Here is a 144,179-nt window from a genome sequence, read left to right on the forward strand (position 1 = left end):
TAGACTGAGAATCCATCTCAGCGAAACGATGCTCCGAACCTCTGGAAGAGATATGGTCAGCTCAGTGGGCACTGGAAGGTAATCTGAAATACAGTTCTCCCACCAGTCCGCACAGACACTCGCAAATACCGATATGCTCAGCTTCTCCTCTACACCAACAAACAAAAGAATGCAGCTATACCCCATTATTAATTTCTGCCTAGTTTCAAACACACCACAATTAACACCTCAACAGTCTTTAGAACACAGCTATACCACATGAAACAAATTAGCCTAGATGCACACATAATCTCATACACAAGCGCCACCATCACCATGATGGAAATTCCAAGGTCAGCGGACTAGCTGCACACTTTCTACAGACCTCACACAACCACTGACTGCATCACTCTTAGCATTAGAATGCAGCTACACACCATGTAAACTGCACTGGCTGCACACATATTGAGTGCAAACAAGCACTATTTACTACTCTACTCTCTCCACTGACCTGGACTACGGTCCTCAAGGGCGTTCAACCCACAGCAAGATCATACCAATGGTATATAAGGTGCTATACAAATGCATTATAACATAACATAACATAACATAACATAACATATAACATTATATTCTAGTGTTGTTAGTAGAGGAACCTGATCATACATACATATAGGCAATGGTTGCAGCATGCACCATAGAAGTATAATATTTTTAATCTTGTCATTTCTGATAGTAAAATAATAAATGCTACCTTATGAGAGTTTGAGTAATGTTATAGATGGAATAAATAGGTAACATAAAGGGATGTTAGAAACTGTCATGACCACGGGTTTCCCTCTTAAAAAGATCTCCAAGGTTTCCTGGTTAGTTGCCTACAATTCCTGGTCCAAGGGTAGACAGAACATAGTGGGTTAGCTGAATTAAAAAACACTTCCTCATCTCTATATATCATCTCCAACATCCGAGATCAGACCTTCGTTTGTGGTGGAGACTGACGCCTCGAACGTGGCCATGGGAGCTGTACTGTCTCAGCGTGATCCTGACACCCAAGAACTGCATCCAGTGGCCTTTTGGTCCAAGAAGTTCTCTGCTGCAGAATTGAACTATACAATTACTGATAAAGAGCTTTTGGCTATTAAATGCGCATTGCAGGAATGGAGGCATCATTTACTCGGCGCAAGGCATACTGTGACCATTTTCACAGACCATCAAAATTTGCAATATTTACGCTCTGCTAAGGCCCACTCCTCAAGGCAATTACGATGGGCCCTCTTTTTTGCTGAATATGACTTCATCATTACCTTCAGACCAGGAGTGCGAAATGGGAAGGCGGATGCCTTGTCCCATATTGAAAAGGGGAAGAAGCTTACGTGCCTGTGAATCCTGTGGAGATAATTTCTGGGGAGAAGGTACTCAGAGTCATGGATACCACGGACTCGACCTTTGAAGAGCTACGAAATGAGATAAGAACCAGCATCTCTCAGGAAGAATTGATGAGGTGGGAGTCAAGAGGAGAACATTTTACTGTTCGGGATGGTTTACCCTTTTTTCAAGAACGTCTGTACTTGCCCTCACTCAAACTGCAAGAGCAAGTGATTGCAAACTATCAAGGAACCCTGCTGGAAGGTCATCCCGGAATCACCAAAACCTTGAATAAGGTCAAGAGATCGTATTGGTGGCCTACTTGGAGAAAAGACGTCATTCAGTATTTAAAAACTTGTGGAAATTGCGCCCAAAATAAGACCCAAAAGAAAAGACCTCTGGCCTTCTTCAGACGTTGGAAGTACCACCTGCCCCCTGGCACACCATTTCAATGGATTACATTACCGACCTATCGAATTGTGAAGGTTTTGATACCATTTTGGTTGTGGTGGATTCATTCTCAAAAATGGCGCATTTTGTAGCACTGAAAGGATTACCTTCAGCTTCAGTCTTGGCTAAGACTTTTTTGGAAAATATAGTGAAACTGCACAGCTTCCCTACTATTGTTGTTTCAGATCGAGGAAGCCAATTTGTTTCCAAATTTTGGAAAAAATGTTGCGAATTAGCAAAGATAGATGTACGATTATCCACCAGTCACCATCCCCAGACCGATGGCCAAACCGAGCGAACTAATCAAACTCTGGAGCAGTACCTCAGATGTATGCTACATCAACTTGAAGTAACCTGGTTAAATGTTTTGTGGATAGAAGAATATGCATATAATAACTCTGTGCATGCCTCCACAGGGTTGAGTCCTTTTTACACCCTGCATGGTCGGCATCCACGTACTTCAAGTTACGATCCTCCTGAACCACTGGAAATGCCTGCAGTGAAATCTCTGCACAAAAGGATCACCACTACCATAGCTCAAGCAAGAAATCATTTATCCCTGGCTAAAGAATCTCAGAAAAAGTTTGCGGACAGCAAAAGATGTAGTGCTTCAGATTACAAGGTGGGGGAATTGGTGTGGTTAGCCACTCAAAACCTAGCCTTGAAAGGATCACGAAAATTCCTTCCACGATTCTTAGGGCCCTTTGCCATTGAGAAAATAATTAATCCAGTGGCCATGAAGCTAACCCTTCCAAGAAACATGAAAATACACTCTGTATTTCATGTATCCCTTTTAAAACCAGTTCACCCTAATACACGAGTCCAAGAAGCTCCAGCTCCTGTGGAAGTGGAGAATGATCAGCTTGAGTATGAAGTCAAGGCCATCCTGGACTCTAAGATTGTCCACAACAAACTATTTTACTTAGTGAATTGGAAGAGGTATGGTCCTCAGGACCGAACTTGGGAACCTCTTGAAAATCTCCATGCCCTTAGGTTGTTAAAGACCTTTCACCGTAATTACCCGCACAAACCAAAGAAAGGGAGTTCCAGTTTAGGAGGGGTTTTGGGGGGGAATACTGTCATGACCACGGGTTTCCCTCTTAAAAAGATCTCCAAGGTTTCCTGGTTAGTTGCCTACAATTCCTGGTCCAAGGGTAGACAGAACATAGTGGGTTAGCTGAATTAAAAAACACTTCCTCACCTTGTAACATGGATGTCTGAGCATGCACCTTAATATGAGACAGCGGTCTAGTTGCAGCATCTTCCATAGTATTTAAGCCCCTCCCCCTGTTCGTTTCGTTCTTCGCGTCTTTGCCTCCGCAGTGACACTTACCGCGGTCCGGATTTTCAGTCAGAAGAATTCCCTGATCCTGTCGTTAGTCTCCGCCGTAGTTCATCCACTGTTTCTGTTATTTAATTCCTTTTCATTTGTCTCCTGCCCATCCTGTATGTCCTCGGAATTTGGCGTTAGTGAGGTGTTCAGAGAGAAAATCAGCTCTGTGTGTTTTCCCTCCTACCTCAGCATAACCGCAAGTACCTTGGTGTTTTGAAAGCTTTTATGGTTGCCAGAAGCGCTTTTGTTGCGCGTTGTGTTTACTGTGTACATTCACTTGTTTTTATGACAAAGTTTTCCTCATGACCTGCGTGTTCAGTCACAAGTCTTGGCGCCTCACGAATGTACCCAAGATAATTGATTCTGCACACACTGGATTTGTTTGCCACGTAGTTTTTTCATCTGCAAGTTTGTAGTAGGTGAACGCATTAGCTTCCTACTTCCAGTAGCCAAGTAGCATTCCAATTGGCTCTGCAGTTACAGGAGAATTTCCGTGTGGTAATAGCATTTTCTTGGTTTAGGATTATTTCTCTCCAGTCCCTCCCAGAGTGTAGAAGTCTGAAGTTAGTTACATACATAAGCACCTTGTGTTATCCCTTATTCGATCATCATTTCGAGATTTATAGGAAGGGCTTCCTCAGTTCAGAACAGTGTTAGTAGTACACCCGCTTACTTTTAAAAGGTGTTCTCTCCTCAGTGATTCTTCCTTGCAGCATCACAATTGCACTAGGAGTTTCCCTTTCCTGACTCTAACACCCTCAGCAATCTCCATTTCCCCCCTGTTAGCGAGGAACCTTTCTCTCCTTGGTGCTCTGAATTCCCCATCTACAGAACATGCGCCCCTGCATAGAAGCAGGATGGATAGCCCACCATACCATAACATAAGGTAAGGGAATTAGGAGTTATCTAGATTTTAGAAAGAGGATTTTGAGAGAATTAAAATTCCTCTCAGCTATGTAGTGAACCTCCTGGGAATTGACTCCTTGCATGTTTTCTTAGACTCTTCGTGGGCTTGGTGATAAGTCTAGTTAGAGAGAGAGAAGCAACGGACCCTGAGAAAAAAGAAGTAGTTAAGTGGAGTGGTGTCCCCGCAGAGTTTAAGGTAAGCGTTACAGAAACCATAACATCACTTTAACAAAAAACTTTCAGTGAATATTGATTTTAAATAGAATGAAACCACTAACACAATTAATCAATACATTACAAAAAGTACTTATAAGCATGTGTAGTATCAAAATAGAGACCTTTTCAAACTTCTTTAATGGTAAATGGATTCACACAAGCAGCAAATAACCATATTTTGATGAAGAAGCTTATAAACAAGAACAACAAAAACAATTGCCATAGACAATAATGGTTGAGGGTATGAAATGGTAGAAGATACCATTATGGCAAAGGAAACCCTTATAGAAAATACATCCCCAACAAACTTTCAACCAAATGCTCCTTTCACCCAAACAAACCGTGCAGTGTACAAATGGTAATGCAGCTCAATGTGTAATGTAAGACACCAATTGTTTACATTTTTACAACAATTCCTCAATCACTATGTGAAACTACCAGACAAAAGTAAAATTAAAACTTTACAAACCATGGACTCTTCTCCAGTGTGCAGCCACACTGGACTTTGAGGACATTCATTAGCATCCTTTTTAGGAACTACTTGCAAAAGCACCTTCCACCACATCAAAATGTTAGCAACACATCATTCTGCTATACGGTATCTTGTGCATAGACTATACTATGAAAAATGTCCTGCTCCAGAAATGAAAAATATAAATAACCTTCTCTTACATGGAACAGCCAAATAACTGCTTCAAGAAAAATATTGCATCCAAAGTACATACTTTGGAACATACAGTGGGTCTGATCACTTTCACCTCAACATAGATAAATCTGATATAATGCATTTCATTAATACAGCTAGTCAGTCCAAAGCTCCAGGCCCTGATGGACTGTCAAATAACATCCTTAAACAACATCCAGAACTTTGGAAAAATGTTTTATTCTTTTTTTCAACAAATCAATTTTTTCAGACCATTCCATCGTCCTGGAAACATTCTATAATTGTTCCCCTTTTCAAAAAAGGAGACTGTTGCAAACCAGAATGCTACATAGACATTGCTCTGTTAGATGCACCGGGAAAAATCTATTCTCTCATAGTGTTGCAAGAATTAAATGCATGGATGAATACTAACAACATAAGAGATCCCTTTCAGACATGATTTGTTGCTGGTCTTACTACGCCCCAAACATGATAACTCTTAACATGCTGAAGTCAAAATATATCAATCGCAACCAAGACTTATATATGGCCTTTGTGTATTTTCATTGCGCTTTCGACTCGGTCGATCGCCAGTTGGTTTTTCACAAACTAAAGGAGTACAGATGTCCACCCTCTCTTCTAACAATAATTAAAAAAGTACATTTGAACACCACCATTCAAATAAGGATATCCTTGGAAGGGCTTCTCTCATCCCGAATTAAGACAGAAAGAGGTGTGAAGCAGGGGTGCATCTTGGCCTCGACCGTATTCAATCTATTTATTTTGGATTTGACTGATGCCCCCAAGCCAGGCTCCCAAAAAATAATTTTGATTTTAAATGCTGATGATTTGGTGTTCTATTTCAAACTCCTCAAGGCTTGCAAAATCTGCTTGTTTGTCTGGATAAATACAGCACTAAAAATAACTTGATAATCAACATAGAAAAAACACAAGTTTTAATATGTTAGAGAAAAACTAAAAAGAATATACCAAATTTATGCTGGTTCTTGGGTAAGCAAAAGCCCTCGGTTGTAGACAAATATAAATACCTAGGCTTGCCATTTACAAGAAGCTTAGGTGACCCTTTGCACTCTCTGACTCTAGATGCAAAAATTCAAACGTTAGCCTTGCAAGCAACCATATGTTGTGTAAGTATGGTAAATTCACCACTAATCATATAATTACTTTTTACCAACAAAAAGTGATTCCAATAATCTCATATGGGTCTGAGACACTATTGCCTAAATCAAGAAGCTACTGGGACCAATATGAAGGAAGCTATTGGAAGTCAGTCTTTAAATTACCAAGATGCACCCCGATCTCACTCTTATGCTATGAATTAAGTGCCATCTCGATACAGTGTCAAGTAACTTGGAAGATGTGTAGAAAATGTCTTATAGGAGCCTCAGCGAAAAAATATACAAAATTCTATAGCACACTTTTTTCTAAATTGTGTCAGTCTGCAGACCTCACCATGCTAACATTTTAAAAAGCATTAGAACTGATCAGGTAACTAAAGATGCAAAATCCATCTTAAATAGTAGACTAATCCATGAGCTACATGGACAAATCCCATCTGCTCCTGATGTCATGGAACAATTTACTTAACAAAATATACAATGCACGTCTGCAAGTTGTAGTCAATTCAATGAGACAATGTGGAAAAAAAGAAACCCAACCTATACCAGACATCAGCCCCACAGACAAACTCGAAATGCATGGCATGACACTTCCTATTTGTCAACAAGCAAAAGCATGACTAAATAACTTAGCAACATGTATCTCCAACAGAGCTGGATTGGAGAAAATATTGACTTTGTATCTAAACTGCAGAGTAATTCTAAAATGTAACCTTGAAATAGAACAAGGTTTAGTTAATGGAGAAATTGGTACAGTTGTTGGCTTCCAAACATATCCACATGACAACGTTCAATTTGTCAACACCCACTTTGACAAACTTGCAGAAGTTATAAAAATCTCCCGCACAACAGCAAAAGACATGTACGTATGCAGAGAACAATTTTCTCTATCTCTTGTATATGCTGTCACTATTTATAAATCACAAGGTGGAACCCTAGATCAAGAATTGATTGACATTGGCAGCACAGTCTTTGAAGAAGGCATGAGTTACGTAGCACTTTCAGGTCTGCATACACTCAATGGCCTATTCCTAATTAACTTTGATGCCAACAACATCAACACTGACAATTCTTGCATACAACAGGCTATATGCACTATACATCCCCATCTAGATATGTACCATGTACCTCAAAAAAGAAAACCTTTAAAAAGAAAACTAATACAAACAGAATCTATAACAGGTCTCCCAAAAATACTGCCAAAGAAACAACAACCAACTCCTTCTGCATCAAAGAATAGAACTACAAATCTGTCTAGTACAAATTCAGATGCATGTCCATCAGAAAACAAAGACACACATGTCTTTTCTCCAGAAAAATCTGCAGGCCCATAAAACAATCCACAAATAGAACTCTTTGGTCCCGTGGCATTGGGAGTCGGTCCATCTTCCACCCTGTATCAACCTTGGGTGGTGGAGAGGCCGGTACCCCGCGTCATTTACTCATCAGAAAACAGTCGTCAGTCTGGCTGCCACGTCAAGATCTTCATCCAAGTCTACAGGTACGCTACACTCTCGTGATTCTCACCTTAACAGATTGAGACGCCTGCCTTCAGATTTGGAGATGGAAGATGGTCAAGATATCTGGAATGAGCTTCAAGCTCTTAGAGCAGAGATGACGGCATTACGTCAGGAAAACCAGACTTTACGTCAAATGGTATCACAGGGGGCAATGAGTGCTTCGCAGGGTGAAGGTTCACTGGCACATACAACTCCGATCAAGTTTGATGGAGACCCCCAACGTGTAGCGGAATTTTGCAATCATTGCCGAATTCATTTCCTTTTTAGACCATCTCACTTCACCAACGACAAGGCCAAGATCGGATATATCCTGGGGAATCTTTCTGGGAACGCTCTCGCTTGGGCAACTCCATTGGTGGTCACCAATAGTCCAATTTTGAATGATTTTGTGGCCTTTGAAAAGGCTTTCTTGGAGGTGTTCCAATCACCAAACCTGGCTTCCGTAGCCCAGGACCAGTTGATGGACATGAGACAAGGAAGTGCTGACATTATAACTTACATAAGCCGTTTCCGCCAACTGGCGACCCACTCTCAGTGGCCAGAGGTCACGCAAAGGACCTTGTTTCGCCGAGGCTTGAGAGATGAGTACAAGGACGAGTTACTCCATATTCCCGAGCCCGAGACCCTCCAACGCCTTATTGAACAAGTGCTCCGGATAGACCAGAGACTAGCGGAGCGAAGGGCGGAGAGACGTCGGACTGAGAAATTTCATTCAAGGATGCCTAACGTACCAGTCGGATCTTCTGGTTCCTCGGAGCCAGGCACTGAACCTATGCAATTAGGGGCCATGAGAGGTCATTTGTCTGAGGAGGAAAGGAGAAGAAGAAGAACACTGCGCCTGTGTCTTTATTGTGGAGCGGCCGGGCATTATTTGGGTACATGCCCCTTATGCCCTCAGAAAAAGAAGGCGGAAAACTAGGAGACCTGTTGTGTAATGGAAGGGCATCAACAGGTCCCACTCCTTTCTGAGGCCTTTCCGCGTCTTCTTCCAATACTCACCCCATGCAACCAGCTGTCTTATTGACCTTGAAGATCAAAATATCTTTGCCTGACAAGACTCTGGAAGCTTACGGATTGCTGGATAGTGGAGCCTCCGGTAACTACATCGATGAATCTTTTGCCACCATCAACGAAATACCGCTTCTTTCCAGACAAACTGCCCTACCGGTTGAGGTCATCGATGGATCCCCTTTGTCCTCCGGACCCGTCCGTCTTCATACCGTAGGGTTGGTACTTCGGATTGCTGATCATCTAGAGACTTTGGCCTTGGACGTGATCAGGTCTCCCATCTACAAGTTGGTCTTGGGATTACCGTGGTTGCAATGCCACAATCCAGTCATCAACTGGGCGACTCGTACTTTATCCTTCTCTTCCACCTTTTGTTCTCAGAACTGTAACCTGCCAACCCAGACCCATGTATCTTCAACTTCCTTGGAATCTTTCGGCAGAGGCTTGAATCTTTGCTCCCTATCTCAAGTTCCACAAGAATATGCCGCTTTTGAACATGTGTTCTCGGAGCCAGGAAATATACCATTGCCCCCTCATCACTCTTTTGATTGCTCCATTGATTTGTTGCCAGACGTTGAAATTCCTCATGGAAGACTGTATGCCTTAACCCAGGATGAGAGGCAAGTGTTACAGGACTACCTGTCGGATTGTTTAAGCAAGGGATATATAGCCCCTTCGAAATCACCTGCGAGGTTTCCTTTGTTTTTTGTAAAGAAGAAGGAGGGAACGTTAAGACCCTGTGTTGATTATTGACAACTGAACGACATAACCATAAAGGATTGTTATCCCTTACCTTTGATTCGCAGTATCTTGGAAACTCTCCACACAGCTCGGATCTTCACTAAGCTCGATTTACGCAGAGCTTACCATTTGGTCTGCATTAAGAACGGGGACAAATGGAAAACCGCATTTAAGACCCCCCTTGGACACTTTGAGTATAGGGTTATGCCTTTTGGTCTGTGTAATGCCCCATCTGTTTTCCAGAGATTCATGGATAACATCTTCTGTGATTTAATAGGCATTTCGGTTTGGATCTACTTGGACGATATTTTGATTTTCTCCAAGTCTCTTGAGGAACATGTGGAACACGTTTGTGAAGTCCTTCACCGTTTATCCTCTAATCAGTTGTTTGCCAAGGCGGAGAAATGTTCTTTTCATCAACCCAGCCTCGAATTCCTGGGATATGTGATCAATCATACTGGTATTGAAATGGATCCCAAGAAGGTTCAAGCTGTCCTAGCCACATGATGTAAAGTCTTTACAGCGCTTTTTGGGTTTTGCCAACTTTTATAGGCGCTTTATTCCTCACCTTTCCCAAACTACAGCACCACTTACCAGGTTGACCAGCAGTAAGACTGTTTTCAAGTGGGATTCTCTTGCTTCGCAGGCCTTCAACACCTTGAAGACGTCTTTTACCACCGCCCCAATCCTGCGTCACCCTCAAGACGAATTACCCTACATTGTGGAGGCAGACGCTTCTGATTTCGCCATAGGAGCGGTCCTTCTGCAGTGTGATCCTAAGACCTCCATTGAACATCCAGTAGCCTATTTCTCACGCACATTGAATCCCAGCGAAAGGAAATATGCGGTTATCGAGAGGGAATTGCTGGCCATAAAGATGGCCTTTGAAGAATGGAGACATCTTCTGCTTGGGGCGCTGCAGGAAGGTGTTATCCAACATCACAAAAGATTGAAAGAAGGCAGCCCTCACTGGCTCTGACTCTGACTCTGGTGCTGCAGAGACTACCAACCTATGTGAATACACGCAGTCTGTCTATGGCTGGCCTGGCTCACAGTGTTCACACATCCATGATAAGTATATGAAATACCTGGGGATGATACCATTACAGGGCCCAATTTACTGCGCCGGCCAAATATGCTGACTTTCTTTTTATCTACCCCCTTTTCTCAGCATATATGTGGTGGATGCGGTACAGCAAATAATTAATGTTGGGAGGAGTATGGGGTATTGCAGGGAGCTTCCCAGCATATGTATGCTGTGAAAAGGAGGGGTCAGAAAAAAGAAAAGTCAGGATTTTCAGCCAGCGCAGTAAACTCAGCACAGTAATCACACAGAACCAAATACCAGCCAGCATACTCCAAAACTCTGGTATGGCTTATGTTTTAGGTTTGTAGTTATGTTCCAATTCAGGTTTGCAGTTATGTTCCAATTCAGGAGAATGCCAAGATTGCCATAGCTCTCACCAGCGATTCAGGTGCAGGTTCTTGCATCTGCATACAGGGATCCCCTGGAGAGCAGTTTGTCTGTGTGTGGGAGTGAAGGGCCGTTTGGGCCCCCCTCGTGCATTCTACACAAAATGGACCACTTGCTCACGCACTAGCGGGGGACGCCTCCATTGCCCTTATGCTAACATCAGCATAGCTGGGGCTATTGCGAGATACACTTGGCTTCCATTTTGTGTGCCCTCAAATCCATCTTTGGACTAGGCTGCACTCTGATACTACGAAAAAGACTTCTCTTCCCTCTGCAGCGCAGCGCAGAGCGGAGCGCTTATTGCCCCCACCTTTTCTTCCACTGTCTGAAAGCTTCACAAATTCCTTTCTCATGGATGCACTGGGGATAATTGAAACAAATAGCAAAATGTATCATCTCACTGTTCCTCTGTGATCACTGTCCTGTGTGTGAACCGGCTCGAACCATGGCTTGTAACTCCTCCATCTCCATGAACCTGCTCCTACCCTCTTACCCCCGCTGTTGGAAAATTACTGTCAATGTAACCCTGTGCCTTCCTAAGGTATTCTCTTGATGTACCAGAAATGTGACCCTGCTGTGCGTCCCATCCTAGAGTGCCCCCACTAAATCCAGACCTCTGTCACAGTATTTTGTGTCCTAAAACTAACATATGTCATTATACTCCCCACTTGCCTTGATGTGCTAAGACCCACCCAGTCACCCAGGTTATCACGAGGGACAAGACCCCTAAGCCCTCTGCCTCATAAAAGTCTCAATAAAAGATGATGGCCCTCATTACGACCCTGGCGGAAAGCAACTGACCTGACCGCCATAGCGTAAATAGCGTTTCCGCCATGGCACGACAGAGTAAAGTGCGGCTAATTCTGACCCATCGGGCACGAGCACTACGCCTTGGCGGAAGTGCAAAGTCCGTGATGGCGGAAATGTCCCCAAAACGCCCCTCACCGCCGTCGTACGGCGACCTAGGTGCAATTCCGCCACCGGACATAGCGGTCACCGTAGAGAGCGGCAATCGGAAAATACGGTGACTGTAAATATACGGAAACGGAAGCAAAAACATGGTCCCGGAACGGGAAACAGCACGCCGTACACCTATAAAATCAGAACATTCACACAACCATTAAAAACACTACCCTGAGAGACATCCCAACCCGTCATCCACCCTAGTGAAACCAAAACAATGGGAAAAGTAGCGAAAAAAGCGTGCGACCGCAAGCGGCAGGTCCACTTCTCCCGTGAGGAACTCACGGTGCTCACAGAGACCCTCCAGGAGAATGCTGCCGTCGTCTTCTCGACGCAAATGACCAGGACGGCACTTGCGAACAAGAAGGCCATATGGGCCCTGGTGGCACAGCGGGTAAGTGCGGTGGGGACCGCACCCCGCAACCCACAGCAATGCAGAAAGCGATGGGACGACCTGCGGATCCGCGTCCGTAGCATACTTTCTGCCAACCGAAACATTGCCACAGCTACCGGGGGAGGATCGGAATCACCCATCAAGCTGACCCCCTGGGAAGAAATCTGTGCCTCCACCATTGGAATGGAGACCATAGAGGGAGTCGGAGGGATGGAGAAAGGAGTGCAGACATCCGAAGAATCAGGTAGGTGGCCCAAATAAAACTATGCTAAAACCACAATGTTCAATCATGTGAAGTACCATGTGTCCACATAGTGCAACAGAAACACATGTCCAGGAGAACGTCCACTCACATTGGCCTGATAGCGGACATTAAAAGTCAAATTAAATAAATAAATAATTAAAATTCCTAAAAACACCCTCTACACGTGCAGCAGGCAACCCCTAACTGCAGGCTGCAATACAACTGCACCCTCATTCCACACAAAAATGAAACCACCGCCAAGGCCCTGACCCAAATCACCCTCAGGTACCACCCCAATGCATGTGATAAATTGCCATTCCAATTTCCACAGACCCATTAATAACGCTCGCCCTCCTTTACTCCACCACAGGGTCCGATTCAAACGACGAGCTCCAGGACACCCCTACCAGCACACCTGCAAAGAGGGCCAAGACCAACGGCCAAAGACCCTCCACCTCAGCTGCACGCATCAAGACACGGCAGCAGCACAAATCAAGTGGCAGCACACAGGAGGGGACTTCAACAGGCACCCCAGCAGCCAGCATGGCCACAACACCACCACCACCACAGGCCCCCCCAATGGATGCCACAGAAGGCACTGCTTCTGGTGGCAGGAGCACCATAGGTGACACTGCATTAATGGCAGCATGCTCCGACACAGAAAACGGTGATGTCGATGTACGATCCATCCATGACCTGTCTCAATCCCCCTGTTTGTTTCATCCCGTACAACATGAGGATACCACGCAGGGGCACTCACAAGACGACGACTGGCCATCCCCCACAAGCCCTGTGTCAAGGCAACATGAGGTGATCAGCCCCTCTGTGACACCACCGCAAATGGCCATGGCCCAGCAGAGGCAACAGTCCCTCGACCAGGTGATCGAGCAACAGCAGCAACTGGCCACGCTCCTCAAGGAGCATGCTGATGAATGTGGGGGTACCAAGGCAGCCATAGAAACATGTACAGAGACACTAAGGGCAGAAATGGAGAGAAGCACCGAGAGCCTGAGAGAACAAATGGAGAGAAGCACCGAGAGCCTGAGAGTACAAATGGAGAGAAGCACCGAGAGCCTGAGGGGGGAACTGCATGCGACGTCCAAAGACGTATGTGCTGAACTTGCCGCTGTGCGCCGTGTGCTCACTGAGCTCTCACAAACCCTTAGGGACATGCATGGACGTGAGCAGGCAGAGACATCATCCGTTGCAAGTTCCGTCCAGGGCAGCCCCCAACGTAGATCTGGGAGGAACCTGCGCTCCACAGGCAGGGGTGCCCCTGATACCCGGAGAGGGGGCTTGCAATAGCGTCTGCCCACTGACAATGAGCATCCTTGGACACTGGTGTTCGGGGGGGAGGTAGGAGGGTGGAGGGGGTGTGTTGGGCTTACTTGGGTGGCGGGTCGATGGGGTGTGTAACACAATTTCACATTTGCTATAAACATTTCACAATCATCCAATGAGATGTGTGGACATTGATCTTTGTGTACGAGGCCATCATAGGCGTACAGTTCATATTGTGCATGTTCCAGACACACACAGTGCCACAACTCCCGTGTCCATGTATCAACCACCAGGCGTGAGTGCTAGAAGCATGATTCTATGATAATCTGACGAATTTCACGGCCCTCCTGTGCCTCGCGGACTCCTTCAGGTTCTGCCACATCCCCACCCACATCATGACCATATTCTGGTGCTTGCAGTTCTGCGTCAGGGGGCATGGGCACATTCCTACGTATGCACATGTTGTGTAGCATGACACATGCCATGACCATCTTAGCAACCTTCTCATGGCGGTACAGGAGTGCCCCGCCAGACCTGCTGAGGCAGCGGAAACGACCCTTCAGTAGGCCGAATGCCTGTTCTATGACTACACGGGTACGTGAGTGGGCATGGTTGTAGTCCTCCTCATGCTGGTCCTGTGGGTTCCGGAGTGGTGTAAGGAGCCATCTCTTCAGTGGATACCCGGCATCACCTGTATGTGGACAATAAAGGATGTTTGAGGAATGACATTGCTACGTAAGCACCCCCCCCTTCCTGGCAGGTCATTGCCGCATCACATACCCCACATTATCATGCATGAAATGAGACTCACCGAGTAGCCAGGATCTGTTCCCTGCATGTCGCTCCATGTAGCGTGGTATTGTAGAGTTCCGTAAGACCATGGAATCATGGGTTGATCCAGGAAATCGGGCACAACAATGTGTAATGATCCTGTTTGAGTCACACACCATCTGTACATTAAGAGAATGATATTGTTTTCGGTTGCGGTACTGGGCCTCCATGGCATGTGGGACAACCAATTCCACATGGGTGCAGTCGATGGCACCAATGCAACCCGGTATGCCGGCAAGTGCATGGAATCCCACTTTTGTGTTCGTAATTTCCTGGTCCGAGCGTGGTAGAGGATTGTAGTCGTCTGCGTGCTTCAGGAGGGCATCGAGCACTTGCAATAGTGTCCGTGACAACAGTGGCTGTGAAATGCCATGCAACTGTCCGACTGTGTGCTGGTAGGTGCCTGTGGCCAGGAAGTGGAGTATAGACACCACCTTCAGTAGGGGTGGGATGGCGGTTGGGCTATCTATCATGCTGACAAGGTCAGCGTGTGTCATGTCCACAATGGCGGTTATGGTGTCCCGGTCCAAACAGTAGAGGGTGTGGATCTGCTCATCAGTGAGGTTGAACGGATGTGCTCGGAGGTGTGGGATTGCGGGCTGCCTGCGTGGTGGTAGTGGCTGTGCTGGTGGGCCTTGCTGGCCCTGCCTTGCCCTCCTCCTCCTCCTGCGTCTCCTCTGTGCGGCCGGTTGTTGTAGTAGTTGGTGTTCGTCTTCTTCTTGAAGTTGGAGTACTTGCAGTGCTATCAGGTCCCCCAGGGCCAACATTGCAAGTCCTGCCGGTAGCATTTTGGAGTGGGTGTGGTTGTGGGAGGGGGTTGGGTGTGCAATTTATGTGTTTCCAAGCTGTACAGCCTCCACCTGTGGTGATTCATTCCACCTGTGCAAGCTGCAATCCCCTTTGGGCGAGCACGTCCCGCACACAACGCTGCAAATCGACGCATGGCATCTTGCTATTACAATCATGTATTTCATCCCGATGGCAGTGAGATCTTGCTTCATATGTTAAATCTGCCATGCTCCCATTGTTTCACATACTATCTTTGCAGTCGGGAACATACTTGTGAAGGGTCCGTGGAATGTAGTACTCGATTAACGGTGGACCCTCATGCAGCGCTGTACCGCGGTTCACCGACGGGCGGGGCGTCCCATTTGTGTGTGTAGCCAGTTGCCATTTTCACACACTGCCGCACTAAATGAATGGATTTGTGATTTCAAGCGGTCACAGATGCCTTTTCGACGTGATGTTGCAAATGAGGAATTCGAAGGACAGCGCTTTCGGTTTCCAGCTAGCGGCGAGGAGACGCCCACAGGTCTGACTGCAGATAGAAAGTTCTATTGTTTGATGTCCTTGGGACAGGGGCCATGCCGAGAATGCAATGATTGATATGAATAGCATGGGATGCGCAATAGCGTAGTGGAGGATAAGGCAGGACGTTCCCTAATACATGTTACTTCACAACACTAGAATTCCGGCCTGGAGCACAGTGGATTTTGCAGACTGCATTTAGCACAGATTCAATGGAAATTTCTAATGTTATGTGAGTAACTAATCAGGCGTTTTTATACCAGGATGAGGGAATGATGTATGGATGCATGGACAGATGATTTGATAGAGAGTCTGCCATGTACATGGCTTTTTGGAATCTATCAACTTCCTCTGCGCTATGTGATGCAGAGCTGCCATAGTGGGACCATCGTCTATCTGCCCTTGTGGAACCCTCCCTGTCTCGACGCGCCTTCAAACACTTGTGTCTATGCACGTTACTAATCCCATCTAATGGATTCTGTTTTAACAGACGCATGCACACAAACACTCGTTTGTAATAGTGTTTTCACCTCGATTTATATGGTTATGATGCGCAAATGATTATTGGGTGCAAATAATCCTTTTGAGTGGGCTAGCATGCATATGGCTGTGGATTTAGTGTGATCTTTGAAGTGAGTAATTCAAATGGAGTTCAGATGCCCATACTATTCTTTTTCGTTTCATTTGGGTGACAGGTATCTCCTCCCCTTTTGCCGCTGCCATCTGTATGCCACTCCTGCAGATGGATTTTACTCCCGACACCTGCTGCTTCGTGTTAATCAGTGGAGCACCATTACGATCTTATGGGACGATCGCCAATGGCCCACATGCCCTTACGCAGTACTAGTGGCTAGGAGCAACATTTCGAGCTTTCAGCTGGACTAGTGCCTACCTAATGGGACGGCCCTGCGGTTCTAGGCGCTTCCATGTTGCCTTTTTGAACGTGGATGTAGCCCCTGTGTACCATGGAGGAACAGGGCGTCACACAAGAAGAAGCTGGTCAATTATTGCGGATGCAGCCCACAATTATGAGATATGATTTGGAGTTCATGACCTAATAGCTGTATGGCCCGGGTGATTTTGTTGTGCATTAAAATTTGATTATGATATTGACCTTGTAGCGTTATTCTTTGCAAGTTATGTAGCATATTCCTATTTGTGGAGCGATGTATTGTGAGGAGATCTGCTTTGGGTTCGGCCTTCTGAGCATAGTTGCGTGGTATTGTACTGGGCGCGTTTGCCTACGAAGGCCAGTAAGGTCAGGGATAGGGGCTGCCATTATGACTGTTTTAATGATGTCATGCTCATGGGAGGGGGATTGGCTTTTGTGTAACAGATGCCGGTCAGCCAGGTGGATTGGTGGAATGATGTGATTTTCAGAATATGGCTGGTCACAGGTGCCTGTGTTTGCGTGCGTTTCTTTGAGGGAGACTGAGGACATGTCCATTGGAATGGCTTCTGTATTCGTGCCATCTGTGCTCTGCTTCTCCCATTGGCCCCTCTTGAGATGTGCCTGGCTGCTCAGTCACTCTGCCAACTTGTGTGGTACATGCTTATGCTGCTGGTTGGTTTGTTTACTGGCAGGGGTACAGGGCTGGTGCAGTCTCACTCAGGATACTGCTTTGTATGTTGCCTTGCACTGGTGTCAAGCGATGGGGGGCCTGTTTTTGTTTGTCTCAGTTTTCAGTTCATGTTGCTGTACTTGGAGCTTCACATGCCTGTGCTGCATCAGTACGGCAATGGTGCCATGGCTTATATGGATGGCCACTCACAAGGCACTTGGAGCCCCTACATTCATTTGTTCGTTGGCATGCATGGGTGACTTGTACATTTCACTGGTTGCATTGTTTGACTTCATTGCACCTACGAGGAGTTGTGCAATGTGGCCAGGGAGTGGTGTACAGGCACTCAGTAAGGCCTTTTACGGTTGGTTTGCGATGCCGTACTTCTCACCATGGCGGAATGGTACTTTCCGCCATGCTTGATGGCGTTAGGTACATGTCCGCTAGGGTCAGAATTCCCGTACCGTTGCGCCATGGTGGTAATTACGGTTTCGCAGTGCGCGCGTGCGCGTACTTGGTGCAGTTAGCGTTGGCGTTTACTACGGTGTCGCTAATGGCATCGTACTTTACGGTGACGGGTCATAATCGCAACGGGCGGTATTCGATGGCGGTATTGCATTTCCTCCATCGTTTTTCGATTTCCGCCAGGGTCGTAATGAGGGCCGATGTGATCACGTGAATGCAATTTATAGGTTTTCAAAGATTTACTCAAAGGTGTATGGTAGTTTCTCATGCCAGCTTAGTTAGTATCAACTCTATCTTGCCATGACCTAACCCTCACCCCTCCTGGACACACCCTCCCTCCCTCGCACCAACTGGGCAGCCTTTCCAGAAGAATCAGAATGTAATATTACTCCCCAACCATTCCTGTACTAATGTAGTACCCTATGTTAATGACCTCACCGATGAAACTGTTTTACTTTATAATTTCATGTACGCGTATTGTTTGCCAGAGCGCTCTCGAGGCAGAAGAGTTCTCGGGATGCCAACTTTATATAAAGACTTATTAATCTTGCAACCTGTTCTAGTCTCATTCCGTGCTGAGGTGTGTTATACTTTATAAGTTTGTTTTGGTAATTTGAGTAGTAAGCCTTTACATCTGTTAGCCCGCCCACCTATTCAGTACAATAGCACACGCATTTCCTTTCCAATTCTAGTGTTCTATTGGTATCTAGGGCCAGGAATCTTCCTGTCTGCACTCAGATTTTTTGCTTTTCAATGAGGGCTCCAGAATTTGTGTTTGGCACCGTGTGCCACTCTAAAGACCCAATAATTAGGTGTGGCCTATCTTTTGTGTTCTGTTAATTTTTCTTTCCCTGATGAAGACTTTCAAATTCATCTGTTAACATCTAAACTGGTCTGTATATATGTATATGTAGAAGTAGCCGGAAGACAACAATACCATGCTGATTCATCTTTGTCTCTAATTGGCTACATGGTTGCCCAAATTGGATTAAAATAATTTCAAAATGTGGAAGTTTTGTATTTTTGCAAACGTGTCCTTTGCTTTGTCCATTGCTGTACTAAACCCACTGGTTTAATCTTCAATCTATATGCTGTGGAAACAATAAATAGATAGTTCTATTATGTTAGACATATTATTATCTTTTCAAGTGGTGTTTTGTGTGTTGTACCTTTTTTGTATGTATTGATAATGCAATGCTGATGGTTATGAATTGAAACAAATTAAGTTTTGTATTTTTCTGTAGTTGTTTCATTTGATGCATTGATTTACTGTTCTAGATTTGCTTTTAAGATTTGTATATTTCAATTCCCATAATCTAGAAGACAGGTACCCCTGTTCTCTCTGTTTATTATGTTTAAGGATAATAACTGCTACCAGTATGGTGTTTTCATATAATTATGTATTTTGGTAACAGAGATGCATATTTGTAATGAAATCCCTTTGCTGAAGTATCCTGGCTGTCACTTCAGCTCTCAAGAGGGCACCTCAGACCTCAGAACCTGTGTTCTGCACTGGAGAGCAGGTGCTGCAAATCAAGATACAGTTGTAGTAGGGAACAAGTGTACATGAGTTTTACTGAAACAGAGGTGGGATTAGCATAATTGTATTATTAAAAAAACTAAGTAAAAACAACAAATACAACTTCTACAGCCTTGTCAGATGTCAATCCTTCACATAGTGTGAACAGTGTGAGCGAGACATGGGCCTCATTGCCAGTTCAGCAGTACCCTGCCAGTGCTACCAGTGGGTTGCTGCCAAACTGGTAACACTGTTTCCACCCCCTGATATCCCAGTGACACTGAGACATTACAAGTCCCGGAGGCAGCCCTGCAGATAACATGTGTATCCTGCCTTTTTACACATGTAACCATGGCAAATACGGATGATTTCATTTTCTACTGCGTACTGTGTACGCTTTGATTTATTCATTAAAAAAAACATACTTTCCACCACTGGATGGTACTGTAGCATTTCTTTTGTCAGCAGCAAAGCCTTTCTTACACATGATGGTGCATTTCCAACTGAAAGACCAAATCTGTGACAGCTAAGCGAGCAACACAATAAAGCATGCACCCTTTTAAAATGTGTTCATACACATAGCGTCTAATAGCTTGATATGCCAAAAAGTAAAGTTTGCTTTGATGTCCTTAGTTGAATATTCTTTAATAACCATACATAACACGTTGGAAATATGTGACTAATCTCCAAACCTAAGTGAGTTTATGGCACAACATATTTTTTGGGGTGTTTTTAAAGCACTGAAAATGAAGTCGGTAAATCCCGGATGTTTTGCCTTTTGCATCCTCTAGTTTTCCATGCAGGATGTGGAAAATAAAGGTACAGTGATATTATTTTGGCACACAATGCTGCTATAAGGAATTGCATGTTATGATGCTTTACTATGCAAGTAAACTCTATAGGACAGTATTATTGTAGGTCTTTACACCCAAAACAAAATGTGTTGTTCCAAGTAAAGCGTGGAAGAAGGTGGCCATGCCCAAATTGAAAGAGCGGGTTAAAATCCCAGCTTCGCTGTTTAGCGTAAGTTTGTGATGCTGGGCAAATAATGTAATCTCACCCTGACTTCAATTGCAAACATTGGAGAGCTTATAAGTTTACACCCTTACAAAAGGATAGTTTTAATAAGTGTAGGGACACATTGGTGTATCCTGGTGCTCCTCTGCTAGTGGCTCCAATACTGCTGGATAGAATTGCATTATTGCTGCACTGGCCCTCCCCCATTCTTGTAACACTGGATTTGACAAGCAGACAGAGGGCCTAAATACGAGTCCGCCGACCCGGACTTAACGTCACCGCTAAAACCATACCGGCGTCGTTTCCGCGACCGTGCAATCATGACCCACGGACCCGAAAACACCACCACCACAAACCGCTGCCACATAGATAAGGGATCCGTAAAGAGCAACGGCGGTGAAACCACCCACTTACCGGCAACACAAAACACCATGGCCATCACGAGTACCACCGACATGGAAACACCACCAGAAAAATGGCGGAAAAACCGTGGCCACGGAGGCGGTAACGGCGCCGTCGCGAACATGACGTTAAACAGTACCAGGTGAGGCAAATCAGGCCACAGGTGCCCCAAATGAGGCCAGCCAGACCCAGCAGCTCACTGGGAGGCTACAAAAGGGACACACCCACACCCAGGCCAACTCCAAACACAACAATGCAGGCAGCGGCAGCAGCAGCATTGGGACTGGGACTTTTGAACCTACAGGCAGCAGTGCACATAGTGGCAGCAATGTTGCAGAGGACGATGAGGCGGAGGCGGAGGAGGCGCAGGTGTCAGTTAGCAAACCCTGCACCCCTGCCAAACCCAAATACGCAGCCGGCACGGCCCCGCAGGCAGCCTGCAATACCCCGCATCAGGGCCTCACCGTGGAACTTGACCCCAGGGCAGATCTACACATTATACCGGCTGGACCGGCCAACAATCATCTACATCACCGCTATGATTGAGGACGACATTAGCAGCCACATTGCCATTTCGACTGCAATTCCCCCCCTCCTGAAGGTGGTGTCAGTACTGCATTTCCTAGGCACAGGAACCAATCAGCACACAGTTGGTGAGCTGCATGGGCTCTCACAACCCTGTTTCTCTAAAATATTGGGACAGGTACTGGACGCTCATTTGCGCCATGTGTCCGAACACATCGCCCTACCCCGTACACTTGCAGAGGTCATTGCAACCAAGTTGGCAATCCATGCCATTGCAGCCATGCCAAATTGCATAGGTGCATTAGACTGCACCCACATAGAGCTGACAGTACCACATACAGTGGAGATGGTGTACCGCAACAGGAAACAGTACCACTCACTGCATGTACAGATGGTATGTGATGCCGGACTGATAATTACACATTGCTGTGCACGTTTTCCGGGCTCAACACATGACTCAATGGTTCTGCGGAATACAACATTGCCACGCTACATGGAACGCTACGTTGGACAAAGCACATGGCTTTTGGGTGAGTACTTCTGCCAATGCACATGTCCTATGGAAGTGTGTTGAATGTCTAGGCCAATGACCCATGTAAGAGGGCTGCCACAACTGCACATGCATCAACCCCTTGCACATGTAATGGACGGTCAGCATAACCCACACATCTAAAATATAGACATGACAGGTTGCCACTGTACAACACCTGCCAAAGGAGACATACGACCAATGCTACCAACAGGCCTTACAGGTGGATCCTCTCAATGCAGCCATCCACACCTAGGTCCACTTCCCCCCAATACACATGTTGTCTGCTCATGTGACATCCTGCAAAAGCATAATCAGCACAGGCCATGGATTTAGTCCCCTATGTGTGCCTGGTATTGCACAGTGCATTAGTCACCAACCACTATCGCGCATAAGGTCCACTTCATATGCACAACAAGTAATAGTGCCATGTCCAAATGACACCAGCTACAACAATCACCGCTGGATGGTAATCACTGCCCTTCAGACCATGGCAAGGCACTTATGGATGAATGTATGATGACACAATATTGCATTACATCAGATCGTGAGATGAACCACAAACACTGACATGTCCCACACATTTACTTCACATGTAGGTGATGCTGGATATGCACTCATGCCATGGCTGATGACACCTGTGCGGAGGCCAAGGAACAGGCATGAGGAGGCGTACAACAGGGCACACATCCACACACGTGGCATGATAGAGAGGACGTTTGGCCTACTGAAGGCCAGGTTCCGCTGCTCGAGCAGATCTAGAGGATCACTGCTGTACAACCCAGTTAAGATGGGTAAAATTGTTCTTGTGTGTTCCATGCTGCACAATCTGTGCTTGCGCATGAACATTCCACTTCCCCCAGATGCAGAAGATGAAGATGGGGATGGGGATGGCGATGGCGATGGCGATGGCGATGTGGAAGGGGATGGAGTGGCACCTCAACCTCCTATGGGTGCCCAAGATGGCCAACAAGCACGGGATGCACTCATGCGCATTTACTTTTGAGAGAATGCACATTGATATCAAAGCATGGATATGACGATGCCAATGATTAAATGATGTTTTTCTGCGAATGAAATGACAGATGTCCACTCATTAATGCAGTATTGGAAGGTTTTGTATTATCATTTCAACAGGGTAGAAGGTGCATTGGGTATAGGGAAGCTGTACACCCATGCCCACCCACCACCCAAACCACCCAAACTTTCCAACCCCCAAACAGGACCCTATCAACTAACCCCCTAATGACTAGCCCCCACCACCCACGCCACCCAAACGTTCCCACCCATTCAAAAACCATGGTGTCCACAAATGCCATGTTCACTGGCATCCCCACATGCCACTATTTGTGGGGATGCTTGTGTGCAGGTGTGTCCTTGCTCGTGGATCCAGTCAAGCGACTGGAATGCCTCCGTGGGCTGCCAGTGGCAGAGCTGGATGGGGTGGTGCTGGCTGATGTGACCGTTGGTGTGATGATGGGCAAGCGTCCTTGAAAGGCCTGCTGGGCTTCCAACATGGACTCAGCAATGCTTGACTGCATGCTGTTCCTTTCCCTGACATGGCGTGCCAGGGTGAGAATTGTGGCTGCAAATCTGCCAATGGACCTGGTGAGCCGACAGACCGATGTGGCATTGCTCTCCCGCTGCAGCCTGGCCTCGTCACGCTACAGCCTGGCCTCCTCACGCTGCAGCCTGGCCTCCTCACGCTGCAGCCTGGCCTCCTCACACTGCAGCCTGGCCTCCTCATGCTGGAGCCTGGCCTCCTCCAGCTGTCTTTCCACCAGCTGCGTCAGGGTGGCCCATATTTTCTCCATCACCCTGTTGCACTTGCTCGGCCTGCATGGACCACTCCCATCACTTGATGCTGCCTCATCAGCTGTGCAGATGGGTTGTTATTCATCATCCGGGGCATGGGTGGCTGGCTGCATGTGGGTAGTGTCTTCTGCTGGTATGCCTTGTTTTGCCGGTGTTCCTGATGTTGCCGGTGTGCCTGGTTCTGCTGGTGCCTGTGTGCCAGAGCAGCTTGCATCATCATCCTGGACTTGAGTGCTGCGTTGTGCGCCTGCAGGTGGCTGCTGCGTCGCATCTTGTCCATCGTCGCTGTCACTTGTCACAACTATGGGATACAGAGGACATGTGTTTAATTGTGTGGTTGTACGTTATGTGTCCATCACATTCATCAGACATCACAATCCATATCCAATTGCATTATGACACTTTTAACTATTTATGCACACAGGTGTGTGTCTGTGCTTCCTGTCAGGCACACACGGTATGAATGTTGAGGGGTCGTACCTTAGGGATGTGTCACTCACCATTTGGCCAGTCAGTGGGTCCATTGTGTCACTGCAGCCCTGTTGGGGGGGTCATTGGAAGTGAGTCCATTGGGTCACTGCAGCTCTGTTGGGGGGGGCATTGGAAGTTGGGCCATTGGGTCACTGCAGCCCTGTTGGGGGGGGCATTGGAAGTGGGGCCATTGGGTAACTCCCATTCACACGTATGGCTTTGTACTATGTGCACTTACCAGCATCTGCAGGTGGGCTCACTCCTGCCTCTGCCTCTCCTATGCGTGGATGCCTTCCAGGTGCATTACACTGCTGCAGCGCTCCTCCCACGATTGCCGGTTCAGAGGGGATGCAGGGCCTCCACCAGTTCCAGTACTGTGTTGAGGGTGTGCTGTGATGAGGTTGCGCACCCGGAGCCTGAGGTCATCCCACCTCTTGTGGCACTCCTTCACTGAACGTGTGGTCATGCCAACCGCTGTGCACTTGCGTGCTGCCTCCGCCCACACCTCCATGCGCCTTTGCTGAGTGGCATGCCGCTGATCTGCACTGAAAAGCATTTCAGCATGCTCAACCATTTGCTCCACCAGTACTGTGAGTTCAGCCTCAATGAAGCGCTGCTTTCTCTGCCTGCGAGCTGGTATCCGGGATGACATGATGGTGTTGGATGGTTTGTCAGTCTCAGGGAGGTGATCTGACCTGTGGTGTCTCAGGATGGCAGTGGATTGTGCTTTATATAATGGCCGCCTCTCTGTTTCCGGTCTTTTTCCTGCGGTCATGGTATTTCCGCTTCCGGTGTTTCTGTGTCGGCGTTGGAGGACACGGTTGTAGCACCGTTTAATGTGCCGCTAGGTCCGCTCGCGTGGGTGTTTGCATGACGGCAGTGACTCTGTTTCCACCTCGGTGTGTTGCGCGCAACCCATATGCTGTAATCGGCATGTGGGTTGCCGATTACAGCATGTGGAAGTGGAAGTGGAGTCACAGTCGACACGGAATCACCGCTTTCCAGCGCGGAGGACTCGTAAATGAGGCCCATAGTGTCACTAGCCGGTCAGTGCACCAGAGATTCTAGTATAGCGTACTGTGGTAGAACCAACCTTGCGGAAGCGGAAGTGGAGTAACAGTCGACACGGAATCACCGCTTTCCAGCGCGGAGGACTCGTAATGAGGCCCATAGTGTCACTAGCCGGTCAGTGCACCAGAGATTCTAGTATAGCGTACTGTGGTAGAACCAACATTATATTTTCTCCCCTGTTGCTCCCAGCCACTGAAGGTGATTGGGCTGTCCAGAGTCCTGCCCACACTCAGCAATGTCCTGTTATGCTAGGATATTGAGTCTTTCATTGCACACCATCTGCCATTTTCACACTTTCTTGGACCTTCAGGTTCTGCAAGAAGTGGGTGTTTCAAACTCAAAGGAGAGAGCAGTTAACTGATTGTAACATTGAAGCTGCACTAGAATATTCTTATTACAATGAGTAATGAAGTTGATGCCCCTACACAAGTAAGTTTGCCATTCCTCCACAGTCTATGTTAATGCCTCTCCCAACATTTGAAGGGTTAGCCCCAGCCTACATTTTCGCCTAGGTGCATCTCTGGATGTGCGCACTTGCATTTTGATAGGCAGGGAGGTGAGGGAAGTCTTTCCCCAAACTGGCGGCATTAAAGTTTTACTGTGTGTGCTCAGAAAAAAGTACTTGAACAAACGCAGTAAAACTTTAAAGCTGTTACTTTCAAGAAAGTCTTTCATCACCTCTCTGCATAATTTTCTTTAAAATATACTATTCAATAGCTGTTCCCCACACCAGACCATGGGAGGAGTTGGGTAGACCAGTAGGGGCAGAGCCTCCAAGTTTGCCCTGCCTATTTTCTGAAGTGGCCCCTCCCATCATGACTTAATTCCCCCCTCCTATGACGGCTTACTTTCACAAGCCACCCCCATCTCTCCCCTCAAAGTGCTGAAATAAAGGGGCAGAAGCCCACAGATCTGCAATTATTCCTTTATTTGCTGCCTGTTGTAAACTTACTTTGTAATGTATAATTTATAAAGTTATGCTGGTTGTAGTAAGACGTGCGCTTGCTGTTGGGCTATACCAATAGGAATGGGCCATTACCCCATACAGGGATGAACGGTTCCATTAGCCCGAACTGAATATATTTGCCAATAGCACATGCAGGGAGTCCATGTGCCACTGGTGCATGCAGAAAAGAGATGCTCAGTTAGCATTTGCAGAGAGAAGATGTGCTGCTGCATGTGTACGGAGGCAATGCCAAAAAAAAAGGTTAACAGGGAGTATGTGTTCTTACATAGTGCTTTTTAGCCAAATTCCTTCTGCTTTTAAGCACTGTGGTAATGGTTATTATCCCATTTCGAATGGTACTTAATTTATTACAGCAAAACAGAGCAGCATGCCAGGGGGGCACTGTTGGGCATTGGGGGGGGGGGGGGGGGGTTGGCAAGGACATGTTTGAGTCAGGCTGAATAAGAAAAGGGGAGGGGGAAAATCGGGTACATCTGGCCCAAGTACTTTTTGTCAATTTCAAGCACTGATAGTAACTTGTGTGAACGGTCATTCTTCATTATTGCATTTCTTATAAGAAAGAAGCGACCCCTCTGCGCCACACCCATCAAGGCTGCGTCACGTAATTGGAACTTGGGAAGTGCAGGCCGCCCTCCTGCCCAGTAGCTTTCCACCCTTTCTTTGGATGCAATGTTTTAGCCTGTGCAGCAGGGAGCCCTGCCGTTAAGACTGGCAGAGAGCAGATGCACCATTAGCAGACGAGAAGAGATGTGCCAATAGCAATGCGCAAAGAAGAGATTGGAGGTCACTATGGGTAGAGAGATATGTCCTGTCAACATGTACAAATATCAGGCTTGCTAAACAGAACCTGTTCTATCAATACGTGAAAACAATGTCTGCCATTAGCATATGCATAGAGATGTGCTGTTAGCATGCGCAGTGTAAAGGTGCAATTTACATGCAAATGACACAAATTTGCTCTTCAAATGCTAACAGCACATCGCTGAAAATGCTGAAAGTAGATGTGCCTTTAACATGTGCACACAGTACATGGCATACTAGTTAGCATGTGTCAAGAGGAGATGCATAGCTAGCAGGTTCAGGGAGGATATATGCCATTATCAAGTGGAGTGATATGCTGTTACTATGTGCCTATGATATGATATGATATGATATGGTATTTGTAACGCGCCTATACACATGTGTTTCAAGGCGCGACGAGGCAGGGAGGGGGGGCAAGGGGAGACAGACAACGATCTTACTAGGCCAGGTGTCATTCAGATCGCGCAAGTGCAGGGGTGGGGGAGGGGGAAAAGTGCAAGGGGAAGGGGAGGGGGGAAGTGCAGTACAAGGTAAGTGGCGTAACGTAATAAATAAATAAATAGGGCCAGCTGGTGGCAAGTGTGAAGTAAGTGCAGAACAAGTGCTGGGGGGGGGGGGCTGTAGGGATACAGAGACAGTCCCACACTCCGCCTATTGGGACGGTTGCACCCGGCAGGGCAGACCTGCCGTTCTCAACGGACCCTACATCAATGGACCCTGCATGTAGAGTTGTAGTGTGGTGGTCCGGAAAGGGTGTTGATACATTGCTTTTGGCACCCTTATTTCCAGACCCCCACACTTGTAATGAGTCCCAGGGTAGGGAATGAGAGGGTGCAAGAGGTGTGCATGGAGAGCAAGAGAGACAGAGAGATATGAGAGATACAGGGGGTACAGAATGATAGAGAGATATGCACTTGCGGAAAGACTGGTAAATACATGATGTTAAAAGAGTTCAAGATAAAGAAGAAGAGGGTTGAATAAAGATGTGGTTCAAAAAGGGATGAACATGTTTAGTTGTATATTTATGCAGATATTCCTAAGTGGGATGAAGGATAGCTCTGGGGCAATGTGTTTATCTTGGAAGCAAGACATTGCATCGAAACACAGGTTTGAATCCCGATCCCACGCTTAGAAACCACTTGTTTGTATTAAGCGTGAAATAAATGAACAATTATGATTATAAATATTATAATTATATAAGTGTGGTTATTACTAGCAATATGGTTCACAATCAACCTGTATCACAATTCTTTCATACTGGGGCTAATGGCACATCAAATCTGATTGTCAGATTTTATAGCATTGGAATCCTGGTAAGCGTTTATTTTAGCATTAAATGAGTACTCATACACATAGTTTATGGCACAGTCATTATGATGGTCATCAATTCATTCCATGTACAATGGGTGTATTTATTTTGGGCAAACTATATAATGATGGTGCTGCAATATCGGTGCTGTGTCATATTTCAGATCAGATAGGCATGATTTCTATTATTGTAGAAAAACTTTTCTGGGTCCCTGGGAGGTATGTGGATTCCTGCAGATCAACACCATAACCATGGTTTTGATGGGCAAACTACTTTTCTTCCGCATGTTGAGAATGGTGGCTGTTAGTGTGGCACATCTTAGAGCAACAATCTTTCAGAACTGTCTCTGAAACCTATCAGTTACTATGCATTACTGTGCTAAACATACATCTTAATTAAGTACTGTTGAGCTACATTTTGTTGAAATATTTCTTTGGATGGAGATGTCAGAAATCAATACCAAGCTTCCCTTGTGGGTTGGTAGCTTTCTAGTTACTCATTGTGTTCCACCTTGTCATTTATTTGAACACATGCATTACCACACACAGAACAAATTAAACAGAGGGAACATTAGCAGGGACCTGGGCAAACCTGTCTGAACATAAGAAAAAGGGACACCAGTATAAAACGTTCCCCTGAATCTTATGGGTGAGGATGAATGATATAGAAGGAATTTTCTTGATACACACTTTTCAAAATCCAACAGCATTAGCCAGCACGCATCTCCACCATCAACACATTGATGAATATTGTCCACATTATCTGAAGACTCTCTGGTCCTTATTACATGTAGAGTGGTGCAGTAAAAACTCACGGTAATGAGCAGTAATTCTGTTACCGCTGCATTACAGCACTGCCATACTACAAGTTCAGCCATGAAGTGGACAATTGACCTTCAGCAAAAAGCTGGAAGTAGATTTGATGCTTTACCACCGAAAATTGCCCAAATCCTATGTATGCCAGTAAATGGGCACTAACTCTGCTACAACCAATTGTAATCCAGCAGTAAATCCGTCTGACCACAGTGGCAGTAATGATAATTCCGTTTGGTAGTATACCAGGCAGATTTACAACAGCAACACCACCACCTTGTCATGAGGCCTAAGACCTCAATGTGAGTTTGCCAGTGATTTGGCAGGAAATCTGCAGAATAACAGCAAAACACAATCACTGTTAACACCATTTGGTCCCATGGAGTTGGAACAGGATTACAAGTGGTGGTAATACTCCACAGGAATTTTGGGTGGATTTACTAGTGGTATTACCGTTTGGTAATTTTATATGAATATTAGCAATATAATCTAATTTTATATACTAGTGAGCTTTTACTGATATAATTAGCTGTGGTGTATGCCCAAATTCTAAGTCAAATTTGCAGATCTATCAACATATCATGTTCATCCTGCCTCAATATATTATCTGCTAACTATCCACTTACATCTTCTTCAATGGGTAACATTATGTCTCTTTCTTTATTCAGCCCAGTTGATATCTCGCTTAGTGCTTTAGGCTTCAAACACTGCATTAGTCCCCTTACCCATGTGAAACGTCGGACCCTAGACTGGATAGCTGACCTTAACTGCCAGATAGCTATCAGCGCTATCACCCAAAGCCCGTGGTCTGACCACCACATTGTGCCCTTCACAATTGTATGTTCCTTGTCCATCACCCACACCTAACCCCCCAGCCACCCACATGGGCTTGCAGCTCCCGTAAATTCTCTGAAGACAACATCGCCCGCCTGCTGAAGGAACTTCAACCTGAACGACACCCAGGCCTCTTGAAGGACCCTAATGCACTTGCTAACCTCTACTTGAAGACTTTGACAACAGCATTAGACACAGTTGCACCGCTAGCACCCCACAAGCCAAAGCCCACTGGTCACTTCAACTCACATCAACTCCTGGTTCATCAATGACGCTCAAGAGCTTAGAGTATAACCAAAGTTGAAGCGTGGTGTACGGACATTTCAAAGGCCACCCTCAACAAAATTGACTCCCAACACAAGATAATTAACGCCAAACAATCTCTACTCAAAAACTCATTGCCACCAGCAACAACCGACAGGCCATCAATCCCCTCCCCAACACCCACTATGGTTTCACTTCTGCAATGTATCAAAAGCAAAAGTTGCAGCCATCCTCAAGAGCCAGAAACCATCCTGGCGTAAAGGTGACATCTCTGCTAGCTTTATCAGTACAGGCTGCACCAAAGCTTTGATCCCCTTCATCACCAGCTTTATCAATACTTCCTTCACCTCTGGCTTAGTCCCATCTGGTCTTAAGAAAGCCTGGTTTCTACCACTGATTAAAACACACACGCTAGACCCATCGGGTCTCAACAACTACCTGCCTCTACTCTTCGATATAATGGAAATATTTTATGCCCACCCTGAGAGCTGAGCAATCCTACTGGGCCTTCCGAAGAGCCTTAAAATCTGGGCTGTTCTGTTATGGTACTGGGACACTTCTATTGTATTCCCTCTTGACATTCGCTTATGTGTAACTGGTTTGTAACAGGGCCTTTATGCCCAGGGTTTTTTGAACGCTTTATAAAAGGAAACATCCATAAATAAATTCAAATCAACATTGAAATTGGTGTGTTGGTGCATTTCCTAAATGTCACAACCATTTGAAATACACAGCATGCATTTTTGTATCGAAGACAGCCAGAAAATGCATTGGGCCAATTCCTAGCTAACACCATTTTGCACATGGATGAACATTGCAAATATTTAGGAACAGATGGAATGTATGAATATGTGGTAAGTGATTAATAAAGTGCAAACTTAGAAACAATGGAGTGCTGTACAAAGTGGATGCACCCAGTTTACTTCAAGTAGGGTGCGGTGGTAGGGGAAGAGCTGTTCTGGATGGGTGAGCAGAGAAGAGGGGAACTCAAGAGGGGGAGTGGAATGATCAGTGATTGGCACGCTGTCGGGACTTGTGTAGGATGGAAAAAGTAAGATGGATAGGCATTGGAATTTAATGGAATATAGTGGGTTGCTGCATTTAGATGTTATTATAACGGAATTGCAAACTTGTGATATGTGATGGAGGCCCATACCTGGCCCTGGAACGTACGTGGCTGAATAGCAAAGAGTGTGAAGGCAATTACCTGGTGTGTGTTTCTAGGGATAGGGTGATTTGGGTATTATGCCTTGGCAACCTTTGCCATAGCAAAAAGAGTGATCTGTTCTTGCACAAACTGTGATTCAGTGAACACCAACAGTGTCGCATGGTCTGCAGGCTCTTTATCCAAGTTTACTGAAGGTTTTTATTTTTATGGAAATGGATATACCTACATTGGGTGGAGGTACAAGCATAAGGCAAGGCATCCAAGAGTTGCAGAAGGACAGTATGAGGAGGTAAGAAGCAAAGCAGGGACTAGAGCAGGCCTCCCTAGAAGCAAGAAAATTGGTGGAGTGTTGAGGAGTTTAGAGAGCGAGGGCTGGTGGGCAGCAGCTAAAGGACTGCCCTCAAGGGAGCGGGTCAGTGACACCGTAAAGCATCAAGTGCACCGACTAAGTAGACCCTTGCTTTGGAATCTGTGAATACTTTTTGGCAAAGTCTTAAACAATTCATGAAAATGGTTGCAGAGCAGTCCTCCCACATTGTGTTCGAATAACAAGCGATCAACCAAGGAGCTACAAAGAGAAACAGCAAGTTACAACCTAAGAGACAGTGGATGGCCTGAGACTCATTGGTAGGTTTGCAAAAGACTTAAACAGATACTATTTGCTTCCGCAGAAGGCGTCCTGAGATCATCTAGGTGTATTTTTCCCCTTTTTCCTTTGCTAAATTTCATGTACGGTACCAGATAAAACCTGTCAAATGCAACCTTCTGTGTTACACTTCTTTACTCGTACTGCTATATGACAGATGGCAACAGGGTAGGATTGGCAGATTCTGCAGTGGAAGACTACCTGATACCTCCTTTTAGGAGGCTGAGGATCAGTTGAACCACCCAGAGTTTCATGCTGCAATCAAAAGCCACCCCACATTCAGCAGGTTTCAAACCTTTTATTAAAACAGTTTCTGACATGCAACCATGAATCAAGCCTTAATCAACACTGATCTAAAAGTCAAACTCACTGAAGGAACCTGTGGGAGAAGAGAAGCCAGGTCAGGGCTCGGACTTAAACATGGGATAAAAGTGGGAGATGCTGTGGTGGGCATAGTCAATATTGGAGTGGTAAAGGTCCTGTTGTTCAATAATGTGGAGAGTGCTTTATGATTAAGCAAGGGGTCCCCCAAGGCACATATACATTGTTTTGTATACCTCGTGGTATGGCCAGAAGAGGTCAGAGACCCAATCCCTATGCAGAGATGTGAACAGGGCTTTAGATCTGTCTCCAGACAGATTAAAAACAGTTGCAGTGGGCAAGCGTTATGGGGTAGGCTTTTAAGGAGTTGAACTATTCACTCTGACATCCATCATTGTTGGTCATACCAGATTTTAGAGACCACATGATACTGCAGACAGATGCATTATGAAATATGCTTATGCTGTTTCACTCACAGGTTAGAAATTGCGTAGAGAAACTGCTACTTGTCTTCAGTTGGAAGCTATAGAAGTGTTGTGCTATTAAATAGGACATTGGGAAGCTTAAAGAAATATATAACTGGAGGAAAAGATGGTTAGCGTGCAAAAAAGACTGCAGCCTCTATATTATTCCATGGTTTTTAACTCTATAACAATTCAATTTCTCTGTGATCCAGTGGGAAGGGCACTTGAAGAGCAATGTAGATCACTTTATCTGGTATCCTCTGGAAGTACCAATAGAGGACAAAGAAGGAGAGGAAAAGGTATATAAGATGAACCTGAGAGCCTGAACACTTCACGCAGAATGCCGCAAGGGAGCCCAGTGCTGTCACTATCAGTGTGATTTTTGGATAAAAGGGGTATGGGGAGGATAACCAGGCTACCCTCAACATTCCATAGACAGATGGGAGGGGATGGCTACATGTATAACCCACAGGAATCCTGCCCCTTACGAAAATGTCTGCAAAGGTATTCAGTGAACATCAATAGAAGTGCATGTTCTGCAAACATTTTAGCAAAGGTCGCATAGTAGACAAGGTCCTGGTGTTGTGAAGCCCTCCACTTCCACACTGGATATTGTCAGACTGTCTGTAAACACTGTTAGTGATCTGCTTGTGGATAACAGTATTCAAATGCATACTTGCATGTTTGAGTTCTGCAAAAGCAAGATGGAAGATGTGCCGTTTGAGGCTCAGACCACGGAAGAAGGGAGACATTCAAACATTATTTAAACACAGTTCCCCCCAAACATTGTTGTGAAGTACCAAATACCCAATAAATAGCTGTAATAACCCACACAATAATGCCCTTCAGTGCTACCCAGCAGAGGCCAAGAGAGCAATGAAGTATAAAAGTAAGTAGAAGGAGAATGGTAATGTGGGTGTTTGGAGTCAGAGCAGAATTTTGTTCGGGGTGACTTGGAGGGTGGATGGCAAAAAAGGCAAAACATGCAGGAAATACGGGATGAGAGAAGGGGATAAAGAAGAGGTTTAGAGGAGGAGTGCAGGGGAGCAATGGAAGAACACTAGCATCCTCTCCTTCATTCTAACTTAGTTCCTCCAGTGTGCAACAAAGTTACAACAGGTTTTGCATCACTATCATGGTAAAGAGCACATTTTCTCAGTGTTTCTTCCAATTTTGCACTGGGATATCTGTTTCATTGAACATTTTAATTTTGTAATGGTAGCACTTGTGTGACATAATGTTGAAGGCAAAAAATACAAGAATTGCCAATATTCAACAAGTTCATTCATTACATTTAATTTTGATTATATAATACATTTTATGTATTTCACATTCAAGTACATAAACATATTGGGCCTCATTCCGAGTACGGCGCTAACCAATGGCGCTATTAACGCCTTGGTTGACGCCGTACCCGGACCGGCAGCGCCTTGGTGGTTGGCGGAATTACCGCCCCATTCCAAGGTTGGCGGGGCGGTAATTCCCCAATCCCCATTTACCCTTCCCCATTCCCATTCTCGCCCCATAGGGCATAATGGGAGTGGGGAAGGCGTCAATTACGCCACCGTAAATTACGGTGGCGTAATTAACATCAAGGTCCCTTAGCGCCATGGTATTTAACGCCTGCTAAAAGCAGGTGTTAAAAGCACCATGGCGCTAAGGGAACTCGGAGTATGGCGGTAAGGGATTACCGCCACCGCTCTCGTTAGCGGTGGCCGCTATCCCTTAACGCCATACTCGGAATGAGGCCCATTCTCTTTATGTCAGGTTTCAGTCCTTGTTGGCATATAATACCTCCTCTCTTAAGGCAAATACTTTGGTGCTTGTGTGTTTCTTTTGTACTTGGAGCTGCACTCCAAGTGCCTTTATTGTGACTGAAAAAATAACGAAAAAAATGTATTTCTCTTGAAATGGTACTTGTATTGTTTGCGATCCAATAAAATCAGTGACAATCGTTAATCGGGTTAGTGATAAACTGATGTGTTTATTAATATTCTTCATACAGATGTGTCTTTTATGTATTGGTTTCATACATTTTGCTCATACATATTTATTTTATGCTCATTGCATTATTTGTCATGATCTCCCAACACGTGTTTCCCCACAGTGTTAGCCGTTGTTCTTCAGGAGAGATACTATACAGAAAAATAGAAAGGAACACAAAATATAACCAGTTTAATAAAAATTAAGAGTGGTTCAGTTAAGAAAAGAAAAGAGTTGAAGAAAGAGGCCTAGTATCTAATGGTTTGGTGAGCCGGGTCAGTATTGTGGTTGTTGTATCGATTATGTAGGATGAATTCACTCACCCTCTGTTCCAAGTGGTTTCTAAAAGGTGGTTGAACAATTTGTTTGGGTCTCTATTTCTTGATCTAGAATTGGGTTGCTAAAGCTCATAAATCTGTAAAAGTCCAGAAGGTCCAGTTACTTTCAAGACCCCCTGGAAGTAAATCTGTAAATCCTATCTACACTTTTTATTATATAAATTAGAAAAGTTTATTCTGCTTTCAAAAAACAATTAGGATACAAGCCATAGAAGATTCTCCATGGGGGATAGATAGTTTGAAGGCTTGTAAGATAGTCCCATAAAGTAGTTGATCTAGACAGTTAGACTATAAAGATTTTTACCAAAAGTATTTTTTCTAAAATAGTTTATCTCCTTCAGTCATTCTGAGCAGCAAGGTCCGATTGCCTTGTAGTCAACGCCAGGATCCGCGATGGATTTCGGTTGTTACCGCTTCCTCTTTTATAGTCTGCATCCTCCTCATTGTGACATCATTGCGTATAGGCACTGCAATGACGCAGCACGAGGAAATATGTGCGGTGCAACAGCAATTTTGAAGTAATAAATACACTGCTCGGCGAACATTGTTCAGTGAGACCTTTCTAATTTGAAAAATACAGTTCTTTTTACTTCAAATTATTATTACAATTTGAGAGAATCTAGGCATGTGTACACAATCCGAATAATTCTGAAAAAATAAATGAAAAACATTTTATCAAAAAAGATAAAGATAAATAAAGATACATTTTAGTGTTTGTGAAATTAAATCCTGGCACTGTGAGAGTGAAAAAGTGGTGTGATGAAAAAGGCATGATAACGAATTATGAAAAAAATATGAAATAATAGTACCATTAAAGGGGAATCATAATAGAAAAGAAATTTTACGTACATTATCCATACCAATTGTACATATGTTAACTTTTTTATTTTTTTTTATTTTTTGTATATAATCTATATTAGATTTTTACAAAAGGAGTTCTCGTATCCCTGACATAGGAAATGTTAAAGTGTTGAAAGTTACGTACTAATAGAAGTTTTAGAAGATTGTTAGTGTTAGTGTTTACACCATCCAAAATTTATCAAGATTAATTGGCTTTTCTCGTTAGATGTCAGAAATGTCAGAGATGGCTAATCTTTTCCATAATGATGTTCAGTAGTTTTGTCGTCGGGATTAGCCATCTAGTTTGGGCTCCTGTAATTAGGCGGTTCCACCACATATCTTCATCGTTGATATAAGAGTTTGTAAACAAGGGACCAAAAAAAACGTCCCTTTCCTGTGCGATCGCAGGGCAAACCATCAGGAGATGTCTTATGGATTCTGTAATTTCAGAATTTTTACAGAGACGACATGATTTCTCATTAGTAGCAGCTCGGATAGCTAGAATTTCTTTTGTAGGAAACAAATTAAGACGAGCTTCAGTAGAGTTTTCATTGACAGCTTACTGGGATATTTTTTACAGTATTCCATAGGCTCTTTAAGTTTGTTAAAGATGGGTGGTAGATGGGTTAGCAGCTTGTTTGATGTTGCTTTTTCATTCGTATTTGTCCAATCTAACCACTCCATTTTTGATTTTATTCTTAACGGATTCTCGATTAGTTCATCTTCTGAGCAGGCTATCGCCTGCAGGGATTGTTGCTGAGTTTCAACCCAGTTTTTAAGTAGCTTGTTGTTTCCCTTGCTGATTTCTTCGTTGATCATACGGTATATTTGAAGGCTCTCTGGGTGTCTTATTTTTCTGAATAACTGAATCCTACTTTGTGCCACCACTGCAGCTATAGAGAGCAGACCTAGTTTGCGTCTTATTGCTGCAGAAGATGTAGATTTAGGAAGTCCAAGTACTGTTCGCCAGATATGGCCTTCTAGTTTGGTCCAGAGGGTCGACGGGATAGTTGGTGTTGCGTCCATACCGTATGTTAGAGACGGGATTACTTTAGCTTTATAGAAATGGGTAGCAGGTAGGAGGCTGAATTTGCCATATTTTCTATGAACTGCCCGAAGCTGAGATGTTAGATGTTTCGCCTTTGTCCATAGAGTTTGTTGCATTGTGTTAGCGTTCTTAGAACTGTCAATTTCAACTCCCAAGTATTTGAATGTTGTTACAACTTCAATTTTTGTCTGGTGAAGGAACCACTGGAGATTTTCTTTCTTTTTTTTAGTCCCCTGTTTTTGGAAGATCAGGATTTTAGTTTTTGATTTGTTTATCTCCAGGTTATTATCCTTTGTGTATTGGGCAAGGTTGTCGAGTTGTCGCTGGAGTCCAACCTGCGTGTGGTCCAAAATTATCAGATCGTCGGCGTATAGGAGCCGGCTGACCCCTACATTGCCGACTTTAGGTGGAAATGACCTGATCGCATCCTGGGAATCTTTAAAGTCGCCTAAGAAGGATATAAAGAGTGCGGGGGCCAGCGGACATCCCTGTTTCACCCCACGATGAGAGGGAATTTGATCTGATAGGAGTCCTTGGTTGTTCAGGCGGACGGCCACCCTGGTGTTCGAATGAAGGGCGATTATAGGGTCCAGGATGTCTTCGGGACATTTCCACGCTTTCAATTTTTTCCACAATTTCGACCTGTCGACTCGGTCGAACGCCTGGGAAAGGTCAACAAAAGCTAGGAAGACTCTTGGTGCTCCCGACAAGACTTTGTCTTTGATGATGCTCAAGATCATTATGTTAGCTGCCGTACTTGCGTTTTTTTGAAAGCCAGTTTGCAGTGGGTCTGCCGAGGGGGATAGCCTTACCCAGCTCTGGAAGCAATTCAAAAGCAAAGTAGCGAAGACCTTGCCTATAACGTCCAACAAGGCTATAGGACGATAGTTCGAGGGGTCCTCCCTGATGCCCTTTTTAAAAATTGGAACAATGACCGCCTGAGTCCAGGAGTCTGGTATTATCTTTTGATCTCTGCAGTCTTTGAAGATTAAGCTCATTACTGCTGCCCACTCGTCGGGGTTTTGTTTAAGGTCCGAGTTTGCTAGCCCGTCCGGACCTGGGGCTCGGGATAATTTTAATCTTGTGATGGTTTTTTTTATCACATCTTCGTCAGAAAGGTCCACCCAGTTTCTCGCTGATGATTGCTTTGGAAGAGTGATGGTTGTTGGGGGTGGCTCAAAAAGGACAGAGAAGTGTTTGACCCAATTTTTTTCTGTGACTGAGTTGGTCATAGCAGCTTTCGGATGATGGTTTGTTTGATTTATCATAGTCCAGAAATCCCGCGATTTTTTCGAAGCTAACACCTTGAGCATATTTTCTGCATCAGACTGATAGAGAGAACTCCGAACATGTCTCAGCCATTGTTTATAATTCCTCTTTTCTGTAAGATAAATTTCCCATGAGGTAGTTGTATTTAAAGCAGCGTCTTTTTTCTTTGCTTTCCTTAGGTCCTACGTTTAATTACCAAATTAGTATTGTAGACGTGGTTGTATTGAAGCGCAGAATCATTAGGAAATTTCCGTGGTTTTTTGAACGGTAGAAGTAGTGGGATATAGCTGTCTCTAAAAGTGACGTCATCAATATCCATGGCGGAGGTTAACATTTTATAGTTAGCAGTCAATGATTTAATGTCCTTGGTAGACATACAAAGGCGGGTTGCCTGGGAATTTGTCTCGATCGATTGTTTGTAGAATTGCTGATCATGAGCAGCGGTTTTGCACAAAAGATTCAAAAGGTTATGGTCACTCGCCTTGGTTCTAATTATTTCAAAGGTGGTTATGCGCTGGTAGATTTGTTCAGAAACAAAGATATAATCAAGGGTGGCCGATGAGTTGTCGCGTTCCCAAGTAGGGATCAAATTTTGGCTCTGTGTTACATTGGCAGCATTGTGGAAATTTCTAGAGCTCATTAATGTTAGCCAGATTTTACCTCTTCTCTCTGCCATAGTACTGGATAGTGTGTTTGTTTTTGGCACATTTGAAGCCACGCAGTTTGCATTTAGGTCCCCACAGATAACGATATTCGAAGTCTGATGCTTAATTCTAATTTCATCGATGATGTTAGAGGCGGCATTAACTACATTCATCTTTAAAACATCATGGTCTATAGCCAGTAGGCCATCTCGTGTTCCGTATTTAGACCTGTATGGCATGTGTCCAGGGTACAAATCCATTTTGCTTCTCTTCTGTGTAGTAAAAGTTCACCTCCTCTTTCTGGTGGATCAATTTTTTCCAAACCCAAGAATTTGATATCCTTGATGTTTGTTTGATGATGTTCTTGACTAAAGTGAATTGCCAAAGGATATCTCACATCTCCATTCTTTATTGCTCTTAGATGTTCCATGATACACATTTTCAATTCTCGCATTGTGCTGCCTATATATTTTTTGCCACAAATGCAGATGATGTCATAGATTACATATTTGCTCTTGCAATTAATGTATTGTTTTATTTCTTGTGTTTTTCCGGTTGGCAAGCTTATATGTTTTGTTCCATGTAGAATTTGGATACAGATGGTACATTTACGACATTTGTAGGTTCCTGTTGGCGCTGGCACTTTTAGGAATTCACTAAGGTTATTAGTGTTTAAGCTTTTGAGATGGCTTGGGCTTAGTCTCTGTTTGAGTGTTGGTGCTTTCTGAAAAATCATTGTTGGCTCCTCTTATAGATATGTAATGTTGCATCAGTTTGTAGAATGTTCCATTGTGTGTAATAAAGTGGTATAAGTGGTAATAAAATGAGTGTTTGTATGTTCTTTTGGTACTTTCTTCTTATTAGCTAATAAGCTGGGCTTAGGGATTTTCTCGGATTTCCTTATAGCTTGATCTAGTGCATTTTCATGGTAGCCTCTCTGAATGAATTTTTCTCTGAGATCCATTATATGTGTTTGATATTTTTCTTCCAAGCTACAATTGCATTTTACTCTTAGTATTCTCCATAAGGGATATTCTTATCAGATAGATGAGACAGTAGAAACAGCACTGAATAAAGGACTGAACTACAGCCACACTAATAAAGCAGACCACTTTCATACACAAGTAGATTTGTTTACATTTTGCAGGACATTAAAATTGAAAAAAATACTTTGCTGAAACTCTGATGAAAACTAAAGATCAAAATATCAAAGACATCTTGCCCCTCACTGTGAAACTAGCTGAAGGCACTGTTAATATCATGAATTTGACTGAAGCAAATTTCTCTTTAGAAGAGTTCATGGAGGAACAAAATCAAAATATAGATTCAATTCAAACAGAACAAACATACTTGAAACCAAAATCTAAATTCATACCAACTCTGATGGAAAACAATGCTATAGATATCTTCCATAAGGCAGTAAGTAATGAACTAAGTTATGCACAGTAACTAAACAATAGCGATACGAGCAACTTGAGTACTATTAGTATTACATCATTAGCTATGTTTGAAGTGTTTGAGAAACTTCGGACCACGGTGGTCCAAAGATGTGAGAGTTGAAAAAAAGTCAGATATCCAATCATTGCTTCTTCATAAATGTATTAATTGAAGTAAAACACAAACAATTAAAGAACAGAGTACAAGCACTGAAAGCAAAATCAGTAATGCACAGAATGCTGCTGAAAATGGAAATGCAGCAAATACACTGTGGGGATGACAATAAGCCCAAAGAAAGTATGAATATTGAATCAGTGATGAATCTGTTAGCCAGTGAACGGGCAGTTACTGATCCAGCCTCATATGAGAAAAAAGATAAATGCGAGCAAGAAAAATAAAAACAAAAATAGGCATATCAAAATCCCACAGGCAATAATGTATGATCAACATGCTAATGTGAAAACAAATGTGATAAATAAAAATGCTTGTGGTATAAGTGAAAATAATGAAAACTTAGGTAGTGGAATTAGACTTAAACGTTGCTTCCCCGGAACAACAAGATAAAAAGAGCCCGGTAAAATAGAAATCGAAGAATAACAGAAAAATGACAGTGGTAGAAACTGTGACTGCCATGAATCCAGGGCTGTACACAGATAGACTAACCATGGATTGTCGGAATGTGACAAGTGAACAACAAGCATGTGATATCCATAGCTATATGCATAGAAATGGGGATGACCATGGAGCTGGCAGAAGAGCAAAGAAGCAAAATGTTAGTAACTCTGATATTGCTAACATGCATAAAACTAGTAAAAACAGGAAATATAGAGAGTGTGGTAATGAGCAGGAATGTGCACTTGAAGATGTGCCTTGTCTGTTTATGGATGCATATGAAGTTGAGGATTTCCCCTCTATAGAAGGTGAAAATATGAAGGTGTCAAAAGATGGTAGTAGTAAGAGTTGTGGACGGCTGGGTAACTCTGCCTCCCAAACTAGTGTGAATGTATACTATTACCATACGACAGTGAGACAAAATGAAAGTACAAACTCCCTCAAGTTGTGCTGCTATTTTGTGGATACTTCAGACTTTAGTACCGCTACAAACTATTACAACTGAATATACTGAAATTGAGGACCAAGAAGAGCATACCAATACAGTAACTACTAATATATGGTTCAAAGCTGTGGCCACGCTTTACTATATACTTAATTACAACAATTGCCTTTTTAGACTTGGCTATGGCTGTGGGATCACATATATGATGTTAAGTAAAACTAGACCTGTATCTACCCCACAAATAGTGACCCAGAAAGGTAGGACCCACGTCTCTGGAAGACAACATTGAAAAAGAGAGTAGATATAAAATGAAGGCTATGATGAAAGAAGGGAACATCGAGATCCATGCTAGTAAAAACATCAATGAAGAAATCAACAATGATGAGGGTTACTTGCCATGGCTTCTCAAAGCTTTCAAAGCCCATTTCATGCTTAGAATGGTTTATTAGATAATATAAATATATTTGGAATTGTCGCACTACAAGAAACATGGATGACAACAGCACCCTGTGAAATTGATGGGAGAAGCACTTCCCAAACGATGGTTAGTGACGGACCCAACGGGCGACCTAAGGGGGGTTACTAATATCTGTTGAGCACCCATGGTGGATTGAAGAGATGGAAGATTTTACAGCCATGGTGCAAGTAGTAAGAGTCCATTGTGACATAGCAAAAAAAGGCAAAATGGTGGTCATTAACATTTACAACCCTCCAAATACTACAGCATATATAACCAATATTAAAACAATAGCAACAATGCTAGTGTAGAGAACGAGCCAAGTACCCCCACATAAACCACTTCACCCATATTGCCTATATGGTGGGAACCAATGTGTGAGACATGTGCGGTATAAGTGAAAATACTGATACCTAGGAGAATCCTGGAAGCAAGGTTCCCATTGAGAAAATCATATCTGCATACAAGACAGTATGATGGCCATTTGAATAAAATCCCGGAAGAAGCAGGACCAATAAATGGAAGGGAAGACTGGTGATGTCACAAGAAGCAAAGCTGCTATACATGGAAGAGATGCAGAGACAAAAGAATGCAGATATTCTATAAGGCATCAAGAAGGTATCAAAGATAAGTGACATCTTGGGATCAAGATGAAGATACTTATGCTGCAGAAATGATGAAGATATCAAGTTATTTTACACGTGTACAGATGCAAAGAAACGCCAGCAGACAAAGTATTCTTGAGGCTAGCTTTATAGTGAATAGATTGCTGCATGCACCAACATATATATATATATATATATATATATATATATATATATATATATATATATATATATATATATATATATATATATATATATATATTGAAGTGAGTCAAGAATGGATGTTTCCACTACGTATTATAGCAGAGCTGGGCTAAGGAAAGAAGGGCTCTTTTCCAGTGTGTCACAGTTAAAAACAATTCAATTAACAGGAGTGAAACTCAGAAAGTCAAGGCTAGGTGAACCAAGAAGCCATGGTCTTATCAGACTGGGGTGAGCAGACATTGGATACAGATCGTGTGAAAGCGAGTTCTGCTAATGGACAAGACCTGGTACCACCCAGATGATTGATGTATCTTACGGCAGATACGTTGTCCATCTTTAGTAAAATGCAACAGCTCACTTTGTCTCTGGCAAAGGAGTGTATTGCGAAAGATCCTGCGAGAAGCTCTAGGCAATTGATGTGCATTTCTAGCTCCTGTGGGGACCAAGTCCCTCCAGTGGTTGCTGTGCCACATCTTGCTCCCCATCCGGAACGACTGGCATCCGATTCTACGATTATATCTGGAGTGGAGCCGAAAATGGCCCTGCCGTTCCAAGCCTCCATGTGTGAAAGCCACCAATTTAGCTCTGTCCTCGCTAGAAGTGATAGTGTCAATCGTTGAGAGTTAGAGAGACTGCATCTCAGGTGTTGACCTTTCAATCTTTGCAATCCCGGTAGTGTAGGGGGCCCAGAAATATTGCTTGAATGGACGAGGACAGAAGGCCTATTACTCTTGCTAGCTCCCATAGCGAGATTAAGTCCCTCTGCAGGAGCCTGCAAATTTCTCTTTTGGTTGAGTGTATCTTGGCAGCTGGAATCTAAGCTGCAAATTCTGGGTGTCTAAAACAAACCCGAGAAATTCTAGAGTCCTGGAAGGACAAAGAACTGACTTCTCCCAGTTGATGAGGAAGCCAAGACTGTGGAGCAAGTTTATAGCTAGCTTGGTTTGTTCTTGCACTAGCTCTTGAGATTGAGCCATGAGAATAATGTTGTCCAGATAAATTATCAGGCAGACGCCTTGTTCTCTTAAGTGAGCTACTACGGGTCTCAACAGCTTGGTAAATGTGCAGGGAGCTGAAGAGTGACCAAAGGGTAAACTCGTAAATTCCCAATCTTTACGATCCCAAGAGAATGTTAGATAATCTACGTGTTCCGGATGGATCGGCACCGCAAGGTAAGCATCTTTGAGATCTGAACGTACAAGCCAATCGTTTGGTCTGAGAAGGTCCCTGAGCATGTGGATTTCTTCCATCTTGAAATAGCGATAAACTATGAATTTGTTGAGTGCTTTCAGGTTTATTACGGGCCTTACTTTCTCTTTGAAAGATTGGGCTGAAGAACCCACCCGGGGTTGAGGAAGGTCAAATCGCTCGCTTCTGAAATAGACTGTGAATTTCGCTGTTTAACACTCTCTGATGTAGTTCTGACATTATAATTGGGGCAGGGGGAATGGACTGAAAAGGTTGTGTAAAGAATTCCAGTCGCAGTCCGCACGCTGTATCCCTGACCCAGGCGTCTCCAGACAAAGTGTCCCAAGCTTCTGAAAAGAATATTAGCCTCCCCCTAATAGGTGTAAGTGGCGCTGGCGCTGGTAGCGGCCTCTGCTATGTCCTCTGGAGGGGAAGAAGGTATCAGCATGATCTTGCCAGGTGTTCTGATGTTGATAATGAGGTCTTCTATAGAAAGCATAACGGCCGGAAGAGCGACCTCGCCCTCGACCGGCCCTGGTGAAAACCTTAGATGAGAAAACCTTCTTGATAGAGGCCTGGGCCTTGTCCAGTGTGGCAAATGTACCTACAAATTTGGACATCTCTTTCATAAAAGGATCACCAAAGAGTAGCATTGCGCGGTGGCGCCGGACTCCGTGTTCGCCAATTCCGCCAGTTTTGAATCCATTTTGAACAATAGCCCTTCCTACGCTTGGTAGAAATAGCGCAGCTTGCATTTCCCAGTAAGCAGATGGCTCTTTGAGCCCACCCGGAGAGAATGACCGGATCGATTGAAGTTGAGGAGGTGGAGGCTCCCTCTGCCTGGTCTAATATTTTTGCGAGAGGACCAGCAACATCCAAATGTTTATCCTGGCAGGACTTCCAGGCTCTGTCTATCCCTTTTCTAGGGTCCTTCACATGTTTCACCATGAATGTGATCATCTTTGAATCTAATTCTGGTGTCATAGCCACCTTGTGTGGTATCTCAGGGCGTGGACATTCAGCCTTGAGTCTCGCTCTGATTTCTTTCTCCAGAGGCTTACGTAGTCTGTTAAGCATATAATCAGTTGCCCTGACTGATGGTTCACAGTCGGTGGACCTAGGATGTATCAAATCTTCCGGGTCGAACATCCCCTCGGTAGGATGCTGTTCCCCAGAGTTTCCCTTGGGGATGGGGACTGCTGCACTCCCTGAGGTTGAGGGTTTTGAATCCCAAATCTCGGTATCTTCTTCTAAAGAAGTGTCTGATGATTCGTCATCATCCAATATCGGATTTACTTCATCTTCTATGCCCTGTTTTTCTCCCTCCATGATTGAGGGTCCAACACCCCTGTTTCCTTCCTCGGGGGTAGAGGGTCTTTCAAAGGAAGGGATTACCTTCCTGGTCATGAAGGCTTGTTTCAGCCTGGAGAAGGCGTCAGATAAGGCAGTGGTGGCAGGAATCAACTGGCTCGGGGGTCAGAGAACTTTTGCTCTTACGAGCCGGACTACTTCCCCCTTGGGTAAGGTGTTTTCTTTTCTGGGTCTTCTTTCCTCTCTTTGGGGAAGCCCCTCACATGCACTCTTCCATGTCTTCCAAGTGCTGCTGTATTGGTAGAAGCATACCTGTTACAGAATTGTGTACGCTGTTTTCAATAGCGGATCCTAAGACCTTTTGTAGGCTCCTTTCCATTGCCACTTCATCTATGTAACAACAGTCCTCCTCTCCTTCTGACCATTCCTGGTTTGATTGAGGGGAATATTGTGCTGCCATGTTAAAATCACCTTACCCCCTTTTTTTTTAATTTTTTTTTATTTTCTGGACTTGATCACCTTCTCTCACTGGCCCAGATCTTTTATTATGCCAGATCTTTTAAATATTTAAATAATCTTTGTGAGTTGTAGGAGTATCACCTCCAGCTACTCTCTGGCTAATGGGAAGCTGAGCAGACCAAGCTGTGTGCTTTGGATACTGCTAGCGATCCCTCTTTCCTGCTTTTTTTTAATTTAAAGTAGATGAAATTGACAGAAACTCCTGCTCCTGCGCTCGCACTCACATTAACCGTTATCTCTTCAGAACGGAAAAGCTTGTATGAGCGCCGAAGTGTGGAAAAAAGGACCAGGTAGAGCGGGAGCTCCCCCAGGTGTCACAGTGGCATGTCTCGCCCAGCTGAGGGCTGCGTAGTCCTCCCCGGAGCCCACGCGTGTATCTCCGGGCCAGGGAGGTAAACAAAAGATACGGCGGGTGCCGCGGCAGTCACAATTGGGGCTGCAGTGTTAAATAAACAAAAAAGAAATATCACGCGAACAAAACGTTCGTTCTATACACATATAGCTACATATATTTTCGTAAAGAAAACGCTCATGAGATAAAGATTATCAGAGAAACAAACAAATACTTTAAGATATAAACAGTTCTGAATAAGAAATGAGTAATCTCTTGCTGTGAGCAGCAAAGAAAGAGGAAGTTATTTCTTGTTCAGGACTGTTTATAGGAGCACCTGTACTCTAATTGGAAGGACAGTACCACGTGATCACGGACACTGATGACCTTTGGAGCATCATGTGATTTGAAGTTTTTTTCCTGTTATCCTATGAATGTTATGATCTTTATATGTACTTTTAATAGTTTTGTGTTATGTATTTTATCAACGCACTTTCAGAATAAGTTTATTATATGTAAGTGCATAAAATACCTTGCTGCTGAGCTTTATTTGTATAAATGATTAAAAGAAAGATAAGCATAATGTGAGCCTCCGTTCTTGACATAGAATTTAGTACTCTTGGAAATCTACTATGTTTTCATGAAAAATGGGTAGCAGGTTATGACAAAGTGATACATGAAGCGACACAATTGGCATGTAAAAAGTGGATAAAGTGGAAACTAAGTGTGTTCAGTAGTGAAATTGAAATTGTACACCTGGCAACAAATGTTAATAGTGGCCCATTTATCCAACACTGGATGAGCCACAATCAGGTGCCCTGATACATAATTGCTTTTCCGAACCGTTATTTTCGCTCGACAATATCTTTTATTGAAATGTAATGTTAGTACATTTTTTTAAATTGAAGGAGGGAAAATTGGTATACCGAGATCAGATTGTTTATGTTAGCTATGTGGAGAACCTGGAAATTGAATCCATTGAACATATCAATCTATTGTGAGTGTCTGGATAAGATAAGAATGAATCATCTACGAGACTATAATAATACATGCTATATTAACATCTGAAGAAAGAACACTGATGTGGATAAGCTCATGGAAGGAAATTATATTAATTGCATGTTTCAAAAGATTACATTGGACTTGTCATGTATTGAAAAGTTAGGTGAATTATCACAGGGGATTTCATATTGATGCTGTAAATACCCCATTATGAAATATGCAGTTGTTTAAAAACATGTTTTGATATGTTTATTTATGCATGTGTATACATACAAAACCGTTTGGCTAAATGCATATTAAAAATAAATGAATGGATGACACATTTTCAACACAGCCTATCAACAACAGCTACACAAATAGAAAAGTATAAATAACCAATAACAAACATTGAAAATCACAGAAATCAATTTTTCCCCACCATCTGATAGCACTGGTTAATATAACTAACACACATAACACTGGAAATAAACCTTCAAATATGTAAACATTTACTAACACTTGCTTTCACATCAGCCATACTCTTGCCATGTGTACTCTGAGAGTTCCGGAATCAAAAGGATAAATCCGCTGAAAACTGTGCCTTTTATACTTATCAAAAAAGAGGACTATCATACTACTAAAATGGATGACACATGTTCACAACAACCTATCTCAGCCAGTTTCACAAATAGAAAAGCAACAACAACCAATAACAAACAATGCAACTCACAGAAATATAGTTTTTCCCCACCCAGCATCTTCATAGCCGCGGCTATTTGATGCTGCTGCAGGTCTTGGCTTGTATCCGTGGCTACCTGTAAATTCTTTTGCATGCCCAAAATCAAACTATGCCGGCCTTCAAAACTTCAAATGAAATAAGAGAACACCTAAACCGTTTAAATAACACACAGAAATTAAATTATGTGCTGTATCATCCACATCCTAATATGATTAATGCAGAGAAAATGTATGGCTCATAGACACGGCTATAAATATAACCACGATTTAGGGTACAACTAATAAAATGACAAAAAGCATTGATGCACCAAAGCACATGCTTTTTTATAGATGCGGTTATAGAAAAGCCCTACATGGCTGTTTGCTTTAGCCATGGCTATACTAAAAGAACTATGAATAAAAAAAATGTATTTCCACTCCCCAACCTCCAAAGAAGTGTCCCTAACATGCTGACCCGTGCCTCCTCCACTCCCCATGTATATCCTCCAATTCCCTACTCTCTTCCAATCCCCCAAAACACACAATACATCTATGATGCTACTCAACCCAAAATGTCAGATAGCCGCGGCTACCACTAGCCCACAAACACACAACGTGCCATTTGCCAGAATATACCCATGGCTGCACAGGGTTCCACGTGCAGCCATGGGTATATTGCACCCACTGCACACTGACTGGGTGCTGGATAGCCACTGGTAAATACTCCAGTCGTTATTGTTGCTGGGCGCGATCCTCAATGCAGCAATCACTCCTCTTTTTGTATAGCCGTGGCTATCAGAATTATTCTTTTTTATAAATAATCTGAGCATGAAATATAAATGACAAAAGAGACAGTAGTGTTACAATGGTATTTACAAGGTGTCAATAGAATAAATGACTGCTCGTGGAGTTATTTAAAGTGGAAGATTGGGGTTAGGTAGGGTTCATAAAGTTCAAAAAAAGATAAAGGGTGGGTTGGACACAAACAATGAGAAGGTTCTACAGTCAGAAGGACAGAATTACATAAAGTAATACCTTTTATACTTTCCAAAAGCAAAATCACAAAAAGAGGACTATATTTACTAACTAAAATTCAGAAATTGACCACACATTTGGAGTGTGACATATCACAAACACAGAAATACAAGAGTGACATTAACCAATTACATGCACCAAAACACACACATCATACATACCCTATTCATATAAATTACTAGAAATTCAAACTAGGAATAATTTTCCGGGAAACAGCGAAAGACTGCAGATATAATGAATGGTTTGAAATCTGTGTGGCTGATCGGAGACAGTTGGTTGCTTTGGTTACTGGCTTTTTGTGAAAAACTGAATATATTTAATGGTTTGGATTGCAGGGCATGCATTGGTTCCAAGTTTTTCCAAAATTGTTCAGTCTGACCCAGACATCAAACTAATCCATTGTGGAGGCAATGATCTGGGGAATGTACAAGGTGTGTCCTTTATTTTAATGATGAAACAAGACTTGGCAAAACTAATGGAACTTTTTCCTCACACCCTCTTTCTCTTTTCTAATCTGACTCAGAGGCAAAAATGGAGATGGACCACCAAATGTAATGGTAATGTTAATAAAGTAGTTTCAGCATTCATGGGAGACCACAATCAATTATGGATTTCAAACAAAAACATACAGTTCTACATGGCCAATTTCTATAGATATGATGGTGTACACCTAACCGATGAAGGAAATATGGAGTGCCTTCATAACATTAAAACAGTACTCCGAATGTGTCAAAATACTACACTCAGTGTACCCCAAAAACAGTCATTTTAAAAGACCCCTTATGGCATATAAATACACATATACAATAAAATAATACCCACACATTTTTTTAATTTAACCGTGGTTAGAGTTCATTTACTTTTTTTATAACCTGGTTGGAATTGGTAGTTAAAGCGCTCACTTTGGGTTTTATGTGACAATAAAAGTTAAACGATCAATACAGTAAAAGACTGCTCATGTAGGTATGTAACGTAGATGACAATAAGCAAAGCAGAGTCTAATACATGAAAGTAAACTCGGTGGGGATACATTTTATAGATACAATTACAAAAGATATAATAGCAGGGGTGAGAATAAACAGGATAAAATACAGTGTATGGGACATCTATAACTACAGTACGGTGGCTTCTTTTTGTATTGATTTTGTAAAAGAAATGTCTTCTGCTTTTTTCCCCAGTCTCACATGTAAGAGTGTCTGAAAACACCACACCAAAATAGATAAGACTCCCAAATACCTACTGTGTCACTGACCATGGCCTTTAGTTGTAGCCAGTGATTTTTTACCTCCAATGTCACTATACATATAAACATAATTTTTAGTAAGAAATAAAACACAGACACCCCAAAATGTAAAGCTGCAGGCACGGAACTGCTCTTACCCGCGGTTATCTGTAAAATATGCTTTCCTGCCCGCTAAGCCCTCACTAAGTACCCCCCTCAACTGTGCCAGCTACCCCAACCCCGCAGATGGCCTCCTCACCTCCCCTGCTTCTCCCTTTCTCCCTGCAACACTCGCTGTTTCAGTGAAGCAGTTTGCGTTGAATTGTCGGCTATTCAGCAATACCAAAACATTTAGAATAATTAAAACAAAGGCTAAAAAAAAGATAAATGCGGCAAGGTAAAAAAAAAACATTTTGAAAAACATGGAAAGTGAGGGACAATAAAGACAAAAAAAGAAAAGAAAGAGACCCTTTGGCATAAGTTTGAACCCAAGATTTGGAGATGGAACTGACGTCACAGGGAGAAGCTGAAACCAAGGAGCTGAAGGCAGGTAAGTGCAAGTAGGTTTTGGTAATTTTAAGGGGTGTAGGGATGGTGGGTAGAAGAGATAAGGGCATCGAAATGTTCAATTTTCTAAAATTTAAGATGCTGATAAAATACCCCGTGAAATTATCACGTACCACAGGCTATTTGAGGCTACGGCCGCGGCTACAGAAATCTGTGTGTTGCAAACTCAGTCCATGGACCTCCTATTACTCCCAAATGTCACTTGGTGTCTAGCAGCAACCTTGCCACCTCTAGATTATAGTCATTTGCAATTATTTTAACATGCAAAAAAGCTTTTTTACTACTTTTCTTTTTCCCGTTATCCTCGGCTATAACCGCAATAATCTCTAGCATCACGAGAAAAACAAAATGACGGCTGTTTCATTTCTAAAAATTCCAGGTTTTGGGTAAACCCTATTTTTGAGAAGGGGCACCCCTTCTCCGTCAAATATTGAAATAGGTACTCCAAGGACTAACCCCAAACCATGCATGGATCAGGAGTCAATGCTTCATACCCAAGTTGTTTTGGACCTTGTCCAAATCCGTCCCGAGGTTTGGGCTGTGTGCTTTGGAAAACATTGACCATGTTTGTCTATGGAAAAATGAACAGGAAGTAGGTCACACTTTTGGAAAACATTTATTTTTGTCTTCTTAATAACTGTTGTATTCTTTGACTCTTTGCGAATCTTTGCAGTCTGGTGGGTGTGGGGGGAGGCTGCAAGTCCCTAATCACTTTCAAAATTCTGGTCATAACTGTTACCTGAATCAAAAGTTATCAGCAACAGAATTTTGAGGGGTTCCTATGGGGTCTGACTCACCTCCGCTTTATAATATATGGTGACTGCCACCCTATAGCTATGGTGAAACATATCAACCAGTGACTTTTGTGACTATTCCATTGATAATACTTTTGACTACTTGGACGTGTCGAACAAAACATTTCCAAATTCATTTCCTGTCATGCCCAGTCACTGCCCCCACCAAAATATATATGAAAATGTTGGTCCATTTTGTGTAGAGAGGCAAAACTTATCAACTGTTGGAAACAAAGCTGTTTTTGGATCAAGCTCATTAATGTTACCATGGGTGAAAACGTGCATCCTTATGACAAGTGCACAGCAAAAACTATGGATTGGATTTGGAACAAATTATAAACAGGTTGGAGGCAAAACAGTTCATATGTGTCTTTTGGTAGTTTGGTGTTAATTCTTGAAAAAGTGTTATTACAATTTGATGAAGAAAGTGATGTGCAATCCCTCCCAAATAAGTTCATATATATCTCATGGTGCATTGCAGCAACCAAGGGTTTTCAAATATGAAAATATGTCATGTTTTTGCATCAATGTTGTACATTTGTCATAAATTCATTGTGAATTTGTGGTAAACTCAATAGAGACAAAAAGAGGGTTCAAAAAAACTCCTCGAAATGTAGGCCAAAACAGCAAGAAAACCTTGTTACAAAACAAATTAATTGCATCCAGGGATCACCAAAGTGCTGTTGAGTCCAATGCTTGAATGTATAAACTTAACAAAACAAAGTTAAACAGTGTAGCGTAAAACCAGTTAAATCACATTTGCACTTCGAATTTACTCACTCCATTTTGTAAAGAATACAAATTCTGCTTGCAAAGTATGCTTTGCAGATGACATTTACAATATATTCCTATAGAATCCAAATACTTTTATCAGGTGCTAAAAACATATAAATTGCATAGTAATCCATTTGATTTAACGCATGCATGAACATCGCATTTTGTCTTCAAGTCTGAAGTAATGTTAATTTAATCTAGCCCTCCTCCCCCTACAAAGGGCACTTAAAGGTACAGGGGTGTAAAGGTAAGTCATACATGGATAACACTTTGCTTTTACCTCTTTTTTTTGCACAGCACAACTTATAAAATGACCACCCACATCGTGTAACCATTTGCCCATTGAATTTTAAAAACACACAAAATATAGGGCCTGATTAACAAAGCGTTTTTCAATGGGATAGCACCATTATAAAATGCCTCTGTGAATCAGGCCCATTGTGTGTATCTTAAAAAGCTGCTGATAATATTAAATATGACAACTGCGGTTCTTTGAAAAGTATTTTTAAAAAAACACTACAGTGCTACAGGTGGTCTGAGATATATCATAACGAAACCCTTATGATGTATTTACAAAATGTGAGTTAGTTAAGTTTTAACAGTTTAGCACAACATCAGTGGCCCCAATATTTGCCCTAGTCCTAGTAAAATGCCCAGGTGGAAAATACATTGAAAGCATATTTTTTTTTGCCCTAGGGAATTTTCCCCTAGTGCTAATTGGAGTTGCACCAATGCAAAGTTAATTTTAGATGGTATTTTATAGGGGAATGACAAATAGAGACTGGCACAAGAGAATGGCAGGATTATTTAATCTTCATTAATCCTAGTCCAATGTTTCATCATTCCAGTGCTAATCAATGAGGTGATCCACCTCCCACAGTAATCATTTTCTATCTTTGCATTCTTTTAGCCCCTCCTCTTCTAAGCTCTGGGCACAATAGCCTGCCTCCCCCGAGTCACAACAGTAACTAACAACTGCCCGAAAGGCCCATTCGAGAGCAGGGGAGGGTGAGGTGGGAAAGCTATACCTGGACGAGGAAGAGTAGGACAAGGAGTAATGAATTTTAACAGTAAGTAATCCAGGCATTACCTCCATGTCCCTCTTCCTCATCTCAGTGGTGATCAATGAGGAATTCCAAATCCAGAGCGAATGAGCCAAGAACAAACACCACAGACCAGTCAGTAATATGCACCTGACAACCACCAATTTATTGAAGCACACAGTTCAAGATGAAAGAGGGAATGGCAGCCCACTGAGAGCGAATGGTAGAGAGAGAGACCATCATGTTTAAACTCTCCACAGGAGAAACTGCAGAAAGGGAGCTTCATAACTCCCGGGAGAGGACCAACCCTCATCCAGACACCAGGACATGAAGTTCTTCCAGTGACGTTCATAGGTCCTTAAAGTGAAAGGACAACAGCCCTGATTAATGGCGGAAGCTACCTCCCCTAAAATATCCACTGTCATCAGATGAGCCCTTACAGATCCAAAGCCACCACAGACCAGATTCTTTGGTCACACCACCATCCTGGGGCAGAGCACTGGATTCAGTCCCTTGGAGACGGTAGGCATGGGAGAAACCGCCAGATCCAGCAGGAGAAGGAACCAACATCTGTGCCAAAGAGGAGCAACCAGAATGACCTCTTGACAGAGAGTACCGAATCCTGAGCAGGACCTTCTGTATGAGGGCAAGTGTGAGGGTCATGTACAGAAGCCCATCCAGCCATGGGGTGGACATGGCATCCACCCCCATACCCCGAGGGAGGGAAAACTGGAGAAGAAATGAGCAACCTTTGCATTTAGGGGCGAGGCAATCAGGACCAGAACCGGAGACCACTCCTCCCTGCACACCCTCTGGAAGGCTACCCCCCCACAGTTCCCAATCCACTGAATGAAATACCTTGCTGAGGTGATCAGCCACTGAGTTGTCCCGACCCATGCCAGAGCCAAGAGGTGAGCCTCTGCCATGGCAATCAGCTGCAGAGCCAGAGGCCCCAGTGACAGGGAGGGAAAACCCCCTAACGGTTGACACAGGCCACTGTGGCAGTATTGTCCGATTGCAACAAGACTGACTTCCTCCTGAGCACAGATGCAAAGACCTGCAGAGCTCTGATAGCCACCGCTAGTTCCCTCCAGTTGGAAGACTTGTCTGTTTGCTGGCTGGACCACAGCTCCTGGTGGATCTGGCCAAGGTCCACCACCCCCCATCCCAACAGGCTTGCATCTGTGGTAACAATGATCAAGAGGGCTGATGGAGGGTAACCCCTGCAATATGTTGAACAGGAGGATCCACCCTTGAAGCTGTTCTCAGAGGAAAGGTTCAACTGAGATTGAGGTTTCGAAGTAGAGAGAGGATTCCTTCCAGAACATGTGGATATGTAGCAGCAGGGGATGCAGGTGAAGCCTATCCCAGGGGACAAGGAAAAGACAGGATGCCATGAACCCATGTACACAAAGGAATAAGCAAGCAGGTGACACCTTTGGGAAAAAAGGCATTCCAAACAGTCACGCAACTGGTGAGCCCTGGTGAGAGGAAGTAGAACCCAAGCCGATGCTGTCAAAAACCTGGTCCCTATAAACTGAAGGTCTTAAGAGGACCACACCCAAGACTTCAATCTGTTGATCAGGAAGCCCATGGAAAGCAGGAGGGTGCATGTGGACTCCACATATTGAAGCAGAAGACCCTCCGGCTGGGCCTTGAGGAGCCAGTCATCTAAGTACGGAAATACCAGGATTCCGTGGACCTTGGTGAAGACACAGGGTCCCGATATGAGGCCGAAGGGTAGGACCCAGAACTGGAAGTGGACCCTGCCCACTGCAAATTGCAGGAACTTCTGAAGGGGTGACCAGATGGGGATGTGGAAATGTGTGTCCTGCAGATCCAGGGAGGCCCGGAAATCCAAGTTCAGTACAAGTGGAATAGTCCACTGGAGACATTCTGTCTTGAAATGTTGAGTCTGAAGATGAAGATTCAAGGCCTTCAGGTCTATGATAAGGTGGAAGGACCGCAAGGGCTTGGGCAACAGGAATACAATGGAGTAGACCTTCAGACCCTACCCACCCAGGGGACACTCCGGACAATCCGCTTGGAGAGAAAACTTTGGGGTTTGTGCTGCATGGCCAATCTCTTGACGGAGAACCTGGAGAGTGAATTCTAGATTGTGCCAAAAGGAAGAGGTAGGGATCCAAATTTGATCTTGTATCCCCAGAACACCAGCCAGCTGACCCAGGCATCTCCAGAAAGCTGGGTCCACACGGCCAAAAAGTGTTTCAGGTGACCCCCAACCAGCCAGGAAGTATATCCTGAGCGCCATGTTCATCCCATCATAGGACATCCCCAAGCACTGGAGCAAGCATGAGATTGCAGGGTCTGCCGAGCAGGGGTAGGGGACCTAGATGTAGAATCAGACTTCCTCTGCGACAGTCCAGAATGCTTGTCATCCGCAAAAACCTTTTGGACCTTATCCTCCAGGTAATCCCCAAACAACATGTGACCTTCAAATGGGAACATCAAGACTGTCATCTTCTGCCAAGAGTCCGTCCACCATTCCCTGGTCTGGAGGTGCCGACACCCAGCGATGATGGATCCCATGGACATGGCAGCAGCCTTCACTCCAACATAGGTGAGATTTGACAGAAACGCCACCGGGGCTTGGATAGACTACAGCAGCGGAATTGGATTAGAGCCTTCCACAGCTGCCTTGACGGTGGACTTCAAGCCCCCAAAAGCAGTTTTGCCAGTATGTGGCAGAACGCAGGACCAGATATGCACTCCCATAAGCTTTTTTAGAGCACAGTTCACCTTCCTTTCCATTGGATCCTTAATTGTGTCCTCTGCAGCCATAGAAGACCTTCCCACCAGGCTCGGGAGGATGTCATCTACCTGGACCACCTGTGGCGTGGCAGTCTCCCCCCCCCCTGCAAATGATCAATTTTATCCAAAAACCGAGGCACCAACGTTTTGTCAAGTTCAGTCCATTCTCTCAGTATTTCAGCCTTCATCACAGTGAGGAGGGGAAGGCCCTTCTTGAGAGTGAGCTTCAAATGGGGAGGAGGAGGCCTGGCAACCCCCAGTAGCACCTCTGGTGGTTTAGAATCCAGAAACCCCATGCATTGGGACACCTGAAGAAGGACATCAGCGGTAGCTTCTTTATCAGGAATTTCCCCTTGAAGTCGGACGGCCGAGGGGAAGGTGAGCCTTTGCAGCTGGAGGAAGAGGAGTCTGACGAAGAGGAGGGAGGTGACAAATCCCTGCTGTGGTGGCCCTGGATACCCTCCTCCTGCAGAGCTCCCCTGAAGATCCTGAGGAGTTTGTCATCAGACACCCTACCCACCTTCCTCCACGTAGGCGGGGGAGAGGGCGAGGAGAAGTAGAGCGAGGAAGACTGATCTCAGCATGCCTCTGTTTAGCAGTATGTTTCCCCACGGCAGGCATTACCCAACACAGCACTGTTATGCGCTATACACAAATACAAGCAGGAATGTGAGAGAATCGTTAGACCACATGAAGAGGATTCCTTTTGGATCAAAACATGTGCATGTAGTGGCTGTAAGGTGGTATATAAATGGAACATGTTGGATTTGAAGGAAGCTGAGAACTCATAAGACGACTGTGAATATCACATATAAATATAAAAGTATTTTGAGTAAAACCATCGAAATGGATGATTGAGTTTCTCTTTTTACAAATTTTAGCGGCTGACCTGAAAATAGTATAGTGTTCCATTGAACAGCAGGTGTTCCTGCTGTCTTCATGCCCAACACATTCCCAACACAGCAAGACCCAGAAGAGAAGAACGACAGACACCAACACTGACTGCAGGCCCTGCCCTGTTCAAATATAGGGCCAGCTACCAGAGCAAGCGCAGGAACCTCTGTATAGATTATCAACCCCCACACATAAGGCCCATCCTGCAACAACAAAAAAAATGTCATCTGCAAGACGGACAGCCACACAACCATGCCCGCCCATTCTTACACCTGCTCAGGGTGCAACTGCCTCAGGCCACCAACCGCTCCATACCAAGATGCACTCTGCTACCTTAATAGTGCGGCAGCTGTCCCCGACCAGGATGGGCCCCCTTAACCAATGCCCCCTGGCTATGCCAGAGAGGTTAGCAGAGCCCGAGAGCCACCCCACTCTCAACACGGAAATCTTGCTCGGCAGCGGATCCCAAGAGCCCCCATGAGAGGACGACCCTCACTCCATATTGGTCGACTGGAGCACGGACGTGAAGAATGCAGCCCTCCCCCAAGCTATGCCCAAGGAGGGAGGCGTAAGGACAACCCGGGATTCCCCAACAAAAAACGGTGGTGAGTGGGGGAATGCAGGCTGTTATGCCCGGAGGTGGGAAGAGAAGTTGCTAAAACAGTGCAAAGATAGCAAAATGCTTCCTGTGGGAGGTGGATCACCTCAATGATTAGTACTGTGGCGAGGAAGAGGACGTGGAGGTAATCCACATTTTCGTGAATCAGGGATGTGCTCTGCGGCAGCCACTAGAGCGCACATCGTATGTCAGCAAATTTGACAGGTGCAAGTCATTTGAAATTGCAAAGAAATGTGCGAGTGCAGAGTCGCTTTTGGCAATGCATTCTTTTCTTTCTCACTTGAACGTCGGAAAAAAACGTTTATGACTGGCTCAGTTGTGTGCATTGCTTTTTGTTTAATTTCTGTAAAAGTGTATGCACGCCAATAGCGAAGTCTCGCTACTTGTTTTATATTATCCTCTGTTTTATGTCCATGTGGTTTCAGGCATTCACATTTGTAAATGTGATGTTTGTGCCTACTTGTGATATCTTAAAATCAAGTTTCACCTTCATTGTTTACTGCCTCTGCATCCGATTGGACATGTGTCTTGCTTTATTTGATATATATATGTATATATATATATATATATATATATATTATTTTGATCAAAGTGCAACACAGCGTTTTGTAATAAACGGCAAGTATGGTTTCCATGGAACGAAGGCACATCTGTTGTTGTTTTTCTTTGAAAGTCATTTTCTCACCACCGCTCTTAAAAAATCTCGACCATCCATCTGCACAGGAAAATCGCACAAATGTGATATTCCTCAGAGGTGTTTCTTCACCAACACGGCATAGATTTAGAATGTGAATACATCAGAGGATGACTACAGTTGAATGAATTCGGAGTGGAAGTAAAAGGATCTGCCTGCCTCCTCGGTGGATTGAGTAATTGAAAATGTGTATATGATAGAAGGCAGCTAGTGGCTGTTAGGACTGGGCATACTCAATTGGAGTGTCATTATGCTGCAATCTTTTTCTCCACTTCATTTTGGACTCTGTGTCATTCTATGCCTTCGAGCTTTAGGCGCTTATTTTCTGAGGCTTTTCGCCGATGTCCTCTCTGGTACGAATGATCGTCTAAGGAAAGTACAAGGCCTTCTCGAGGTAGAATATGATTGCTCATATTTTTTACGCTAAATTATCGGTGGGAAAATAGCCTCCTGTCAATTGTAGACATGCCGTTATTCAAGCTTTAGAATCCCTGGAGGCTGACGGGTCTTGGGTAATGGGTGATGAGGTTACACAAATTGTCAATGAATATTTATATATATATATATATATATATACACATTCAGTGAAAAAACGTTGTTAAAGGGACATTATGGTTAATTTGCACTAATAAAAACCTATTAAATTCAATGCAAAAACTTAAAAGGATGTTATGGTTACAAGTAAAACCAAACCACCGAAAATTTGCCAGTTATGGTAAGCTAAGCATCCGTAACTCGAGCCACCACTGTGCACTGCTAACAGTAACACCCAGGACATCAAAGATGACATCATCAATGTCATTGATCACATCACTGATGACATCACATATCTGGGCCATTTGTTTTTGTTCACTGACCTATGTAGGGCAGGCAGATTTGTTTACTGACAATCACAATATGAAAATTGAAAAGGTGCTATATATGCAGACATTAACCTTCTTCTATATTTTTAAATGACATTCCTTAGGGTTTGATCTCAGCTCATGGTGCACGTTTATTGACCAATAAGTAGGCTTCAAACACACAATTCACTTGGATATCTAATGATGAACTTTAATATTATTGACTTTTTCTTGTGACGTTTATTTTTTCCTTATTTTACCTTCCCTGTGCGTGCATCTAATTTGTATGCATTGTGGATCTTTATATGTATTATTTGTACTAACATAATTATTTAGTAAATCTTGAATGAATTATTACTATTTATTCCATGTTTACCATTGATACACACTTTGCTAAAGTAGCATTCATTATTTTAGTAGCCAACATTGCCAAATTAAACATACTGTACGTCTATGGTGCATGATACTGCAATTAGCTATGGTTATGTATCATTAGGTTCCTGTATTAACAAAACAAAAAAAAAACAATGTACTATTTTGTTGAGATTGGTACATTCTTCAATACATGAAGTACTTCATAATAAGTCTCCTAATCAGCCCTGGCAGGCATCTTGCTAGCAACATTGTAAATAGAACCCCTTGCAGGAACTTTTCCTCACAATTAATTTAAAATATGATGTCATCAGTGATGTGATCAATGACATTTTGGATGTCATCTTTGATGTTCTGGGTGTTAGTGTTAGCGGTGCACGGTGGTGGCACGAGCTATGGTTGCTTAGCTTACCATAACTGGCGAATTTCTGGAGGTTTTTGGTTTTACTAGTAACAATAACGTCCCTTTAACAAAGATTTACATCGAATTTCATAGGTTTCTATTAGTGCAACTTAACCATAATGTCCCTGTAACATAGTTTTATCACTGAATTTCATGGGTTTTTACCAGTGCATCCTAATTTGCTACAACCTCCTGACATCATATTTACCCCCAATACAGCAGAATTTTAGGTCAATGTAGAACGTTTTGACTCAAACTGTGCCATTCCCCACCTCCTAGCAAAATTTTTAACACTTCTATTAAGTGTCTGCATCATTTTGCACCATTTTCTTGTTTGCTGATGTTATCGAATGTCTGACGTCATCACAGCCTTTCTGGACAGTGTCATTTGACCACATGCACGCGTGCAGCATGATAAAGTGCTCACGAATGGGTCTGTGCTTTGCGAACAGTTTGAAGCTGAAAATGTACCCTTGCACAGCTCCTAGACATATTCTTACTGATTATCCATCTGCAATCCAGAACAGAGCACATGCTTCAAAGAATGTTTGCACATCTGCTATGTATCTTCAAAAATAGCATCAACCATGGCCGTCCCTCTTCCACAGGAGCCACCACCATCAACATCACCACCACAACAAACTGGAGGGCCTAGACAATGGAAACATCGCAATGATTCAGAAAACAATCAAGAGGACCAGGAAGGTGACTTAGAGGAAATGCCTACCTCCAGCACCCAGAGATAATCATGGGTATGGTGATTATTTACCACTGTTGGGGGTGTACCGAAGGCTAAGGCTACCAAGGTGACATGCACTGAGTGCTCTGTCGCGAACAACCTGGGCAGTATTCCTACAGAATTACCTCCATGCACCGCCACACCAAACCCAACCACTCGGATGCTCTCAGAAAGGCTGTTCCTTTCTCAGGAAGTACTAGGCTGTCTTCCTCTACCTCATCTTCCTCAACAAATACTGCCGCCACAGAGGCTACTCCTGTGGGGGAGAAAATCCCATCAGATACCTTGCAAGCCATACAAGAGGCTGTTGGTCTATATCTTACCAAGACAACAGTCCTCTGTATATATTGCAACAGACCACTCTGCAGGGGGAAGCCGTTTCAAAGTTCTTTCATGGCTGTAATCAAGGAATATGAAAAACACTGCCCCTACCCTACATTTAACGCACGCCCAACATTTTCCCCTGCCCACTTTGCCCTCCATATCTGTGGTTGGTGTCCCTTCCCTCATTTCCCTCCCCCAGCTTACTTCCTGGCCTCTCCTGAAAAGACAAGGACCAAAAAATACAGAATCAAAAAACACAAAAAAGGATCCTTTAGGAACCACCTTTCACAGTTAAAAGATAGAACTAAAAAAAAATATCTTATAGACTCCATCTACTTACATTTTTCAGTAAAGTAGTTAGACTCAATATGCTACTCCAACATAAACATTTCCATTTGGACTTTCTACTATGCTAATGGATATAATGAACAATTATGTACTAGAGAAAAAGAAAAAAGGACAGAAACATTTTTCTGTCCCAAATACTTTACCATACAATAAGGACCATAATTCATGGACCTTCATGACTATCCAATGTCTCTGCAGTCCCTTTTCTAGGACATGCATTATTAAACAATCCAGATTACACGTGCACACCATCTCACAAGTCAGCTCTTTACACTTTTTACTGTTATGTTTGTAACACTCCCTCGGTGTCTGCTTACAAGCATTCACACATCTATCCACCAATCACTTCCAAAAACGCTATATATAACCCCATCAACATATTCAACTTTAACAACCTTCTAGAAATATTTGGCATCTGCATTCCCCTTGCTTATCCAAAAACAATTGTGCCCACTGCTGCTATAATGCACATATGCATTGTGCAGTAAGAAAAGTGCATGAATAGAAAGTGGAGTAGGGATTGCCAAATGCTGATAGGAGCCCAGAAGGAACATGCCCAGAGAGGCCAAGGTAGGAGGCCACTGCCTAACTGCTGGAGCAGAGGAGTCCCAAGGGTGGGATACACAGCCGCCAGGCAGTACAACCGCAAGAGCAGTGCTAAAGGGGCATCAAAGTTCATGAGGGACCAGGCCAGCAGTCTCAGTAGCAATCGTATGAGTTAGCAGGGAAGGGATTCAGTCAAACAGGAAGAGAAAAGCAGAGTTTTCAGTAGTTTCCAGTCCAGCCCAAGTATAGAAGGAGCAAGATGGCTGTTCCAAAGAGAAGCACCGTCCGAAGAGAGATCCATGCCTCCTGCTCTCTATTCCGAAATGCGTTTCACAAGCATATAATCAGAGTTAGAGGGGCAGAGGTGTCTAGCAAGGGAGCATTTAGGAAACAAAGTTGGGGATAGTGTATTCCCAGGCCCTACAAAGCCTTCTCAATGATACAGCAGATCTTGGTGTTCATCCTTGCAGCCACCAGGAGCCAATGTAAATATTGTAGGACTGCAGCTATACGATCCCTGGGCTTGCAGCCAAAAATAAGTCCTGCAGCCCTATTCTGGATTAGTTTAAGGGGGAGTAGCCAACTAAAATGGTGTTTGGGAAAGAGGTTGCTGCAGTGGTCCACCCCAGAGAGGACCAGGGCTCTAGAGATGTTCAGCCTCTGGGGTAAGGTGAGGAACAGTAGAATAACTATAACGAGGTGAAGCTGAAAGTGGGACTTCTTTGCAAGCTCCAAATATGAGGAGTAAAAGACAGCACAGACTTAAAGATTACCCCAAGATTGTTGGCCTCACAGGATGGTGAGAGAAGAGGGCCTAAAGAAGGTGGCCAGAGTGTAGGAGGAAAACAGGGCACACGTGTCAAAAATAGAAGGATGCCCGCCTTACTGGCATTGAGACAGAGATTGTTAAGAGCACACAATGCCTGGATGGTGCTCAGACAATCAGGGATAAAAAACAAGAAGAAGAAATTAGTATAGATACGTTTAAGGAAAGATGTATGTCATAAACATAACACTGGAAATGAGAAAAGAAAAAGGACATTAGGTGAGCAATGGGGACAAAATAGATATTGAAAATCCACAATCATAGGATGGAACCCTGGGTTATGCTGCAATTAGAGAGTGCGGCTGTAGAGTAGAAACTACCGACTTGCAGCTCGGAAGGGCGGTTAGTGAGGAAAGCAGGTCAGTCAGTCCAGTGCCCAGTCTATGATGTTGAAGGTATCATCTAACCGTTTAATGAGTGTAAAATGGTTGATCGCGTGAAAGGCAGAGGAGACATCAAACAGCACTATTCTCAATTTGTTCGACTATCATAAATACCATATACACTTCAACTATATAATCCCACCATATTACAAATACTGTGTAGTCCCCCAACAGTACCTATAATTTCTATACACATATTACCATATTGTATGTGGCCAGTAGTTTTAATTTTGTGAAGGAACAGCCTATCTGCGCTTGCACATTGTTCCTGTTGAATATTAATTTGCACAAGTATATCAGATTGGATTCAGACAATGTCCCTTTGTATGTTTGTGTACTGTTTGTTATTATTTGACAGAGTACTCAATATTTTTCTTCTGTGGAGTCTCTCTCTATCTTATGGCATTGTGGCCTGCAAGTTGTCAGATTTACTTGTTTCCAATATTGCAGTAAATATTTCCTCTCGTGTTGTTACTATGGAAAATTATGGTGGTTATTACTCATTTGTACCCGGCGAGGGTCAACCAGAATGCAACAAGCATTCTGATTGGCCCTCGCCAGGGAATTACCAGCCCAGGAATCCCTTGCACACATGTACGTGCCTTTTGTTCCTGGCGGTGGGCGTGACGGCCCCTTAGCCAGTGAGCAGGCTCTAAACGGGGCAATCCCTGCTCCAAGCCTCCCCATGGCTGGAGGCTGCCTTTGTCCCCCGCCGGGGACTCAGGTAAGTTTTTTTTTCCTCCACCCCCTTCCCCTGCAAACTATCCCCTCCCAGGCGAATGCGCTGGGAACACTTCTGTTCACAGCACGTCCACTCCCGATGGCCACCATGGAAAGGGAAAACGGACAACGTTTTACCTTTCCCAGCTGCCATTTTATTTGGCTTTTTTTTTTGAAACACAGTAGCCATTAGTGCCATTAGTACCCCGGTCTAATGGGCCGGGGTACTAATGTCTATAAGACCCTCGGAGGTGAGCCAATACCTCCCATGGTAATGCCTCCGGGGGCCTCAGTACTAGGGGCATTACCTGGGGCGGTATTGGCCCGCCGCCTCAGTTCTTATTGGCACATTCACCACCTGTCATTATGGTTCATACATTTGTTTACTTATGGGCTTTCTGTTACTTAGTTGTGGCCTGATACATTCATTGTAAAGTCATTTGTATGCCCCAAATGTATACTATGGAAAGTCTTAGCCTTAATTCTAGTTCGATTTCTCATTTCATTACGATTTGTATACTTATATTTTCATCCGGCATCTAAAATGCTGGTGAGTTATATGCTTATATTGCTTGCTTACCTTGAATCTTTGTTGGATGATTGTTTCATATGTGCTTGGTGCGATTGCCGTGCATGCACAGATGCTAAGCTATCATTAAATAGGGCAGAGTGACGTGCGCATGTGTACTTCAAGTTGCCAATGTCACGTGATAGGTCACCATTTTAGATTGGGTTTCCTGCCATTTTGTCATTGTTATGCCAACAGCACATCACTGCTCTTTTGCACTTTTCCAGCTTATTCCCACTAACCCAAACCCTCTCCACCCCCTTTTTCAGAGCCGCCAGAGCGCCAGGGGACCACTTCGGTGGTGATAGTGCGCGGTACAAATGTCCTTTAACATTAACATTAACATGTATGGGTATTTGTCCACCACATTGGGTAGTATTGTTATTTTAGCACTGGGGGCTTGTCAGAAAGGCAAATTTGTGTACACTATTTGTTAAAATTAGCAGAGAGGTTGGGGGTCATTACGAGGTCGGAGGTAATGGAAAAACGATGCCGGTAAAGGATTACCGGCACTGCATACTGCTCCGGGCTATTCCGACCCAAGAACCCGGTATTAGAGACGCTGCTAATGACGCTGCCGCTAATAGCGGCATGGGCACAGGCACGCGGCACTTTAGGCCAGCAATACCGGGATGCCGCTAACAGGAGGACATCACAAGTCAGGTAGACATGCAAATACCGGCATCATGAAGACGCAAATACGGGATACCGGCATGCCGTCAATACCGGCATGGCGAAGGACCCATAAACTGCTATCCCAACTGCCACAGGTGCACCCAATCAGCACAGGTGGAGGCAATGGAGTCTGGGACAGCACAAAAGGAGCACACCCACACACCACACCCCTTCCCACACCAAAATGATACCACTAGTAGTAGCAATACTGGGGCTGGAGGACATGCTTGCATTGCTACACCAGCAACAACAACAACAGCAGGCACCACAGAGGAGACGCAGGAGGAGAAGGAGGGTGAGACAGGTCCAGCATTCCCCACCAGTGCACGCAGGCAGCCCCCAATCCTTTGCCTCAGAGCAAGTCCATTCAACCTAACCCCTGAGCAGATCCACAGCCTGTACTGTCTGGACCGGGACACTATCACAACCATTGTGGACATGATACACAATGACATTGTCAGCCTCATTGAAATACACACTGCCATCCCCCCTCTACTGAAGGTAGTGTCGGTGCTCCACTTCCTTGCCACAGGCACCTACCAGCAAACCCTTATTTTCTTGCATGCTGAACCAAGTGCTGGATTCCTTCCTGAAGTACACAAGGGACTGCATATCCCTACCACAGACTCCCCAGGAGATTTTTTATACAAAAGTTGGCTCCCATGCACTGGCAGGAATGCCAAATTGCATTGGTGCCCTTGACTGCACCCACGTGGAGTTGGTGGTCCCACATGCCATGGAGGTGGCGTACCGCAATCGCAAGCAATACCACTCCATCAATGTGGACGTGCCTGGCTGCTTGGTAAATTGCATGACAGGCACCTGCCAGTGAAATGGGGGGATAGATGGACACACCACCATGGTGTCATTGTTGTTGTGACAGTACAATATGCACATCCCAAATCACTGTGCCCCAAATCATCCTAAACTGAACAGGACAACCAAATTCCATTGCAATGAAGTAAGGTGCACACCTATCAAAACATGCCAAACTTAAAACCACCCCACATCCCACAACACGTGCACTACCCATCATCATACCTCACCCTCCGTAACACAATCCAACAACATGCTGTGAATATACACTATGTAAATGACTGCAGCAAATCACCACACAGGACACGAATCCATGGGAGTGCACTGAACAAAACCACCAAGGGAATCCACTGCTTGTCACAGGGCCGCCACCAACACAGAAGTGCAGCACGTCACCATGGAAATAATCAGCGCTGAACGGCAAATAATGCAATGAGTACTGCCAACGCTGCCAGTCAGAAAATCATACAGAACACTACTCATCACACATGCAACACAAACACAGCAGTATGCGTCCAAAATACATGAACAACATCAAGGCAGTGTACAACATGTATCATCTTGAAGATGCAACCCACACCATAAGTCCATGGCACAGGCACATTGAGGCCATGAGACATGTGTGCATACAACCAGGGACATGTGCATGTGACCATCAATTATCTGCAGGCATGTGTGACATGTACAGCTGTCTATCACAAATCGACTAAAATATACCTTTAATTTCCTCTCATGCAGGTGATAGTGACTATCCCTTGAAGCCGTGGCTCCTCACCCCTGTTTGAAACCCAAAGAACAGACACAAGGAGGACTACAATTGTTCCCATACCCGTACCTGTGTGGTCATTGAGCAGACCTTTGTCCTGTTGAAGGCATGGTTTCTCTGCCTTAGCCGGTCGGGTGGGGCACTACTTTACAGCCATGAGAAGGTAGCCAATATCATCATGGCATGTGTCATGCTGCACAACATGTGTATACGACGGAACATGCCCCTGCCCCCTAACATTGAACTGCAACCACCTGGTGATGATGAAGGGGATAAAGAAGATTTGGGCACACATCATTGCGATGCCGATGCACAGGAGGGATGTGTTGTGCGTTAGTCAGTGATTGCACAATATTTCTAACACACATGGTTGCAGAGGGTGACATGAATGTGGGACAGAGGGCTATGCACTGTATATCAATAAATGACACATATGCATTAATGAATGTCCACTCAAGATCTTTTTTTACACAACGGGTGTATTCAACTGTCCAATGGAATTAAGTGCTCAAACGCCCCCACCTCACACACCCTCTCCCCCCTTCCCCTCCCTCCACAACTCCCCCACACACCCTCTCCCCCCTCCCCATCCCCCTAAAACTCTAACACACACCCTCTCCCCCATCCCCCTCCCCCCACAACTCCCACACACATGGTGTCCAAGCAAATGCTTCATGTGTCTGCGTCTACTGAGTCTATTGCCTTAATCAGGCTCCCCCATCTACATCGTTGCCTTAATCAGGCTGCCCCATCTACATCGTTCCACTTCCTGCACCTGGTGGCGGCATGTCCGATCTGCGCAAGGTGTACACTGACGTGCATAGGGGGCTGGTTTGGGTGGAGCTGGATGAAAAATGGGTGGCCGCTTGCTCCAGTCTGGGGGCCGGACGCTCATCTTCCAAGGAATCTGCTATGCGGGAGAGGACCTTCCTCAGTTCAGACACCTCCTCGCATATTCTTGTGGTGCTTGCCTCAATGGCCTGCCTCAGGGAAGCAGTGTTTTTGCGCCCCTCCTGCCTTGCCTGGGAACCGTCTCCAACAAACTGCCTCACTAGGGCTGTGAGCTCCTCCTGGCGCTGCACTGCATGTCCTATCTGCTGCACTCCCACCTGTACACCAGTGGAGGTGGAGGGTACATGTGTGACATCCCCAAATCCATGTCGCTCCTCTGTGGGACTCATGCTCCCTTGTACGGCCTCCCCTCCAGACTGCTCCGGTGTGGTGTCATGGTCGAAAGACACAGGTGTGACCTGAGGGATGGTACGGGACTGGGTGTTGCAGGGAGCTCTTAGTAGTCGTCCTCGATAGGAAAACACACCTGGACCTGCGCATCATCGTCTGTCTGGGGTGCCATAGCTGCCACCCCCCCAACAGAGCTATTCTCTGCTGAATGTGCCCCATTGCCCACTGTCTCCTGTGCAGGTGACACAGGTGTTGTGGGGACTGTGGCAATGGGTCTTAGCGGCACCTGTGCCGTGGCATCCTGTGCTGTTTGCAACTTCAGTGCCTGTTGTGGCTTGGCTGGGGCTTTTGATGTGGAAGGCCTGTTGTCTTCTTCCCTGGCCCTCTTCCAGGGAGTTGTTTCCTGTGGGGGTGAGTCCCAGGCCTCGCTGTCAGGATCTGAGACTGTGGGGGACCAAGGGAGGGACGGCATGAGTGATGGTTTGATAAGCATCATGCTTATATTGGTATTATTCCTCTTCTACACATTGGAGGGGATTAGGCAGTGGAGTTTTGATGATCACATTGCTATATGGGTGGAGCATACAGGCATCCATCAGTGTCACTCATGTTGGAGCCGGTGTATGCATTTCTGTTGTGGACTCACCTCCATCCACTGATGAGTTGGCGTCACGCTCCATCTCGCCGACTCCTTTTATGGCCTCGATGCCAATAATACTGGTGCAGATCTCCTCCCACCGGCTCAGCTTGATGGGTGATCTAGGACCACTGCCAGTAGCCATGTCCTGGCTCCAGTTTGTAGACAGGATGTTCCTGACTCTTAGACGCAGGTCGTCCCATCGCTTGCGGACATCCTTGATGGTTCGGGGTTGTTGCCTTCAGCACTGACTTTTTAGGCAACAAGTTGCCAGATCTCTTCCTTCTTTATCTGTGCCTCCCTCTTGAGGCTGTTTGCAAAATCAACCTCTGCATTGTCTGCCAGTGTCTCTGCCAGCATAGTAAGTTTATCCTCATTAAAGCGCTCTTTGCGCTGCCGGGAAGCACCTTTTTTTACTTCGTTGGGCATGATGTTGGTGCTGAAGGTTGATTTCTGTAGTCAGAAAAAGGCTCCAGATCCTGTGTGGTGAGGAGGGCAATGGATTGTGTTTTTCAAGGTGCCCGCTAATGCTGTATCCATTGATGCCGGTCACGTTATTTAGTGGAGGATGCCGGCGGTTGTGCTGTCTGCACTTTCCATGATGCAGCTAAGAGCCATTTTTTGGACTTTAGCGGCATGCCGGTAATGTTGTTACCGGCATGCTGCTAAGCACGTGCACGCAAACTCGTAATGGCCCTCTATTAGCAGGCTCTTTACTACACGGACACGGTATTAGCTCCATGCCGGTAAGGACTGTTACATACCTCCAACATCGTAATGACCCCTATGTCATTACAGATACTATAGTGGCTGGAGGCTAACTTTTCTCCATATTTGTATTTTTATGCCTACTGTTGTCACTAGATAATGCATGTTGATTTTGTCTTTTGCCAATGTGTGCCTCAGATGTAGTGCTCTCAAAAGGATAAAAAATGAGAAATACAAATTCATAGAACAATAAGGGTTGCAAAGAATAAATAAAGAATGGTGATATATAAAGAGAGAAGAAGGGAAAAGGAAAATATTTCTTTTGTTGGTACACTTTAACAGTAGTATAGTATACATTTGTCAATTAGATTACAAGTTGGATGTTACGAAAATTGGTGCAGCTCCTGGTCGGCATTTAGACCATTATTGCATGTGTCCATAGTGCATATCAAGTACGCTTCCTGTTTTCTAAGTATGGATTCCAGATTTCCTCCTCTCGGTGGCGGCTTAATATGTTCTATCCCGAAGAATTTCAATTGTGTGATGTCTGAGTGTGGATGAGTTGCTTGAAAGTGAGTAGCAAGCAGTGATCTCAATCTTGGTTTGCTATTGCTCGCAGTGTGTTCACCTATCCTGATTTTCTTTTTGTGCTTCCTATGTACATTTTTTGGCATGCACATTGGATTGCGTAAATGACATGTCTGCTGTTGCAATTGATCGTATTATGTATTCTTGATGTTTGCCTATTTGGATTCATGAATTCTTGTTTTGCATTTAGCATATGTTTACATATGTGGCATTGGCCACATCTGTAGTTTCCTTTTGTTGGTGCTGGTAGCCAAGTTTGTTGTTCTGGTCTGTGGCCATGCCTTCAAGAATCTGGCCGCTGGCAACAACCACCACAACATAATTAAACCATATAACAAGTATGTGAAACACACCTTCAAATATCAAAACTCACCAAGAACCCCCTCCCACCCAAATGATGTCTGTGGACACCAAAATTGACCACTGACCCAGTGGTATCTGCACCCATGTTAACTGTATTCTTCTACCCCACCCTTTCCAGGCACTCTTTTGGGCACCAAATAACTTCAAATGTATTGTCCAGGCTTTTTTCTCACTGTGCTGTCTGTGGTCAGCGGCTATGTCTGCAGGCTCAGTGACACCCGCAAACCCTTGTTTCTCCCATACAAACAGCTACATATCAACTATGTTCCACTTCCCCACCCTTTCCATCCCCTCTTTTGCCCACCAAACAATCCCAAATCTGTTTTCTAGACCTTTTCCATACCGCGCCATCCACAGACAAGCGACTGTCTACAAAAATATGATGCACATCACACTTTTGAGCATCCAAATAGCAGGCATGTATGATGTCCATGGACATCACGCCACCCCCTGACTGGCCCAGACGTGTCAGCGGACCCCAAATCGGGAAGTGAGTCTGCAGATCAGACACAGATATCACTAATTTGTTTTGACAACTTTTTTGGCAATTTCTAAAAAAACGACTGAACGGATTTACACCAATTTGATGAACATCCGTCCAGCGTCTGTAAGCGTGAGCAAACATGTGATTCCATTGCATCTTTTTGGGAAGTTTGGTGAGGATTCGTCCAGGAGGTGGCAAAATTTTAAGACACCTAAAAGTGATCTTTCAATGAGTTGAGCAACTTAACACTGCTACCGCATGCCCTGCAATATAGTGGTCCTGTAGTTATGGTAAAGTTGCTCAACTCATAGAAAGATCACTTTTGTCTGTCGAGCGATAAGGGTTGCATTTCTTTTCTTAACATTGTTTCATCGAATTGACTGCACATTGATAGGGTTGGCACTAAGCACATGCATTTTATATGTTGTTGACTTCATTGTTCAATTACATCAGGAGCAGATATGGTTCACGCATACAGTTTATGGATTAGTGTACTATTTAAGATGAATTTTGCATTGTTATTAAACAGACCAGTTCTGATGCTTTTAAAAATGTTAGCATAGGTTAGGTCTGTAGACTGATGCATGTTTTGAGTTAGTTTTTTGGGATGAAAATGTTGCTAGAGATTTACAATTCCTATGCTGCAAAGTGTTTTGCGGCATTGTTTGTGTCCTAATCTTTTGAAAATAGGTTGACCTTTTACTGGTGTTAACGGTATGAGGTCTGCGAGAACAATAATGTGTTTCCTCCAAACAGTTGTTCAAAATAGATTTTTAGGAGTTCTTGCATTCTGAGGTAAATTAAAGTCAATATAAGGTTGGAAACTGTGCTTACTTGATCTATTAGGAGCACTTTCATTTGTTTCAGATTTCTGCGTACTTCTGTAGTAGCTTCTGCTGATGAGCTGTAGTATTCTAGTTTGCTTTGGTGTTCTACTGGAAGGAGCAGTTGTCGGTGTAAAATTACACCTCCTATGTTGTAGGCAGCTGAACCTGTGAGGGTTGTTACAACATCCAAAAGGTTGTTGTTTTTTAAGTTTTTTAAAAATGTGCTGATCATTTTTATTAATGTTTTTCCAGAACCAGCTTCACCACTTACATACAGGAGCATATGTTTATAATTTGTACAGCTACAACTTTTAGTTTCATGGTTAAAACCATGTACAATTTCTTCTGTGACTTCTAGATAAATGGTGAGTTGTTCATCATTTAGCTGTGATTTGAGCACTGACAAGTGTTCTTCTGATAATTTATGTTCTAACTCAGTAATGGCTATTTCTTCTTCATTTAGAACAGTGGTCTTCAAACCTTTTAGGCCTGGCCTCTCCCCAAGCAATATTTTGGCAGGCTAGGCCCCCCAAAATGCCAAATGGACAGTAAGTCATCACGCACCATATTCCCAGTATTGTCCTTTGGCTCCCCCTCCTGCTCCCATCACAGTCTCTGGACTCCCTCATCCCACTCCTAGCCCATTCCATGTGCTCTCCCCACCCCACCACAGACCCTGGGCTCTCCCCACCCTGATCCCACCACTATCCCGTAGCTACCACCCATCCTGCTCCCACCACAGTCCATGGGCTCCCCCAACCTGCTCTCAGCACAGTACCAGGGGATGTTGGTGGCTCGTGATGTTTTTAAGTGGAGGGGCATACATATTTCCACCAGATATGCCATAGCGACCGAGCGCAGCAAGGGAGCCCAAACCAATAAAGGGTGGTTTGTGGGGTTATCCCACTGTATATTATTTTTAAATAATGGGTTAAAATGTTGCATTTTAGCGCATAGTTAAAAAAATATGGGTAAAACACCAAACAGTTTGCAATTGGCTCTGGGGGGTCCAGGAGGCAAGCATACATTTTTGTTGGGATATTTTTAGTGGACATCTATGACAGATGTTCAGTAAAAAAGTTACCATCCCTGTCCCCTGGTCCACACAGTGCGTAACACAATCAACATGGTTATGTATGTATGCATGGTGCCAAAGGGGTTAGCATAGCATATTTGACTGGAAATCTATGATAGATATGCAGTAAAACAATGCCATCTCTGTGCCCCGCGCTCCACAGTGCTTCAGACGGAGAGCTGATTTTAACAGTCGGGTAGGGGGATTGTCCAACAAAGGCATTTTTAAAAGGTCTTTGTTGGGCAACCCTACTTCCCCCCTATTCCCCACTCACCAAAATCAGCTCAACAGACCGAAACAAACACATACACACAAAAATTCACACAGCAATAACTGTATCATTCACACCAGTACCCATCACCATACACTCACTCATTACACAAGCATACATGCATCCATACACATATTTAAATTAAAAAAAATGAACATAAATGTACCTTCTGCAGGGGCCTGCACATTGGTGCTGAAATGCCCTACTCCAGACTTATCTGTTCGCATGTGCGAGGAGGTTCAGGAGCTCCCCTTGACAGATACAGACATGCAGTTCCCCAGCAAGCATTTCGAATGAGCTATGCAAGGCTGGCGAAGCAAAATGCCCCCAACCTTGCATGGCTCAGTGAGCATGTGCAGTTGGGGAACTGAACTGAACTGTCAAAGAGAAACAGTGTTTCCCTTCGAAAGTTCAGCCACCCATGAGCACTCCCTCAGCTGGAAAAAGGGTATTACCCAAATTGAGTTTTTACAATTGACCTTTGCACAATTGACCTAATTATAGTGATCCTAATTGACCTTCTGCACAATTGACCTTTATATTATTATATTATTATTATTATTATTATTATTATTATTATTATTATTATTATTATTATTATTAGTATACAACCGGAAAAAGCAGCTGACGAGTGCTCATTGTTTCACTGGGCTGGATTCTAGGCTCCTCCATAATGGACAAGGGGGCCCCTCGCCCATTACTGATGAGCTGCTAGGATCGGACTGGCCTATGGGGCAATAGGACAATGCCCGTACCAAAAATGCAAAATGCTAGTGTGGCCCAGTCTAAATGGGCCATTTTGTTTGGACAATGTGGGCCAATTTGTTGAGTTACTTCACTATGCAGCTAGTAGTTTTGCCCATTGTTGCTGAATAAATGTTCTTTAAATATCACAATTTACTTACATTTCAACAGAAAACACCTCCTTGCATACTATTTAAAAAGTCTGTGACTAAAGGAATACATATCCATTTGCAACTGTGGTCCATTTTCCATTTGTGCCTTAGACATTTTATGCTCCAGTCTGACCATGTCAGCCACCCCTGACCATTTCTTTTAACATTTCATGATGGGCTCTCGTGCACCCCCAGGGATGTGACGGAAGCCCCCTTTGGGGGCACACACCACAGTTTGAAACCTCTGATTTCGAATGAGTGGTTCTCCAAGTGGATCTTGGCTTCCTGTAAGGGAAGGTTGACTGCACTCCAGATTGTCTTTATCTAATTGAGCTTCAACCTCTTCCTCTTGTTGGCGTTCATTGTGCACCATTTCTTTACATTGCTTGAAATCGGCATTTGCTATACTGCTTTAATTTGGATTTAATGCCGCTTCAAACGAGTCATGGTTATCTAATAGATCTTCTTCTTTTCTCCATGGTGTAATAAGTTGAAGTAGGGCCATATAATAAAGGTCCCTAAATTGCAGAGTTTTAAATGATCATTTTGTATGATTAATTAGACTGGCTTTTGTAAGTTTGACTAGGCTTCCTTCACAAGTTCAGACTACTTATTTGCCAGTTGTCTCATCTGGTGTGACATTAGTTTTGTAGGAGTAACTTTTGGCTATGTGGTACACACACATTTATTCCAAAGCAGGACTTCTGTTTGGGTAGTATGTGTCTATTACATTATTATTCTTTTAAATGGCCAGGCTGTTGGGATCATTTGTGGCTATTGTTTCTATATCTTGGTATGTTTCAGTACTCTTTTGCTGGATGAAGCTGGACCAAGGTTTAGCCAGACAATGGCCCTCAATCCGAGTATGGTGGTAGTCATGGCTCTATTTGCTTGGTTCAATGGGGACTTACCGGTCCATTCTGACCTTGGAGGGACCGGTAAGTCCCCATTTACCAAACCATTCCCCATTCCCATTTGAGCCCCCATAGGGCTCAATGGGAATGTGGAGGGTGCAAATAACGGGCCGGCGTATGCCAAGCCCGTTATTTGCGCCCAGGTCCTTTAGAGGGTCCCGTCCTTAACACCTGGTCAGACCAGGCGTTAAGGAATGGACCCGCTAAGGGACCTCGTAGTAGGGCGGTAAGGGGTTACTGGGACTGGTCTCCTTACCGGTGCCCGGTATCCCTGACCGCCCTACTCGGAATGAGGGCCAATGTGTTCAGATTTGCCACATAAGTTTGTACAGTCTTCGTAGGACCTGCATGCTCTCTGGGAGAGTATTTTTATTCCTGAAGCTGTACAATTTATGTGACAGTGTTTTGTCAGATGACATGTCACCCCAGAGGTGTTTAGCTCTGTTTTCTAAGCTTTGGTGGGATAGGCTGTGATATATCTTGCAATAGCAGTGCAAATGTTTGCAATATAGTGTATGTATATATTTGCCTTCCACAAGAGGGCAAGGCTTGTATTGCAATCATCCCTTTTAATTAATGAATGTGTTTTCAGGTGATTTGCCTTTTACACTGTGGCTAACAGAATAAATTAAGCTGTTTACTTATCCATTTTTCAGAAACTGGTCTAGGGAAGCCAAAGCAGCATTTGGTATAGCATTTACCTTGTTATATGTGATTTTACCAAGGTAAAATCAGAGTGGTAAATTTCACTGAAGTCAAAATACTGAAAAATACTTTTTAAATTTATGTTTTATTTGGGGTCTTTTTTCCCATAGACTGAATGGGGGGAAAACTTTGTTCACGCTTACAGGCCAAACCGCTGGACGGGTTTTCACCAAATTTGCGGCAGGGGCTTGGTCCCAAAAGCGTGCAATTTTTGTTGTTTTCCATTTTTTTATTTTTTTACACACGACACACTAGGAGAGGAGGGTAAAGGAGGGTAAGGAAGGGACACCAACCACAGGGATAAGAAAGGGCAGGTGGAGTGAGAAAGATGTAGGGTGGGCCTTACTTAGGTAGGGAGCATTTATTCTGGTGCTTCGTGACCGTAGTCTCAAAAGCATTTTGAAGACTTTTCCCCTGCAAAGGAACTGCGTCGCAGTACATACACAATATTTTGACCCTCGAAAGGTAAGGGTCAAAAGCATCGCGAATGGCCTGTGAGGCAGCTGGAGGGATGCCCTCTCCCACAGGAGTGTCTCTTGTGGTGAGAGGGTCGGACACAGAGGATGCTGTGGAGGAACTCAACCTACTAGGTTCTTCACATGGTACCACCTTGTGAATGTCCGCACTGTGGAACAAAGTTAGGTGTCGCTTCATGGTTGTCGTACCAAAGCTGTAAGCACCAGGTCCCCCGCGACTCAGCATCAAGTTGCACTGGTTACACATGAACTGGTTCGCACGTGCTTTTGGTACGTTTCCAAAAACGGTAAACAACCACCACACCCACGACTCCCAGTGAGTGCTTGTAGTGCGGAGTTCCTCCCCCTCCTTCTCTTCTTCCTCTTCTTCCTCGCTCTCTACATTTGCACATGTATTTCCCTCTGCAGGCCCTTGGGGAGGTGGTCGCAACAGCAGCCATGGATGCCATTAGGGTTGGTTGGCTAATCTTCGCTACAACAGTAAAGGCAGCAAAACTCAATCCGCTATAGGCAGAAGTACAACAAATATGAGCTCAGGGGTGTGGCCTTTTATAGGGGAGGACGGTTGCGCATCGTGACCATATCGATCTCTCAAAAGTGTTGCAAAAATTCTAAACAGTACGTTGAAAGGTAGGGCCATTGTATGGGACATGTGAAATGGTGATTTTATACTGTAAAATAATTTCCCATGTCTGTATATGTTATTTTGAAATGTTGCGGAAGCAGACAAACTGCGCAAATTAGGCCACACGCTCAGCATGGGTGTGGTCAAATGATGACGTCCTGAACACATTCGCTAAGGAAATGGGTGCCTGCTGGACACCAAATGCAGAGTAACGGACGTGCGCATGAGCGCGGGTGTTCTAAGGACAGTGTTCGGGTCCTGAAACTAATAAAAGTGCAACAAAAGTGAGATGGACAGTCACGGACAGGCGTGATGTTCGCAGTACTTATGAATGTGGTGCGCATGTGCGTAGATGTTCTTCTGACTGTACGGGCAGGTACAGTGTCCTTAGGACACATCTATTTGGTTTGACTACAGACATGCTGGCCACTGCGCCTTTTCTACGGGCAGTTCCATCTTGGTTGCAGACGGTACGGACATGTATAGTGTCCTTAGGACACTCCCATTTTGTTCATTTACAGACATCCTGGATACCTGGTGTGTTCTGAGAACAGTTTTATATTGGTTGTGACCAGTACGGAGAGGTATAATGTCCTTAGGACGCCCCCATTCTGTTCATTTATGGACAACTTGGACAGCTGGTGCGTTCTAGGATCGGTTCCATCTTGGTTGCGAAAGGTACGGGTAGGTGTATTGCCCTAAGAACATCGATATTATATTGATTAAGGCCAGCCCGAACAGGCGCACTGTCCGCTGACTTTTTAACTCTTTTTAAAAAAAATGTTTTGATCCAAACCATTCCACTACAACTAACATCATTTTTTTTTAATACACACACATTCAACAATCACGAGAAAGAGAGGGAAGCAGACACTGAAACAAATATAGGGGAATTAGGGTTCAAAATGGGCTGGTTGTGAGGGGATGGATGTTTCATCAAAATGTTTATGTTCTTCTTGAGGGTTTGGGGATGGTTCACTAGGAAATGAAGAAGGGGGACAGGTACAGGTGGCACAGTGATATCTTATTTTTCCTTCACGTATTCCTCCACAACTGGTCTTAACCCGTTAAAATTATCATTTAGTATGTCCATTTTCGCTTTTATCCGTTTCAGGCTGTCTTGCTCTGTGTCCTTTTGTTTTGTTCTTTTTTTAACTGGTCTATTAAAAATAAATATCTATATGTTAAATGCCCATAAAATACTGACTATTAATTTGCTTATGCAAAGAAGTTTAGTACCATTATTATCGCTATCTTCCGACATTTACCCATGTGGAAAATTCTCCTCCAGCCACTCCAAAGTACTGCACATTTCTGTGTCAAAGCAACAAAAATACATTATTTGTTCTGCACCTCATACAAAAAAGTACACACACATATAAGTTATATAAGTTCACTTACTATTTCCTTGTAATTTTTTGTTGTTGTGCTGTGTGCATCTACTGTCGCTCCTGGCTGCACCATTTTTGTGAGGCAATTACATTGGAGGCATATCTATTTTTGTTATGGTATAATCCATTTCATTCTACATGGTAATTAAATGCATGGGTAATGTTTGAGAAGTGTAGGTTCAATTGGTTACTTATTAATACTTATAATGTGTTTATGTGTTCTTTTTTAAACTTGTGCATTTTTCATGTGGCACAATAGTACAATTTCAGATACCCCCTGACTGTTTGGGTAGTGTTGATCTTGTGCGCGGCCGGCCACACACAGGCGCTCCATCCTTGCCTTTCAAATATCATTAGTGTGGCAGTTCAGTATGTTCTAAGGTAAATGTATATAAAGTAAGGGATTTATAGTACATATCTCCCAATTTCACATGAGGAAAGTGTATATTCAATAAAAAAAACTGTGTTAATGGGATGTTATGATTAAGTTGCCCTACTTAAAAACCATGAAATTCAGTAAAATAAACTTTGTTAAAGGGACGTTATGATTCAGTTGCCCTTCTAAAAACCCGTCAAATTCACTATAAAAAACTTTGTTAAGGGGACGTTATGGTTAAGTTGCGCTACTAAAAACCTGTGAAATTCACTAAAAAACCTTTACAAACGTGACTTTATGGTTCAAAGTAAAACCGAAAAACCCCTGAAATTTGCCAGTTATGGTAGGCTAAGCAACCATAACTGCCTGCACCACTTTGCACTGCTAACACTAACACCCAGGACATCAAAGATGACATCACACATGTCATTGATGACATCACTGATGACATCACATGCCTGGCTCCCTCTTTTTTCCTTTACTGAGATATCTAGGCCAGTAACAGTCGGAACTAAAATTTCAAAAAGTACTATATTTGTAGACTTATACTTCAAATATGTGTTGCACTTCTCTTGAAGAAAAGAATACCAAGCCAGAGGAACACCACACATCCACATGCTTTTGTGGATTAAAGATGCTCCTAAATGTGGTCAGGACATTGAGGGATGCCACTGTTTTGCAGTTTATCCAAAAATATGTCACTTGTGAAATCCCTTCACAAACAATACAGAGTGACCGTCATACACACATTTTACAATTTCAAAGACACAAATGTGGGAAATACTGTTGATGCAAATATAAACACAAAGGGAAATACTACACTAAATGCCCCTTTGGTTTCCCTAGTCTAGTTTCAACAACAGGTCAAGTAAACAACTTCATGTCTTCAGTTATACATAGTGTCAAAGGTAAATCCCCTAAGAACACATATTACATAAAAAGAACAGAAGTATCAACATACATCAATGATTGCAATGCAATCATTGCCCTCCTATGGAATGCAAACATAGATGTGCAGTACATTGCAGACAATTCTACTGCAGTTACACGATATGTCACAGCCTACTTAACCAAAGTAGAAAAACAGAGCTCCAAGATCTCTGAGACATATCATCTGACAAAACACTATCACAGAAATTGTACAGCTTAGGCATACAAATACTGTGCCATTGAGAATGTGGCTGCTATGAAGCTGCAGACTGTTTAACCGGTACTGCCTTCTATGGAAAATCTAAAAATATAGTATGGCTAAGTCTTGGTCCAGGTAAATCTTGAAAAAGAGCTCTCAAATCATATGAGGACATAGAAACAATAGCCAAAAATGATCCCAACAGCCAAGACATATTGAAAAACTAATTACTAGACACATACTATCCAAACAGGAGTCCCACTTTGGAAACCATGTGTCTACACCATGTAGCCCAAAACTTCACATACTAAAATAATATTGAACCAGATGAAAAGAAAGGTAGATACAGAGTAGTAAATTGTGAAGGCAGTATATTGAAACCTACCAAATGCAGCTTAATTAATCATATCAAATTGTCATTAAAAACTCCTCAACATAAAGAACTGTATTACATGTCCCTGCTACAACTTTGTAAACCATGGAGAAAAGAAGACAGGTTACTAGATACCTATGACTCCTATGAAGACGCTTTCAAAGCAAATGAAAGCACTATGACAGACGTAAACTTTACACAGTACCAAACAATATTGCACAATGGACAGCAACACGAAGAAGAACTCCAGTTGCAACGTGATGTGGACACTCCTGACAGTAGTCAACCTTCTGTAACAGGAAGCCAAGAACCACTTGGACAGCCACTCATAGCAAATGAGGCATAATTAGCCATGACAGAAGTATAAAACACCATGGGCCTCATTACCAGTCCGGTGGTAACCGTGCTGGAAATTTTGGCAGGTTACTGCCAGACTTGTATTAACATTCCCCCTCCGTGATTGCCAGAATCACGGAGCATTACATCCCCAGTGACCCGGTAATTCCAGAGGCGGAATTAGGTAAATCTCCATTCCCATGGAGTCCCATAAGACTCCATGGGAATGGGGAAGTGGAAACAAAGGCACCATGCTGTAATGGTGCCATGTTTCCATGTTCGCCTGTAGGCGGGTGGTCGGATTTACCACCACCGTTCTTTCCGGACCGGCAGGGTCATAATGAGGCCGCATGTGTCAGTATGAGAAATCTACAGAAGACTTTGCTGTACTGAAATCACAACTAAACAATGAGCAGCGTAGCATTTTCCAAGAGGTAACCAAACAAATTAAACATGGTGTGCAACATGAAATTAAAAACTGTACCTGCCAAGACTACAAACCTATACTACAATACATGAGTGGTCAAGCTGGTTTAGGAAAAACATTCTTAAGCAAAATCATCAGCAAGTTCCTCCAACAATTGACAAACAACAAACTGTCAGCTGTTGTAACTGCCCCCACAGGTTTAGCTGCTGACAACATAGGCGGTGTCACTTTTCACCGATTACTACTCTTTCCAGTAGAACACCAAAACAAATTAGACTACTACAAACTTTTTCCAGAAGCTGCAATGGAACTACGCAGAGTTTTCAAACAAATGAAAATGCTGCTAATAGATGAGGTGAGTATGGTCTCCAACCTAATGTTGGCTTTGATTCACCTCAGATTACAAGAGGTCCTCAAAACAGACTATGAAGAGCTCTTTGGATGAAAACACATGATTGTTTTCGAGATCTTCTTCAATTAACACCAGTGAAACGTGAATCTATTTTTCAAACCTTAGGGCACAAACTATGCCATAAAACTCTTGGCATCATAGGAAATGTCAACCTTTGGCAACATTTCCAATACAAAGAATTAATAGAAAACATGCGTCAGTCAGCAGACCTCACAGACGCCAACATTTTAAAAAGTATTAGAGTTGGTGTCCTCAAAACAGACTGTGAAGAGCTCTTTGGAAGAAAACACATGATTGTTTTCGAGACCTTCTTCAATTAACACCAGTGAAACGTGAACCTATTTTTCAAACCTTAGGGCACAAACTATGCCGTAAAACTCTTGGCAGCATAGGAAATGTCAACCTTTGGCAACATTTCCAATACAAAGAATTAATAGAAAACATGCGTCAGTCAGCAGACCTCACATACGCTAACATTTTAAAAAGTATTAGAGTTGGTGTACTATCTAAAGAAGCGCAATCTATATTAAAAACCAGGCACATCCATGCACTCTACCGCCATAACTCATGTGCTACTGATGTCATGGAACAATTGGCACACAACAATGTCAATTGTATGTCCTTGATGCCAACTCTTGCAAGCTGTTCAAAATTTAATGAATCAATGTTAAAAAAAGAAATGCAACATATAGTTCATATTGGCTCCACAGACAAACTGGATGTACATGGTATGGCACTATCCATGTGTCAACAAGCCACAACAAGTCTAAACACCTTGGAAAACTCTATCTCTAACACAGCTGATTTGGAGAAAATATTAAAACTATCTTTAAACTGTAGAGTCATGCTTAAACATAACCTTGACGTGGAACAAGGACTAGTTAATGAAGCACTTGGTACAGTTGTTGGCTTTCAAACATACCCATGTGACAATAACATTCAATTTGTCGATATTCCTTTGACAAACTATCTGAAGTTAAAAGGATAGGACACTCAACAGCCCATTTCCTTCTTTTCAAATACATGTATGTATGCAGAAAACAATTTTATCTAACTCTAGCATACACAGTCACCATTCACAAATCACAAGGTCCTACCCTAGATAAAGCATTGATAGATATTGGTAGCACAGTCTTTAAAGAAAGCATGAGCTATGTAGCACTTTCACACTTATGTATACTTGATGGACTAATTCTAATCAACTTTGATGCAATTAAAGTAAATGCTGATATTACTTGCATTCTAGAATACAATAGACTGCGTTCACTCTATACCCCCATTCTAAAAACTTATCCTGTTCTGCAAAAAGCAAAATGTTGCAAAAGAAAACTATTTCAGACTCAAACTATGCAGGATCTCACACCAATTCCTCCAAAGAAAGTGAAAGAAGCTAATACTTCATCAAGGACCACAACCAAAGAAGGCTATGCCGCTCAAAGTAACACGACTACCTCTTCAAAGAAGCAATGCACACTCCGAACAAATTACTGGGACACAGAACTGTCAGGTCCATTCAAATTTTCAAATGCAACTCGTGTAAATTGCTAGGCAAATGTAGCAATAAATATTCTATTCCAATTGCCACCAATTATTGACAACATTTACTTACACGGTACAGACCAATTGTGTTTGCAAATATTAGTCCTTCATAGAAATGCAACCAACAATCCTGACAGCACTTACAGTGTTCATGGAATAAGACAGCAATTGGACTGCTGTCCTGGAATGGTCAAATTCACTATAAACTCACAAGAAGATCCACAAGCATGTCTAATATACTTGCTACAAGTACAAGAAAACATAAACATACCTATAAATGAAATATTCCAGATTTCATACATGTGGAAACATACATGCACTCTTTTCAGGCATGTAGTACAAGACGAAGTTCCCAATGAACACTTTGTATATGTATCCATACCTTACTGTGAATACATTCCATTTCAGTAAATTGTACAAAATGCAAACCATAGCAGATTATGTACTACCTGCAATTCGGATAATCGCTCCACGTTACAAATACAGTCACATAGTGAATACGTATTAGTAATGCTTTTACGTTACAATGCAGATTGTACCAATTAACAACTGCAAGCTGACTGGATTCACATATGGTCAAGTATCACTTAGTAAGAAAACCTTCGCAACAATAGGAATAAGCTACCATGCAGGAGCCAAAACCAATGCAGGTCACCACACTGCATATATAAAAAAGAAATATGGATGGTTTGAAGTAATGATACTACCATTGCTTTAAAACAGAAGATTACCAGCAAATTTTGTAAACGCTTATTTAATATTCTTAAAACCAAAATTTAATAACTAATCTGTACATGAACATTAACAAAACTTCAACGTCAAAACTATGAACTGTTACAATATGCTGACAGGTATCTAACTGCTGCAAGATTCTGCAACAAGTAAACAGATAATTGAATACCACTAAAATGTGAATGAAATAAACAGTTAGAATACACCAACTGGTATCTAACAGCCCCAGAAATCTGCAACACCCAACAGATAGATAAATACCACTAAGATGGAGAAAGAAATAAACAAATATAATACGCCAACTACTATCTAATAGCAACAATACAACCACCACTTCCAAATCAAAACCATACACCTATTCAATTCCTCCAACTGAAATCAATGAAATAAATATATTGAACATATATATATATATATATATATATATATATATATATATATATATATATATATATATATATATATATATACATATATTGAATATGTTTTTCTTTTTTTAATCCAGCATGGAATTTTTTTCCCACAGACCCAATGATTTAATAGACAAACACAGGAACTGGGCAAATTGCACAGCACACTGGTTTTAACTATAGAACTTCTAAATTACTAACTATGAGGGTTGACAAAATACAGTAATGTCTACTATGCAATGCAATAACTCATCATAAACTACCCACACTAACATGTGATCTTTTCTTTTATCACAGAGCTTGCAAAAGAATGTCTTCTCCACTTACCCATATCATGAAAAAACTGCATACAACCACAAAAAGTCAAACAGTAAGTATATAATGATTGGACTCACAAACACCACAGCATAACACACTCATTCAAGCAAACACCTGACCATAGACCACAATCCAAAATGTTTGCTTCCATGGGGATTTTATGCTGCAGTGCTTGTTGCCAAACCCTACAATCTTGATGGCATGGCCTGGACAAAACTCTACACACAGCCTCAACAAAGGAAACCGTAAGTATATAATGATTGGACTCACAAACACCACAAGATATCAAATGTACACCTGACCAATAAATACATCCCAACATGTTTAGAGTCTTCAATACCAACATTCTGAACACAATCCAACAAACTAACACACATCAACTCACTATCATATAAACACTATTACACTGCTGCCAATCAGTACAAAACTTTTAAAAACATATCACCTAAGCAGCCAACATACCACAGTCAAAATGTTTGCTAGCATAAATGTGTTATGCTGCTGTGGTTGTGGCCAGCGCCTGGCCACAACCACCACAGCATAACACACCCATGGAACTAAACACCTGCCAAAGGACCACAACCCAAAAACATAACACAACCACCTCAAAACCTATCCACTTCAATTAACATTCTAAAACAATAATTACAACCAACGCACAAACTATTTAATACATACCCTCTTCACCCAATACTCTACTAACTACCCGAAACCAACATCATAGTATAGTAAAATAGCAAGTATTGCGCCCAGTGTTTAGTATGTCTGCAGACACCGCAATCACATCACGGCCTTCTCCCACCTAAACAGATACAGAATTTGACCCATCCCCCACCCTCTCCAGCCACTCCTACAAAACAACACATTCCCAAAAATTGGATGTATGCTCAGTTCCATGCCACGGTGTCCGCGGATATCCGCGGATCCAACATGATGGGTGCATCAACAGAATGTGACACACCACACGTTTTACCCCAACCAATCAGCAAACACGTTGTCTGTCGGTCCACAGACATGACATAGGTCCATTGGCCAATTGGTGTCCTGTCCACGGATCAAACAGGGAAGTATGTCCGCGGAGTGGACATAGATATCACTTATTTTTTTAGACCAACTTTTTGGCCGTTAAAAAAAAAAAACTACTGGACAGATTTCCACCCAATTTACAAAAACATGCTTTTGGGACGAGGCTGCCGCTCCTGCCACAAATTTGGTGAATATATGTCCAGCTATTTGTCTGTAGGCATGAGCAAAGTTTTTCTCCATTCATTCTATGGGAAAAAAGGACATTTTGGGACACCCCCGTAACTTTGCTCCCCCTTGGCCAAACTTTGCCAAACTTTGGGAAAAAATTCAGACTGGGCCATTTACTTTTTTTTGTGCAAAGTTTGGTGAGGATTCGTCTGGGGGAAGCAAAGTTATAAGCCACCCAAAAAGTGTTCTTCCTATGGGTTTAGCAACTGTTGACCATAACTGCTGGCTGCTACCGCAGGCCCAGTAATAATATATATATATATATATATATATATATATATATATATATATATATATATATATATATATATATATATATATATATATATATATGAAAAACACCTGCCTCTATGAGGTTGTAGCACTCCAAAAAAAAACACTTACGGCATGTAAGAAAAAATCCCAGCACACAAGAACTTGCTACTTTTAAAATAACATCTTTATTATGACATGATACAGCACATTATTAAAACAGAGGTGAAGTAAAACTAATTCACCCCTGTGACAGCCATAAGGTTGCAAAAAGGCACTCACCCCTCGGGTGGAGAAAGTCACACATTCCACCTGAATGCTCAGGCTTCCTCAGACTAATAAAATCCAATTGTGCTGGTAGCACCATAGAGTATAAAAGGAGAGGCTGCAACTGAACATCGCATTTCGCGCAATATCATGTGACCTATGATCATGTGATCACTAGATAGTATGGTTGCTTAATTGTCGCCAACATGACCTCCGTATTGGAATGGTCATTTTACTCTGTTCATATTGGTAAAGGTAAAAGACCTCACTACATAGACTAAAACAGCTTAATATCTGTTTTCACCGTGATGTACACGAGTTTGAAAAACGTTCTGTGCTGCCCCTACACAACCATTTCCATTTATTTAAAAAATCAGTGCATTGATAAACAAAATGCACAAGTGTGCAAGTTCATTACTACATGACCGTATCCAGCTCTAAAATAGCTGCATTCGGTCATACGCCCCTAGAGGGGTAAGCTCTTAAAAGCCAAAAAACAGCTGTGTAATAGAAAGGCAATTGACCTTTTCCTGATGTCACGAGATCAACAATGTTTGTCTCAAACAAAGTTCTTAACAATCTAGCTAGTGCTAATTGCTGAACAAAACAAAAAAAAATCTAAAACTCAAAAATTAAATTGTTCAAAACATCAATTGCTCACAAAGTCAGCAGCATAAGAAAGTGCACTGGTTTCTGTGCCTTGATGAAAGTGTCAATCGCTAACGATACAGTACTAGCCACAGAAGCAGCATATTACGATCTGCAAAATAGCAATACTAATGCATGCCATATCAGTATGAGGGTGTCACATAGAAAATCCAAAGAATGCAGTACAGGTATAGTGAGCAACATCTTGTCATGTGCAAATAGCAATTCCTATGACATATATATTATTATCTCAAATATAGAAATCTGTGATAGATATTTCTATTCAATAAAGTGTCAGGTGCCTCAGTGTTTCTTTAATATTAGGTGCATCTGATCAGATAAATCCAGTATTCTGGGTCACAAAAGTGGTCCTCACTCAAGTAGCACCACAACAAAGACCTTAAAGTGCTGATGCATGTTTAAGATAACAATTCTCCAATATCTCATCACCTTAAATACAGTTGAAGGATCACGATTGTAAGCATCTATGTTGAGTCCTCCAGGTCTGAGAGTGTCAAACTTACATATCAAGTAGGCTTCCAATTGCTGCAATTTTAATTCATGATTGCCTAGTCTTTTATTGGGCAGTATGTGTGCTAGCCCTAAAAAAGACATGTATTTCACATCACCATTGTGTTTTTCTTAGAAGTGGCCTTTAAGGGGATAGGTCAAATCTACATTTCAATGGCTCTATAATGCTGCAAAATCTACATTTTGAGTGGTCCTATAGTTGAGGCTATATAGTGTAGGCCACATGCACATGTTATAACATATACCACAAACTTAGTGATGCATGAGATTCTGTGTTTGTATTTCCAACACAAGCCATTTGTTCTGACAAATGGAGCCTTAGACACATAACTACACATTTTGCAATTTACACATTTGTAAAAACCTCTGCTTCTGCTCATATTAGGCACACTGAAGTTGTCTGCCGATTTAGTTATTACTATGCTAGCAGACAACATGGTTTTCAGAGTAGGAGCCTTCTTATAGGTAATGTTGGGAGTATCTAACACTAGCTTGAGATTTGGATCACTAAGCAACACCTTCCAGTGTCTCTTCATGATAGACTTAAATTCTTTAGGTTGGTGGTTGAACCCTGTAATAAGTCTGATTTTATTCTCCTTCAGTTTCTTTTGCCTAGAAAAAAAGAGTGTCTCTTGTGGGTATTTCTGCTTTAGCAAAACACTTTGAGATGATGTTTTTGTGATAGACATGTTTGAAAAATCTCTAGCCTATGTTTTTGTCTTCACTCTTATACTCTGCATCACTGCTGCATGCTCGTTTAGCTCTTAAGAATTCTCCAAAGGGGTAGAGTCTATAAGAGCTCTATGATGATGACTCTTGGTGTGGAGAGTTGAATTGGAGCTTATGGGTTTCCTATACAGCTTAGATATCAATTCGCTGTCTTCAATCGGAAATTGGACATCAAGAAAAAACAATTTCTGTTTGCTGATAACCGTGGTCAATTCTAAATTGAGTGTGTTCACATATTCTTTAAGTTCCAGTTCAGTCCCATCCCAAATAATAAACAGGTCATAAATAAACTGATACCAAACTATAATGTGTTTGGTCCAATGCTCCAACTCTTCTGTCCATGCCAGCTGCATCTCCCACCATCCTATATACAGATTGGCATATGTACGGGACATGAAAGACCCGATGGCCGTGCCGTTAGTTTGTTTGTATATTTGATCTTCATGGAGAAAGTGATTGCGTTCTAGGCAAAACTGTAACATTTGTAGTAGCATGTTGTTCTGTTGTCGATAACTGATCGACCTGCCCTCAAGGAAAGATCAACAGGCCTTAATTCCTGCAGGGTGTTGAATAGAGGTGTACAATGACACCACGTCTAATGAAACTAGAAAGTATTCCGGTTCCCAATTGATGTTGTCAAGTTTGGTTAACAGATCCAATGTATCTCATATATACAAGTTCAAACTTGAAACAAAAGGTTGAAAAAATGATCTAGATATTTGGAAGTATTCTCAAGTATACTACTCATTGAAGAAACAATGGGACGACCCGGGGGATCAGTTAAACTTTTGTGAATCTTGGGGTTAAAGTAGATGAGCGGGGCCACAGGATGAGGAGTTTTCAGGAAGAAGTATTCATCTTGATCAATCAGTTCCAGATCACACCACTCTTTCAACATGGTGTGCTACAGAATCTTATTATCCAACAGTATCTCAACATAACAGTATCGGTATGTAGTTGTTGATGTCACTCAATGGTCTTTTGGCTTCAGTTTCATACTTTTCACTGTCCATAACAAGTATCCCCCCACCTTTATCAAATGGACGTATAACGACTGAATGGTCACTCTTGAGGGCTTCTAATGCTTGAAATTGCAAGAAGTTGAGATTTCTTTGAGCTGGCAGTATTTTGCTGGATAGTTTCTTTAGATCTATCATGACTAGTTCCTCAAATATATCAATAGACCCACATACTATATTCGGACAAAAGATTGATTTGGATCTAAACTTAGTGGAACAACTCATGTCTGTAGATATTATATATATAATTACAATTTGGGGTATTTATTTGTTAGCTTGTGTTTCAGTAAAACTTACCATTCAGATTATTTTTCAGGAAAATTACTGGGTCCCCATTTACCTTTGTTTTTATATCTACATCCGTAGTATTTGCCACACTTATGTTTTTGGAAGCATACAATCTGTGTAGTAGGTCATTATGCATGGTTTCTGAAGGGATGTTGCAGTGCAGATAATGTATTGTTGAATAAACTGTAAAACAGTAGAATCACTGCCATGGCCAAATTTGGGAGCATCGTTAATCCACAAAACATGTGAATGTGTGGTGCTGCTCTGGATTGATATTTATTTCCCAAAAAGAAGTGCTTCACTTCACCGAGTGGAAGGGTAGTTTTATTGTAGATGAAGTGCAGCATGGCAATAAAGCAATGGTGAAAGTACATTGATACATTCACAGGGTCAAGAGAACTGAGTTATCCTTCTTTATTTGGTTTACTAAACATAGGAAGTCATGCATGCCATCCCTAGCGTATGCTGAACAACTAAAAATAACAAACCATGTGGGTGGGCCTAGGTTCCTTAGCATACAAAGTACATCAACATGACGTCAGAACTAGTATTCTTTTGTACCACGCTTGTTTGCCAAGTGATTTCTGATACTTGACTGCAAAACTTCATCTTTATCTTTTATCATTTGAAGCAGTTGTGTAGCAGACATATTTAAAAAATTAGTTCACTTTCTAAGAGTAGGTGAAAAACGTATTCTACATTTTGTCTGAATCTGGTGTTTTCAGAATACATACATAAAGAGCCTTATTCTAATGTAGTTATTTGTGTGGATCTTTCTTCATATCTTCCTCCTTTTCCTGTAGGAAAGAGTAGAGGAAAGGAACATGCTTCTACACTTTTCTCCCCTATGCTCATTGGAGATCATTTGACTTGATGCATTTGATATATTTCTAATGCATCTTCTATGGTGTGTTTGTAGTGTAGTGGGTGAGTTGTATACTGGTTCAAAATATCGGCTGCAGTAATACGATCTACACATTCAAATTTGCCAGTTTTTGGCATCTCCTGAATTATTTGGGTGGTTTCTCTTAAGTTCTCCTCTATATTTATATATTTGTAGGATTCATTGATTTATTTTAGATATTGTAGGGCTTGTTTAACCTTGTTTACATCAACTAGTTATCAAATTCTTTGTCTTGTCTTTTGTTGGTACACGATTAACTAGTACAATCAACTATTGATCTTTCGGCCGGTGTACTCCTAGATTTTCTACATTTTCTTTAAGATCTAATGGCAAATATTCTACTTTGCCACAAACTATATGATATGGCATTTATAACACGCCTATACACAAGTGTTTGAAGGCACGAAGATGCAAGGGAGGGGGAACAGAGGGAAGACAGAGACAGTGATCTTACTATGCCAGGTGACATTGAGATTGCACAATTGCAGGGTAGTGGGGGAAGGGGAGAAGTGTGGGGGGGAAGGGGAGGGGCAGTGCAGTACATAAGATAACTGTAAAAATGTAATTTTAATAAATAAGACAATGGTGGCAAGTGCAGCCAGCTGGTGGCAAGTGCAAGGATAAGGGCAGGCATCAGGTGTCAAGTGCAGGTAGGGGGATATAGGGATACAGAAACAGTCCCTGAGTGCAGGGTTGTCAGGGGGCAGTGCAGGTGTGCAACTGGCATGGAGGAGACCTTGGCCCGAGATCAGAGGGTAGCCAGGTAAACCAGTGCAGTTTCAGCCAGGAGATCATCAAAGGAGCAGAGGAGAGAAAGCAGAAGCAAAGTGGAAGGTCTCGAGGTGTTTTTGGAACCAGAGATGGTTCTCCTCAAGTTTCAGAGAGGCAGGGAGGCTGTTCCAGAGGGAGGCCTGAGCAGAGGCAAGAGATCTAACACCAACTCATTTCTTGGAGAAGCAGCTGACCCAGGGGGAGTTGGAGGCAGGTGAGCAAAGAGTTTGAGAAGGAAGATATTTAGGAAGAGAGAGTTGAAGGTATTGAGGCCCCAAGCCCCAGAAGGCCTTGTGGACAATGCAGGGGGTTTTGAACTTAATCCTCGTAGCCAGTGAGTGCCAGTGCAGAGATTTCAGTCCTGGAGAGGTACGATCCATGGGCTTGAGGCCAACGACAAGCCTTGCAGTCATGTTCTGGATGAGTTGCAGAGGGTGGAGAGTAGAAGCAGGCAGATTAAGAAATAGGCTATTTCAGTAGTCCAGCCTAGAAAGAACCAAATCACTGGAGACAGTGAGCATCTGGGGGAAGGAGAGGAAAGGAAGAATACCTCCAAGGAGGTGCGCTGATAGTGTGACTTCTTAGCGACAGGATTTTAGCCTCACAGGTGGGATCAGGAAGAGGACCAATAGAGGCCGGCCAGAGAGCAACAGGAAAGGAGGGAGCAGGTGTGCTGATGAGGACAATCTCACTCTCACTGGCATTAGGGCAGAGATCATTGGTGGCACACTACTCCTGGATAGCAGACAGACAGTAGGAGATGAGAGATGGAGAAGAAGTGGCAGACGGGAGCCTGAAAATGAGTTGAGTGTTATCTGCATAGCACTAAAAGTTGGGGCAGAAAGCAGCAATGCAGTGGGCAAGAAGTATTGGTTGTTAATGCCTTTTCATGACTCAGAAGGAGGCGATTTGGCTGTTTTGGGTTGAAGGTGTATAATAGCTTGACAAGGGTGTACTGTTTGGATTATCATGCTCTCATCCAGGTTAAGCTGTTGGAGAGCCTTAGCAAACGGGAATATTTCGAAATATATTAGTGACAGCATATGATGGCATTTGTTTATTGTCGAACTTGTAGTGCAGTAAGTGAAAACTGTTGAGGGGTATGTTATCTTGTATTTATTTTCTGTTGTTAGATATAAAGCTAATTGGAACCATTGGGATTTCTCATTGCCCTCTATTTTGTAGCACCCATCTCTTATTTTTGTGCTGTTTTTATAAAATGTTCTGCAACAACAGAACAAAATATTTACTTTAGATGTGATCTATTTCTTGAAGGAGTTGTTTGGCTGTTCCATGGTGGAGAATGGTATTTAAATGTTGCAGTTGCAGAGCAGGACTTTTTGTATAGTACAATGTACGCACAAGATTCTGTATAATGCTTACATTTTGATGTGGTGGAATGTGCTTTTGTAAGCAGTTCCTGAAATGCAGGCTAATGAATGTCCTTGCAGTACAGTGTGGCTGCTCACTGGACAGGAGTCCATTGTTTGTCAAGTTTTTATTCTACTTTTGTCTTTTAGTTTCACATAGTGATAGAGGATATATTTTAAAGATTTGAAGGATTGCTGGCGTACGTTGCATTTTTAGCTGTATGGCCATTTGTATACTGGACAGATTATTTGGGCAAAAGGAACACTTGGTTCAATGATGGCTCAATGTCTGTTGGGGATGACTTTTCTATAAGGGGTTATTGTGCCATAATGATGTGTCCTACCAGTTTATACCCTTGGCCTTTACTGATTATGGCAATTTTGATTTTTGTTACTGTTTATAAGCCTCTTCATTGAATTATGGTTTTGTGCTGCTTATGTGAATCCATTCACCTTCACAGAAGTTTGAAAAGGTATCTATATTGACATTCCCCGCGTTTAGAAGTACTTTATGTAATTACTGATTAATTTAGTTAGTGGTTTCATGCTGTTTAAAATGAACATAAACAGCTTTCTTTTCAGTAGAAATGCACAGTCAATTAGAGCCACAAGGATTAGTCTTCTGTAGTTTTTAAGCTGTCTACATAAGAAGCAGGAGCACTCTATGGTGGAAGATGTTTTGTAAAATTCTTTTTTTGGAATGCTTCATTGTGTCTACGTTAACATTGGTAGATATAGTGTAAGGTTCATTAGTAGGTTTTGTTTTGTTTCTATATTTTGAGTTTTCGTTTTTGGAAGAGGGGCCTAATTTCTTTTTTTTAGTGCTTTCTGGTTCCATTTTGTTGAGTGACATTATTAGTAGGTTTGTTTTAATGTTTTCTATAGATTGTTTTAGAGGTGGATGTCTATATGGTTTGCTTTTATTCTCATCTGCTCTATTTTCTCTATGTTTTATACGTAGTTGCTTTTAATTAGGCATTATGTTGTGTCATGTTTTGTGAATGGGTGTGTGAATGTGATGGTAGAGATGAATAGAGTGCTGTGTGATTTTGCCGTGCAATGATTGTTATAAGTAAGAGTGTGTAGAGGTGTGAAGGCTTTGGGTTAGTGAGCAAGAGAGTGTTGGTGTTAATTGTTAGGGAGAATTCTCATAAATGTGCTAATTCCCTTCACCTTAGAGACTGCCAGCAACTTTGCTGGATTTTGAGGACTTGATTGTTTTTCCTGGAGAGAGTCTGAACCTTTTTTTCCCACTCTCTTATGTATTCTGAATGTGTTTTACTCTTGTGTTCTTTGATTATGGAGTTTTAATAACTCCATAGGCATAATTTGTTCGTGTGTCACACGGCACACTCAGTGCAGCAACACAGGGAAGCCTTTTAGGCTGTCCCAAGGTTTACATACCTTCTCTGGGATAAACTACTGTTTCCCAGAGAAAGTAAAGTGAAATTGACTTTACAAGTCTTTCCAAATTCTTAGACCCAGCACACACTATCTTACAAAAGAGTACTGGAGGGGTTACCTAGTATCCCATATGTCTAGAAACTCATGTAGCAGTCAACTGCTACCCTTTCCTCTCGAAATGGCTGGTTTTACAAAAAACTACCATGATTTTTCCATACCACGAACACTGGTAGCGTTAAATCGCGGGAGCCATGTTTTTCAAGATGGCATCTGAGCCTCCCTTGTTTAAACGGGTCCCGGTCTTCTTCTTTCGCCATTTCATTTTGGAAAGGTCCTTCTAGAGTTTGTCTCTGCCTGCCAAACCAGGTTTGGTCCCTTTGTTCCTATGCCTTTGGCGTGCTTCAGGACTGAAGACCACCACTGGCGCCCGATTGTCTGGGGTGGGCAGGAAGTAAGGGAGGTGCCCGAAACTCCCTGTGCTTAGTCTCCTAGAAGACCCAAATGTACTCTGGCATGATTGGTTGGCTGACTGTTCGGCAAGGACAGCCACCCTGCTGGGTGAGAGGCAGCTAAACTGGAATGAATGGGAGAAAACTGTTTGAAATGCAAGTCTCTTGGCTTGGAAGGCAGAGTGTGTCGACCACTGGAACAAAAGAACTGAACCCGAGCTGGAAGAGGATGGCTGCTGCAACTCATGGACCGTTGATTTGCGGTAGAGCTATGCTGCAGGACTGAATCCCCAAGTTCATCTCCACAGAGAAGTCCTTCAAGGACGACTTCTCCCTTTGAGTTGGTGGGACCAATCAACTCGTAAGCCACCTGGATACCATTCTCTGAGCTGGTTGTATTTTCCTTAGAGTGCTGCAGGAAACCAAATTACCAGGGAGAAGGACACCAGTTTGTGTGCTTGACTGCAGCTAGTGGAATCGAAGATGTACATTTGCCAGCTTTTTGACCAGTCCCAGTGCCACGCAGAACTCCCCCAATGTACTCTCTCTTGTCCCCATGACAGAGACTCAGGAACAGCAAGATCATTAGGGATGAAAAAAGCATATGAAAAATGGGATAATCTAAACAATCAGCCAGAATGAACACAGAAAAAATTCAGAACAATGTTGTTGCAAGATGATAGTTCAAGTGCAACAGCAGTAATGCGGGGCTAATTGGCTCCTGAGGGCAGAAGGGATACTGTCATACCCAAATCAAAGGCACATGAATGGATTGGAGGAAGCACATGGGTGACCGATTACACTCAGGAGTACACACCCTCACCTGGCACTCAATCAGATCCCATCACCCAAACAACATATACATGGATTACACACACATGCATGGGCACTCACCGGACAATGTCTCGTAATAAGGTAGCTCTCCCACGCCTTGGATCTGTTCCTCTGTGACGAAGGTCCCTGCAACAGACTCATGTTCAGTGAGTTTGTTGTCCTCTGGTGGAGACCCACCGCCAGTCACCAGAGTAGTGGCATGATTTGAGGCCAGTTTATTCTTTGCTCTGCGTTTCAGCTCATTCCACCGCTTGTAGCAATCATCAGCTGTGCGCCTCACAAATCCAAGGGCACTTATGCAGTCTGGGATGGTCTGCCAGTGTGCCCTACGTTGACCAGGTGTGGTCTTGCACCCTGCAGTCACCACCATTTCGCGGCTATGTGCCGACACATAGGTCACAAGTGCATCAAGTTCGGGGTCATTAAAGCTAGGCTTTCTTGATGTGCCGGACTGTGAAGCCATGTCTGGGGTCTCAGCCTGTAGTGCCAGAGCACCCTTCTTCCTCTTCTTCAAAGGTGGAGCAGAGCCTGAGTGGCTTCCGCCGCTCTGGTCATTAGGGGCAGCAGCACAGGTAGACTGGGTACTGGGTGTGTGCGAATTCACAATGACCATAGATCTTGGTGCAGGCATTGGCTGAAGTGTGAAGTTGGCAGGGGCAACGTCAGTTTGATGGACCAGGACCGACACAGTCCCGGCTGGGAGACTCAGAGCTGGGGTGGATAGAGCTGCAGCTGCCCCTGCAGCCTCCCCACCCTGCCTACTTGGGGCAGCAGATGACATTGTTGCCCCAGATCCACGTGGCCTGGTGACACCAACTTGCACCGGCACACGTAGCTTAAACTTGCTGACCTGGAAGTCAGCCTGGGAGTCATCCTGTGCCGGGTCAGGTGCCACAATGGGCTGATCCAACAAGGGCTGAGCTGGGATGGTGTCAGCCACGTTTCCCTCAACCATGGGGGGTCATGGGTGTCCCTGATTGGTCTTCCACAAATGGGGGTCTAGGGGCACCCTGCAAATCATGGCCACGTCTCCTACCATGCCCACCACGCCCACCTTTTGGAGGTCGGCCACCTTTTCCTCCCTTACCGCTTGGTCGCCTCCCAACCATGGCACTGATGTAGTTGTGCGTATGGGAGTTGCAGTAAACAATTGTCCTGGGCAATTGGTAGTGAAAGGGGTAGGGTACTAGATGGAATCCGTACCCTAGTGCTCTAGCAAGGCTGTCTGTGACCCTGGGGGAAGATGACGGGTCACGCAACGCACAGGCAACCAAAAAACAAAAAGTAACATGCACGCAACCCCTCGTAGACCATGTGCGTGGAAAAATGAACCCGCACTACGCTGTGGCACCCAGAAACACAAAAACAAGCGTACGCATGTTACACGCAGCCTACAATGACCTCTGAAGGGGTACGGACACACGGGGCAAGCACATTTGGTAAATGCGTGCGCGACTCACCGTCTGCCTGGAAAAATAACGTGAAAAAACCACACATGTGTGCGTAGGCAACACCCCCACAAAAAGAAGAACTGTACGCTGTCTGAGGAGACAGGACAAAAGGAGAAGTGAACGCTGTTTGAGGAAACAGGCCCAAAAAAAATAAACAACGCTGTCAGAGTTAACAGGGAGTACGAACTTGAAACGCTGTGAAGTAAATCGCCTGAGAACCGACAAGAAGTACAGAATTCACCCACTCGCTCTCCACGAAAAGCATGTACAAGGGAATGGGGTCCTACACGTACCTTTTAAAGTGGCCCACACATGCAGCGTCACTTACGCGTGTACGTGCGAAGGCCCTTTCCTCCAATTACACGAGCTGACACTCGGACGTGCAGTTTTTGGACGTGTACGATGAACATGCACCCGTGTTGATGGAAACACCTGCGCGCGTCACGTCACTTACGCGCGTAGGCCCTTTCCTCGGATTACACGCATTCACACGCGGACGTGCAGTTTTTTCACGTACACTGAACCACTATGCCCACGTCACGAGAGAATCACCCACGCGAGTCACGTCACAGAAGCGCTTACGCGCTAAGGGCCTTTGGTCCAATGAAACCGCGTATGTGTGCTGATGCGATTACGTGTGAAGGGCCTTTCCTCTAATTACACGCTGACGTGCAAGATTCTCATGTGCCAAATCCCTCCGTATCAAGCTGGCCACGCAATAACACACGGAAGACCGCGCTCCTGCCCAGAAGGCCGAATTACTGCCCCCCAGAGCCCCGAGCACACTCCCACCTGCCATCTGCTGCTGCCTGACTGCCTGCTGCCCACGTGCCCTGCTATTTGCTGCCTGCACGTCAGCCAGGGGTCCAGTTGCTGTGACCACCCCTGCTGGAACCGAAGAATCCCGACTGGGATACCATCGCTCCACAGCCCAGCCCCAGGACCCAGTTGCCCACCCGCTTCTACCTCTGGGGTTGCCATGTCGGGCACAACACCATCTGGCACCATTGGCAACCCCCAGCCAGAGAGGCAGAGGGCCACCAGCTTCAGTGCCAGTGATGTTGGTTTCCTGGTGGAGCAAGTCCTGGGGCAGTATGACGCGCCGACAATGAAGGACGGACCAGGATCTGGATGGACATTGTGACTGCCATCAATGCGGAGGGGGTGGCAGTCCGCGACTTACAACATGTCAAGAAGCGCTGGGAGGACTTCAGGTCCAGGACCCTCAACAAGGCCCGGCACCTCTTGAAGGCAGCGGATGCCAATGGGCGCTGGGGCCACCTGTCCTACCACCAAATGAGGGTCCTGGAACACATATGCCCAGCGCTCCACGTCCAGGTCCTTGAGAGGCAGACCCGCCTGGAGTTGAGCGGTAAGTGTACATGCATACTGATTGGATGCTGTGCGTGTGGTGGTGTGCCAGTTGTGTGCAGGTGGCACATGTGTTTTCATAGGGCCATGTAGGGATGTGTATGAACAGGGGCGTGAGGCTGCCACATGTGAGTCCTCTTAGGTGTGAGACACATCAATGGTGTATGTGTTGGTAAGCATGCTGTGCAAATGCAGGTGTGGGAGCACACATGTTTGAATTTCTGTGTATGTACGTTGGCATGGTTGTGGTGTCACACATGGATGGTGGTTCCTGCTACATGTATCTGCACTGTGTACATGTGCATGTGTGTGTATTTGACAAGTGTGCAACTGTGATGCAACATGGATGCACGTGACACTGATATGTAGAAGGCTGAATGCCAGATGTGACATGTATGGCAATCGCATCACTGCGACAGTTGTATGAGATGTAGACATTCATGTAAGTGTGGTGGCATGTGTGCATGTCTAGTGCACTCCCTGTGTTTCATGTGATGTCAGGCTCACCTCCGGCTGTTCATGCTGTTGTATGTGTATGGATGGTCCTGCCTGGTGCAATATTGCTGTGGAAATGCTCATGTGTGTGAGTTGAAATGACATGTGTGTCGTGGAGTGTGATGCCATGTCTGAAGTTTGACACTCCACTCATGTGCAACTGTCATGTGTGTATCAGTCCATTGTACAGGGCCCTGATGTCTGTGTTTTATCTCTCCCTATCTGCAGCGTCAATTGATGAAGAGGGCGGAGAGGGTGCCGTGGAGCACAGTGGCAGGGATCGCACCACCAGCCGGAGACGCAAGGCCCGGCTCCCCTCCCAGATTGTCCTCTCGTCGGGGAGTGAGGAGTCTGGTGCCACATCCAAGGCCGCAGCTGCTGAGTGCAGGTCCAAGAGGCGGAGGTCGGAGGTGGACGCCTCGGCAGCAGAAGGGGCAGCTGAGACCCCACAAGGTCCAACGGAGGAAGATGGCACGGAGTCATCCAGGTTGGTGGGGGGTCTGGTGGAGGAGGAGGCCGCGGAAGGGACACACACAGGGTCTGGAGGTGGGGATTCCACTGGTGCTAGTGGTGCAGTGCAGGGGCAGGGACAGGAGGCAGCACAGGCCGCTGCGGAGGTGCCTGTGTGCAATTCTGTCCCTGATCCTGTCACTGCATCATCTGGCACCAGCAGGGAAGCCTACATCCAGACCCGTTTTCAGGGAGGGGATGAGCACACAACAACTGGCCTTCCTCTCCCTGCGGACGTGGCTATCCGGGACCGTGTTGAGCCTGTCCTGGCCGGGATAGCGTTGCGTCAACGGGGCATGTGAGGTGACCTGCGGTCTTTTCGTGAAGAGACTGCACGTCATCTCGGATGCCTCTTTGACCATGTTGACTTGCTGGGACGGGTTCCCGGTGCTGGATTCCTCCGTGTGCTGAACCTTCTTGCGACCCCCTTCTCACCTGAACCCCCTCCGCACCAGTCGTCCTCCATGCGATCATGTATCACCTGGGTACCCTGTGGAGCTGCCTGTGACCCAGCGGCCAGGCTGGTGGAGGACACACCCCTGCCAAAGTCTGGAGTCGGACGTCCAGCAGGGGTGGCCACCACGCCAACTGCACCCCAGCCGGAGGAGGATGTGCAGGCAGCAACAGCCAGGGCGCAGGCATAGGCACAGCAGCAGCAGCAACATGGTGGGAGCAATGATGGCTCGAGGCCTTCAACATCGGAGGGGCAGGCATCGGCCAGAGGGCAGAAGGAGCCAGGATTCCAAGTGTCTTCCTTATGGCAGTGGTTGGGCCACGCCATAGATGCGGAGCAGCAGCGGGCGGAAGAGGCACAGCTCACAATGGTCAGGGCGGAGAACTCCATGCGGAGGGCACAGAGGCGGGATTTGGAGGGGAACATGTCGTCGTCCCTGCGAACCCTTGGGGCCATGGAAGAGGACCGCCTCCAGGACATTGAGCGAGAGTTCGATGATGGCCGGGCCTGGGACATCAAAAAGTGAGCCGTAGGACTAGCCCGTTGCCATTGTAAATAGTTTTTCGAGTTAGTTTTCCTTTTTCTTTGATTTGTGGTGAATGGACTATGCCACACACATTTGTATAGATTTTTTTTATTAGGTAGTTTATTAGGTAGGTTTAATTTCTTTCGTTGGGCTCATGGACCCTTGACAATGGATTGTACATAGTTGGACAATGGATTATTTTGACCTTTTTTATTTGATTTCACCATGGATCAATGGATTTTTGTTTTTACGTTTCCTTTGGATTTGCGTTGTTGGAGGGAGAGTTTGGACTATTTTTCTTTTGGATTTGTTTGCATTGGTTATACTTTTCATTTACTCATCTTTTGCACATGCTTTTCATTTCATGTTTGCTTTTTTTGTGCTTTCATATCATTGATTTTTTTTTGTACATTATACATTTTCATATTTTAGTTCCATGTGTGGGATTCGCTCATTGGGTTGATGCATGTGAAAATGTGGGTTTACACAATCAATGCCAACCAGTGTGTGTGTGTGTGACGGACATGTGTTGATGTACAGAGTTGACTATTGGATTGTGTCTTGAGATAGGCATGTCAGTGTGGGGTGGATTGGGAAATCATTGCGTCTCAAGAATGGGGTGGCGTGCTGTGGTATTTTGGTGTAGAAGTGGGACATGATTGTGCATCTGTATTTCATGTAGAATTCAGCACACAAGTGGCGCACGCGGCAGGTGCACAGTGTGCGCGTGCGACTTTCTGCACCAGCCGCGTGCGCTAAAATCCATTTCCGCGCACAGCGTATTCATGGATTTTAGCTTCAAAAACCAGCCGTGGCGCAGAGTGGTGTAGCGACCCTGCAGCAGCACCAGTTACGCCCCAACCCCTCCCCGTGCACCATGCACAGCACACAAATCCCATACATGGCGCACAGACCCCAACCACAAAAACGCCTGTAAAACTCCCTGCGCACCCCTCGGAATACACGTACCCCGCTGCACGGGGAGTCTCACACGCGATTGGAGCAGGGTACGTATATAACTGGGGTTTGCGGGAAGTTTCACACGCGATTGGAGTGGCCTACGTGTATTTCGTGGGTGCGCTGGAAGTTTCACACGTGATAGGCCCTGTGCAAGTGGGGTACGTGTATTAATGGGGTGCGCAGGAAGTTTCACACGCGATTGGCCCAGTGCGAGCGGGGTGCGTGTATTTTGGGGAGCGCGGGAAGTTTCACACGCGATTGGCCCAGTGCGAGCGAGGTACGTGTATTACGTGGCTGACACCATCCCAGCTCAACCCTTGTTGGACCAGCCCATTGTGGCACCTGACCCGGCACAGGATGACTCCCAGGCTGACTTCCAGGTCAGCAAGTCTAAGCCACGTGTGCCGGTGCAAGTTGGTGTCACCAGGACACATGGATCTGGGGCAGCAATGTCATCTGCTGCCCCAAGTAGGCAGGGTGGGGAGGCTACAGCGGCAGCTGCAGCTCTATCGACCCCGGCTCTGAGTCTCCCAGCCGGGACAGTGTCGGTCCTGGTCCATCAAACTGACTTTGCCCCTGCCAACATCACACTTCAGCCAATGCCTGCACCAAGACCTATGGTCATTGTGCATTTGCACACTCCCAGTACCCAGTCCACCTGCGCTTCTGCCCCTATTGACCAGAGCGGCGCAAGCTACTCAGGCTCTGCTCCACCTTTGAAGAAGAGGAAGAAGGGTGCTCTGGCACTACAGGCTGAGACCCCATACACGGCTAGATAGTCCGACACATCAAGGAAGCCTAGCTTTAATGACCCCAAACTTGATGCACTTGTGACCTATGTGTCGGCACATAGCCGCAAAATGGTGGTGACTGCAGGGTGCAAGACCACACCTGGTCAACGTAGGGCACACTGGCAGACCATCGCAGACCGCATAAGTGCCCTTGGATTTGTGAGGCGCACAGCTGATGATTGCTACAAGTGGTGGATTGACCTGAAACGCAGAGCAAAGAATAAGCTGGCCTAAAATCATGCTGCTACTCTGGCAACTGGCGGTGGGTCTCCACCAGAGGACAACAAACTCACTGAACATGAGTCTGTTGCTGGGACCTTCGTCACAGAGGAACAGATCCAAGGTGTGGGAGGGCTACCTGATTACGAGGCATTGTCCGGTGAGTGCCCATGCATGTGTGTGTAATCCATGTGTATGTTGTTTGGGTGACAGGTTCTGATTGAGTGTCAGGTGAGGGTGTGTACTCCTGAGTGTAATGGGTCACCCATGTGCTTCCTCCAATCCATTCATGTGCCTTTGATTTGGGTTTGACAGTATCCCTTCTGCCCACAGTAGCCAATTAGCCCCACATTACTGCTGTTGCACTTGAACTATCATCTTGCAACAACATTGTTCTGATTTTTTTCTGTGTTCATTCTGGCTGATGGTTTAGATTATCCCATTTTTCATATGCTTTTTTCATCCCTAATGCCACATATGTGACACGCTTCTGTCATTGTTTACACCCCACATTGTGCCACTTTAGTTACCTGGTTATGTGAATGTTTAAACCATTCAGGGCGAGGGAGTATTGGCCTGGTGAAATTTATTTTTAGGGCCTGTTTGCATGTGGAACATGATAGTTGCTTCCTGTCATGTTGAAGTGAGCAACCATTGATGTGTACATCTGCCTACAATCACTGTCTAATTGTACACTGGATGTGTTGCAGTGTGCGCACATGCATATTTTGCAACGCTATTCTGCATTAATCTTCTCATCATGTCCATGTGACATGGATGTGTGACAGTACTCATTCACTGACATATCGCTGTAGTTGTCTAATTTACCATGGCTATGCGACATGACATCTGGCTGCTGGCATGTGTCGTGTATGTGTATTGGACATGCCACTCACAGGCTGATGTGTGATGCCGGTGCTGCACGACATGCTGCAAATGTGTTGCTTTTCCATCTTGGTGTCCTCATTGTCTGCCTTTTTGACTCCCCTTCAGAATCATTGACAGTGCATGCATGCCAGGGTTATAGTAATGAGGGACATGTGTTAACTATGTACAGGATCTCTGTCTTGTCAGGCCTATGTGTGTGCTCTGGTGCTCATGCCTGTTTCAATTTCTTGTGTTTCATGTTTTTGCAGGTGACGACGCACTTGATGCTGGTGAGGTTCATGAGATGGTGCAGACCCAGGAGGATTCTCAGCCACGACCAGGCACCAGTGGGGGACGTGGTGTGGTGGTATGTGAAAACACTTTGGTACTGCATACCATACTGTTGAGGGGTCCCTCTGGGTGCAGCTCCCCAGACCTCTATTCAGGTGCTGAGTCGGATGATGAGACTTATGTGCTGTCGCAGGTCAGTGCTTCTGGCAGGGATTCTGTTCTGTCCAACCCACCTGGACCAGGGGTAGAACCCTTTATGGGGATGTCAGTGTTGGTAGGTCTGACTTTGGCGGTTGCGGGTGCAGGGTCACACTCCACAGCATCTGGTCCTGTTACTGGGCCAGCAGATCAGAGGGGGAATGCAGTCCTGCAGCCTCAGGCAGTGCCAGCACAGCAAGGTGCAGATCGCCTTGCCCCAAACAGGTGTGGTGCCCGCGGACGCGGTGGCGATGCGCCATCAGGCAATACTGTATGTGAAAACTCCCTGTACAGTATGGCAACCCAACAGGCAGCATCAGTAGAAATGATGGCTCAGGCAATGGAGAGGGTGGCCACTTCCATTGTCCCCCCTGAAAGGCAGATGGAGCAACAACAGCAGGCTACAGACTCCATTTGCCAATCACACAGGGAAGACATGTTGGCGTCCAACAGGGACCAACGGGCGGCACTGGAGACTCTGTGCGAATCCATATCAATAGTGTCACAGGGCCAAAGGGAAGCCCTGAGGGTGGAATTCCATAACCTCAGGCAGAGTATGCTTGAACTTGAGGCTTCCCGAAATGTTAGGGCAAAACAGCAGCTGGAGCAGCTCACACGTTCGCTCTCAGCTGAGCTGCAGGCAACACATGAAGAGATCCGGGCATCCCGCGAGACCAAGCGTGCAGAAGTGCATGCAACCCGTGACGTGCTGCATGCGGATCTCTGCACTTTAATCCTCCAGAATCAGACCTTCCAGACCCGCATGCTTGCTGCCATGGAGGACCATACCAGGGCTTTGCGTGGGTTGCCTCCCATAGTGCCACCTCCTCCTGATGCAGCAGCAGAGGGTGAAGAGACCGACAGCAGTTCTCCCACAATGGTAGGCCGTGCAGGCAATGAGCCCATGGAGGTATTTTTTTTTCGCAACATCCACGCAGGTGGGTGTTGGTGTGCACGTTGTCCTCAAACCTCCTGGGTGCCCCCCGCCCCCTGGCCCCCACATGGCCATTTTTTTGTGTTTTTTTTTTTTTACAGTGTGTTGCCTTGTATGGCTCCCCTGGGCATCCACTGTATTCCGGCTGGGCACATGCAGGCTTGTCCTGAGTTTGGGTTAGATGCTTGGGTTCGTGACACACACACCCCTCCTGCTTCCCGTTTCCATGGACTTGCAAAGGGTGTGACCAAGTGACAGTGACTTACACAGTGACATTGGGCTCCCATGAGCTGTGTGGGCAGTCTGTAGTCAATACTGTGTGTACATTCCTAGTGGGTATTGTTGTTGTATTGTACACTGCATGGTGTATTGATATGTGTTTGTGCATCCATGTCTTCCTCCTAATTTGCAGGTTCCTTCCTCATGTCTTCACAAGGCCGTCTCCTTTGCAGATGGAGTTCATGTTGTATGCAGTACACTGACACATTTGCGTGGCAGCAACACTCTACAGTTGGAAGGGGTCGATGTGCTGGCTTATTCAGGTTGTAAGACTACCACTACTTTGACTTAGTACTGTCATGTTTTTGAAATGTTTCATGGTGTTTTGCTGTATTGTGTTGGTGGTAAGTATTTGTTCATGTGTGCTGTGTGTTATTGATTACTGGGAGCATATTGTCTGTGGGCAGTTTCCATTTGGGACAGTGCACTTTGTGACACTTATGTCAGGTCTTGTGCATTGCTTTGTTTGCTTTCACATTGCATGACATGCCACGGTGTGTTGGGTGGCGGAGCTGGGGAGGGGTTGGGTGACATGGTGCTATTTTCATAATGTATTTTGCAAGGGGGTAGTCATTCATGCAGCATAAATGTGTGCTTTTTTTGTGACACAGCATTGGTTGTCTTTCGGCAGGTAGGGATGCACACTATATAACAATTCTAGGTGACCAATCTCAGGCTGGTATGGTTGTGACAGTTGACTCTCCATTATGTTATCATCATTGATTGTCAGCTGGTATGTGCCAGGGCTGTGTGCACTCCACAGGGGTGTGATTTTAGGTGAAGTAATTAGCCACCAGCTGCGTACGGGCTGCCTCACCATGTGCCCTTTCCCCTCCCATGCGCAGCGGCCGTGCTTGTGGTTGGGGATGTGGGGGCACCACCATGTCCACGGACAGGCCCCAGCATTTTGCAAGATTGTGCAGGACCCATGCTACCACTATGATCCTGCACACTACTGGGGGCGCGTATAGCAGCTGCCCACCAGAGCGGTCAAGGGAGCGAAAGAGTGACTTGAGCACTCCGAATGTGCGCTCCACTATGTCCCGGGTTGCAATATGGGTTGTTTTGTATCTTACCTTGGGTGGTGTGGTGGGGTTCCAAATTGGCATCATCATGTGGGTGCTCAGTGGGTAGGCACTGTCCTCTGGGGAGGTGATGATGGGTATCATTAGTGGGGTTGTGACATTACTCAGTATCTGACATGCATGCACGTGCAGGGGCATTTATACTCACCAAGCAGCCATGTATCACCATGCCGCCCAGCTTCTAGGTCCCAGTTTACGGTTGACATTCTGTAAATGAAACTATCATGGGTGGACCCTGGATAGTTGGCATATACTGAGGTGATGATTCCCTTGGCATCATATACTACCTGCATGTTGATTGAATGCCAGTGCTTGCGGTTTCTGTAGATGTGCTCAGTTGCCCAGGGATGACGTCGAGCCACATGGGTGCAGTCAATGGCACCTAGCACTTTGGGGAAGTGTGCCACCCTGTAACAATCCTGGACGACAGCCTGCCTTTCTGCAGGTGTTCTGGGCAGGTATATGTGCCTGTGGACTGATGGGCGTGCAGTCATGATGGCCAACACCTGGTGCAGGCAGTGTGAGACCCCCCCCACTATGGCAGTTGTCCGCTGGAATGAACCAGTGGCCAAGAAGTGCAGTACATTGAGCACCTTTTCCAAGGGGCTCAGTGCTTGGGAGCACAGGGTGGATGATGTGAGGTCATCCTCCCACTCAATCACCAGGTTGAGTATTATGTGGGGTGGAAACCTGTACCTCCCATACACCTGATCATCAGGCATCCCAAAAAGGCTGGTTGTGGGTGTAAAAATTCCGGGCCTGACTATCCTATTCCTCCTGCGGTATCCCACGACCACTGCTGTGAGGAACGGTATATTCATCTTGGCGTCTGAGCTTGTTTGTTGTTTGCGTGCACTTTTATGCTGCGTGGGTCCACGTACGCCTGCTTCCTGCTGGCGTACGTGTTTCTGAATTAGCGCGTCTTTTTTGGCGCACGCATTGGCCCCGTTCGATTCCATGAATACGTGTTGTAAAGGCGCGTGTGGGCGTTCCGCGCATTTGGCTCCTGTACTTCCCCCGTGACGCCCACATTTTCATGCGTTGTTCCCCATTCTGTGTTTTATGACCCCTGTTCTGCCTACTTTAGTTGTGTGCGCTGCGCTATGTGTGCTTTTGCTGTGCATGTAGCGCACGCTGTTTGGAGACGTGTGCGCCAGCGTGCGCCACGCAGGATTTTAGCGCACATCCAGGGATTGACACGCGCACGGACTTCCATGAATCGCTGTGTGTGGGTTTCGCTGCGATTTTCGCACTTGCGCTGCGATTCGCATGCTTTTGCACGCTTGCGTGGGAATTTTCAGCGCACATTAATTCCATGAATCGGCCTGTAAATATTGTTAGATGCAGATGTTGAATCTGGAAATAGAAATGTCAGAGAGTTTCACAGTAGTTTTTGATGCAGGTGGCTGTAATTAACAGGAGATATGTACTCTCAGAGTTCAACTGAGATGACAGGGTTAGGTGTAGAGTTTTTGGGTGTGATTGGTGGATGGATGTGTGCCTTTTTGAAAGCAGCCAATGAGGCAGTGCTGAGAACATGAAAGTGGAGAGGGTAGAAGGGCTGCCCCTGTGTTACGGGGTCCATGGACATCGTGGTAGTCTATGAATGGCATTTGCCGTATCCGGTCTTTGAAGGATGTCTGGCATGGAAAAGAGACTGTGGAAATTAGAGAATGCAGTTTTCTGTTTGTGGTTTATAGGAAGAGAGTTTAGTAACTGTTTTGATTGTTGCGTGCAGTGAAGATGGCTATGGCTATGGCTTTCAGGAAGCAGAATGTGCGGATTCAGGGAGATTTTTCAATTCCGTCATTGCAGGTGTATGTTGAAAATCTTTGCATCTTTAGAAGTATTGGATTTAATCGGTATTCTATCCCTGTGTCCCTTCCAGACAAATTTTGCAAGCTTCTTCGGTAGCTGCTCCAGGGCTTGCTTCAGGGGGTGGGGGGGACTGGGAGAGCGGAGCACAGGTAAAGCAGTCTGTGGAGGAAGTTCATTTTGCATGCTGTGACCTGCCCCAGTAGGAGATTTCTTGGCTGTCCCAGCATTGCAGGTCGTTCTCCAATTGCATTAATGGGGGGGAGGGGTTGGCTGTGTATAGCCTTTTTGGGTCCTCTGTGAGGGGTATTCCTAGGGAAACTGATGAATCGGTACTCCATGTCAGTGGGCAAAGTGCTTGAAAGGTGGCTATGATGGGGGCACCCAAATTGACGCTCAGTGCCTCCGATTTGGAGTAGTTCACCTGGAACCCCGCTACTTGCTCAAACACAGTCAATTCAGTTAGAATGGCGGGTAGTGAAGCCTGACAGTTGGTGATGGAAATCATCATATCATCGGAAAACAAGGAGATCTTGAACTGCTGTCCGTTTATGTCCAGCCCAGTGATTTTGTTGTTAGATCGTGTCCTTTGGATGAAAGATTCCATGACCAGGGCATAGATCAGTGAAGAGAGTGGACAGCCCTCCCTTGTCCCACACAAGAGCGGGATCGGAGTAAAGGTCTTTTGGTTAAGTCGCAGTAATGTTTTCGGGGCTTTGTAGTTAGCTAACAACATCCTTTGGAATGTGGTGCCAAACCGGAATGCCTCCAATGTGAGCCGTATAAAGTTCCAGTCCACCCTATCGAAGGCTTTGGTAGCATCCAAGGTCAGGACTGCCAGGCCCTGTCGGTCTTGAGTTGCCACTTCGATGAGATTAAGTGCTCGGCGGATGTTGCCCACGGTGCTTCTGCCGCTGATGAATCCTGCCTGGTCTTTGTCTTGGTCTATGATATATGGTAGGACCCGGGCCAGCCTGTTCGCCAATACCTTTGAATATGCATTTACGTCCACATTAAGAAGTGATATCCGTCTATACGATGAGCATTCTTTTGGGTCTTTGCCTGGCTTCAGGAGCATGATTGTGGTGGACTTCTAGAAGGGGCTATTGAACCCATGTCCCGGAAGGAGTTGAAGAGCTCTGTCATTGGGTTCAGAAGCAGGGGTGAAAGAGTTTGTAGAACTTTGGAGGGAAGCCGTCTGGACTTGGGGCCCTGGGCTTCAAGGACTTGTGTGTTTCCTCTACCTCTTCGGCCGTGATTGTGGCCTCCAAGGAGGTTCTGTCTGTTTCCGAGAGCTGAGGTAACCGGGCGCCCACTATAAATTGTTCCTGGAGAGCCTGTGGGCGGGGGACTGAGGTATTGGCTAGGTGGGCCGCCGCTATTTGTAGTTTAGCTTCTTCACCATGCCTGGTTTTGCAATTTAGACAATTGATCCAGCACACAAATAAATTCACATAGCCAATATGCCATATTAATGCATCAAAGGTACAATGCAGATGATACCAACAAAATGTAAGCTCACTAGCTTTACAAATGGCCAAGTAGTATCTCTTGGCAAGAAAAGAAACCATCACAATGGTCAGCATCATCTACCACACTCTTGCCACAACCGCTTCAGGCCACTCCAGGCCACTATATGGCATATGTCAAAAAAATAAGGGGTTTCTTTGAATGTAGCGAAGCTACAGTCTCATAAACATAGGTTACCAGCAAAGCTTACAAATTCCTACCTAATACTCTTGCAACCACAATGTACTAACTAAAGCACAGTACAAGGCACAGTTAGAATATGCCAATCGGTAACACATACCCTTCATTATGATAGACTTCAAACATTTTATCACACTTATACTTATATAATATATACATAGCACTACACTAGTACTTTTAAAATCCAATACAGTTAGACAGTTAGAATATGCCAATAGGTATCTAACTACTTTAAAGACATATATGTATTCTGCAACAAGTAAACTTTTAAAGCAATGTAAATGCCACATACTGTACATGTATACAATATGTTTTGTCTTATCCCTGCTGATTACTAGATGTTAATACAACAATAGTGTACCATGCATGGATGTTGTACCAAACATAGTAAATAAAATGTACTATTTATTAAGGTAAATAAGTAAATATAACATTGCAAGTATTCAATGTTTCAAAGTATTTTGTTTAAGAGAGAGAGAGTGAGAGTGCTGCCAGAAGACAGCTGGTACCCTTAACACTAATGTATTTTGCTGCAGGGGCTTCTGTCCCAGATTTTGTCGAACTCCCTTCTCTTCTTCCAGCAAGATGAACCTGGGGTTCATGGTCAGGCTGCAACACCGCTCAACAGGTGAGAGTGAGAGTGTTGCCATAAGACAGCGGGCACCCTTAACCTAACAGGCTTTGCTGCAAGAGCTGCTGTCCCAGCATACAACATTATGGAGTGTACCGAACACAAAGCATAACTGTACACCTCATATCAGTTCACTTCAACTCATCATACACATTGAGACATTGCAACCACACAGCGCAAAACAAACTCTCACAAAATCGTAAGTAAACTTTCATTATTTTTGTATTGTAACCATTAATCCATATAAATATTATTCATACACACACACCTGTACAGATTAAATGAGTGAATACCAAGTCACTAACAGTGAACCATTTATTTTATAAAGCAAGCAATTAATGTAAGTATAACTTAGGGACATATTAATTTCGCATTTGTATACTACAAAATGTAGAAAAAGAAAGTGCACCCAAAACTAACCATGAAGAAGCTGAATTACTACAAAGAGAGCCCAATTACCAAATCTACTAAATACAATTACCAACTTGTCTTTTTAAATAGGAGAACTTAGTAATCAATTTGAAGAACTTGTGGCATATGATAAAAATCATGTATTTAGGAATGTGTCCCCTTTCCCTTAGCAATCACCTGAATCAATTGACCCACCACTGTGAGGTCATGTTCTCATGCATTCTGTCTAGTTCGGACATGTCCATTCCCACCTGACACACTTTTAATTAGTCTGCAAATCCCATGCCCCGATTGTGAATGATGCCATACATGCGCACCTCACCTTTGTGTGTCATTGTCAACAGATGTCACACCATCACCACGGACAGTCGCAAACATTTTCATGTGACCATGCCCGTGCAGCATAATGATGACATGCAATGTACTATTTATGCTGGGCAAAAAAGTAACTATGTATGGACAACTGTAAGTAATTATATATTTCAAAGTATATTGTATATCAACTTACATTTATTTCTTCTTTAGGGAGAAACAACCACACATTACAGCCTTGTTATTATATTTAACTAACTGTCCACATCCACAATCAATTTATTGTGTCATATTAATATAGCCATAATTACTGAGGAGACATTATGATGGCCTTCACCAGTGAAAGAATGTTACATTGCAGCCTTCTTAAAATATTCAACTAAGCATCAAGTCCCACTATCAATTACCATCCGTATATTGTTGTAGCCATAATTACTGAGCACAGACTATTGAAGCCATGGCCAGTGTGCACATTTCTGGGACGATTATAAATGTTGCATACAATTCAATAATACCCTTCAATCTCAACATTTTACTGTGGTCATAATGAGTGACCACAAATTGTTGTAAACATATCCAGTGTTCAGTTTTGTGGGGTCATATTCTGCAGCCATTCCCCCAAGAATCTAGACACTAACCATGGCCACAACAATCCTCTTCAACCATTTCATAAAAACTGTATACACTTCAATAAATACCTTCCATCATATTACAAATACTGTATACCCACCTTTAACAGCCATACTTACAATGCACATATTACTACAGCCATGGCCACAACAATACAGCTGAACCATGTGACAAACAATGACATTACACCATCATAAAACATGACTCATCCCATTTGCTGTTACTGTTGTTTGTGAATGAAAAAGATGTCCACAGACATCACCACACAGGGCAGTCCTACTCCTTTTGGCTTCATCTCTATAAGACTCCCGGATTGGCTACTTTCCAACAGTCAAATATCCATCCACCAATCACATGCAGCAATTCTGAATGGAACCCTCCAACTCACTTCACCAGATAAGAAGCTCCTTTCAAATCTCACAGTGCAGTTCCCCTGTGATTCAACTACTGATCTGATTGCAATTTCCAGATTCAAGATTATCTACATAGAATAATGAATGCTTTCATTTGTATATGTACTTATTTAACCAGCTTTTCATATATTCAGTGAACAATCTTTGTTAAAGGGACGTTATGGTTACAAGTAAAACCGAAAAATCCCAGAAATTCACAAGTTGTGGTAAGCTAAGCAACCATAACTCATGCCACCACCATGCACTGCTAAGACTTACACCCAGAACATCAATGATGACATCACAAATGACATCAATGATGACATCCCATATCAAATTAATTCTGATGAAATGTCCCTAAAAGGGGTTGTGTTTGCTATATTGGTAGCAACATATTAGGGGTGATCGGAGGACCACTGATGAACTCATTTCCTTAAATGACCCAGATGGCATGTGTGGTGTCTGTGGATAGACCGTTCAATTAACGGTGGTGGTGGGGAGGTTTACACTCAATTAGCATAGAGCAGCTTGTTTACCCTTCTTACTTTTATGTTTGTAACACTCCCTCATGGCCTGCCTTCAAACAGTCACATATCACAATTCGTATTACTACAAAGCCTCTTCTAAAGTCTAATGTAATTAGAATAACTACCTTAAAAGTCCCCTTAATAATAACACACTCAAACAAACATATTATCACACTTAAACTGACATCAGTGTAGTAGTTCTTTTTTTATCCTATATGAGTTTGTGTCCCCAATAATTAATGTCAATACAACAACAGTGTAGCATGCATATTGTACCAAACTTAGTACATAAAATGTATGCTTTATGAGGCTCAAAACAAGTACATGTAAATGTAAATCCTGCTTACCAAATGAAACTGTTTTTTTTCTCCACAGAAAATCAACCAGAGATTTCAGCTTCACTACTGTAGACAACTAAGTAACATTACCAAGTGTAAATAAATACACATTCCATACGCACTATCCTCAATTGTACTACAATCATAAATACCACATAATTTCTACTCCCCTTACAGTACCTTTAAATACTACACACATATTATTATTATATTATTATAATGGTTGTTGCCACTGGCCACAACCACCATAAAATTAAACCATATAACGACAAAATAACAAAGCTTGCCCTTAACCCCCTGCCATTGAAATAATGTCTGCGGACATCAGAATTGACTGCAGACAGTGGCACCTGCACACCCCTTTTCCACCTGTACAAAAAGCCCCATATCATCTTCACTCCACTACCCAACCCTTTCCAGGCCCTCTTTCAGCCACCAAATAACCTAAAATGTGTTTTCCAGAGATTTTCCCCACTGCGGTATCCATGGACAAAGTCTGCTGTTCCCCAATCAAACATGGTGGCCATTTCAAATGTTTTGACACACCTCACGCTTTTCCCAAACCAATCAGTGGGTCTGTCCATTGTCCACAGACATCACATTGCCCCACAATTGGCCCATAGGCCTGTCCACAGAGCGACTAGGGAAGTGAGTCCATGGACCGAACCCAGATATCAATATTTTATTTGTATTACTCTTTAGCATTTTTTTTTAAACTACTGGATGGATTTACACCAAGTTTACAAAAGCATGCTTTCAGAACCAAGCCGCCAATCCTGCAAATCTGGGAAAAATCCATCCAGCGGTTTGGGCTGTAGGTGCGAGCAAAACATTGTTTCCATTGCGTGCATGAGGAGACCTACAAATTTTGGGACATCCCTATAACTTTCCCCCCTCGACAAAACCTTGCCAAACTTTGCATAATTAATCCAAGGATGTGTTGGGATGGAAATTAGTATATCCCACACATAGAAAGAAACACCATTTTGTAGTTATGACAAAAGCACATACTTGCATGAACGCACTGCACCAGGCAAGCTCCATGGAAAGATTTCACTAGGCCCAATATCATAAAGGTAGAATTAATCTGCACTGCCAGTTCTCACGGAAGTCCACTTCCCCAATGTTCCTTCACTGTTGCAAACATTTAGTATTGTTCAGAGGAATGCACCCAGCAAGAGTGTGAGACAGCACCAAGCTCTGTGCAGCACACATTCATCACCATTAAGCTGCCAGCAGGCCTCTAACCCCCACCAAACAGCCCAAAGCCTGCCCACAACACTGACCCAGCCCCTAGAACCCTGCATTTCAGGATAAGCGAGCAACCCCCCCTGTCCTAGCATAACCAAGCGACCATAAAAGATCTAAGCATGAGTGACTATTTTACCCCTCAGCATAAAATACATCCTTTGTAACACGAGGTATAGGGAGGGATACATTGGAGATCAAAATCAGGGCGGAGACCTTGGGTGCGAGAGGAGCAGTACTAACGAAGCCCATAATGTCACAGTGATGTGATGTAGTAGTAGGCTTAGTGTGCTAGTTTAGATGTAACACTGTATTTCATGAGCGACCTGACCATCACCAGACAACAAGATGAGCCCAGCTGACCCGCATAGAGCCTGAATGACGGCGGAAGAACCAACCAATTGTAGCCTGGCTTCCCATATGGAGCAGAATTCAGTGTTCTGTCCACCCAATGAAATGTGCTAGCTTAGACACTATACGTGATGTCATCTGTGACGATGTGCTCCCTTAAAAAACATGGTCATGTTTTCTGGAGGCAGAACGTTCTGGAGGAGCAGAGTCCGTTGTTGAGATTGTGTATTCTGTACAAATAAACATTGAGTTCCTTGCAAGCTAACTCTTGGTCTATTTCCCCAGAGGGCTGTATTACCTTTGGCATGAGCATTGACAGGGACTTCCCTTCTGGGGTAATATACTTTCTTTGTGAAGTTTGGTGAGGATTCCTCCAGTGGGGCAAACTTATTAGCTGCCCAAAAAGGGCTCTTTCTATGGGTTGAGCAACTTAACCATAACTACACGGCCGCTACCACAGCCTGCATGATACATAAACATCATAACAACATCCTCTTTATCAACCACTGATTTGCAAACCTCTTCCACCTGCTCACATCAAGTGCAAGTTAATTGTACCATAACTGTTCAGAAAATGCATTCTTCTTAACTTTACAACACTTTACAAAACTAGGAACAATGCAATTCATACTCAGCTATTTCCCTTTTTCTACACAGATTGATTTTCAATAAAGAAAATAATATACACTGCTTTGGGGAATTTCTGTCTTCCCAGTCTAAGTGTCTACCATATTACATATCTGTGGCAACCCCCTTTATCACTTTCCCAACTTGCTCTTATATTAAAGGTTTATTTCCTTGAACTTTTCCTAACTTGTGGCCACAATAAAACATGACAATGCAGTAGTCTAAAGCATCAGACTTACAAAAGAGAAGGAAGAGCATTTGCAAAAGAACTATGGAGTAGTCTAAACAATTAGAATTACAAAAGAGAAGGAACAGCAGTTGCAATGGGACCATTACATATGCTATAGTATCAGACTTTCAAAAGAATAGAAAGAGCAGTTGCAACAGAGCAGATTCTTCCTTCAGCTCAGCACAATCTAAGAAGTCTATGGGCCTCATTACAACCTGTGATGCTGGAAACTCAGTTTGCGTCCGTGTTGGCGTGCACGCACATTCCGGCATTGTGGAAACGGTGGCACCGGCATGCTGGAAATACCAACAAAACTGATAACAACGGTGCAGCAATTACCATGGAAATACAGTGTTCGCTAGAACAGGAAATCGCTGGCGGCGATTAGTAAAACACAATCCATTGCAATCCTGATAGCAGAGGATACACACAAGAATCCTGAGCACAGAAACACAAACATTAACATGGCATCAAGAGTCTGTTCTACCTGGAGGCACAAGCCATGCTTCAGCTAGGCGGAGCTCACATGTTGGTGGACACCATAGTCCAACATGCAGATTAACTTTTCTCGACTGACCATCAAGAAAATCCAGCTGCATAAGAAGACCAACTGGGAGGAGGTTACCCAGAAAGTCACAACAGTTGGCACAACCCCCGCCCTGTGCATGACTGCCACAAGAGCTGGGACAACCTGCGCTTGAGGGTGTGCAGCCTTCTGTCGGCCCAGCACAGACAGGGCATGGCCACAGGTGGTGGCAGCGCATCCCCAATCCACCAGCAGCCCAGGGGGGAGACGTGCAGCAGTGTGCTGCACCTTAAGGCAATAGAAGCGGTCGGTGCTGTGGAGACTGGAGCCATAACATCTGAGGAGGCTGGTGAGTATACATAACCCCAATGTCCAATCAACCTCCCTGTCCACCCTGTAACCACAACAGCAGAAAATATGTCAAGTGTGTCATGCACAACACCAATACAGCTCTGCAAACCACCCTGCCCCCGAGACCTGCAACCTGGGTGTACTCACCAACATACTCCTTCCCCCAAAGCCTCAGTCATACCACAAATACACATAGAACATTGCACAGGCACCATGCATCACCAACAGAACATGCTTCTGCTGCCACTCAGACACACATCCACCTGCATGAGCAGAATTGGTGTGTCCCTGCTGTGCTAGCCCTGGCACAAAGTCACGTCAGTTTCAAGCACCTTCACCACCCACAAATGACCAGTGTCACACACCAAGGAAACATGTGACTCCCTCGTCCCAGCCAGCATGACTCATAAGCACAAATTACCACCTATCCCTGTAAGTGCTACAGGCAGCATGCACATGGTGACCCCATCCATGGCACAACCCTCCCCAACACGACATCACATATTGTGTGTGCCACACCCTTAACCCCATGCCCAGCAATTGCCATGACAGTATCTCTGGCACACCACCCACCATGTACGTACATCACACATTCACCAGCACAGTAGGCATGACACAAGCATGTGTGCAGCATGCCATGTCGCCCACCATGTCCCTGACACAGCACTGTCATAAAAAAGCCATAGCATAAATCGCTGCCCCATCAATCCACACTCATCACTGAGGACCTGCCTTTCTGACTCCCTCAGGAACATCATTTGGCAATGAGGATGCCCATCCAATTACCTCAAGGGTCGGTACCAGCCATCGACACTGAGGAAACCAACGGACCACCACCACCTCCTCAACCCAGGACTCCACGGCCTAAACAGGCACAATTGCAACTGTGACCCCAGCTGCATCTGTCGAGCAACCTCAGGCTCCCGTGGTGCAACACGTCCAACCACCTCAGGCCCCAGTGAAGCAACAAGTCCAGCCACCTCAGGCCCAAGTGGTGCAACAAGTCCAGCCACCTCAGGCCCCAGAGGTGCAACAAGTCCAGACACCTCAGGTAGCACAAGCTGCACCTAGCCCGGCGGCCCCAGATGCAGCAGTGCTGCCACCACCACTGCAGCCACAAGGCTGGACACATGCATGCATTGTAGAGGAAACAGCTGACGATGGTGCAGTGGACTGGGAAAATAATTCAGGGAAGGGCAACAGGGTTAAAGTGGGGGTTACCACCGACCACAGCATTGATGAGCCCCTGCTATTCTGCCCCATGGGCCCAATTATCCCACAATGGCCACACTTCTCCAGTGTGAATTTATGGACGACTCAGCAGAATGAACCAATGCCAGGATGCCCTGAGAGCCCTTGTGCAGCACCAACTCCAGGAGGCACAGCTCATGCGCAAGAGAGTCCAGCCAGTGGACGCCATAATGGACGTGCAGCCATGTTCAGTCTCCATAATCTGTGATGCATGAGTTCATCCTTGCCACAGGCCACAATAAGCAAATTAGAGTAGACAACCCCATTGCCATTCCCAGAGCTTTTTTTCTCATTCAAGCCTATCCCGATTTTGAAAATGTTACCACATAGCCGGTCGCTGTCGGACATGCCCACTTTAACTCCTGCCCACTTTAACCCCATTGCCCTTCCCTGAATTATTTTCCCATTCAGGTCTATCTCGATTTCAAATGTGTTAATATATAACCTCAGTCTCCAAAGTTCTATCACAATTGTTGGTACCTACATTATGACGATGTCTGTGAACCGTATAGCTCTCTGATTACATATGTATATGTGCATGCATTTATACAATTTGAAATTACATGAAGGTGCCTTTATTTCTTTTACACAGATATAGTGAGCGTTAAATGTAAGCTTCTGGAAACATATCAGTTATTCATAATGAATCCTACTTCATGTGTAATGGCATTCTGCATGACTTCTTCATTAACAAATAGAGAGGGTAATTCATGGAATCAAGCGCAGAAGTGGTGCACGTGGCTGGCTCACAGAGGGAGTGTTTGCCAGTTTACGCAAGCCGCGTGCGTCAAAACCCATTTTGACGCACAACATATTCATGGATTCTTACATCCATAACCAGCGTGGCGCAGTGACCCAGCAGCAGCCAGTTAGGGCCCAACCCCGCCCTGTGGACCAAAAACATCCCCACAAATCCCCTACATGGCGCAAAAGCCAGTGGACCAGCATACAGCACCCCCAACAATGAAAATGCGCTAAATACGCCACATGGCCCTAATGCAAGAACCCATTCACGTGTAAAACTCCCTGCGCACCCCTCGGAATATGCGGACCATGCTCGCGCCAGCGGAATCACATGCCACACTCCCCGCAATCCCTTCGGAATATGCATACCCCGCTCGTGCCAGGCCAATCGCATGTAAAACTCCCTGCGCACCCCTTGGAATACATGTACCCCGCTCGCGCCAAGCCAATCGCAAGTAAAACTCCCTGCGCACCCCTCAGAATACACGTACACCACTCGAGCCAGGCTAATCGTGTATAAAACTCCCTGCGCACCCCTCAGAATAAGCATACTCCACTCAGGCCAGGCCAATCACCTGTAAAACTCCCCGTGCAACCCTCGGAATACGCGTACCCAGCTCACGCCAGGCCAATCATGTGTAAAACACCCTGCATAACCCTCGGAATACGCGTCCCATCTACCCTCCCCATGCCCCACAGGCATTCCATCCACCCTCCCCATACCCCACAGGCAGCCCATTCACCCTCCCCATGCCCCGCATGCAGCCCATCCACCCTCCCCATGCCCCACAGGCAGGCCACATGGCACCATGCACTTGGGAGCTCCAACACATGCCCTGACCATTGTGAGCTGTGCCCTCTCAGCCCGCCGCCGCTCCGCATCTATCTTCTGGCCCAACCGCTGCCACACGGAAGACACTTCCAATCCTGGGTCCTCCTGCGCGCCGGCCGATACCTGCCCCTGGGATGTTGATGGCCCCGAGCCATGATCGCTCCCACCCTGAGCCTGCTGCTGCCGTGCACATTCCCTGCTTGTTGATGCTTGCATGTCCTCCATTTGATGGGGGACAGTTGGTCGAGTGGCCACACCTGCTGGACCTCCGACTCCCGACTGTGGAAGGGATGTGTCCACTGGCTCAGGGTCAGCTCCACAGGAGGCCCAGGTGATACTTGGGTGAAAAGATGGCACAGAGGACGACTGGCGCATAGGGGGTTCAGTTGAGGAGGGGGTGGCATGAAGATGCAGCACACAGATGAGCCCAGTACCGACGACCTGTCCTAGTAGGTTGACACGGCGACACAGGTATTCAAAATGATGTGCATTGTCCAGGCGAGAACCCTGCACATCATCCCAAATACCACGTTGGCGCAATGCCACACCAGCTAGGACAGGCTCAATCTGGTCACGGATTGCCACGTCCGCAGGAGAGGAAGGCCATTTGTTGTTTGCGCATCCCCTCCCTGAAAACGGGTCTGGACAGAGGCATCCCTGTGGTGCCGGATGATGCAGTCACAGGATCGGGGACAGGATTACACACAGGCTCTTCCGCGGCGGCCGGTGCGGCCTACTGTCCCTGACCTGGACTGCACCACTAGCACCAGTGGAATCCCCCTTTCCAGGCCCCATCCGTGGGGCTTCCACAGCCTCCTCCTCAACCAACCCCCCACCAAGCTAAATGACTTCATGCCATCTTCCTCCGTAGGCCCCTCTGGGGGCTCATCTGCCCCTACTGCTGCCGAGGTTTCCACCTCCAACCTCCATCTCTTGGACCTTCCCTCGGCAGCAGCGGCCATAGATGTGGCACCAGACTCCTCACTCCTGGAAGATATCAGTACCTGGGAGGGGAGCTGGGCCTTGCGTCTCTGGCTGGCAGTGGGATCAGACACACACACGCACATGTATGCCATGCACGTACATGAAGGTGGAACCAGCATCCATGTGTCACACCCCAACCATGGCATAGTACATACACAGAAATGCTAACGTGTGCATCTCCACATGCAGTTGTGCATCATGCTTTGGAACGCATACACCATTGAGGTGCATCACACATGACTGGACTCACATGCAGCACTGTCATGTCCCTGCACATACACATCCATACATGGGCCTTTTCAGACATATGTACAAGCTGCACACTCCTGGCACACCTCAACATGCTCTGCGTCCATTGAGTACGCATGGACACTTACTTCTCGACTCCAGACGGGTCTGCCTCTCGAGGACCTGGAGGTGAAGCACTGGGCGAATGCATTCCAGGACCCTCATTTGGTTGGTGGTAAGGCGGACCCGGCAGCCCACTGCATCCGCTGCATCCAAGAGGCGCCGGGCCTTCCTGATGGTCCTGGATCTGAAGTCCTCTCAGCGCTTATGGACATGTTGCAGGTCGCGGGTTGCCACCCCCTCCATGTTGATGGCAACCACAATGTCCATCCAGATCCTCTTCTATCCATCCTTGTCAGCACGTGGTCGTACGAAAAGAGCATCATAATGCACTAGGACTTTCTCCACCAGGATGCCAGCTTCTCTTGCAGTGAAGTTGGTAGCCATCTGCTTCTCTGCCAGGGGGTCGCCACAGGTCCCAGATGGATTTTGGCACTACATGGCAACCCCCGAGGCAGGTGTGGGTGGGCAACTGGGTCCTGGTGCTGGGCTGTGGGGCAATGGAACTGCAGTCGGGAGTCTTCTGTTCCAGCTGGGGTGGTCGCAGCAACTGGAGCCCTGCAGATGGCTGACATGCAGGCACCAAATTACAGGGCACGAGGCCAGCAGGCAGGCAGGTAGCAGCAGATGGCTCGTGGGAGGCAGCTCGGGACTCTGGGGTGCAGGAAAATGGCCTTCTGGGCAGGAGCGTGGTCTTCCATGTGTTTTTGCGTGGCCACCTTGATGCAGAGTGATTTGGCATGTGAAAAAACAGCACGTCAGCGTGTAATTCAAGGAAAGGGCCTTAGCGCGTAAGTGACGTGATGCGTGTGGGTGTTTCCCTTGGTATGGGTGCATAGTAAATCCACACGTGCAAAAAAAGCACGTCTGTGTGTGACTGCATGTAATTCAAAAAAGGGCCTAAGCGTGTAGGTGACATGACGTGCACAGGCATTTCCCTCAGCACGGGTTAAAGGTGAGCACGGCCGAGCAATTCGCTGTATGTGCTTTTTGTGGAGACAGACGCGTGTGTTGCTACTTCTTGTTTCACGCGCCATCACTTCACAGCGGATCAAGGACGTACTTCTTCTTTTGGCGGGGGTCTTGCCTATGCATGTTTTTCTTTCCCACGCTAGTTAGACGTGAGTTGTGCGCGCTATTTTTCCTTCTGCGGGTCCGCATGTGTATCGCTTACCTGTTTTCGACGTCATAGTAGCCTGTGTGTCCCATGCGTATATGTTTTATGTGTCCCTTCAGGATGTTAATTCCACACACATGGGCTACCAGGGTTGTGTGCATGGTTTTACTGCAGTTTTTGGGTGCCTGAGCGTTGCATGACCCGTCATTTTATCATCAGGCACACAGGGGTGCTGTTGACATCTAGTACCCCCACCCCCTTCAACCCAATTGCCCAGGACAATTGCCGTGTACACCTCCCATTGGCACTACTACATCTGTGCCATGGTTGGGAGTCCACAAAATCTGAGGGGCACCGCAGTTGGGTGTCCTCCACGTGGTGGGTGTGTCAGGGACATGGTCAGGGTGACCAGGGAGTAGGGGGAGTCAAGGGTGCCCAGGGTGGCTGCTGAGGGGGAAGAGACAGGGGAGCGCCACTTCGGCAGAACGCCACGTGTTGGTGCAGTCATGCCACCAACCCCTGCGGGTCCCAGAGATGCAGCTCTTGTATCTGACACCGATGCCCATGTGACCAGGCAGTCAGTTCCATTGACTGCCATGGGCCCAGTGGTAGTGGTAGCTGCAGGTCCAGCCGTGGCAACCACCTTCAGGCTCAGGGTCGGCCAGCGCATGATGCATTGGCACCTGACGACTCCCAGGCTGATTTTCATGTGTTTAGGAGGCAGAAGCCAAGGGCGCGCAGCTATGCTCTGACCGAGGCATATGTCCCTGGTGCAGTGTTGTCATCTGCTGCCCGAGCAGCCGGGTGTTGGCAACTTCATTGGCAGATGCAGCCGACACCACCCCGGTTGTGAGTCTGCCAGCCAGGACAGTCTTGGTCAAAGACCTTGGCATCGCAGCTGTTGCTGAGCTGGGTCCAGTCAAGAGCACCCAATAGCCACTGACGCAAGTCAGGGCTTCCGTCCTAGTTCCACCTGCCACTCCACTGGTCCAGTCCATCGCGCCACTGCCCCTACTGATCAGGGCGGCATTTGCCCGTCAGGGTCCGGACTACTGTCCAAGAGGAGTAAGGTTGCTCCTGCACAAGAGGCTGGGACCCCAGACATGGCTCCCGCCTCCGGCACGTCTAGGAAGAAGCCTTTCGGCAAGCAGGAACTGGACTTCCTTGTGGGCTCTGTGTCGGGACAGGAACGTGAGATGCTAGTGGGCCCAAATTGTCACACTATGGCTGCCCAGTGTTGGGACCACTGGAAGCATGTTGCGGAGGGTGTTCGTGCATTCAGACATGAGTTGCGCACAGCCCAGGAGTGCAGAAAGCGTTGGGATAACCTCTGACACTGTGCTAAGCTAAAGCATGCCTCCAATTATGCCATGACTAGGGTGACTGGCAGTGGGCCAGCACCTGAGGAGGAAGAACTCACTCCGCACAAGGTGATCGCTGTAGAGTTCATCCCGGAACAATTGGTCGAAGGAGTGGGAGATATGCTGGATTTTGTTGGCCCATCCGGTGAGTGTTGTTGCATGTTTATCAAGCCCATGTGTGGTTTGCTTGTGTGATGTATTGTGCTTGACAGCCACTACATGCTATGTGTACATGTTTCTCATATGCGAGTCATGCAATGCTTCACTAATGCATGCCTGCTGTGCTGCATGCTGGACATGTAGAGCAGATGGGGACTGTCCTAATCACCAAACATGCACCCTACTCACATTTTAGTCACCCGGCTGCCCATCCGGTCTATGTTCCAGCTCACTGACCCTTCAGCATGTAGCCTGGGGTGTCTTTCCACTCAGCACTCGGACTATGTCATCGCATGACTGATGTGCATGTGTGTTCAGCCTGCATGCGGGTACTCCAGGCGGGCATGCTCCCTTGCCGCTCCACCCTCCTGCACCTCATTTTCACCATGGCACTGGAGGTTGACATGTGAGACTACTGCAATGGCCTGTTCCACGCTCCTGTGTACATGCACACTTCCCCCTGCCAACCTCCCAGACACATACTGTGGGGTACATCCTTTGTGCTTGATGCAGGGGGTCTCACTCCGTCTGTGCAGATGGCAGATGCTCCCCGGGGACATGAGTGCCCATTCATGCTCCATGTGCATTTCATGCATGCCCCTATGTATCCTTGGCAGGATGATCATTGTAGTACGTGTAGAGGATGACATACATATCATGGCATTTGCTCATCCATTCCATGCTCACTCTGTCTGAGTCCTGCATCACGGACATGTTTAGGGTGTCATAGTCTGTGTGGGGCACAGGCCTAGCTCTGTTGCAGGCCCCCTGACTCTGTTTAACTGGTGTAGTGCCTTCTGCACAAATGGGTGTACTACTGAGGGTTCATCATGTGTCCTGCTTACTGTCCCATTCTCATCTGCTGTGGTGTCAGTAGACTCAGATGATGCAATTGACGCTACTCTACAATGCCTGCCAATACACAGTTCTCTGGTCAATGTTTCATTGCCATGCAACGCCTCCCTGTATTTTCTTTAAGGCAGTTGCAGGGGGTTGCCTATAGCCATGCAACCCATTACATGCCAATTGCACATGATGGCTGAACTTGCCCTTACACTGCCTTCATGTTTATTGATTGACATATTAACGTACTTTTTGATGTAGATAGTCGGTAACATACACATGTTCTGCACTGCACCCACCCACTTCTGAGCCATGTTACAACGTTCTACATGCCTACTCACTGCTACAATGTCAAAGTGGCCTGGCATATATGTTCAGATTGTCATCCCTTCACTGTCATGAAAGGCACGGGCACAGGTGCATCCTGTGTTAATTGTACTCAGAATTGGAACACCCTAGCGGCTTTTTAGCAAGGTTGATTGGTCAATCTGCAGCCTATACTAACTGGTATAGGCCACAGATTGATTATAGCCTGCCAATCGAGTTGTAATGACTGTGGAGCTGCCTGCACATGTCTATGCGTACACTTTCAAATACATCAAAGCAAACAGTGTTGTAGCTGCTTGCTTTGCTTTATAGGATGCTGTTCATATTCACCATACGGGTGTATATGAACACAGGTGTATTTGAAAACTTTCACATGTACATATGCAAGCAGCTTCAATGTTGTCTAGTAGAACATTGCAGCTATTCACTTATGTGTGTGAAAGTGTTTATTTACAAATGTGTTCTTTGCAGCTTTTTTGTTGAATGGATAATATGTTGTTAATTAATGTAAATGTTGCTGAGATTTCAGCATTGTGTCCGTTATGTTCAAATGGCCCAATCCTAAAGGTGCACTGTCGTGCAGTACGTGTATGCCAAGGCCCACTTAACTAATGTGGTGGGGCCTGGCCATGATGATTCGACACACTGAATAATGTTTATGGGCACAATCAATGCACAAGGTGCTGAATCAGGCCCTGAGGGGTGTTCTGGAGGCTTCATGGACCGGCAGCTCAGACCATACTGGGCATTATGGCCCCTCATGCCTGGTTGCAGGCCCTCGCTTTGCTCGGGATATTCATTGTGTCTACATGGCCAATAATGCCCGGTACGAGCCGAGCTGCAGATGGATGAAGCTATATATGTGATGATGATTTAGTAATGCATGTGTATATGCATGTTATGTGTGTCATGGTGTGTTTGGATTCACTTGCAGCTGTGGCCATTTGGCTGTTCAGGCATGCTTTTGTGCCATTTCTTTGTTGCCATCTGTCATTTCTTCCTGTGATATGTGTCTGACAGAGGTGGTGTGTGATGGAGGTGATATACTACATTCAGTACATGTATAGGCTTCGCTATTTACACACAACCATTTCTGCTTTTGTGATGCGTTTGCATATCAATGCCACTGGATGTATGCAGGAATTTCAGTTGTGTGTGACATGTCTGCTTCATGTGTTGGCTGTCGATGTGATGTCTATGTGTGTGTGGGTTATGTGCCTCTGACATGTGTACTCATGTTTGTTTTTTTCACATTAGAGATGATGACGCAATGGAGCCAGAGGATGGTGATGTCATTCCAGACACGGGGTTGTTATTACATCAGCAACCCGGCACAAGTGGGGGTAGTGGGGTGGTAGACCACGAGAACCCACTTGTGCTCCAGACCATTGTGTCCAGGGCTGGCAATCAGTCTAGCTCTGATTATCACTCTGAGCACAATGTTGAGTTGCATGTGTGTCATATCCATTCGTCGACAGTGAGTGATCCTGATGTAGACGCTATTCTGTCCGCGACATCTGCACTGAGGGGCCAGGCAGTGTTGGAATCTCCACCTGTGGTGGATCGGGACTCACAATCACACTCCACAGCAGTTGCTGATGTGCCTGGGGCATCATGTCAACGGAGGGATGTAGTCTTGCAGCTGCTGGCGGTGTCAATACAGCAAGGACCACAGCTCTTTGGGCCCCGCGGGTGTCATGTCCGGCTACGCACTGGCCGTGCACCACCGGGGTATACCGAGTGGGAACAATCCATGTATGCCAATTCAGAACAACAGGGGACAGCTATTGATAGAATTGCTCAGAGCATGGAACTTGTGGCCCAATCAGTGCTCCCCCAAGCTAGGCAGGTGGAGCTCCAGCAGCAGGCTGCGCAGTCCACGGCCTCTGTACTCAGGCAGAGCATGGCGGCCCCAGACAGGGCACGCCGGGCTGAAATAGTGTCTCGGCATCAAGCACTTGCTGCTCAATCAGAGGCACACATGGTGGCCCTGAGGGATGACCATGAATCCCTCAGAGCCACTCTGCGTGTGCTCAACATGTCCCAGAGGCAGCGGTCAGAGGAGAGGTTGGAGCAGCTTGAGAATACCATCTCGGCCTAGCTACGTGCATGCCAGGAGGTGCTCCAGATGTCATGTGAGGCCAGGCACACAGAACTCCATGTTACATGTGCTACCTTGCAAGAGGAAGCATGCATATCACGTGAGGTGCTGCATGCTGACCTACGTGCCATTGCCACACAGGACCGGGCTTACCAGTCCCGCATATATGTTGCCATCGAAGGGTAAGCTGCGCATAGGAGTGGTCAGGGAACTGTGCCACCTCCACCTTCTGATTTCCATCCAGAGGCTGAGCAGGTCGATGACTTATATTCCACACAGGTCGGGCCGTGTAGGTGTTAAGCCCTTGAAGGTTTTTTTTATCTCAACATCATTGCATGTGAGTGTTGAGGTGCACCCTGTACTTCCCCCCTGCTGCCCCCCCGGGTCATATGTGGCCATTTTTTATTTTTTTAAATAATATTGTTTGTCTATTGTGCATTCATGTGACGGTGTGGTGCTTTGTGGCTTTTGAAAGCATTCACTGTCTATTCCAGCCGGGCCCATTCAAGCTTGTCTCATGTATATGTTTGTGGCTTGGGGTCCAGACACATATGCCACTCCTGCTTCCCCTTTCCATGGGCTTGCAAGAATGGTTCGGTGTGACAACAATTTACACAAGGGCATTGGACTTTCGTCATATCTGTGGCCTTTCTGCTGCTGTACTACTTGTGTTTACACCCCTAGTGGGGATTATGGATGTTTTCTCCACGCAACGTCTGCAATCAATTTTGGTGAGTACATTTTTGAACTGTCCATTTATTGAAGTTGATTGTGAGGTTTTTTCATTTCTTGCCTGTATACGTGCTTGATGCACTTCATGCTGTAGATGGTAGCCTGCACCCTTTAGCTGTCAAAGTCATAATGATGGTGGGAGGGGGGCCGGGTGGTGACAATGTCAAGTTGGTACGTGTTGAGCTCAGACCCTGGGGATTGTGGAAAAGGAGGATGCATTGGGAATGTGGCCCAAGAAGCACAACTCATGGTCCAGTCCTCACCTGAGATGTCTGCCTATGCTACTTCTCTGCTCTGTTCCATTTGGACGGCATGTTCTATCTGTCTCCCTCTTTGACTTCACTGCTGCCTGACGGTGCAGTTTTCCTATTGGACTACAGCTTTTTACTCGATTTTCACACTCTGGTGCCTTTAGTCTCTGTTTTTCTTCCTGCTACTGTCCTTGTTGCAGATCTGTCCACCTGTCGCTCGGGCAGTTATTTCCACGTACTCTTACATTTCCTCGGTTTGCCTCAGAATACCTCTGTTCCACAGCATCTCTCTCTTGCTCCTTCTGTCTTTCATCTATTACATCCATAAGTTTATGTTGACTTTGGCCTTTTACCAATGCTATTCAACTTTTGTGGCTCTTAACTTGCTTTCAGCTGTTTCCAGCTATTTCGCATTCACTGTGCCTTTCCAGACTTGTGCTGTCTCTGCCTTTCTTTGTTCACGCTATCAAGGATTGATTGGGTTTCTGCTCAAACATCCAGTTGTGCCAGCGTCCTTGGCTATTTTCTACTCAAGTTCCAGGTCTACCATGCATTAGTGGTTCAGTGGTAGAATGCTCGCCTGCCACGTGGGAGGCCCGGGTTTGATTCCCGGCCAATGCAAGGCACCTTTTTTCACGCCTTGAAACACTTGTGTATAGGCGCGTTACAAATGCCATATCATATCATATCATACCCATCAGTTGTGGCATCCTCATTGATTATTGTGTACTCAAATTCCTACCCATCCTGTTGAACCATGATCAACTGTGCAACCTTGGAAGTTATTCTTTCATTCAGCTTGGACATGTGCTTGGCCATATTCTGTGACTTCAAGTCATCTATTGGAGACTCTTCCAGGGTTTTTTGGTGCCTAGAAGCTTTTTTCCTGGTTTGGGGGTTTGGCTACTTGGAGTTCTCTGCGATTTGGTATTTTTACCGGTCAAGGTGGCCTCTGAGGGGGCTAGACCCTATTTACACGAAAGGAAGAACCAGTAAACCAAGGGGTAGGGGGATCCTGAAGCCAGGTAGACTAGAAGGAAAAACCAATGGACCCCAGAGACAGTTCTTCTGAAGGTCATGGTGATGAGGAAAGGAGGGAGTGGCTTTTGTTGTCGGACAGTACACTTGGGCTACAGTGATTGGGCACTCTCTGACATTGTCAATGTGGGGTACTATGTACATGATGTGTTTTGCTGGTCAATGGCTGTTCCTGTGTTGGGTTTACTTTTCATGTGTTAGGGGATTGGTCTGGTTTGACACACTGGGGTGTCCACATGGACAATGTTCACATGTGATGTGTACAGGACACTGAGGGTCACTTCATTTCACATGCATGTATTGAGTGCATGTCCCTACTGACAAACACCCTTACACAATGCACCACCACACATACAACCACCTTTCCATGCCCACACCTACACACAGATTGGCTTCTCTGCCATGCTGTGTCCCTGCAGCGCATGATCACTTAACATTTGGGGATCATGAACATGCGTCACTGGTTTATTTTTGTTGCTTGTCCTTTTTATATGATGCTCAAGGTGTATCCCCAACACAATGGCTGCTCACTGTGCTGTGTGCTGAGCGGTGTGTTGCAGGGGACACACACAGCACACGGTTTTGGGATTTGGGGATTTGGATTGGTCAATGTGCATGCCAACAGGCATTCTGTCTTTTGTTGATGTTACCGCTGGTGGCATGCATTTGTGTATGACTTCGTATGTGTTGGAGGTTGTTTGTCAGTCATTTCATCTTATTCCATGTCAGGTGTAATTGTTTCAGGCCACATTCCATTTATCACATGGCACTTTGTATCTAATTTGCTGTTGCATGCCATGTCATGGTGTGGCCGATGAGGGTGATGGGGGTTGGAAGGGTTTGGGTGACATACCAGTGATTTTCATGGCCTGTTTTGCAGGAGAGTGGTGTTATATGCAGCTTGTGTGTGTTCCTTTTGGTCACACCGGATTAGTTATGTTTAAGTAGCTGGGGATTCACACAATGTAGCACTTCCGTGAAAACATTCTCAGGGGGGTAAGGTTGTGACAGTTGACTGTCTCTTTGTCATCATCGATTGTCACCTGGTATGTGCCAGGCCTGTGTGCACTCCGCAGGGGTGGGGGTTTAGGTGAAAAATGTGGCCACAAGCTGGGTCCAGGCTGCCTCGCCACGTGCCCTTTCCCCTGCCATGATCATCACCTGTACCTGTGGTTGGGGATGTGGGGGCACCACCATGTCCACCGGTACGCCCTGCCGTGTTGCAACTTTGTGCAGGACTCATGCTGCCATAATGATCCTGCACACTACTGGGGGTGCATATAGTAGCTGCCTGCCAAAATGGTCAAGGGAGCGGAAGCGTGACTTGAGCACTCCGAATGTGTGCTCCACTATGCCTCTGGTTGCAATATGGGCTGTGTTGTATCTCACCTGGGGTTGTGCGGGGGTCATCATGTGGTTTCTCAGAGTGTAGGCACTGTCCCCTGGAGAGGTGAGGATGGCTGTCATTAGTTGGGTTTGTGTATTTGTCTGTGTGTGACATGCATGCATGTGCACAGACATGTGTGCTCACCAATGAGCTATGTGTCGCCATGCTTCCCAGCTTCCAGGTCCTGTCTCAGGGCAGACATTCTGTATATGAAACTGTCGTGGATGGACCCAGGATAGTTTGCATAGACAGAGGTGATGATTCCATGGGCATCGCATACAACCTGTACGTTGATGGAATGCCAGTGCTTGCGGTTGTGGTAGGAGTTCTCAGTGGCCCTATGTGGACGTAAGACCACATGGGTGCAATCTATGGCACCAAGCACTTTGAGGAAGTGTGCCACCCTGTAAAAGTCCTGGACCATGGCCTGACTTTCTGCAGGTGTTCTGGGCATGTATATGTGGCTGCAGACTGAGGGGCGCACAGTCATGATTGCCAACATCTGGTGTAGGCAGCGTGACTGTGTGGCCTGTGAGACACCCCCAACTAATGCAGTTGTCCGCTGAAATGACCCAGTGGTCAATAAATGCAGGACATTGAGCACCTTTTCCTAGTGGCTCAGTGCTTGGGAGCACAAGGTTGGTGATGTGAGATCATCCTCCCACTCAGTGACGAGGTCTAGGATGATATGAGGTGGAAACCTATACCTGCTATAGACCTGGTCATCAGGCATCCCAAAAATGCTTGTCCTGGGCAAATAAATGCGGGGCCTGGCTATTCTCCTCCTCCTGCTGTGTCACACGATCACTGCTGCAAGAAATGGGGCATTCATCGTAGCTATATGTACGTGTTTGTTGTTTGCGCACACTTTTATACTGCGCAGGGATGCTTCCGCCTGCCTTCGTGTGGAAGACGTGTTTACGCCTGTGAGTGTCTTTTGGTGTGCGTTGCGCACAGCATTCGGGATGTTGCAGTGACGTGTGCACCCATGTTTGCCACGCATGTTTTCGGTGCAGCTCCCTGGAAAAACACACGCACAGACTCCCATGAATCACTTGCGTGTGTTCCGCTGGATTTTTCATGCTTGTGTCACCAAATTCGGCGTGCAATTGTTCCATGAATCGGCCCCAGAGTCTTAATGGTGTCCTTTATCCTGCAGAGGGCAGTGTTCTTAACAGTCACATCCTCCATCAATTATTGTTCTTTCCCTCACTGGCTTATGACCTTTGTTGTATTACATTTAGCAACATACATTGTTATATGTCCTTCGAAAGCTTTCCCGGGAACTCAACTGTACCATTATATTTTGACAAATCTTTATGCAGTGTTCAGTATGTTTAGCACTGGGGTCTGCACTCTGCTGATCTATCATGACCTCATTAATGCATTTCCAGCTTGGGAACTGGTTTGCCTCCCTTGTTTTACGCAATCACTGTGCAGTATTTAACTGTGTTTTCCAGAAAAATACAGTTGAGATGCTTGTATGATTCCTTGCAAGGTGTAGGGGAGGACTGGTCCAGGAGACCCCTCTCGCCTACGTTTCTTCCCCAGGTGAGGGCTATGGCTCATTGGGCGTTCCCTCATGCCACCCGGGCCCAGGTGGTGGAGGGCTCACCCACTGGAGACATTGCCCACACGTATCGAATGCCCACATGTATTAATTACAACACAAATTTAGCTAGGCCCAGAAACCATTCTTTTGCCTGGTAAAGATGGTGTGAGCTCAGCGCACTGTAGCGCGGCCCCCACCCTTGGAGAACATCCCTGTTGCCGCAGCACCCTGGCAGATCCGCTGCGAGCACGTTCCCACGAACAAGACGGACATGAGCTAGCGCAATACACTAACATTGTAACAGTTCACCTCCCGCAGTGTACCATCACTATCAGCATGACCCGGCCATCAGGCCTGAACAATGAGAAGAACGGTAAAATGGTCATCTGATGGCAGACAGTCTTAATATATGTGTATATAGTAATGCCAAGACCACTTGCAAAGTATACTTTCTTCCACAGAGTCTCTTATATTAGAAACGTCTGTAGAATGTATTAAAATAAGAGAGCATGCTCCCATGATATAAGCAATGGCGAATTCACACCCTTGCAGGTGGATACTAATAATAAAGGAACGCTCAAGGGATCTGTTCGTCGCATGTATCACTGGGCAACCTACCTCCCATGGTTTTGCGTCATAACTAAAGCTACTGCTGCTAGAATACACGAGAAAGCGAATGCAACTATACTATGAACTCATGTAAAGGATGCGCGAGAATGCACTTATAATGTGTGTATATCTAAGCCCCTTATGTGCCACCACCGTCACGTACAGTGGCGGGTCGTTTTCTATGTACTCCACCAACCCAACTACTACCTCATTCACTGCAAATGTATATGCATGTAACTAAAATACTATAGCTGCTAGAATATAATGCACAAATATGGTGCGCGGACTGGATATAATCGAGATACATCCAGCAAAGTTTAAATGCATGTTGTGACGTGATTTTGAATAAGTATTATAGAAAGTGTTCAAATGTTTGTGATGTCTTTACCTACATTCAGCAACACACGAGGGAGATACCTCTGTGAATGCGTACAAGGCCATTTCCCCCTCCCACCCTGCAAAGACTGCCAAGACATGAGAACAGAGGCCCGCTCTGCGCTATCCCACCTCCCCCGACCGGACTGGAGCCGCTTCAAAGATTTGTAGCCCCACTGCAGCACCCAAGGCCGCGACCAGCCACCTGCATTATTTACAGCACAAGCAGTAAACCTTTGTTTAAACTCACGCGCCCCCTCGTAAACCCCACAACCCACCGAACTGTCTCAGACTTATGGCCCTGTGCAATCAGGACACCCAACACTTTGACAACACACAGCGAAACATCCATAACCACTTCTAACAAGACAGAAAGACCTGTACCATCCGCCCCAGTCCCCGAAGCTTAGCCCCTCGACCTATGGTCCCGGTCAGCAGGGCACGGGTAACCAGGCCTCGATGTATTACTTCCAGACCCCTCACAAGGTGCATTCCTCCTGTGTTGCATTAACCTGTAAAATAACCTATTGGAAGATTTACTAAAGAGAATAACACTGTAAATGACTGAATGACTGCGGTGTGCATGGCTGAGGGCAAGTAAGTGAGGAAAGGCATTCGTCTCTGCCACAAGCCGCCTTGGCGCACCAACACCGCCCGGATGAACTCAAGCCGACCTGCCAGGCCCAGCCCAACCCAAGAGGGTGACCAGTGACGTCCTCCAGCCAAGACCAACCACGCCGCAGCAGCACCTATAGTTAGTCGTCGCCACCCAATCCCAATGAACTTGTGCCCCCTATAGTATGTAGGTTTTGATGACGTTTTTTGTAAATATATACGCCTGTCTTTGCGATTGTCAGACAGAGCGCTCTAGGAGTTTGCAGAGTTCTTTGCATGCCCAATTCTGATTGATAAACTCCCATTTACGCTCACCCGCACTCTGTCTTGGCCTTATTCCCATTTTGGGAGAGTCCTTCATTGTCTCTCATTGCGGGGAGGATCGTGCTGTTTGGGGACGCTTGCTTTCAGTGGTGACCCCGATAGCGTGATTTTTATTTCTTCCTAACTCCTTATAACCGTCTCCTCTTTGGCACGAGAATCTCCGGTCGAAAAGGGATACGCACGGTGAGCCGGCTCCGGGAGGCTGCCCGCCAACGGCGACCGGTACACTAAGAAGTGCGCACTCAATAGAGAGGGGGTACGGGATCCCGGTTGAAAAATCCCCTTTGAGTACCGCTCGCCGGAGCCGGGGCTGACTGTTGAGCTGACGGCGACACTGCCTGGACGGACCCAGTTTCGGAGACTATCGGTTCAAGACGGGCACGTGAGTACTGAGTGCGAGCGATCTTAAAGGGAGCGGGGAGTGAAGTATAGGACAGGAAACGAAGAGGGGGTACGCAGATCTACTAAGGATCATCTTAAATTTTCCTTGCTTTTTCTTTGCATATGGCCATTAGGATTAAGAGGTGAATAAGAGATAAAAGTGACGGGAACCTAGCTCCGAAAGGGGGTGGAAGGCGGCGCCGCATAGTGCTATCTTGACTAGTACTGGGAATATATGAAGAAGTGGAGTATAAAATAAAAGTGTTCAGCAAAAGGGGACACTGAGAGTACATTAGTGACCGCTATTACTTTTTCTTCCTTTTCTTAAGGGTAGGGGGGAGAATAAAGAACTGTGATTAGCACAGACTTAGGGAGACAGTAAGAGAAACAGAGTCCTATTAGACGGAGGGGAAAACAGGTTAATATCTATATATATATGCGCATCTAGATATTCAAATAAGGCGAACAGGGACAGCCGGCTAGGGAGGAAAGTGAGGGCAGCTTGAATGGTGAACGGTGCCAAGAGGTGTGTGCACCTCGTATGTGCTAGAAGAGATTTTGATGTTGTGAATGTGTGAGCGATTATAAATGCATAATAGTTAAATGGTCATGATAAGTGTGGTCGGATAAAAAATTTTTCTCTCTTCAGATAACGTCAATATAGTGGAGTGAGTGAGTACTTTTTTGATTTCCAGTCTGACATTGTCAAACCAAAGGATGGGTTGCTCTTGTATGTGCCCCTCAAAAAGAACATAATAGACATTGTGTACGGCCAGTTTGGTATTGTGCAGTCAGGGAGGGCGAGAGCCCAAAGGGACCCAACATTGAATGTGAAGTAAAATATAAAGAATAATATTGATACTACCTTTACATTGTAGTTGCAAACACACTGAGACACACCAGCATTAGGAGGGCACAGAGATGGGGGCTGAAACACCCTTATCACATATTTGTAAGAATCTCCCGGGATACGTGGAGCGGATTAAAAAATATCACGACCAATGGGTGACCGAGCTAAAGGGGGAGGGGTCACCTCAGATTTGGCCCGAGGGAGGGTCGTTTGATAAAAGTGTCCTGGATACGGTGGCCACATGCATTTTTCTAAAATACAAAGGAAAGCAGCTGCAAAATAGGAGGGAAATATTAGATCTTTGGAGGTTATTTGAAGAGATACCACCGCCTAAGACACCAGCACTAAATTCTGATCTCCCGTCCACCACAGACAATCCACTGCTAATACAAAGAGATGTCAAAGAAGGCTCAAGTGTAGCGCCCCCAGTAGAGGTAATAAGTTTGTACCCGATAATAAAGAAGCCTGTGCCCGCAGAGGGGTACAGTGATCCCACTTACATACCTCCCCCGAAAGATACTACACCTCACCGGCCCACGGCACCTCCGCCATATGAAAGCACGAGGGAACAAGCCCAGGCAGGCGCACAAAGGGTAGATATAGAGAAGCTCACAGATGATTTAGAATCAAGACTGACGATAGCAAAGGATGAGCTCTCGAGGATAAAAGACATATGCGAACGAACAGCACTAGATGCAACTAGATCAGGGCGTACGTCCAGAGCGCTAGGTGAAAATAGAAAGCCCGAAGAGGGGTGGAAAAAGGGCGAGATTTTGTTCAGAATTGAGGAAGAACCAACGCGAATAATAGAAGTAGGGCCCGGAGAGGGAGATGTTGCAAGCGAAGAAAGGCGGGGGGGAATTAGAGAGGAGTTGCTGTGTGATATAAGGGACGAGGTAGAAGAAAGCGACAGATTGAGTATGGCGATAGGAGGGGGAAGCGAAGGAGAGGAAGGTACGTGTTCACTGAGAACCCTGGATGATGAGTGGACGGGGCGACTAAGGAACAGAGTGGGAAAAATGGCATCACTGGGGACATCAACAGCTAAAACGGGTCCGGACGGAACGACAAAAGGAAGGCTACAGCTCCCGTTAATACACAGGGGAGGAGGGAGGCCTAACTATATCCCATGGGCGCAGATGGATAAAGCCAATTTATTAAAGCTATTGCCCCCGTTGTCAGGAGGGGCAAGTAAGTGGATATATGCCTTTGAGAAACATACTGCCGGGGTACCCCTAGCCATAGGAGATGTAAAAAGTCTACTCGTGTCAGCAGTGGGCGATCAGGCTGAAAGGGTATGGGTTAAGGCCGGTTTCCCGGGAGTAACGTTAGACTGTGACCGCCATGATGGGGCATCCTTTAACACAGTGTGTGCCAGGGTGTGGGATGCCTTACGCGAGACATTCCCAGACACACCGGACTTGCAGTCAGAGATGCAGTGTACAATGAATGACGGGGAAGAGGCTATGGATTATATTTTTCGGGTCCAAGAGATGTGGAGAGCAGAAACGGGCACGCCCTGGTATCAATCGACATCTTTATTTTATTTTATTATAAAGAGAGGGCTCCCAAAGGAAGTGCAGAAGGCGCTTGACAAGATAGCAGGTATTGAAGCAAAGGGATGGCCAGAAATTCAGAGCATAATAGTACACCATTGTAAACGAATCAAGGAGAGGGAGAAGGAGGTGGCGCAGAAAAGATTGGCAGACGAGGCGAAGTTAGTACAGTCAAAGTTAGTGAAGGTTGCAGCAGCAGTAGCCGCGCTCCCACACAGTAGAGAGGGAGATGAGGAGGAGGAGGGGCTGATAGCACTCCAAGGAAGGGTGGCGACTAATTGGGCAGGAACAGCACAGCGGCAGTGGACTGAGCACGAGCAAGGTGGAAGTCCGCAGTGGCAAGAGTGGACCCCTCGAGGGGGACGAGGTGGGTACAGGGGCCGGAGAGGAGGCGGACAGGGGTATGGGGGAATGGGAGGAAATGGATGGCAGGGTCCCAGGGGCCCCCAGGGGAGTTGCTGGAACTGTGGACGATGGGGACATTACTCCAGGGAGTGCAGAAGTAGACAAAGCAATGGGTTCCAAGAGGAGGGGAATTATGGTCATCCACACCCGGGAAGCCCATATGGTCTCCCAATGGGACAGCAGCAACTAAGAAACCCCGGCCAGGGTACCACGGGCCAGCAACAGGGACACCAGTATAGGACACAGAACCACCCCCAAGACAATGACAGTACGCAATACACGCCAGGTAACCCTTTCGCGACAACAGCAAACGGGGCCCCCGCGCCAGCACCTTACAGCGGCATGTCGGTAGTTTCAGGGAATGTCTTTAGTGAAGGAGGGGCGACGAGATACCCCGCATAGGACAGCCCACAGAGAACACTTGCGTGTCCAGTTCTATCCACCACCTACAATGCAGCAGAGGAACCATTGGTAGGGGCGCAGATAGGAGACAAGCAGTTTATATTCATGGTTGATTCGGGAGCGGAGAAATCATGTATCAGAGAGGGCCGATTCCCGTTATCTAACAGGAAGTTAGAGACGCAGGGGTTCTCTGGGGCTGTAGTTGAAGTTCCTTACACAGAAGCCTTGGATGTAACAGTGGGGGGTAAGACTGTGAAGGCACCCTTATTGTATTACGAACATTCCCCAATTAACTTGCTAGGGAGGGATCTCCTGAGAAAACTCAACATGACCATATCATTTACCGAGAGAGGGATAGTGTGTTCCACACCCGGAATATGCCCCTTGCGTGCGATGTTGGTAGTGCAAGCCTACACAACCACGCAAGAAATACGAGGGCTGCCACAAAATGAGGAAATGTTTATCAAAGGGCTGAAGACTCTGGCCCTCATAATTCCCGAGCTAAGAAGCATGGACTGGAGGATTCCGGCGGAGTTCCTCTTCCGCCCCATAGTATGTCCCAACACAGCACCAGGATCAGTGGTATCGTTAGACTTGCACGCTGTGCAAGTGTCAGCCAAGAGAATCGCTGTGATTGGAGTGGACGAGGAATGGTGTGAGTGGCGCACAGTGCTGTGCACAAACGCCAACATCGCCCTGCGAGAGGTAACAGATGAGGATCTCTTTTCAGACACGGAAGGGGATGGTGAGATAGTAATGGAAATAGCGATGCCCTGTGACATTTTAATACAAGCAAGGGAGACCCCCGTCCAATTGATGACAGTGGTAGGAGCACCACCGTCATTTTTTGATGACGACATGAGGCTCGTACCAAACAACTTATGGACAACAGGCCCCCATGATGTGGGACTGTTGCATGGAGTACAGCCTGTGGTAATAAAGCTAAAGCAAGGAGCAATTTTACCACGAGTTAAACAGTATCCTCTGTCTCGTGAAGCTGAAGAAGGGATAAAAGAGACAATAAATGCCCTACTAGCTCAAGGGATAATAGTGCCTTCAAACTCCCCATGCAACACTTGTATTTATCCAATCAAAAAAGCAAAAGGGGGGTCTTGGAGGATGATACAGGACTTACGCCCCCTCAATGATGTAATACAGAAGGAGTTCCCTCTAGTCCCGAACCCCGCATCAATACTATGCAGCATCCCCAAAGAGGCATCACATTTCACAGTAGTGGATTTGAAAAACGCATTTTTCTCTATACCCCTGGCTGAAGAGAGTAGATACCTTACCGCCTTCACACTGGGGGGTAAAAGGTATGAGCATTGCAGATTACCACAGGGTTACTGCGAGAGCCCAAGCATCTTCAATCGCGTATTACATGAAGACCTAGGAAACCTATCAGTTGAGAGCACCATTATTCAGTACGTAGATGATTTACTAGTCTGCGCACGAAACGAAGAGAAATGCAGAACAGATTCCATAACATTACTGACTTTGCTGGCCAACAAGGGGTACAAAGTGGACAAGGGAAAGCTACAATACTGTCTGACAGAGGTCCTGTACCTAGGACAGTTGATTTCAAGAGATGGGAAAAGAATAATACCAGACAGGGTAGAAGCCATAAGATCAGTAAGAGAACCCACAACAGTAAAAGACATGCAGAAATTTTTGGGAATGTGCAATTACTGCCGAGCATGGATATTAGATTATGCGGCATACACCAGGCCCCTATTACAAGCATTAAAGGTGGCCCAACAGGAGAACAGGAAGATGGAATGGACGGAAGAGATGAGTTCCTCTTTCCAGACATTAAAAGATTTGATTTCAAGCGCCCCAGTACTCGCAAACCCTGATTATGGACGCGAGTTTTACCTATTCTCACACTGCAAAGAAACACTGATGACAGCAGTTCTGACACAAAAAACGTCCTTAGGACACAAGCCATTGGCTTACTATAGTGGTACTTTAGATGCCGTGATGCAGGGCCATTTCGCGTGCGAGCAATCACTCGCTGCAGCCGCGTTCGTGATTGAGAAAAGTGCCACCATAGTAATGGGTTGCCCGGTGACATTGTTTGTGGAACATTCATTGTTAGCAATACTAGAGAGATCAAAAAGCACACTGACCACACAGCGGGCGACAGCCTACGAGATTATATTGTCCAGTGCCAACATCCATATAGTGAGATGCAAGACAGTGAACCCCGCCACATTCATTACAGAAGCGTGCACACTCGAAGACATGCAGAACCACGATTGCGCAACCTACACAGGAGAAAGAGGGGAGGAGACAGTGGTGTGTGAGAACGCTCTAAGCGAGGGGGAGGTGTACTTTGTGGATGGGTCCACATCAATTGACGTGGACACGGGAGAAAAACACGTTGGTATGGCAGTAGTGAGGTTAGAAGACGGTAAGTATGAAACACTGGTACAATACCGTCTCCCATCACATTACTCCGCGCAGGCAGCAGAACTGATTGCGCTCATAGAAGCACTACATGCAGCAAAGGATTGTGCAGTGACAATATACACAGACTCAGCTTACATGACAACGACAGTACATGGAGGCCTAGCAAGATGGGGGCGGAGGGGCTTTAGGAGGGCAGATGGAACACCTGTACAGCATGCAGAATTGTTAAAAGAGTTAATTGAGGCCCTGCAAAACCCTACTGCAGTAGCAATAGTAAAGTGCCAAGCACATACGTCCAACACAGATGTTGTGTCTTTAGGAAACGCGGCAGCGGACGCTGCCGCCAAGGAGGCTTCCTATTTTCAGAAAAATGACACAGGTGAATACATGCTTAAGGACAAAACAACCGAAGAGCCCCCAGAGGGATATAATATGATGCCCATACCACAAATAATAGAATTGCAGGAAGGAGCCAGTGCAGAGGAAAAACTATTGTGGACAAAGCGAGGGTGCAGCAAGTCAGGAACAGACCTGCTGTGGCGGCAAAATAACTCGGGGAAAGTGGTAATGCCAATACAGCTATTAGAAATTGCATTTCAACAGCTACACTTCCCTGCACATAACACCAAACAACACATCGCAGCAGAAATACAGGAAGAATGGTTCGTGCCCTGTCTCCAGGAGCATGTGTCTCGATTGGCAATGGAATGTACAACATGCCAAATATACAATTTAGGGATGACATTACGCACTCTCCGGGGAACAATCCCTAAACCCATTGGCCCATTCAAGGAACTACATATAGATTACGCAGACATGGGGGAAAGGTGTAATGGTGCACGGTACATGATTGTGGTCGTGTGCCCATTTTCAAGGTGGGTAGAAGCAGGACCCTGCGCGCGACCCGATGCCAAGAGCGCCGCCAAGTTCCTAGTAAGGGAAGTATTCCCGCGCTGGGGAATTTGTGACGTGATCCGCTCAGACAATGGCACTCATTTTGTGAATGAGCTTTTTAAGGAGGTCACTACATTATTGGGAATAAAACACAAATTATGTTCGATTTATCATCCTCAAAGTAATGGCGTAGTGGAAAAGATGAACGGACTGTTGAAGGGCAGGCTATCAAAACTATGCTTCTCATTAAAGAAGAATTGGATTTACTGTCTACCGCTTGCGCTATTTGAGTTACGAAATCAGCCAAGCAAAGACCACCATTTGTCCCCGCACGAGATCGTGACTGGGAGACGGATGAACACAGCACATTCACCACTGCGCGAACACTCAGACGCTCACAGAAGCGCCGCGATATTGGGGGATGAGTTCACAGATTATTTAAAGAAATTGACAAGGGCAGCGCGCGTGATATCAAAGCAACTCTCCCCACCCTTCACTAGAGAAGAGGGAAATGTAACAGGCGCTGTTACGGAGCCGGGGCAACAGCTACAGCTGATGCCAGGCGACTGGATTTATGTCAGAAGCTTTGTACGTCGGTGGAATGCACCACGATTCCATGGCCCATATGAAGTAATATTTTGCACGCCTACGGCAGTAAAGGTCAAAGGGTTGAGGTACTGGGTGCACTTGACCGATGTACGGAAGGCATTTAGCAACGTACAAGAGGAGGTAGATGGGGAGGCACAGACAACAGCAAACGCTGCAACTGAGCAGAATGACTGAATATGAACTTGCGTGTATGTGTTGGTACTGAATTTGAAGAAATGCACAACTGATAAAGATGCAAAAAAAAAAAAAAAAGGGGGGAAAATTTTGTTTTAAACTTTCATCTTGTTGAGTGTGAATATATATATATACATATATTAAATGGAATGCCAAACTATGAGCTTGTATACACCCTTGTCTGTGAATACCCCTCCCCGTATCCCCACCCGCTTCCATTCCCCGTCACATGTATATTGTCACTGATGGTGCCAACAAAATGTTTACATGTATGCACTCAATGCACTTTTATATCTTAAAACAGGAGCTTCCATGGCATCTAACGGGTGGCCTGCAACGGATAGACTTATTAGAATTAGAGAGTGGTTAACTGTGAAATGTATATATTCGTATGAATGTGGACTATCTGCGTGCATTATATTGTTTTTCACATTATTATTTGGTCTGATTACATATTGGTTCATAGCGTTCATCTCTATCGAGATGAACGAGGGGGGAGGGAGCAACACAACTACTGGGACCAGTACAACTGCCAGTGTCAATGCAACTACACGGGAAGGTGATTTTTTGATATGGGACGGGACTAAACTTGTGTGGGGCTACTATACTACGTCATCCACTGTTGTCATCTCACAAGATGGAGGGCCAAAGGGTAAAAGGCAAAATAACACACTGTCCCCACCGGAGATGTCTAATTACAATGCTCACAGCTTAAACGACCGAAACCCCTCTGCTATATCCTGGTTGTATAATACCCCCACCAGCCAACCTGCCCCCACGGCCATAGAGAATCAAAGAATGAGAGAAACACATGAAATATTATATGATGACTGGGTGAAGGGGGGCGGGAATGAGAAAGGGGGGTCTAGTTTGTCCCTTGTCCAGGGAATCGGGAAGTATATGAGGAATAAGAACAATAGACGGAAGAGGGAAGCAGGGAGGAAGAAGTATGATGAGTACTATGGGCTAGGTCTAGATAAGATGGAAGACCCACGACACCCCCACCAAACAAATAAGTGGTATGCAGATATGAGTGCCACAGCTAAACAAACAACAAACGAGAGCTGTTATGTCTGCTCCCTTATTCCTCACGCATCAGGTACACCCAAAGTACTGTTACCCAAAGAGTTGCCAATTATAGACGCCCAATGTCTCCTTCATCTTACGTTATGCAGAATTAAGAACACCTTCCAGGCACATGAAGTGACTTTTCAAATGCTACAGAACGAGAAAACGTGCTACCCAAAACCGTCAGGGGTTGTGTGTCTGAAAGAACCATTTTTTGCAATCGAAGGGACACTTTTTTCTGATAACAAGTGGAAAAACGAAGAAGTAATGTGTAAAGCTGAAGCACTGAGGGGTGTGACACTGGAGAAATTGCAATGGATAGAAGAAACGTGCACACCCGTATGGAAGGAACACATTTCAAAACTAACCTGGGTTACGCCCATTGAAAAGCCTTTCAAGTTGCAGAATGAAATAGACTATGAACTATGTTTCAAAGGAGAGGGGAGAACGTCCATGGGGACGAACAAGAAGTGCAACAAAACCCTCACTATCCCAGATCTAAGAAAAGGGACTGCGGCCCTTATGGACACGTACTGGGTATGTGGCAACCAGGCATACCTACACCTCCCCCCGTCGTGGAGTGGCAGCTGCTCAATGGCCACTCTGCACTCAGCTCTAATGGTGATACCAGAAAGCCACATCGATGGAAGCAAAAAGACACAGGAACGCACACAACAGAGTGTGGCCCAACCAACTGCAGAATCACAAATGTATGTCCTGTCTTCCGGAAGCAAGGGAGAGGTGTTAACCCGTCACAGACGAGCATCAAATTACATCTCACAGGCATCATCAGAACTATTGGCTCAGATCCCAGACAAATATCGATTATTCAGCTCAGCAGAAACATTTTTTGCCTCACTCGTATCAAGTGTCCAAGCAAGGGCAAACGCAAAATGGCTTCAGATAACCCGTTGGGAATTGATTCAGCTGGCAAATGATACTGAAGAAGGATTTAACATAATAAAGGTCGAACTAAGAGCCTTGCGACTGATGACCATGCAAAACAGGTATGTCCTGGACCTGTTGACGGCGATGGACGGCGGTGTTTGCCGAAAAATAGGAAGTGCCTGCTGCACTTTCGTACCTTCTGAAAACGCAGAGAACGGCTCCCTGTCCCATGTGATCGAAGCATGGTTCGATAACATCTTCTCCTGGGTCCCCTCATGGCTTGGAACAACGATGAAATTTTTAATACCAGCTGTGGTCTTCCTCCTTTTGATTTTCTGCCTGTGCCAGGTGGGTCTTCGAGTCTGTGCTAGCGCAGTACCAAATGGTGCAATGATGATGGTGACAATGGGCAACTCACACGGTACAATAAAAACAATGCAAGAAGCACAAGTACAAACAGGGATAGATAACACACCTAGGTACCAATTGGTGCCCATGTATCACGACAAGGATATTGTAGATAAGCTGTGGCACACCACCATCAAAGAGCCCCGCATACTAGAATGGTACGAGGAAGTCTGGGTAGATTTGGAGGGAGATGGTGGGTGTATATATCTCACATGTACTCCAGATGAATACGCCAGGAGAGGTGAGAGCTTAAGGGGGGTGTGCAGAGCATGGATGCCTATCAAAGGAACTCCTGCATGGGATGAGGCAGTGATGGACGAAGCAGAATGTAGGAGGATAGAGGACTTTAAGAATTCGTTACTTAAGTAACGAAAGGGGGGAAATGTAGGGGAGGACTGGTCCAGGAGACCCCTCTCGCCTACGTTTCTTCCCCAGGTGAGGGCTATGGCTCATTGGGCGTTCCCTCATGCCACCCGGGCCCAGGTGGTGGAGGGCTCACCCACTGGAGACATTGCCCACACGTATCGAATGCCCACATGTATTAATTACAACACAAATTTAGCTAGGCCCAGAAACCATTCTTTTGCCTGGTAAAGATGGTGTGAGCTCAGCGCACTGTAGCGCGGCCCCCACCCTTGGAGAACATCCCTGTTGCCGCAGCACCCTGGCAGATCCGCTGCGAGCACGTTCCCACGAACAAGACGGACATGAGCTAGCGCAATACACTAACATTGTAACAGTTCACCTCCCGCAGTGTACCATCACTATCAGCATGACCCGGCCATCAGGCCTGAACAATGAGAAGAACGGTAAAATGGTCATCTGATGGCAGACAGTCTTAATATATGTGTATATAGTAATGCCAAGACCACTTGCAAAGTATACTTTCTTCCACAGAGTCTCTTATATTACAAACGTCTGTAGAATGTATTAAAATAAGAGAGCATGCTCCCATGATATAAGCAATGGCGAATTCACACCCTTGCAGGTGGATACTAATAATAAAGGAACGCTCAAGGGATCTGTTCATCGCATGTATCACTGGGCAACCTACCTCCCATGGTTTTGCGTCATAACTAAAGCTACTGCTGCTAGAATACACGAGAAAGCAAATGCAACTATACTATGAACTCATGTAAAGGATGCGCGAGAATGCACTTATAATTTGTGTATATCTAAGCCCCTTATGTGCCACCACCGTCACGTACAGTGGCGGGTCGTTTTCTAGGTACTCCACCAACCCAACTACTACCTCATTCACTGCAAATGTATATGCATGTAACTAAAATACTATAGCTGCTAGAATATAATGCACAAATATGGTGCGCGGACTGGATATAATCGAGATACATCCAGCAAAGTTTAAATGCATGTTGTGACGTGATTTTGAATAAGTATTATAGAAAGTGTTCAAATGTTTGTGATGTCTTTACCTACATTCAGCAACACACGAGGGAGATACCTCTGTGAATGCATACAAGGCCATTTCCCCCTCCCACCCTGCGAAGGCTGCCAAGACATGAGAACAGAGGCCCGCTCTGCGCTATCCCACCTCCCCCGACCGGACTGGAGCCGCTTCAAAGATTTGTAGCCCCACTGCAGCACCCAAGGCCGCGACCAGCCACCTGCATTATTTACAGCACAAGCAGTAAAACTTTGTTTAAACTCACGCGCCCCCTCGTAAACCCCACAACCCACCGAACTGTCTCAGACTTATGGCCCTGTGCAATCAGGACACCCAACACTTTGACAACACACAGCGAAACATCCATAACCACTTCTAACAAGACAGAAAGACCTGTACCATCCGCCCCAGTCCCCGAAGCTTAGCCCCTCGACCTATGGTCCCGGTCAGCAGGGCACGGGTAACCAGGCCTCGATGTATTACCTCCAGACCCCTCACAAGGTGCATTCCTCCTGTGTTGCATTAACCTGTAAAATAACCTATTGGAAGATTTACTAAAGAGAATAACACTGTAAATGACTGAATGACTGCGGTGTGCATGGCTGAGGGCAAGTAAGTGAGGAAAGGCATTCGTCTCTGCCACAAGCCGCCTTGGCGCACCAACACCGCCCGGATGAACTCAAGCCGACCTGCCAGGCCCAGCCCAACCCACGAGGGTGACCAGTGACGTCCTCCAGCCAAGACCAACCATGCCGCAGCAGCACCTATAGTTAGTCGTCGCCACCCAATCCCAATGAACTTGTGCCCCCTATAGTATGTAGGTTTTGATGACGTTTTTTGTAAATATATACGCCTGTCTTTGCGATTGTCAGACAGAGCGCTCTCAGAGTTTGCAGAGTTCTTTGC

The sequence above is a fragment of the Ambystoma mexicanum genome, chromosome 6q, assembly GCF_040938575.1.
Source record: "Ambystoma mexicanum isolate Mex_15411 chromosome 6q, UKY_AmexF1_1, whole genome shotgun sequence".
NCBI classification, from domain to species: domain Eukaryota; kingdom Metazoa; phylum Chordata; class Amphibia; order Caudata; family Ambystomatidae; genus Ambystoma; species Ambystoma mexicanum.